Source organism: Leptodactylus fuscus, chromosome 4, assembly GCF_031893055.1.
Source record: "Leptodactylus fuscus isolate aLepFus1 chromosome 4, aLepFus1.hap2, whole genome shotgun sequence".
In the NCBI taxonomy this organism is placed as follows: Eukaryota; Metazoa; Chordata; class Amphibia; order Anura; family Leptodactylidae; genus Leptodactylus; species Leptodactylus fuscus.
Window position 1 is genome coordinate 19380369 of NC_134268.1, and position 144179 is coordinate 19524547.

General features: G+C 43.7%; 1 protein-coding gene across 1 annotated transcript; it reads right to left on the reverse strand.

Moving 5' to 3' along the window:
* Positions 1-1158: 1158 nt before the first annotated feature.
* On the reverse strand, positions 1159-78307 carry FER1L6 (fer-1 like family member 6). The gene is made up of 41 exons (XM_075270116.1): positions 78202-78307; positions 70397-70479; positions 69204-69333; positions 68080-68134; positions 67843-67974; positions 67405-67467; positions 65582-65660; positions 62639-62795; positions 60860-61046; positions 60263-60455; positions 56086-56435; positions 54567-54675; positions 54232-54415; positions 53970-54090; positions 51516-51616; positions 50690-50780; positions 41409-41525; positions 40414-40566; positions 36790-36973; positions 34352-34476; positions 33168-33302; positions 32701-32850; positions 32087-32197; positions 31020-31181; positions 30166-30352; positions 27624-27931; positions 27204-27332; positions 24006-24057; positions 23619-23761; positions 23143-23274; positions 22397-22525; positions 21974-22101; positions 19195-19365; positions 18274-18428; positions 14213-14355; positions 12962-13050; positions 11428-11526; positions 8538-8779; positions 7712-7875; positions 6031-6131; positions 1159-1671 (listed from the first exon to the last, which is right to left on the reverse strand). The coding sequence occupies exons 1-41, from the start codon at positions 78234-78236 to the stop codon at positions 1491-1493; spliced, it is 5760 nt and encodes a 1919-aa protein (XP_075126217.1). The 5' UTR covers positions 78237-78307; the 3' UTR covers positions 1159-1490.
* Between the last annotated feature and the right edge of the window lie 65872 nt (positions 78308-144179).

Genomic DNA, 144179 nt, shown 5'->3' on the forward strand with positions numbered 1-144179 from the left:
CGCCGGCTGGGGAAGGATTGGCAGTTTTCTTAATAAAAGTCTTAGGAATTCATTGCAGTTTTCTCCATAAATCATGAGACTGGTAGGAGCGGAGGAGCGTTCAGGAATCGCCAAGATCAGCATTTGTGCAAGCCATGTCTCCTAATAGTCCAGAGACGTGAGGTGATGTAGGGAGGGTCCGGGGTAATGAGATTGGATAAGAGGGGTATCCAGGTGCACTGGTACCCAGTACGGAGTCAACAAAATTTCCATCCACCCTCACTTATATTAAGTTTTCTAACTTTCTACTATATCACACATTTTTACATAGAAATGGACTGTAATATTCCTGGCAGTCTCGTGTTAGCTGTTATGTAATATCCCTGGTGGTCTAGGGTGATGAAGGATTTCATATTAAAGGGGTTGTCCAGAATTTGGAGCAAAGTCAGGGTCAGACAATGTGGGTGTGAAACCTATCCTTGGAGTTGTCCACTTATGTGGGACTCACCGCACCAGAAGCCTTGAGGTTCACGTGACCACTGAAACCAATTGGTGGCATCACCCGTCACTAGAGAGGGAGAGGTGATGTTACTCACATAGGGCCCCAGGTCCTTACCCTCTCAGCTTCTGGTGCAGCGAGTCCCAAAATATTAGGAAAAGAGGACTAGAGCTGGACAACGGAGAGCCAGGGATGGATGACAATGTCTTCATTTAGCCTATCTAAATCCCCCCGCCACCCGAGTTTGCTTCTGGACAACGTCTTTAATATTGCTACCCATTATCCATGGTGGTCCAAGGTGCTTATGTGTTACTATATAGTATCCCTGGTGGTGCATGGTCTAAGATGGGATGTGATGGGGTTAATGGTAGGACAGGGTAGGAAAGTGAAGCTATAAATGTTATTTATTTCATAAATTTCATTTCTAGGGTCAGAGTTCTGTTTTCTTTTTTTTTTTTTTTAAATGTAGATTGTGAGCCCCACATAGAGCTCACAATGTACTTTTTTTTTTCCTATCAGTATGTCTTTGGAATATGGGATAGAAATCCATGCAAACACGGGGAGAACATACAAACTCCTTGCAGATGGTTTTCTGCCCTTGGCGGGATTTGAACACCAGGACTCCAGTGCTGCATGGCTGCAGTGCTAACCACTGAGCCACCGTGTGGCCCCCTAGAGTTCTGTTTTCTGATACAGGCCCCAAGTCTCTGGCTACTCATCCCACAAGCATCCAGTTATATGACAAAATTTTGCCTTCCTGCAGCTTCCACTAGAGGGAGCTCACTGCAGAGGTATTTATACAGCTCGAATTGCAGTGAGCTCCCCCTAGTGGTGACATTAACTCAATGTTTTGTGAAGAACTGCTCGCAAGGGGTTTCTGGGCACTAAGTAATATCCCTAACTTTGTCCATGGGGTTGGCCGGTGTAAGCACAATTGTGGGCAGAGAACCCAGGTATAGATGTCCATTAGGCCTTGGTTGTAGATCCACCAGATTCCCCACATTACAGGTGTTCACCCGTTCATAATCCTGTGACTGATGGCGCCGGGCAGGGTGTAGACGAACAATGCGATGAACAGGGCTAGAATGAGCAGGACCAGGGCGATGATGATATATTTCTTGTAATTTCTCCAGATCAGGTGGAAGAAACACTTGAAGGGATTGACAAACCAGTTGAAGGATGTGTTTGGACGACTGGAAGACAGAAAACAAAACATTATCATTTTTTTGGGTTGACGGTGATATATAGAAAATTTCCCGTTAGAAATTCAGTGTTCATGTTGGTTTTTGTAGCCAGAGTCTGGGCTCACTGAAAGATTCTCGATCAGTCCGACACTGGTCCTAGAACTGGTCACATCTATCTGACATTTACACCACATCCTATGGAATTGTGATCAATGTCCCAGATAGAAAGTCTTAAATATTGTACTACAACTGCCTGAATGAAAGTGGGTGGTGCTTCCTGTGACACACTGTTTCCAGTTAACAGCTCACCAGGTGGTCAGGAGGGGTATTGCAAGTAAATCCTAATATTGGTCCAATGTGAATGACAGCCTGGTGAGTATCTTATTTTTCATGGAGCAACAACAAATAACACTTAGCAAGAATACCCTACAACGGCTAGAGCAAGTAACACTAAGAATAAATCAGTGGTTGTAAATTAAATTGTGGTTGTCGTCGTCAGTTCTGTTTGATTAAACTGAAACCGGAAAATAGAATCAAGTTAATTATATTTATCTCCTCTGGAAATAAATGTAGAAGCAGAATCCATGCTGCTTTGGTTACCGACGCATTAATATCAATAAACCTCTCCCGGGGGAAAATGGCCTTTTGTTATGATCCATTATAAGTAATATATTCAAGTTCATGGAGGATTAGTCAAGGCAGAAGAGGAGAGAACAGAACATTTTAAGAGGACCTTTCACCACCTCCACCAACTCCAACTATTTGCATCATTTAATAGTCATTGCTCCAGTGAATCTGGCACAATTGGAATTTTTTCTCTAGCCCCCACCGTTCCTGAACAATCAGTGCGGTTAGCTTTAGCACCAAATATGCTAATTAGGATCTTTACTGTAAGGTGGGCGATCCCTGTCTGTCCAATCCAGCCCAGGACCACCCACCTGACAAAAGAAAGCATAATTAGCATATCTAGTGCTGAAAGTAACAGCACCGATTGCTCAGAAATGGCGGGAGCTAGAAAAAAATTCCAATCGTGCTGAAATTAGTTGAAGAGTTGCAAAGATGCAAAGAGTTGGTGGAGGTGATGAAAGATTCTCCTTAAGAGTCTGGGTGACTGAATGGCCAAATAGCCTCCAAAATGGCTGCCTGCAATTGTAACTTCCTGTCACTGCGGATACAAACTGCTGTTTGGTTACTTGCAGTAATACTAAACCATGTACAGGTTCCTTATTTGGATGGGGAAAGGCTTCAGAGGGAATATTTTTGCCACCATAACACACAAGTTGGCAGAAATTTCTAAGTCCCTGCAGTTCACTTATCAGCTTTGCTGTGTAGACTAGGACAAGAGAAGCAGAGTCATCTCAGTGTCATTAGAGGTTGGACAAGTTAAAAGGGGTTTCTGGGCTAAAAATATTGATGGCCTATCCTAAAGATAGGTCACTAATATCAGATCTGTGGGGACCTGGCACTCATAACCTCCGTCAAGTAGAGAATGGAGCAGGAAGCAGACAGCACCATTCTCTATGTTGTGGCTGGACTGAGTCACTGCAGTTTAACTCCCAATACATGGAAGATGATCTGCAGTAGCTGGTCTGGCCACTATACATAGAACTGCGCTGTCTGCTTCCTGCCCCATTCTCTGAGTGAGTACGGCTGATCGGTGAGGATCCTGAGGTTGTGATCCCCACTACTCTGGTATTGATAACCTATTCTAGAATAGATCATCAATATTCTTACTCTGGATAATTATCGCTTTATTCTGGAGGAAGGATCACTATACTATAAACTATACATACAACGCTCCGGATTCACTTCTACTTACTAGTTTTTCAGTCATTTGACCCCCACCCCCAATTGCCATAAAGCACACTTCCTGCTGCACAATCTAAGCATGAGCCTCCAATATGGCTGCCCCCAGGAAAGAGTATAAAAATAGGAAAAATAATAATAAAAAAAAACCAGAACAAACACACAACTTCTCTCTACAGACTAATACCTGGTGAATGACACTACAGTTACCACAATGAATGAGACAACCCCTTTAAGTGAGACAAAGTCCGTCTGTAAACACGAGGACGGTACAATCCTGACTGTTTTATGGCAGCAGATTCAGTTCTTTATCTGATATTCTTTGATGTATTATTTTTTTCGCTTTCATCCCTGAATCCTTACATTTCTCGATGAGAATCAGATTCCTCATTTTATGATAATTTCTTTGAAAGTTTTCTTTTTTCCCGTTTCAGCAGTAATTTCGCCACTTACACCGGCGGGGGAATATTGATTATAGGACCGGCTGTTTTATTACATCTGTCTCAGTAAGGGCGGGGGACGGTAATATGCAGGATATTAATTTTAGAGATGACCATTTACTTTACATCATAGTCTCAATTATCGGCGTCTACCCTGCCAGACAATATTATACTGACTGGGAAGGCCCGGGCTGCAGCTACTTGGAGTTTATTGCTGCTTTATTTAACCCCTTAATACCGCAGGCATTTTTTGATTTTATTTTTTGACTCCCCGCCTTCCCAAAGCAATAACTTTTTTTTTTCTGTTCACAGAGCCACAGTGGGAGTTAATGTTCGTAGGAAAAAATTGTACTTTGTAATGGTTCTGGGAAGCGGTAAAACAATTCAGAATGGGGTGGAAATCGAGAAAAACTGCGTTCGCACGACTTTTTTATGGGCTTTGTTTGTATGTAGTTCACTGAGCAGCCAAATTGACAGGTCACCTGTGTTCTATGGGTTAGGACGATTGTTGGGGTAGCAATTTTATATAGTTTTATTTACATTTTAATCCCTAAAAAAAAAAAAAAAAAAAAAAAAAAACTTTTCCAAAAAAAAAAAAAAATTCTTGGAGTCACCATATTCTTATTTTTATTTACTTTTTAGAAGCTTGTAGACCGGGCGTTTTCGGACACAAGGATACCTCATTTGCATGTGTTTCACAGTATTTTTTAATGGTAAAAAGGAGTTTATTTGAATTTTTAGTTCCCTATTTAGTTCCCTTTTTTTTTTACTTTTTTATTTTTACTGTAATTATTAGACCCCCTAAGTGACTTCGACCCCGGGAGTTATGATCACTAAGACAATGTATTGCAAATTACTGGCATATGTATTAAAGGCAGCATAGAGCAGCCTGTAATATAAGAATGTTAATGGGAATGATACCAGCAGCGCCGCACCTCCCATGAGGCCAGCGCCGCACCTCCCATGAGGCGACCTGAAGCGACCACTTCAGGCGGCGCTATGCCAGGGCCCCGGGGAGGGCGGCATTTTTGTTGACCTAAGCCAGTCCAGGACAAGTTGTCCTGGACTGGCTTAGGGTCACCGTCACTGAGTGGTGGATTGGGGAGGCCGCTGGAGCAGTGCTGCTCCAGCGGCCGCCCCTCACGCTCGGGCAGAGAGCAGGTCCTCTCCCTGCCTGCTAAAGACACTCACTACGCTCAGCCCCGCCCCCTCCGTGCAGCCCCGCCCCTTCTGCTCGGGGGGCTTTCTGACATTCGCCTCAGGCGGAGGAAACCCATGGTTCACCCCTGGATACCAGGATATGCCCTATAAGGCTAAAGCCCCACTGGGCAGAAAAGCAGCACTAAAGCACTGCGGGAGCAACCGCAGCATGAACACATTGCGGTTCTTCCTGCAGCTGCGATTTTTTCCGCAAAGTGGGCATGGGATTTGCCTGATTCCCTTCCACTTTGCAAGTACTGTAAAAATCGCAGCGTTTCTGGCCTAAGGCTAAAGCCCCACGTTGCGGAAATGCAGCTTTTTTTAGTTGCAGATTTTGTTGGGTTTTTTTGAGCCAAAGTCGGGAGTGGATTGAGCAAGAGGTAGAAATATAAGAACTTCCTATAGATTTCCCTTTCCATTTACATCCATTCTTAGCTTTGGCTCAAAAAACCGCAACAAAATCTGCTACAAAAAAAGCTGCGTTTCCGCAACGTGGGGCCTTAGCCTAACTGTTTGGATTTCTTCTAAATGAATGCTGCGGCCGATCCCTGGCATCAGCCTGAATTTTTATTGAAATGCTTCTTTGTTTTGTGGTTTTGGAGCCATAAGCCTTAGTATAAGCCCCCTGTCTGCAGCGTTAGTTATGTCCCGGCCTCACCGCTATTATCTCTGCAGACATTGCAGCTTTATTATTTTTTGCTTCCACCTGATTTTGTATCGAAATGAATCAAATTTGAGATTCTCATTTTTTGTTCAGAGTTAAAGTTTAGTTTTGCTTTATAGAAAATCATGTTCTATTATCATGGACATCTAATAAAGGTGGAACTGGACGTCCCTGGTTTCTTGAGGTCTTCTTGGGCCACCTACTCTTACTTAAAGGGATACTCATATCTTCAAGCATGTTAAACTCATTGCTACTTACTTTGGCTTCTCTAATGGTTCTGGTTCTTTTCGGGCGCGTCCAACAGGATTCTTTTCAGCTTCCTCTGCCGTGACCAGATGAAATTCTGCTTCTACTTTGCCCTGGATGAATGTAATAAACACGTGATTAAAGGGTAGCGAGTATTTTAGGTTATTGGTTTTTGTTACTTTACTTTTGGAGCTTCAGTCCATTAGATCAGTTGTTCTATGGCAACTACAAAACTCACACCACTGTGTCAATTATAGGTAGTCACAGCTCTTCCCACCATAAAGCATAGACAGGAGTCCTGAAAACTTGGAATGGGTTGGTGTTTACATGTCCACATCTCTCTCTTCTCATCACCACCATGCAGGTCACCGATATGACCATTCTGCTCGCTCTATCTGTACGCACTGTAACCTTCTACTTAAAGGGCCAGCACACATCAAACAGAAATACAGCTTAGCTTATGGCTAAGTTCTTGAATTCTATGAGGTTATATTGTTTTTGACTCTTCTATCTCTGACTGTCTCATGTCTGTTCACCAAAATATTCTCCAAACACTGAACTCAACCTTTAATGGCACCCATCTGGAAAATGTACTAGGACTGCTCTTCAGAATATCAGCCGGCCAAGGAGACTACACCAGGAGGGCGACCAGGGAATTCCCTCCGGGAAGGTCCATGTGTCCTTGCAAGAGACTTAAAGGGATTTTACCATTAAAGCAACTTTTTTCTAATTACCACGTCGGAATAGCCTTAAGAAAGGCTATTCGTCTCCTACCTTTAGATGTGGTCTCCGTCGTGCTGTTCCTTAGAAATACCGGTACTTACCAGTATGCTAATGAGGTCTCGGCAGCAATGGGGGCATCCTTCTTCTTCATCTGCCTTCTCCCCTTGTCTGTCGTCTTCTTTCTTCGTCATGTCTGACGCCTGCGCAGTTGCCTCTGACAGTGAGACCCTGTTAGAGCCGACTGCGCATGCCGACCAGCGGCCATATTTCCAAGGCTGCAATTGCGCGCATGCGCAGTACGCTCCTCACGTCTTCGCCGAACATATTGTACTGCGCATGCTCAGTAAGGTCCGTATAGCCCTCTGACGCGCGAGTGAACTCATCCAGGTGTCGGAGGGCTGTACAGACCTTACTGAGCATGCGCAGTACACTCTGTTCAGCAAACACGTGAGGAGCGTACTGCGCATGCGCGCAATTGCAGCCTTGGAAATATGGCCGCCGGACGGCATGCGCAGTCGGCTCTAACAGGGTCTCGCTGTCAGAGCCGACTGCGCAGGCGTCAGACATGACGAAGAAAGAAGATGACAGACAAGGGGAGTAGGCAGATGAAGAAGAAGGACGCCCCCATTGCTGCCGAGACCTCATTAGCATACCGGTAAGTACTGGTATTTCTAAGGAACGGTGCGACGGAGACCACATCTAAAGGTAGGAGACGAATAGCCTTTCTTAAGGCTATTCTGATGTGGTAATTAGAAAAAAAGTTGCTTTAATGGTAGAATCTCTTTAAGGTGAATAATGAGTAATTCCTTAGGTGCAACTTCCAAAGCAAAATCTTCTGGTGACCTGATGGTTTGCCCACTACCTACCTAGTGGCCGATCCCTGACCGGACTGTCACGAGGGGTAGCAAAGAAGCTGTAGAGAATAGCCCTATCACCATGTATGATGGCTTAGAAGAGCAATCTCACTTACTGTCAGTTCTCCCGACTTTACAAATGGCCACCACCCACGAATTCTCTTTTGCTGAAATATTGAAATTTTGTTCTCATCCTTTAAGGTGGTGGCCATACCCAGGTCACAGCTCTTGGCATTCTTGGCTCCACGATGGAAACCATTCAGGTTTAATTCCATGGAACCTAAAAAATGTGCAATATTTTATAATATAGCCATGTATATAAAAGTGCAAAACTACATATAGTACACAGATTATCTGTATGGAAACGTCATAGCCACATGGCAGTGTCTGTATGGCTCATATACTGGATACGTCAACACCCGAAAATGAAGTCAACAACCAATGTTGGTCAACTTTGGGAGAAGGATGGGGGTTGACGTTGGATGTTTGACGATTCCTTCTCCATAGATTAAGATGTATTGCATCCACCATATCAATGTAACTCTTAGGGTTCCTTTTACATGACTCTATCTTACAGATACCTTATATCTTCTGAACCAGATGTTTTCATTGGCTGTGTAGAATAAAATTCGCCACATACATGACGGTCTATGGTGCCTTCCCTTTGACAAGCAGCAGAGGCAACCCTTGACTTGTAACATCCCATATGACCAGTTGCTGAGAAAACAGGGTGTCAAGTTTTTTGTGCCAGGTCTCTTACCCCAAACTTTGTGGAAAAAGGGCACTAACGATCCAATGGTTTTAGTTATGGTACCCTACAGATCTAAAACTAACATCCTGGAAGGTATGAACCTTGACAAGCCAAGAGGGAAGGCCGATACATCTGTCATGGATGATAAGCTATGTAGATAAAGAGAAACATGGAGTATCCGCAAGACATACCCAAGAAGTCATCAGACGACAGTCTCTCAAAATCCCAAACCTGGAGCACGAGAACAGCTGGGAGTTTACGTTCTGTCTTCTCTAGGGAAAATATGTTTTCCCGCTTACTGACCACAACTTGCTTCTCGGCGGGCATGTAATGAAATGGGAAGACAAAGCGCCAGTTGAAGTTCCCCTCTCCTGTCAGAGAGTTGTAGTGGACATCTGTCTCCTGGTTGTCTTCTTCAATGCCCTTTAACCACCTAGAAAAATAAAAGGTATTTGAGACTTAAAGGTAGTCTGTCACCACAACCCAGCATATCACCCCAGCCCTGCAGATAGATAGGTTACTGTCACTAGACCCAGCATATCACCCCAGCCCTGCAGATAGATAGGTTAGTGTCACCACAGCCCAGCATATCACCCCAGCCCTGCAGATAGATAGGTTACTGTCACCAGACCCAGCATATCACCCCAGCCCTGCAGATAGATAGGTTACTGTCACCAGAACCAGCATATCACCCCAGCCCTGCAGATAGATAGGTTACTGTCACCAGACCCAGCATATCACCCCAGCCCTGCAGATAGATAGGTTACTGTCACCCCAGCCCAGCATATCACCCCAGCCCTGTAGATAGATAGGTTAGTGTCACCAGAACCAGCATATCACCCCAGCCCTGCAGATAGATAGGTTACTGTCACCAGATCCAGCATATCACCCCAGCCCTGCAGATAGATAGGTTAGTGTCAGTAGGAACCAGCATATCACCCCAGCCCTGCAGATAGATAGGTTAGTGTCACCAGAACCAGAATATCACCCCAGCCCTGCCGATAGATAGGTTAGTGTCACCAGAACCAGCATATCACCCCAGCCCTGCAGATAGATAGGTTACTGTCACCAGAACCAGCATATCACCCCAGCCCTGCAGATAGATAGGTTACTGTCACCAGAACCAGCATATCACCCCAGCCCTGCAGATAGATAGGTTAGTGTCAGTAGGAACCAGCATATCACCCCAGCCCTGCAGATAGATAGGTTAGTGTCACCAGAACCAGAATATCACCCCAGCCCTGCCGATAGATAGGTTAGTGTCACCAGAACCAGCATATCACCCCAGCCCTGCAGATAGATAGGTTACTGTCACCAGAACCAGCATATCACCCCAGCCCTGCAGATAGATAGGTTAGTGTCACCAGACCCCAGCATATCACCCCAGCCCTGCAGATAGATAGGTTACTGTCACCAGAACCAGCATATCACCCCAGCCCTGCAGATAGATAGGTTACTGTCACCAGAACCAGCATATCACCCCAGCCCTGTAGATAGATAGGTTAGTGTCACCAGAACCAGCATATCACCCCAGCCCTGCAGATAGATAGGTTAGTGTCACCAGAACCAGCATATCACCCCAGCCCTGCAGATAGATAGGTTAGTGTCACCAGACACAGCATATCACCCCAGCCCTGCAGATAGATAGGTTACTGTCACCAGACCCCAAGCATATCACCCCAGCCCTGCAGATAGATAGGTTACTGTCACCAGAACCAGCATATCACCCCAGCCCTGCAGATAGATAGGTTACTGTCACCAGACCCAGCATATCACCCCAGCCCTGCAGATAGATAGGTTACTGTCCCCAGAACCAGCATATCACCCCAGCCCTGCAGATAGATAGGTTAGTGTCACCAGAACCAGCATATCACCCCAGCCCTGCAGATAGATAGGTTAGTGTCAGTAGGAACCAGCATATCACCCCAGCCCTGCAGATAGATAGGTTAGTGTCACCAGAACCAGCATATCACCCCAGCCCTGCAGATAGATAGGTTAGTGTCACCAGAACCAGCATATCACCCCAGCCCTGCAGATAGATAGGTTAGTGTCACCAGATCCAGCATATCACCCCAGCCCTGCAGATAGGTAGGTTAGTGTCACCAGAACCAGAATATCACCCCAGCCCTGCCGATAGATAGGTTAGTGTCACCAGAACCAGTATATCACCCCAGCCCTGCAGATAGATAGGTTACTGTCACCAGAACCAGCATATCACCCCAGCCCTGCAGATAGATAGGTTACTGTCACCAGACCCAGCATATCACCCCAGCCCTGCAGATAGATAGGTTACTGTCACCAGACCCAGCATATCACCCCAGCCCTGCAGATAGATAGGTTACTGTCACCAGAACCAGCATATCACCCCAGCCCTGCAGATAGATAGGTTACTGTCACCAGAACCAGCATATCACCCCAACCCTGCAGATAGATAGGTTAGTGTCACCAGACCCAGCATATCACCCCAGCCCTGCAGATAGATAGGTTAGTGTCACCAGACCCAGCATATCACCCTAGTCCTACAGATAGATAGGTTACTGTCACCAGAACCAGCATATCACCCCAGCCCTGCAGATAGATAGGTTACTGTCACCAGAACCAGCATATCACCCCAACCCTGCAGATAGATAGGTTACTGTCACCAGAACCAGCATATCACCCCAGCCCTGCAGATAGATAGGTTACTGTCACCAGAACCAGCATATCACCCCAGCCCTGCAGAGAGATAGGTTAATGTCACCAGACCCCAGCATATCACCCTAATGCTGCAGATAGATAGGTTAGTGTCACATATCTGTGGAGCTGGGTTGATATTTTGGGTTCTGGGGACACAATCCATTTAAATGATCAAATTCCTGGCTTAGATACAATATAATATACAAATAACCTGATCGCTCTCCACCCAACACACTACAACTCCCAGCATGCTCTGGCTGAATGCTGTACTATATCAGTATATTATTGGAAAGAATTTCTCCTGGTTCTAGTTCCCTGTCAGGCTACACAGTTATAAATACACAACACAACACGTAATCCTTATAGCTCACATCTGTCTTTAGGATTCATAGATGAAGCACTTACCCTTTGACATAGATATCACTCGATTTCTGCCCAGTGAATATATTCTCATCCTCCAATATCACATCTTCTGTGTTCCAAATGATTATCCTTAATTCATAGCTGATGAAACAGAAAATCCAAAGATTTTATCTAAGGAGAATAACATATCTACAGCCAGCAGATGGCAGCAGTTGCCCATTGGAGAGGAGGAGCTACCAGCAGATTAATACCGCCCATGAGGAGCAATATTGGACATAACTAGGCTCTGCTACCCCAAACAAGGACCCGCTGTAGTAAATCCCATAGAAGCTTCAGGGCCTCCCCTTCTCTATCCTCTCCGGTTAGTATTTGGATATCATACTTGGATTTTATGCTTTTTACATTTTCGAAATGACTATTTGTGAACTTTAATATAATTATTATAATTACCCCAGCACGATAATGTGTTAATCTTGAATTCTTAGGGCCTGAAGTTCCATTTCATCTGAAATCTGATGGAAAGTCATTCATTCCTTTTATGCATCTCACTATGTGATCCGACTCTATAAATTCCACATAATGAATGTATTATTTGATAGCCCGGGCTCCAGGGCAAACTGAGGGTCTAATGATACTGTACTATTAGTAAGAATTAAAGGGGCCTTATATTATCCTGCTACTGGGGGTCATAAGAATGGGGATTCCCTGTGGGAATGGAGTGTAAGTACACATACGTGACCACTTCTATGACGGAGCGTGGTTTCTGTAGAAGTGAATGGAGTGGTGTTCATATCCGTAAATTAAAACTCCATTCATATAAAGTCTCGTAAGCTGTGAGCCGCAGAGATGAAATGTCTATTCCTGCATCATAAATACAATAAAGTAGCAGTCTTCTTACTACTGTATAGGTGGTTTATTGAGATATATGGGGTAAACTTACTGGTTGTGTTATTCGGCAGATATAATGCCCCAGTGGATGTCTTATTCACTGGACTAGAACTCAGGCTTTCAATGTATTTCTAGGGAATTCTGAAGGAGGTGCTCATGGTAAATCAGAGTTCTGCCTCAAGGAAATAGACAGTGACCGCCTTCAAATCAGAAGCGGGTCACAAGGGGCTGCGCCACGGACTATATCTGCCAGATAAAGCAACTAGCAAGCTTAACTCCTACACATCCCACTGAACCACCTATGTAAAAACGAGGGGGAGGGGGCAATAAAAAAAAGTGGATTGCTTCTCTAATAAGAAATTCAACACCTAGTTACCCCTTGGGCTTTTTGGCTGAGGGCTGGTTGGGTTAACTGGCAGATATAGTGCCCTGGCAAAAGTCACTTTTTTATTCACTGAACCATAACTCAGGCTTCCAATCTATTCCTATAGAATTAAGAAGGGAAAGTCACTGAGACCCCAAATTCCACCTCAATGAATAAGACAGTAACTCAGAAGCCGGTCACATGGGGCAACACCTGGGCACTATATCTGCCAGATAAAGCAACACCTAAGTTTAACCTCACTGAACCAGCTAGGTAGCAACAAAGGGGAGCAATGAAAAAAAGGGACTAAACATAATGAATTACCCCTTCGGTTTTCGGGGTGAGATATCCACAGGAGGGCCTGGAAGGGGCAGATCCGTTGGAAACATGTCCACCCACATCTGTATACGTCCCTGTAAGAAAATGAGAGACCGTATTGAGAAAGTTATTTATCGCTATTTTTTTTTTCTTATAATGTAAACATTTTGTAAATTTCAAAAACATTCAGCCTTGATAAAGCGGCACAATGGGATTCATGGAAGATGTGATTATATTTACAGACTATGTGCGATCATGTCATTTGCAGATTAGATCTAGCGGAGTAACAATGTCTGAGCCTTGTCATTTCACAGCTCATTGGTTATGGCGCTTATTAGGTGTGACAATCATGATATCTGAGTATGGGGGAATCGCACATCCATAGAAACATAGAAGAACGACGGCAGAAACAACCACATGGCCCTTCTAGTCTGCCCTTATATTATAACCATTTTATCTTCAGGTATAAATACAGTTTAAAAAAAAATAAAAATTAAATTTTATAAAAATATCATCATTACGACGCCAACATCACCAGTTCTAGCCCTACTCCTGGCAACCCAAAACTAGGTGTCACCTACATAACAATTACTGTAACAAAGAGGGAAAACTTATTTGCATTTTTTGTGTTATTAAAAAATATCACTTTTTTTTTTACATTTTCCCAGATATTAAAAAAATAAATAATAATAATAATAATAAAAAAATGATAATAAAAAATTGTATTACATTTTTGTTTCCTCGTACACCTAAGATCAGACTTGTCTTGGTCTGTAAGATAACTGGCTGCAGCAGGAGCTGCTCCCCCCCAGCACTCTGTCTATAATAGGAATCCTATTGTATTAAACATCAGCTCCTATAAATAGCCCAGTGCTTATCAGGAAGGTGCCAGACAGTGGTGGAAGGGATTTGGGAAGGGAAACTAACTTAACCCTTGAATTTCTGTGACCCTCTTGGTTAGAGGAGTACAGCTGGTCATACACATTAGATTTCAGTTGTTCATTGCTCATCTGAAATGAACATGCCAACAATACAAAAATCTCCCACAGATCAGTCCGTCTCGCCCATACCCAACAAATCATGGCAGACAGATGGCAAAAGAAATCCAACACAACAGATTTTGGTTCTTCTTCAGCCGTCTACAATCAGATGTTATGTCCAGCTTAGCTCCTACGGACTGTGGGCATCTTTTCCAGGAAATGTATAAAAAAAAAAAAAGTCCATCCCAAGGTTCAATCCTAAATTTAATCTCCATACCTGTTCCATTCCAGGCTTATCCCTGTGATACAAGGCTCGGGTTTCGATGTGTTCAGGAACCAATTTGCAGTCGACTCCTGGGATCTCCTTCCAGGAATGAAGAACTTTTAGTGCAAGGTGTTCATAGGATTCCACTGTTTCGTCTATTGTAAGGAGGAAGATTCATATTAAAAGCCACTCTTGGCACATCATGTTCCACCACCTAATGCCTCTATATGGTGCTGAGGGCCTTTGGAGTCCACGGGGCACTTCTTAGGGTCTTTTTTCAACTCTATGGTAGCAACAGCCATCTTTTTCAGAGTGGCCTGCTGGGGGAGTAGCACACCAGCTAGGGATCGAAATAGACTAGACAGGTTGGTTAGAAGGGCCAGTTCTGTCCTGCGGAGCCCCCTGGACCCAGTACATGTGGTGGGTGACAGAAGGATACTGTCTGTGGTGAGCTCCATGCTGGAGAATAAATCCCACCCCATGTATGAGACCGTGATAGCACTGGGCAGTACTGTCAGTGACCGACTGCATCACCCCAAGTGTGAGAAGAAGCTATCACAGGTCCTTCCTCCCAACCGCGGTCAGGCTGTATAATCTACATCAGAATAAGCGAAGAGCTCTCCGCACAGAGAACTAAATGATCCTGAAGTCTTTCTTTTCTTTTACTTGTTATGACTCCTAGTATCTTTTCTATCTGCTATTCTGAGCTTGGATGTGTCTTTCTTGTATTGTTAATTGTATTGTCTTTCTATTACTGTATTATCCATGCTGCTGTAACACACTGAATTTCCCCATGGTGGGACTACTAAAGAATTTTTTTATTAGTTCTGGTGACAGTAACCTATCTATCTGCAGGGCTGGGGTGATATACTGGGGTCTGGTGGCAGTAACCTATCTATCTGCAGAGCTGGGGTGATATGCTGGTGGCAGTAACCTATCTATCTGCAGGGCTGGGGTGATATGCTGGTTCTGGTGACACTAACCTATCTATCTGCAGGGCTGGGGTGATATGCTGGGTCTGGTGACAGTAACCTATCTATCTGTGCGGCTGGGGTGATATGCTGGTTCTGGTGACCCACTCCATTTAAGCATTCCCCCAGCTCATAGGCTATATAGAGAGGTTCTTACAGTTATGTGCATGAGCCCATAAGTTATACAAAGGTGCTGCAAAATATAATATGACATACTGTACTACCTCATAAAAACGAATACTAATAGTTACATAATATAAATAATGGTAATATATTTATAGATACCTATAGTAATGTATATAACTACTGCCTATTCCAATACGCTATTATCCAAAGAATCAACACATATGTAGATTTCCCCCTAATGCACAGCCTCATCTCCGCTAGTGACATCCAATATGGCTGCTATGAAGGCGAAACGGCTTAAATGGAATATACATTGATCTCCAGGAATATATATTGATAGTGATCATCAATGTTTGAGTCAGTTTGGCAACTAGGTATCAATAACCTGTGCTGAATGATATACCATCAAAATACATTCCTAGAAAATCCCTTTAAGTCAGCAGTAGGAAGTTACAAATGAATGGTGCAAATGCAGAAGTCTCTGGCCACACCTGGACAGTGGATATTCTATACAATAGAAGCTAATATAGGAATTGGTCACCATGAGAAACAGAACAACACTGCAGAAGTTCGGGTATCTCAAGGCACAAGCTTAAGATTTAGGGATGTTATCCAAGTTTCTATCTATGAGTTCAGATATTACATTAATATTTATTGGCATATTATGACGTTCACTTTTCAGTTCCTTGCGGGGTCATTTCATGAATATTCCACCGAGGGTTTGGGATAAATGTATTCAAGAGACTCGTGGCCAGCTTTATATCATCTCAGCATTAGTCTTCTCCAATCTCTATTTAAAACATAGTATATTATACGGGGGAAAATGTGCTAATATTTCTGCCATTTTATTAGATACGCTGACGTTATGTCTTTCATTGAAAATTGCGGAAGTTACGGGCTTAGTAATGGATGGATATAAAAGGATAAATTTGCATTTCTGACTCCGGTGAAACATGTGAGTTGTCAAGTGAACATAGAAATTAAAGTGCATTCCCTACTTCTGGAGGATGTCCCATCATGATTACCAGAGGGAGGTTAAATGGTTAAAATCGCCCCCTTGCTGATGCTCTCCTGAATGTGTTGCTCATTGGAGTGGGGAGGGAGTCCTGGATATGATTCTCTGTACTTACCTTTACTAGGACCCCCAGCACCAAGACTAGAGAAGAAGCAGGGAATCTAAAGAGTGGTAAATAGTGGCTGCTTGCTCCCCGAGCCTTGTAATGTGTGGTTCAGGACACTAGTGTTTGGAACCTGGGGACATCAAACTGGACAATCCTTTGTATGCCCCTAAAGACAACCCTAGTTTAAACACCATGTTAGGGTTCCGATGAGTAAACCTCTCTGGATTTGTTTCATTTCAGGTTTGGGTGGCTCAGGTCCAAGGGTTGTTTTGGGTTGTACAAGTTCAGTATGAAACACAAATTAACCTATCTATAAAACATAGTGTATAACACTGTCAGGGCTCCTAGGAACCTATCTATAAAACATAGTGTATGACACTGTCAGGGCTCCTAGGAACCGATCTATAAAACATAGTGTATGACACTGTCAGGGCTCCTAGGAACCTATCTATAAAACATAGTGTATGACACTGTCAGGGCTCCTAGGAACCTATCTATAAAACATAGTGTATGACACTGTCAGGGCTCCTAGGAACCTATCTATAAAACATAGTGTAGAACACTGTCAGGACTCCTAGGAACCGATCTATAAAATATAGTGTATGACACTGTCAGGGCTCCTAGGAACCTATCTATAAAACATAGTGTAGAACACTGTCAGGGCTCCTAGGAACCTATCTATAAAACCTAGTGTAGGACACTGTCAGGACTCCTAGGAACCGATCTATAAAATATAGTGTATGACACTGTCAGGGCTCCTAGGAACCTATCTATAAAACATAGTGTATAACACTGTCAGGGCTCCTAGGAACCTATCTATAAAACATAGTGTAGGACACTGTCAGGGCTACTAGGAACCTATCTATAAAACATAGTGTCTAACACTGTCAGGGCTCCTAGGAACCTATCTATAAAACATAGTGCATAACACTGTCGGGGCTCCTAGGAACCTATCTATAAAACATAGTGTATAACACTGTCAGGGCTCCTAGAAACCTATCTATAAAACATAGTGTAGAACACTGTCAGGGCTCCTAGGAACCTATCTATAAAACATAGTGTAAAACACTGTCAGGGCTCCTAGGAACCGATCTATAAAACATAGTGTAGAACACTGTCAGGGCTCCTAGGAACCGATCTATAAAACATAGTGTAGAACACTGTCAGGGCTCCTAAGAACCTATCTATAAATCATAGTGTATAACACTGCCAGGGCTCCTAGGAACCTATCTATAAAACATAGTGTATGACACTGTCAGGGCTCCTAGGAACCTATCTATAAAACATAGTGTATAACACTGTCAGGGCTCCTAGGAACCTATCTATAATACATAGTGTATGACATTGTCAGGGCTCCTAGGAACCTATCTATAAATCATAGTGTATGACACTGTCAGGGCTCCTAGGAACCATCTATAAAACATAGTGTATAACATTGTCAGGGCTCCTAGGACCCTATCTATAAAACATAGTATATGACACTGTCAGGGCTCCTAGGAACCTATCTATAAAACATAGTGTATAATACTGTCAGGGCTCCTAGGAACCTATCTATAAAACATAGTGTATGACACTGTCAAGGCTCCTGGGAACCTATCTATAAAACATAGTGTATAACACTGTCAAGGCTCCTAGGAACCTATCTATAAAACATAGTGTAGAACACTGTCAGGGCTCCTAGGAACTTATCTATAAAACATAGTGCAGAATACTCTTACAACAGAGGCTGAATACTTCTATAATATACCTTCAATGTACAGCTATCATAACATGAACAGAGCCTAAGACAAAGAAGGCTAAAAAATATTTCAATAAAGACTATCACTCACATCTATCTGGAAGGTAATTCACTTACCGTCTTGTTCAAACACAGTCTTCCCTGAAAAAATTTTGCTTCCAATCTGTATCTGACCTGGTCGCAAAATCGGAGCTGGAAGCTTGTTGTCTTTGCATAGTTTGGTCAGTATCTCTGTGGGTTTGGTGCTGTCCCTCCAGGCATTATATCCCTCTCTATAAAAAGAGACAATATGCTAGCTGGTCACAGGAATCAAGTATGTAAGGTGGACAATGAAAGGCAAGGTCACTTCTGTAGTCATCTATGGGGTCTTCCGATCCATTCTGATGACTCTGAGCAGGGCAGGGCCTTCTCTACAATCATCCATGACCTGAACACCTAAGGGAATGCACTTGGATGTCACTCCGACTGCATTCCGTTACAAAAGCAGCCCCACATCAGATGCATGCTTGGTCGTGTGTATGGGGTCTTACTTTGATCTCATGTACATGGCCACCTCTAGTGATGTCCCTTTTTCCAAAACTATATTCAACTACAGTCCTCTAAATCCAGGATCGGAGAGAAGGTCGTGAAGACAAAATAGAGGTTTGCAGGAAATTAAAAAGAGGGGCTAGAGAACAAAATGTGGCAATCTTTTCCCGCCTAGATTAAAGTGTGAAACATTTTGAAAAATTAAAATTTTTAGATTTGGAGAGTTGATGAATACGGATGTTTTTTAAAATATTTTTGAACCTCCCCCACTCCATCGCTATGAATTGTATGGGATGTAACCACAGCGGCAGCAGCAAGAACAGTAAACACCTCGAAACCCATAAGTCAATGAAATGTGTTTAGAGCCGGAGGACACAATGGATGGCGCTGATCTATTTTACATCAATTTAGTTTCTTAGATTTTTCTTAGCTTTACTTCGAGACACAATTTCCCAGACACATTTATCCTTATTAGGAGTTGCGCAGCCTTTGAGCACGCACAGATCTTACATTTCGTATTGACTTTGTAAGCCGCAGGTCGCCCGGTGTCTGCTGTAGAAGCGATTTTCTAAATCAATTCTCGTCTCACCAATGAGGTCATCTGTCCCAATCAGGTCATGGTCGTATATCAGGATGGTTAATAAGGATTCTTTGGGGAAGGTAGCCTGGATTTCAAATGATCTGGTAAAGAAGAGATTTGGTAATTTTATAAATAAAGTGAAGAGGTAAAGACTTAAAGGGAGTGTTAGGTTAGGGTCTCCAGACCCAGCATAAGAACCGAGCCCCGCAGATAGATAGGTTACTGTCACCAGACCCAGCATAAGAACTCAGCCCTGCAGATAGATAGGTTACAGTCATCAGAACCAGAATATCACCCCAGCCCTGCAGATAGATAGGTTACTGTCACCAGATCCAGCATAAGAACCCAGCCCCGCAGATAGATAGGTTACTGTCACCAGACCCCAGCATATCACCCCAGCCCTGCAGATAGATAGGTTAGTGTCACCAGAACCAGCATATCACCCCAGCCCCGCAGATAGATAGGTTACTGTCACCAGACCCCAGCATATCACCCCAGCCCTGCAGATAGATAGGTTAGTGTCACCAGAACCAGCATATCACCCCAGTCCTGCAGATAGATAGGTTACTGACACCAGACCCAGCATATCACCCCAGTCCTGCAGATAGATAGGTTAGTGTCACCAGACCCAGCATATCACCCCAGCCCTGCAGATAGATAGGTTAGTGTCACCAGAACCAGCATATCACCCCAGCCCTGCAGATAGATAGGTTACTGACACCAGACCCAGCATATCACCCCAGTCCTGCAGATAGATAGGTTACTGACACCAGACCCAGCATATCACCCCAGTCCTGCAGATAGATAGGTTACTGTCACCAGACCCAGCATATCACCCCAGCCCTGCAGATAGATAGGTTAGTGTCACCAGACCCCAGTATATCACCCCAGCCCTGCAGATAGATAGGTTAGTGTCACCAGAACCAGTATATCACCCCAGCCCTTCAGATAGATAGGTTACTGTCACCAGACCCAGCATATCAGCCCAGTCCTGCAGATAGATAGGTTAGTGTCACCAGAACCAGCATATCACCCCAGCTCTGCAGATAGATAGGTTAGTGTCACCAGAACCAGCATATCACCCCAGCCCTGCAGATAGATAGGTTAGTGTCACCAGACCCAGCATAAGAACCCAGCCCCGCAGATAGATAGGTTACTGTCACCAGACCCAGCATAAGAACTCAGTCCTGCAGATAGATAGGTTACTGTCACCAGACCCAGCATAAGAACCCAGCCCCGCAGATAGCTAGGCTACCTTCACCAGAACCAGCATATCACCCCAGCCCCGCAGATAGGTTAGGGTCACCAGACTCCAGCATAAGAACCCAGCCCCGCAGATACATAGGTTAGGGTCACCAAACCCAGCATAAGAACCCAGCCCCACAGATAGATAGGTTAGGGTCACCTGAATCATATGGTGTTTTCCCCTTGTGAATCAGAGTCTCCACTGCCGAGATATCACTGTTTTTGTCAATATGTTCTAGTGAGCTTTTGGAGCAATGGCGACATCCCAGCTCATTTGCATATTGACAAAATAGAAGCTATCTCTGCACTGGAAGTTCCGATTTACATGGGAAAACACTAATTGGTTCAGGTGACACTAACTTATCTCTCTGCAGGGATGAGTTGATAAGCTGGGGTCTGGTGACACTAACCTATCTATCTGCAGGGCTGGGTTCTTATGCTGGGGTCTGGTGACACACTCCCTTTAAGTGTACATATGTACAATAGTATACCAGTTAGAGGGAGGATTACTAAGGAGCTATAAAATGGTGTGTTTTTTTTCTCCATGTGCATTCGGGCTTTACATTCGGTACATTCACCAGACGAACAGTAGCATATGTCACATACTTGATGCTGCAATCTTAAAGGGATCCTCTTGCACAGGTAGGTTAGTACCTGTATAGAGAATATACTCAGGGGTGTAACTCAGGATTTGCCACAAGGAAGGGGGAGTCAACACGTGCAGCAAAACGCTATCTACACCACCTCCCCTTTGGGAGGCAAGGCATGGTAAGCAAATTAAAATGGCTACTCCCCTCCACCGATCCCTCATTGCTCTGTCCTGACACTACTGGGTAATTCCTCTAAGCCGTCCGGACACACAGGAATTGGTGCCAGCGTTGGGCTATTAAAGATGCATTTTCTGTGTGTCAGATTGAGAGCAGTAGGGATCGGGCAGTGTCGGGAGGGATTGGCGGGAGGAACTGTGGAGGTGAATAGCCATGTAAATTAAGTGCATATGGTTAATATTCCCCTAAAAGTGTTACTGCTCGGCAGCTTCTGGACTGCGTTAGTCGGAGGAGTGGAGGCCAGAGTCAGCAAGGGTCAGTTCTAATGGTGAAACCGCCTCCTTATGCAGCCCTTTAACCCCTGTCAATACTGACCCCTACCTCTGCATGAACTATCTAAGGAAGTTGATTTTATCCTCTCGACAAGTTGAAATTGGTGATCAGAATGGCCATGATCTCGCATGGCCGCCACTAGTGGGGTAGTGCATGGCATAGCAGCTGCTTTAGGATCCAGAATGTGATCTAAATTCATTATACAGCGGGAGTAGATCTCTTAAAGGTTTAGGAAGTCATCCATGATTACTTGTTGTGTCCCTATATCTGGTCCTTCAAGGCTGTCCCTCTATTGTATTCAATGTTATTCCATTTGTATAAGATGACTATGTGATTTTGAGACATTGATATGAGAAGCGCTCACCGTCCAAACACCGGATTCAGTTGCTTAGGAATATAGTTGTCTCGATCTTTGATTTCAGTCTTTCCCAGTCGAAGGACAATGTAGGGATCAGATTTGCCATCTGGATCAGCCGGGCTGAGGTTAAATCCCTGGTAAAGACAATATCACTGAGGTCATGTACCAAAATATTATGGAAGCTGCTATGGTCACTAATGTGTAGTCATCATGGATGTGGATTATGTTGTCTTCAGGCGTCACATGTGTTGATATGTAATTGGAACAAGGATGGATGGCTCTATGATGTATGGCCTGCCAGTAAGAATGGCAACCCAAGGACAATATTCATGGGGAATTAATTTACAAGTGTAACATGGGCGCTAGCAATGGTAATATCCATAGTGGTTGTAGTAACATCAAATGTACATATTTCCACCTCCAACTTACAGCAACAATGTAGACCCGGATGAGGACCTTCACAGAATGGTTCTGGGGGATGCCCTGTAAAATTCTTAGTTGCCGGTTATCCATAGAGCTTGACAGATCGTCCATGCTTTTAGAAATGCTGAAACAACCCTTCGATTAAGAAAGAGAAAAATTATTAGTGTCCTAAAAGTCATCAAAATCCCATAAAAATGTCAAATTTCATTGTAGGGACGGAGAGCTATAAACTAGAGTGGATCATTAACGCCCATCCATGGGTTAAAATCTCATTTGGATAGAGTCTCCCCATTCTGGACACATTATGGGAACCCATGTCCAATGGAAGAGAAGAAGATCAACCATAACAGGGAGATATAGTCAGTGTCGGACTGGCCCACCAGAGTAACAGGGAATCCTCCAGTGGGCCCATGCTCTAACACCGTAATGATCCAACAGAAAACACCCCAATTTAAAGGGTACTATGGTCTATTTCCATTGGGTTGTTGGAACCTCAGTCTGATACTACAGGTGGTGACCCAAAAACACATTTTGGAGAAACACAATCTTCAGAAGTAAAGAGGGGGCTATGTCATTCTAATAACCCATTGATGGCCAATGACCCCCTATGGCTATAAATCTTCCTTACTGGTGGTAATGTAGAATTACATTAGCCATGTAATATTTTGAAGTAACCATTTTGCCTCTGGGTCACAGAGAAGACATCTTGAGCTTCTTAAAAAAATGTGGGTACATTTTTGAAAACGATTTACCTTAAATTTACCGATGATCCTGTCATCGTGGACGCTATGGTCCTCGTCGTTGGCTTTGCCTCGCAAGAGTTCAAATGTTCTCACCCAGTCTTCAAAGTTCTGAAATTCACTTTCCAGTTCCGAATCGTATATCTGAAGCAGAAAAACATGGCTGACTAGAAGGTTGAACAATGGGCCACTGGATACTAGGACTTGGCTAACAAATCACTGGACACTGAGATTCTAAATCACTTACCATTGAGGACTGGAGCGCACTGGACATAAGGACTGGAAATCCAGTTTACTGAATGCCGGGGCACTAAAGCACAGGGTACACTATTGTAAAGGGTGGAACATGGCGGGCTCTATGTTAAGTTGCCAAGTTTGCCATGAGTGCCAAGGTATTTCTAGCACTGGAGGAGTAGTTATGTACTATACATCCTTGTTGTGATCCGGTAAGGCATTTTCTCTGTGATTTGACCTATTCCTTGCATTACCTGTAGTGTCGCCAGTTTTGGCCCTTCTTCTTTTGGCTTCGGTTTAACCACATCTAGAGCCTTTTTGCCGTCTTTCTTCTTTTTATCCGGCTCGTCGTCAATCAGTAATGTGACGTGTCCTTTAGTTTTTGATGTCTTGGAGGCTGCAGATAAAAAAACCTAGAAGTGTGAAAGGTTCTAGAAATGTTTATAGCCTGTGAGTTGTATAGTCAGTCAAGCTGATAATACTGCTTAGGGTAAGATGTCATCCTTACAGTATGATTGGATAACAGGGTATATAGAAAGAGCAGAAATTGCATTGACTCCAATTGTTACACATACAAACCCAAATGGTCAGCCTGGAATATCATGATATGTATGTATGTATGTAAGTGTATATGTACTTACTTTCTTCAGGTGCTGGTGGAGGTGTCGCTGCTTTTTCTGCATTAGCTTTGGCCTAAAGAGAAGAAAATACATTATTGCCATAAAAGTCTCTAAATAAGGTTAAACACATATAACAAGCAATGTAACTGTGGGGCAAAATAAATGTAGATGGAATAGAATAATGTCACATTCCTCAGCAACCCTACTTACACGCCAACTTCAAGACCCAATTATGTAGCATTCTGTGTAAAAGAAAAAATATTTTACAGAAAGGGTGAAGCAAACAATATGTAATTAAAATATAACTCCAGAGCTGCGCTCACTATTCTGCTGGTGCAGTCACTGTGTACATACATTACTTATCCTGTATTATACTCCAGAGCTGTGCTCACTATTCTGCTGGTGCAGTCACTGTGTACATACATTACATTACTTATCCTGTATTATACTCCAGAGCTGCGCTCACTATTCTGCTGGTACAGTCACTGTGTACATACATTACATTACTTATCCTGTATTATACTCCAGAGCTGCGCTCACTATTCTGCTGGTGCACTCACTGTGTACATACATTACATTACTTATCCTGTATTATACTCCAGAGCTGCGCTCACTATTCTGCTGGTGCACTCACTGTGTACATACATTACATTATTTATCCTGTATTATACTCCAGAGCTGCGCTCACTATTCTGCTGGTACAGTCACTGTGTACATACATTACATTACTTATCCTGTATTATACTCCAGAGCTGCGCTCACTATTCTGCTGGTGCAGTCACTGTGTACATACATTACATTACTTATCCTGTATTATACTCCAGAGCTGCGCTCACTATTCTGCTGGTACAGTCACTGTGTACATACATTACATTACTTATCCTGTATTATACTCCAGAGCTGCGCTCACTATTCTGCTGGTACAGTCACTGTGTACATACATTACATTACTTATCCTGTATTATACTCCAGAGCTGCGCTCACTATTCTGCTGGTGCAGTCACTGTGTACATACATTACATTACTTATCCTGTATTATACTCCAGAGCTGCGCTCACTATTCTGCTGGTGCAGTCACTGTGTACATACATTACATTACTTATCCTGTACTGATCCTGAGTTACATCCTGTATTATACTCCAGAGCTGCGCTCACTATTCTGCTGGTACAGTCACTGTGTACATACATTACATTACTTATCCTGTATTATACTCCAGAGCTGCGCTCACTATTCTGCTGGTGCAGTCACTGTGTACATACATTACATTACTTATCCTGTATTATACCCCAGAGCTGCGCTCACTATTCTGCTGGTACAGTCACTGTGTATATACATTACTTATCCTGTATTATACTCCAGAGCTGCGCTCACTATTCTGCTGGTACAGTCACTGTGTACATACATTACATTACTTATCCTGTATTATACTCCAGAGCTGTGCTCACTATTCTGCTGGTACAGTCACTGTGTACATACATTACATTATTTATCCTGTATTATACTCCAGAGCTGCACTCACTATTCTGCTGGTACAGTCACTGTGTACATACATTACATTACTTATCCTGTATTATACTGCAGAGCTGCGCTCACTATTCTGCTGGTACAGTCACTGTGTACATACATTACATTACTTATCCTGTATTATACTCCAGAGCTGCGCTCACTATTCTGCTGGTGCAGTCACTGTGTACATACATTACATTACTTATCCTGTATTATACTCCAGAGCTGCGCTCACTATTCTGCTGGTACAGTCACTGTGTACATACATTACATTACTTATCCTGTATTATACTCCAGAGCTGCGCTCACTATTCTGCTGGTGCAGTCACTGTGTACATACATTACATTACTTATCCTGTATTATACTCCAGAGCTGCGCTCACTATTCTGCTGGTACAGTCACTGTGTACATACATTACATTACTTATCCTGTATTATACTCCAGAGCTACGCTCACTATTCTGCTGGTGCAGTCACTGTGTACATACATTACATTACTTATCCTGTATTATACTCCAGAGCTACGCTCACTATTCTGCTGGTATATATTATATTAATATTAGTTATTGCATACTTCAGAGCTGTAATGACAATTCTGCTGACTTCAGATCTTTCCGCTTTACCCTCTGATTTATAAGCTCATGCTCCCGCTAAAGACATACATAGCAATGTATCTGGTATATGGATATTGTGTCTGGTATAAGGATATTGTGGCTATCATAGAGATATAGTGACTGTTGTGGGACATTGTGGCTAGCACAGGGGGTTAGTTGGGTTATTTTGTGGTGTAGCTAAGGACACCTATGTATGTAAAACATGTGCCGTGCTCCAGTGCTCAGGGTTGTCCGGTTGCAGCAGCTCCACTGACTGTAATGTGTAGGTTCAGTACGGGGCACTATTATTGTGCTGGTTTTCCCTTCCGCCTGTACACGCTTCTTCCAGGTATATCGGCTGATCACAGTGACAAACGGAGACATAAAGGGGAGGAGAGTTATGGTCGGCCGCAGTCACCACTTAGAAGACGCTTTCTATAATTAATCCTTAAATATCCGGCAGGAAAATATTAAACCAACACATTTAATAAGTGTCAGCCCTTCTGATATGTGAGAGAACGTTCTCCTGGTAGTCACATCCATTACTGCTAAATTAATCCCTCAACGGAGCGTCTCATTAAGATTAGGAAAGATGAAAATTCGCCTAATGTTGTATTTTTCCTGCAGCTTTATTTTATATGTCATGGCTGAGCACTCGCTGAAAGTGATAATGACACGGCCAGGACCTGACAACAGGGGGTTCTCCGCTTCCGACAACTCCTACTTAGCATAAGGGTTCATGGATCTGTGGGGAAATCTGGATGTAAGTATTCGATTTTCTTGCGACGCCATCACATGGTTGTTGCAGTCGGCCAAGACCTAGACCTAGTCACTGGAGATAAAAGAGACTCTAACTCCAGTGGATTAACCCTGCAGATGTCATCTTCATACCGATTTCAGGATCCGGATGGTTCAGGGGCAAAATCACCCCCCTATATGAAAAAAGTCACTGAGCATTAACGTACAAACTACCTGGCGTCATGAAAGGGTCAAAATGATGACCTGTCCTATCCTCTTCCACATAAGAAGACACCAGTGTTACTCCAGGGTCTTACTCCACCCCGGGGTCACTTTCTGGCACTCATTCTTTCTCCATACACATGACGCCGCTGTACACACCTTTTGCACTTTCTCCAGGGATGCGTAGTATTTTGACCACCAGTCTATGACATTTTCCGCAGACTCGTCCGCAATAGTTCTCTTCTTCTTTTTCGTGGAACGTCTGGTGGAGCCACCTCGGACGAGTTCCTGCAAGAATAGGCATAGAAGACGCATAATCAGAAAAATGTGTGTATACTAGTAATGTCAGTAGTGGGTGTGTATGGTGTGATCTCACGGCTCCAGGACTCTTATGTCTTAGCACATTTTTCAGACTGTGTACATCAAAGAAGTCACTTGGTCACTGAATTGGACAATTTAGACTCCTAAGCGTCAAAGCTCATAAGACTTATAATATCTGTCCACCCCTTATAATATCTATAGACATCCACAAAAACAAAGTGACCATCCAAAATCACAGCCAGAAGTTATGATTTTCACCTGCTGTTTGGTGTCTTTCTTCAAAGGAGACTTAAAGGTCGCCACGGAAGTCTTAGGTTTAGATCCATCTAGGGTTGTGCTTTGTTCCTGCTCTGCAGGTGGTGCAGATGCCGGATCTTTGGGTGGGACGTCCGAGTCAAGGAGGGAAGCTGCAGCTGGATCTGGTGAAGGACCTGCCGGTGGAACTGGAGATGGGGATGGAGATGTTCCTGAGGATGTTTCTTGAGGAGCGGTAGATTCCAGATCTACATAGATATGATCTGCAGGCTCTGGTGGGTTAGCAGGATCATCTGGAGGAGCAGCTGAAACTATAAGCACACCCGGTAGAGAAAAACAAAATCCAAGTAAGTAAGAAGAACCAAAATTCTCATGTTCGATAAGAAGAATACAACATGGTTATTGGGCTTGTAGGATCTGGAGGAACATCATGAAATGTAAGACCCTACATAATTTTTTTTATTAGTTCCCAATTTACAATAAGAACATAACAAGTCATTCTGGTGAAGTTTCCCCAAACCTATGATTGCTATAGGGTACCTATACATGAGTGCCATTAGTCACAATAATACGTCTGGCCGGCATGTATAGTTTTCACAGTCGTGTATAAAAAAAAGAGTTGGGGACTACAGCAAATAGGATCCCTAGTATGGTGCCAGATTTCATCCCTCTATGACCCTTTCCACAATTGCCCAACCCCTTACTTGCTAACAAACTGGTTCCTAGCAAGGGAGAACTCTTGATGATATACTGGGGTCTGTCACTAACTTATCTATCTGCAGGGCTGGGGTGATATGCTGGTTCTGGTGACAGTAACCTATCTATCTGCAGGGCTGGGGTGATATGCTGGTTCTGGTGACACTAACCTATCTATCTGCAGGGCTGGGGTGATATGCTGGTTCTGGTGACAGTAACCTATCTATCTGCAGGGCTGGGGTGATATGCTGGTTCTGGTGACACTAACCTATCTATCTGCAGGGCTGGGGTGATATGCTGGTTCTGGTGACACTAACCTATCTATCTGTAGGACTGGGGTGATATTGCTGGTTCTGGTGACACTAACCTATCTATCTGTAGGACTGGGGTGATATGCTGGTTCTGGTGACAGTAACCTATCTATCTGCAGGGCTGGGGTGATATGCTGGTTCTAGTCACACTAACCTATCTATCTGCAGGGCTGGGATGATATGCTGGGTCTGGTGACAGTAACCTATCTATCTGCAGGGCTGGGGTGATATACTGGTTCTGGTGACACTAACCTATCTATCTGCAGGGCTGGGGTGATATGCTGGTCCTGGTGACAGTAACCTATCTATCTGCAGGGCTGGGGTGATATGCTGGTCCTGGTGACAGTAACCTATCTATCTGCAGGACTGGGGTGATATGCTGGTTCTGGTGACACTAACCTATCTATCTGCAGGGCTGGGATGATATACTGGTTCTGGTGATACTAACCTATCTATCTGCAGGACTGGGGCGATATGCTGGTTCTGGTGACACTAACCTATCTATCTGCAGGGCTGGGATGATATACTGGTTCTGGTGATACTAACCTATCTATCTGCAGGGCTGGGGTGATATGCTGGTTCTGGTGACACTAACCTATCTATCTGCAGGGCTGGGGTGATATGCTGGGTCTGGTTACAGTAACCTATCTATCTGCAGGGCTGGGGTGATATGCTGGTTCTGGTGACACTAACCTATCTATCTGTAGGACTGGGGTGATATGCTGGTTCTAGTCACACTAATCTATCTATCTGCAGGGCTGGGATGATATGCTGGGTCTGGTGACAGTAACCTATCTATCTGCAGGGCTGGGGTGATATACTGGTCCTGGTGACAGTAACCTATCTATCTGCAGGGCTGGGGTGATATGCTGGTTCTGGTGACACTAACCTATCTATCTGTAGGACTGGGGTGATATGCTGGTTCTGGTGACACTAACCTATCTATCTGTAGGACTGGGGTGATATGCTGGTTCTGGTGACACTAACCTATCTATCTGCAGGGCTGGGGTGATATACTGGTTCTGGTGACACTAACCTATCTATCTGCAGGGCTGGGGTGATATGCTGGTTCTAGTCACACTAACCTATCTATCTGCAGGGCTGGGATGATATGCTGGGTCTGGTGACAGTAACCTATCTATCTGCAGGGCTGGGGTGATATACTGGTTCTGGTGACACTAACCTATCTATCTGCAGGGCTGGGGTGATATGCTGGTCCTGGTGACAGTAACCTATCTATCTGCAGGGCTGGGGTGATATGCTGGTCCTGGTGACAGTAACCTATCTATCTGCAGGACTGGGGTGATATGCTGGTTCTGGTGACACTAACCTATCTATCTGCAGGGCTGGGGTGATATGCTGGGTCTGGTGACACTAACCTATCTATCTGCAGGGCTGGGGTGATATGCTGGGTCTGGTGACACTAACCTATCTATCTGCAGGGCTGGGGTGATATGCTGGGTCTGGTGACACTAACCTATCTATCTGCAGGGATGGGTGATGGGCTGGGGTCTGGTGCCTCTAAGGCAGGATCTTACCACTTTCAGTAGGAGGAGCTTCTTCTGCAGGCTCTGGAAGCGCGGGGGTCTCCAGCTCAGGTTTATACAAAAACTGCTTCAAACAGTTGATCATGTGGGTCCCGACTAATGTGCTCCGGCCGAATGCCCTCCAGTCCACCACGCAGATACTCAGTGGAGGGTGCAGCACTTCATTTTCTGGCAGTTCCTAGGACAGTACAATTGACATGACTGTAAGACTTTATGTGCAAAGAAGACGTGACGGACTGTGTCTAGGAAAATTCACCAACAGAAATGCAACTAAATCCTGCAATTTTCACTTTTGCCACTAAACCTATAAATTGATGACATCTGCCAATTCTGTGCGATTTCTCTTCGCAGCAATCACCTAATTTACATCACAGGCAGGATTAGAATAGAAGATAACACCTCTATAGATAACACCACTGACCCATAATTACATCACTATTGACAATAGACGATGTCCTATCTTTATCTACAGTACTCCTCCTTTCTTAGACAGAGCATGTCTAGAAAACTCTCCCATCGATCTAAATTAATGGCTGCAGACTATCGCTGCCTATGGACAGGACGATGCAGTAAAGCATGTCACCAAATGCTGTTAACAGAGCAGAGGAGAAGCTCAGGTAAGATGGCCGCCCCCATAGTCATGGACAGAAAATAGAATGAAAAAATCTATAATCAGAAAATAAAAACAGATGAGGAAAAAAACTGGCGATACATTCACTTTAAGAACCACTGCAGAAAATAACACATAGAATATTTAGGTGACAGTGTGAACTTGGCTGAATACTACACATACAGTATTCCTCATCAGAAATGAAGGCGCCCCAATACACTAATACCTCACTTACCACTTCAAACCAGTCCGCCATGACACTGAAGTTGGGGTTGCTCTTGTAGCTTTGAATGACGCTGGACTTCACGCCTTTCCCGGCACATTCAATCATCACCTGAGGGCGATCTACGGACAATAACTGCACCTTCTTCAGTTCTCGGACTCCCCAGAAGAGGACCTAAGAAAATGGTCATAAGAAATGACGAATGTCTACAATTTCTGGAACAAGAAGTGGCAACCATAGTAAGTATGATCGATTTGGTTGTCACCCAGTCACCTACAAGGAATTCTTCTCCCTGGCAGTAAATTAGGACCCCCCCCCTCCCCCCCCCTCAGACACACACTGGGCAGAGGACATGGAAACATCACTAAATGTTTCTTTGCCCGAAGGTGCAAATTTAGGCGAGGTCCACCTCTGTTCAGGAGACTTGGCCACAGATTCCTTCTAAAAATGGCGGAGAGAGAAGTCCTACACGCAAAACACCATCAGGCTCAGGGAGGCTTACTACAGGGGAAGTGTCCGGGGAGATACAACTACCACCATCATCCAGACTGTAGGCCCGCTCTTCAATGCACCAGATACCTGGCAGGCTAGAGGGGACGTCCATACAGACTGCATCCATTGTGAGCCCATCCATGACCAACTATGTGTCCTCCAGGATTTCCTCTACTGGGTTCTGATATGGTGGAACATGAATTGGGAACCCAAAACAACAATAAATAGATCATGTTGGTGTCATACTTCCCCCTGTCACACCCTGCATTAGGTACAGTGGAGTGTATGTATTCTGGCTGGAGTGTTCCCTTAAGGGCCTGTAACTGTGTCTGGATGGATATTGTTTAGGAAACCCAAACCCATTCCATTGCTGATGCTGAGCTACAGAGTATGTTGTATCTAAGCTCCAGTTACATGATCTGCAGGCTACTATCGCCTGATCAGCACTTCCGCCGGTTAATCTGAGATGCTTTGAGCTCAGCCTCTACGTCCCTTCCTGACATAATTCAGGTTTCTAACAATAAACCCGTATGTACCCTGGTGAATTATTAATACTACAGCGCTCATCATTGCTCTGGGTTTCTTACCTCTATTCTGTATTTACTCAGTACAGGGCGGATAGCTGCTGGGACTGTGTAGATCTGGCTGGGATCTGGGGCATCGATGGGCGGTAGACCCTGAGCACCAGATTCGGGGATCTGGAGAGACATAAAGAACATGTATCATGTGTCACATCGTATACATTACTATTACATTACTGTGGTGTGCTGTACTCAGTACTGAATCTAAAGGGGTCTTCTAGGAATTTGCATTGACGGCCTAAGAGGGGGTAAGTGGTGCTTGGTATAATGCCATTGTCGCTTCCCCACAGTATCCAATCCATCTGTCTCTTCATGTCATCCCAGACAGATTGGATGTTGATCAGGGCTATCTCTATGGGGGTCATATCATCACTTCCAAATATTAATGTACCTTTCTATTTTCTTAATTCAATTCATTTTGTTAATTGCCAGAAACAAATTATTAACCCTTCTATTTCCGAGTGTATTCTTACTTTGCTGCATTTTTCCACACCTGCCTATAACCTTTGCACAGTACTCTAGTTGGTTCCATATTAGCAGGCAAGACCGTCTCACAGTAATGACTGTATATTACCTAACAATTCCATTATAAATGTTATTGAATATCTCTTTGTACCCACCTGAAATAACTCGAATGCGGCCAGAAGATCTCCTCCGGAGAGGTGACCGCAGAACACAGGGAAATAGGCCAGTTTAGTTGGGCTGTAAGTCTGGTCGGCGAGTATGACTGTAGGAGTGGCCACCGTAGAACCGATATATTCAGGTTTACCCTGTATGGTGAAAAAAGTTATCTTAATGGAAGGATAAGCGGCTGCCAATGACATCTAATGACTTTTATCTACTGGGAAAACAAAGTATCTGAGGGATCAAAATCCATCCTTCCTTTACTTTAACTGGAGATGTCAAGAACGGTCAGAATGTCGCATGGACTTCTTATCAGATCCTTGTATAATAGACGGATCCTTTGACATTTTCCACCCAATCTCACATTTATTCACAACATACAAAGTAGATTCCAAAAATTTTCATCATTTTGAGATATCCTGAGCTGCCAGAGAAACAATATGAACAGTCCCGTGTTCCTCACCAGAGCATCATCATCATACAACTCTACGACGATATTCGGAGGGTCGTCTGCAATGTCTTTTATCATCCCATGTAATGCTATGCTGTTAAATAGGAGCATCTGGTTCCAGGTTGGTGAAAGAGTCTGGGAAATAATCTATGGAGTAAAAAGAAAAACCAGGCAAGGTTAGCAACACATCACTGGAACATATTATAGGAAGTCATTTAATGTCTGGATAAATTCTCCTAAATATAAATTTGCTACTGCACAAGACTATGAGATAACAAGGTCTGGGCAATAAACCACTAGATACCAAGGTCTGGGCAATAAACCACTAGATACCAAGGTCTGGGCAATAAACCATTAGATACCAAGGTCTGGGCAATAAACCATTGGACACCATGGTCTGGGAAATAAACCATTGGACACCAAGGTCTGGGCAATAAACTATTAGATACCAAGGTCTGGGCAATAAACAATTGGACACCAAGGTCTGGGCAATGAACTATTGGACACCAAGGTCTTGGCAATAAACATTGGACACCAAGGTCTGGGCAATAAACTATTGGACACCAAGGTCTGGGCAACAAACTATTGGATACCAAGGTCTGGGCAATAAACCATTGGACACCAAGGTCTGGGCAATACATTAATGGACACCAAGGTCTGGGCAATAAATTATTGGACACCAAGGTCTGGGCAATAAATTATTGGACACCAAGGTCTTGGCAATAAACATTGGACACCAAGGTCTGGGCAATAAACTATTGGACACCAAGGTCTGGGCAATAAACTAGTGGATACCAAGGTCTGGGCAACAAACTATTGGATACCAAGGTCTGGGCAATAAACCATTGGACACCAAGGTCTGGGCAATACATTAATGGACACCAAGGTCCGGGCAATAAATTATTGGACACCAAGGTCTGGGCAATAAATTATTGGACACCAAGGTCTTGGCAATAAACATTGGACACCAAGGTCTGGGCAATAAACTAGTGGATACCAAGGTCTGGGCAATAAACTAGTGGATACCAAGGTCTGGGCAATAAACCATTGGACACCAAGCTCTAGGCAATAAACTAGTGGATACCAATTTCTGCTCAATATGAAAAGCCACACTGTGTTCCTGTTTTCTCTCAGGATCTTGTCAATGTGGTGTCGAGGCTGAGGACAATACATGGCAGATAAGATTTGCTTCTTACCTTTGTCGTTTGACAGTGGGAGACAAATGTCACTTTGGCAAAAGGATCAGAAAGGCCAGAACTATCAGCGGCAATGAGTCCTCGTGCCTGGTACATGTGGGCCCGCATCTGGAAAAGGTGTTTTGCTAAAAAATATAATTTATAAGCTAAATTCATAAGGAAATTTTTCAAATTAAGTTTTCAAAAGTAAATATATAATGTCATTGTAACAGAACGTGTACAGGCTCCAAGGAGATTCAGGTTATACGTATCCTATGCTAGACCTATCTATCTGCAGGGCTGGGGTGATATTCTGGTTCTGGTGACACTAACCTATCTATCTGCAGGGCTGGGGTGATATGCTGGTTGTGGTGACAGTAACCTATCTATCTGCAGGGCTGGGGTGATATACTGGGTCTGGTGACACTAACCTATCTATCTCCAGGACTGGGGTGATATGCTGGGGTCTGGTGACACTAACCTATCTATCTGCAGGGCTGAGGTGATATGCTGGTTCTGGTGATACTAACCTATCTATCTGCAGGGCTGGGGTGATATGCTGGTCCTGGTGACAGTAACCTATCTATCTGCAGGGCTGGGGTGATATTCTGGTTATGGTGACACTAACCTATCTATCTGCAGGACTGGGGTGATATGCTGGTTTTGGTGACACTAACCTATCTATCTGCAGGGCTGGGGGTGATATGCTGGTTCTGGTGACAGTAACCTATCTATCTGCAGGGCTGGGGTAATATGATGGGTCTGGTGACACTAACCTATCTATATGCAGGGCTGGGGTGATATGCTGGTTCTGGTGACACTAACCTATCTATCTGCAGGGCTGGGGTGATACGCTGGTTCTGGTGACACTAACCTATCTATCTGCAGGGCTGGGGTGATATGCTGGTTGTGGTGACAGTAACCTATCTATCTGCAGGGCTGGGGTAATATGATGGGTCTGGTGACACTAACCTATCTATATGCAGGGCTGGGGTGATATGCTGGTTGTGGTGACAGTAACCTATCTATCTGCAGGGCTGGGGTAATATGATGGGTCTGGTGACACTAACCTATCTATATGCAGGGCTGGGGTGATATGCTGGTTGTGGTGACAGTAACCTACCTATCTGCAGGGCTGGGGTGATATGCTGGTTCTGGTGACACTAACCTATCTATCTGCAGGGCTGGGGTGATACGCTGGGTCTGGTGACACTAACCTATCTATCTGCAGGGCTGGGGTGATACGCTGGGTCTGGTGACACTAACCTATCTATCTGCAGGGCTGGGGTGATATGCTGGTTGTGGTGACAGTAACCTATCTATCTGCAGGGCTGGGGTAATATGATGGGTCTGGTGACACTAACCTATCTATCTGCAGGGCTGGGGTAATATGATGGGTCTGGTGACAGTAACCTATCTATCTGCAGGGCTGGGGTGATATGCTGGTTGTGGTGACAGTAACCTATCTAGTGTATGTGCAGGGCTGGGGTGATATGCTGGTTCTGGTGACACTAACCTATCTATCTGCAGGACTGGGGTGATATGCTGGTTTTGGTGACACTAACCTATCTATCTGCAGGACTGGGGTGATATGCTGGTTCTGGTGACAGTAACCTATCTATCTGCAGGGCTGAGGTGATATTTGGGTTCTGGTGACAGTAACCTATCTATCTGCAGGGCTGGGGTGATATGCTGGTTCTGGTGACACTAACCTATCTATCTGCAGGGCTGGGGTGATATGCTGGGTCTGGTGACACTAACCTATCTATCTTCAGGGCTGGGGTGATATGCTGGGTCTGGTGACAGTAACCTATCTATCTGCAGGACTGGGGTGATATATTGGGGTCTGGTGACACATTCCCTTTAAAGCAGACATGCTATCTTGATGGAAATGGGTAGACAAGTGGTTGTATGACTTCTCCAGGGCTACTTAGCTTGGATTAGACTATAGAATGGGACTGAAATATCTAACCGGTCTGATTGATGTTTCCCCCGACACCAGATGTACGGAGGCTGCGGGCGTAATATTGTTAGGGAGTAATGAAGTGTGAATTAGGAGTCTTTATGGAATCTAATAAGGTTTAAGTAAGGAAGAAAATAGTCAGTAAGAGTATAATTACCTGTGTGAACAGGCACATAGCTCTACTTAATGAAGCCATATTATAACGCCTGTGGTGTCACGACAGCATCTGATAGATGGGTTTAATATAGTGCACACCAGTGCGGTGGAATACGGAGCCCAGGAAACATTGCAATATAAAAGTTATACAATATTATCCTTGCAGAGTTCTCCGCTACTTTTTCTGCTTTTAAATTAACTTTGAAGTTCATTTAATCCCAAAGAACACAGGGTGGTTTGGTTCTTAATACTTGTCTTCGTAATATATGTCAATTCCTCCAGAACCAGAGAGGCGCTGTTTGTAACCAAAAGTAATTGTTAATAAAGAACAAGCTCTTACTCTGATACACAAGATTTGCAGGTGGCGGAGGCCCGTGATGTCCACTTGAAGCGGGTGGATGTTCAATCTCATACCCAGATGGCAAGTTTTCAAAGATGGCGTGCGAGTACTTGCTGGAGCCCAGCCATAAGAAGACATCTACTTTGGCCTGGACGTTCCACCCAGGACCTCTCTTGCCTGGTAGCTGTGGATAGAAGAAATAGTGAATGAACAAGGCGAGACTGATCAATGGTAACAAAATCAACCCATTTAGATACTTGCAAAAAGCTCAACGATGAATCCAGCAACACCTTCTTAGTATAAAACTTAGCCTTTAATGTATAACATCCAAAATAAAAACAAACATCGGTACCGGTATATTAGGGTTTGTCCATGATGGCGGATGGAAAAATAAGCGTCTGGCTGACGCGTTTCGAAGCCCTACACTGGCTTCTTACTCATAGCCTGACGTTGGTAATACAAACACTGCTATGCGTCTGGCTGACGCGTTTCGAAGCCCTACACTGGCTTCTTACTCATAGCCTGACGTTGGTAATACAAACACTGCTATATATATATATATATAGCAGTGTTTGTATTACCAACGTCAGGCTATGAGTAAGAAGCCAGTGTAGGGCTTCGAAACGCGTCAGCCAGACGCTTATTTTTCCATCCGCCATCATGGACAAACCCTAATATACCGGTACCGATGTTTGTTTTTATTTTGGATGTTATACATTAAAGGCTAAGTTTTATACTAAGAAGGTGTTGCTGGATTCATCGTTGAGCTTTTTGCATTTACCTCGAGCTGAGAGGCTGACTTCCGTGCAAACACATAACAGCCTAGAGGATCACAACGTGGGATAATTTTCAGTGGACTTTGTATTTGACCACACATCGGGGACACGTGAGTGAAAGAGCTGACACATTGGTTTTTTTTTTTTTTTTCATTTAGATACTTGGTGGCTGCCACATTCAGACGAGAATCTCTCCTATTCCTAGACATGTATTGTAACTATAGGTGAGCGTTCAGAGGTGCTAAACAACAATGATACCCCATCTACCGACTGCAAGGATCATACGAATGGAAATATCTATAAGATTGTCGGACCGTTGATCATTCGTTAGATAGAGAGAGATGATCGCTAGATAGAAATATGCAATAGATGATAGATAGATAGATAGATAGATAGATAGATAGATAGATAGATAGATGGATAGATAGATAGATAGTTTGAAGAGATAGATAGATAGATAGATAGATAGATAGATAGATAGATAGATAGGAGATAGATAGATAGATAGATAGATAGATAGATAGAAGATAGATAGATAGATAGATAGATAGATAGATAGATAGGAGATAGATAGATGGATAGATAGATAGATAGATAGATAGATAGATAGATAGATAGATAGGAGATAGATAGATAGATAGATAGATAGGAGATAGATAGATAGATAGATAGATAGATAGATAGATAGGAGATAGATAGATAGATAGATAGATAGATAGATAGATAGATAGGAGATAGATAGATAGATAGATAGATAGATAGATAGATAGATAGGAGATAGATAGATGGATAGATAGATAGATATGGGATAGATAGATAGATAGATAGATAGATAGATAGATAGATAGGAGATAGATAGATAGATAGATAGATAGATAGGAGATAGATAGTTAGATAGATAGATAGATAGATAGATAGATAGGAGATAGATAGATAGATAGATAGATAGATAGATAGATAGGAGATAGATAGATAGATAGATAGATAGATAGATAGATAGATAGATAGATAGATAGATGCACAATCTCATCAGTCCTTGTATTCAGAAAATCACTTTATGTATTGTGGGTTGGGTAAAGGACATTAGACATCAGTGTGATCAGGGTTGGACAAGATGATAAATCATATAATGGATGATGAATAGTTGTATGACTATTTTTCGGACTATAAGACGCACTTTTTTCCCCCAAAATTTTGGGGGAAAAGAAGGGTGCGTCTTATAGTCTGAAGGTGGCGCCTGGCATCTGCTGTAATAGAGAGGCGGATGCCGGCAAGGGATAGATGCCATTACAGGTGCCGGGGCCTGAGACATCGCTGCGCTCCTCTGCCATGCATGAAGCCAGCAGCGGCAGGGGCTCCTCCGTGCCCCCGCCGCTGGCTTCATGCAGGGCAGAGGATCGTAGCGATGTCTCAGGCCCCGGCGTCTATCCCTCCCCGGCATCCACCTCTCTAGTACAGCGGATGCCAGGTCAGTATCCGTGGCCCCTTCTCCCCCGGGGCTGGTCCCCACCGGCCCCATACCTGTAAAGTTGCAGGCCGGCTCCTGCACGGCGATATCGCAGGAGCCGACCTGTTCGGGTGACAGCCGGGAGCCTAATGAGGCTCCCAGGCCTGTCACTGCTATATATTAGTATTGCGGCTGGGTCTATGACCAGCCGTAATACTAATAGACAGAATGTCCCATAGACGGCAATACAGTTGTATTGCCGTCTATGGGACTTGCAATCAAGTGACCGCAGGTTCAAGCCCCCGGGGGGGGAATAAAATAGTAAAAAAAATTAAAAAAAAAAGCTTTAAAAATATATAATAAAAATATGAAATAAATAAAAGTTCTAAATCACCTCCTGTCCCTAGAATATATATATAAAAGTAGAAAATCATATGTCATAAACCACCGGGTTTTTTTCAATACAAGGTGATCTAAGCAATAGATATTCCCCAAAATGGTATAACTAAAAAGTACTTCTGGCCCCGCAAAAAAAAAACACTCTATGCGTCCCCGTACAGCTGCAGGGTCACCTGTCAATGTGGCCTTGCAGCTGTTGCAAAACTACAACTCCCATATATTAAATATTTTACCATTTTTTGCTTCAAAATTTTTTTTCCCTATTTTCCTCCTCTAAAACCTAGGTGCGTCTAATAGTCCAGTGCGTCTTATAGTCCGAAAAATACGGTAGATAGATAGGAGATAGATAGATAGATAGATAGATAGGAGATAGATAGATAGATAGATAGATAGGAGATAGATAGATAGATAGATAGATAGATAGATAGATAGATAGATAGGAGATAGATAGATATTTTTAAGAGATAGATAGGAGATAGATAGATAGATAGATAGATAGATAGATAGATAGGAGATAGATAGATATTTTTAAGAGATAGATAGATAGATAGATAGATAGATAGATAGATAGATAGATAGATAGGAGATAGATAGATATTTTTAAGAGATAGATAGATAGATAGATAGATAGATAGATAGATAGATAGATAGATACACAATCTCACCAGTCCTTGAATTCAGAAAATCACTTTATGTATTGTGGGTTGGGTAAAGGACATTAGACATCAGTGTGATCAGGGTTGGACAAGATGATAAATCATATAATGGATGATGAATAGTAACTCTCTCTATTATGTCTCATTCTCCTTTAATGACCTCTGTTTATCTCCTTTACATTAGAAGAAAGCTGTACTAGCCATACAGGGCACCATTCACACAATGATCTGCACTGTTATAATCTACATAGTGAAAATTAATCAGTGTCACAATTAATAATGTGCGGAACATTCCGGAAAGGTTAGATGTGTAATTGTACATGGTCTGTAGATTTGAGCTACTTACTTTGAAGAAGAGAGTTTTGATCTTTCCGCAATGGTGACCTTTCTCTTCCGGCACCGGGGAGTAGAGAACATCTCGGGCTGGGATACGGGAATAGGCGACGCGCTTATTGTTACTGAGCAGCCATATAAATATGTCAGGGACGGTATGTTGTGGCTATAAAAGAAACAGCACAGGTATTAATTCATGGGAATATACCGTACTTAATTCTTGTAAATAATGAAAATTAGGTGAATGAAGAATATAGACATGTAAATCTCATCAATGTTTGGTGTGACCTTTGCCCTTTGGAGGAGGAGCCTGAAAGAGATGATACGGCCCTGATCTCATCATCATCCAGTCTGTCTGTGATGACATGAAGAGACAGACGGATTGGAGCAAGCAACATCCACAGAAGATCTGGGCTTAGTTCTCCAAGATGGCGGCGGGAACAACCTCCCTGCCGAGTTCTACCAAAAACTGTCTGCAAGTACCGAGAACTACATCCCCATGACTGAAACTTTTGCACAGCACTGTGTATTAAAAAGTAGAAATATTTGGATTTTTGTCAATATTGGTTAAAAAATATACCACTAACTTTTTCAGCAATTTGTGTTCTAGTAGCTCACGGGATCGGACCAGTTGGGTTGGCCTCCTCTACCCAACACATCATGAGTTTTGGTCATCTATGGCCCTGTCTCTGGGTCACTGATTGCCCGTCTATGGACCACTTTCGGTAGGTTCTCACCATCACTGACCGACCATTTTGGAGAAACTCTGATACCATCGTCTTGCCATCACAATCTGGCCCTCGTCATAGTTTCTCAGATCCTTCCGCTTGCCTCCTACTTTCAGGACATCAACTTCAAGAACTGTCTGTCCACTTGCTGCCTAATTTCCCACCATTGACCATGGCGCCATTGTCACCAGATACTCAGCGCTCCTCCCTTCTCCTGGTTTTAATGTTATGGCTGATGGGTGTAGAGCACGGGAGAAGAAACTGGAACATTACGATTTACCTCATCCACCAGAAACTTGATCCTGTCGACAAAGCCCTGCATTTCCCTGGTCATCTCATTCATGGACATCTTCTTCTTCTGCTGCACGATGGCTTTTGCTTCGATAGACATTCCCTCCTGTAAAGTGCATCGTGGTCATATGTACGAAACAGACATATACAGATCTGTCATAGGATTGACTGTATGGGGGCAATGTGGCCATCTTGTGTGGGAACTATGGCTATAATATGGCTATTAACATTATAGGGTGAGGGGGGTATCGTCACTCCTTGGGGAGAGACCACCATATAGGTGTGTGGAGACTTATTAATAGAGATGAGCGAACACTAAAATGTTCGAGGTTCGAAATTCGATTCGAACAGCCGCTCAATGTTCGTGTGTTCGAATGGGTTTCGAACCCCATTATAGTCTATGGGGAACAGATACTCGTTAAGGTGGAAACCCAAATCCGTGTCTGAAGGGTCACCAAGTCCACTATGACACCACAGGAAATGATGCCAACACCTCTGGAATGACACTGGGACAGCAGGGGAAGCATGTCTGGGGGCATCTAACACACCAAAGACCCTCTATTACCCCAACATCACAGCCTAACAACTACACACTTTACACACTCAATACCACCTCTCTGACAGTAGGAAAACACCTTGAAACATGTGTATTTGGCACTTGCAGTGAGGAGAGCTTGTCACCAGCAGTGAATTTGGCCCTTGTAGTAAGTTGAGGTTGGCACCAACATTTGTTTTGAAAATCAGGGTGGATTGAGCCTCTAACCAGCAGAGTTTGGGCAAATTCATGGTGGAGGGAGCCTCTAAAAACCCCAGTTTGGACCAATTCATGGTGGAGGGAGCCTCTAAAAACCCCAGTTTGGACCAATTCATGGTGGAGGGAGCCTCTAAACAGCCCAGTTTGGGCAAATTCATGGTGGAGGGAGCCTCTAACCAGCCCAGTTTGGACCAATTCATGGTGGAGGGAGCCTCTAACCAGCCCAGTTTGGGCAAATTCATGGTGGAGGGAGTCTCTAAAAAACCCAGTTTGGACCAATTCATGGTGGAGGGAGCCTCTAAAACCCCAGTTTGGACCAATTCATGATGGAGGGAGCCTCTAAACAGCCCAGTTTGGGCAAATTCATGGTGGAGGGAGCCTCTAACCAGCCCAGTTTGGGCAAATTCATGGTGGAGGGAGCCTCTAACCAGCCCAGTTTGGGCAAATTCATGGTGGAGGGAGCCTCTAACCAGCCCAGTTTGGGCAAATTCATGGTGGAGGGAGCCTCTAACCAGCCCAGTTTGGACCAATTCATGGTGGAGGGAGCCTCTAACCAGCCCAGTTTGGACCAATTCATGGTGGAGGGAGCCTCTAACCAGCCCAGTTTGGGCAAATTCATGGTGGAGGGAGCCTCTAACCAGCCCAGTTTGGGCAAATTCATGGTGGAGGGAGCCTCTAACCAGCCCAGTTTGGGCAAATTCATGGTGGAGGGAGCCTCTAACCAGCCCAGTTTGGACCAATTCATGGTGGAGGGAGCCTCTAACCAGCCCAGTTTGGACCAATTCATGGTGGAGGGAGCCTCTAAAAAACCCAGTTTGGACCAATTCATGGTGGAGGGAGCCTCTAACCAGCCCAGTTTGGACCAATTCATGATGGAGGGAGCCTCTAAACAGCCCAGTTTGGGCAAATTCATGGTGGAGGGAGCCTCTAACCAGCCCAGTTTGGACCAATTCATGGTGGAGGGAGCCTCTAACCAGCCCAGTTTGGGCAAATTCATGGTGGAGGGAGTCTCTAAAAAACCCAGTTTGGACCAATTCATGGTGGAGGGAGCCTCTAAACAGCCCAGTTTGGGCAAATTCATGGTGGAGGGAGCCTCTAACCAGCCCAGTTTGGACCAATTCATGGTGGAGGGAGCCTCTAACCAGCCCAGTTTGGGCAAATTCATGGTGGAGGGAGTCTCTAAAAAACCCAGTTTGGACCAATTCATGGTGGAGGGAGCCTCTAAAACCCCAGTTTGGACCAATTCATGATGGAGGGAGCCTCTAAACAGCCCAGTTTGGGCAAATTCATGGTGGAGGGAGCCTCTAACCAGTCCAGTTTGGGCAAATTCATGGTGGAGGGAGCCTCTAACCAGCCCAGTTTGGGCAAATTCATGGTGGAGGGAGCCTCTAACCAGCCCAGTTTGGGCAAATTCATGGTGGAGGGAGCCTCTAACCAGCCCAGTTTGGACCAATTCATGGTGGAGGGAGCCTCTAACCAGCCCAGTTTGGACCAATTCATGGTGGAGGGAGCCTCTAAAAACCCCAGTTTGGACCAATTCATGGTGGAGGGAGCCTCTAAACAGCCCAGTTTGGACCAATTCATGGTGGAGGGAGCCTCTAAAAACCCCAGTTTGGACCAATTCATGGTGGAGGGAGCCTCTAAACAGCCCAGTTTGGACCAATTCATGGTGGAGGGAGCCTCTAACCAGCAGAGTTGTGGGAAAGCAGGGTGGAGGGAGCCTCTAACCAGCAGAGTTGGTGGAAATCAGGGTGGAGGGAGCCTCTAACCAGCAGAGTTGTGGGAAAGCAGGGCGGAGGGAGCCTCTAACCAGCAGAGTTGTGGGAAAGCAGGGTGGAGGGAGCCTCTAACCAGCAGAGTTGGTGGAAATCAGGGTGGAGGGAGCCTCTAACCAGCAGAGTTGTGGGAAAGCAGGGTGGAGGGAGCCTCTAACCAGCAGAGTTGTGGGAAAGCAGGGTGGAGGGAGCCTCTAACCAGCAGAGTTGGGGGAAATCAGGGTGGAGGGAGCCTAGTTTTAGCAGAATTGTGCAACGCTTATGGTGGATGAGTATGAGGATGCGGAGGAATTGGAGAGGTTGAGTACAGACATGGAGTTTCATGTTGGGGTGCTTTAAACAGGTGGGCACAAAAATGAAGGCTCTATCCAGTGGTGGTTCATTTTTATCAAAGTGAGCCGGTCGGCACTCTCAGCTGACAGACGGGTGCGCTTGTCAGTGATGATGCCACCGGCTGCACTGAACACCCTCTCAGATAGGACGCTGGCGGCAGGACAGGACAGCACCTCCAAGGCATATAGGGCAAGTTCAAGCCACAGGTCCAACTTCGACACCCAATACGTGTAGGGCGCAGAGGGGTCGGAGAGGACAGGGTTGTGGTCGGAAAGGTATTCCCGCAACATGCGTTTATACTTCTCACGCCTGGTGACACTAGGACCCTCCGTGGCGGCACTTTGGCGAGGGGGTGCCATCAAGAACTTGGTCGCCTACTGGAGGAACTGCCTTCCCTGCCGCCAACGTCACATGCTGGAAACATCTCCATCATATTCTGCACCAATTGCCTGTGGCAAGCATTGATGCGATTGGCCCTCCCCTCTACCGGAATAAAAGACGAGATGTTGTTTTTATACCGGGGGTCAAGGATAGCAAAGATCCAGTACTGGTTGTCCTCCATGATTTTGACAATACGCTTGTCGGTTGTAAAGCACCCCAACATGAACTCAGCCATGTCTGCCACAGTGTTAGTTGGCATGACTCCTCTGGCCCCACCGGAAAGTTCAATCTCCATTTCCTCCTCATCCTCCATGTCTACCCATCCGCGCTGCAACAATGGGACGATTCGAAGTTGCCCGGAAGCCTCCTGTATCACCATCACATCATCGGACAACTCTTCTTCCTCCTCCTCCTCCTCCTCCATTAAACGCGATGAAGCGGACAGATGTGTGGACCTACTCTCCAGCTGTGACGGATCGGATGCTATCCCTAACTCCTCTGTGTGATCTGAGTTATCCCTGATGTCAATCAGGGATTCTCTCAGAACACACAAGAGCGGGATTGTAAGGCTCACCATCGCATCCTCAGAGCTCACCCTCCTTGTGGACTCCTCAAACACCCGTAGGATGTCACAAAGGTCTCTCATCCATGGCCACTCATGGATGAGAAACTGAGGCAGCTGACTTTGTGGCACCCTAGGGTTTTGTAGCTGGTATTCCATCAAAGGTCTCTGCTGCTCAGCCACTCTATTCAACATCTGAAACGTTGAGTTCCAGCGTGTGGGGACGTCGCACAAAAGCCGGTGTTGTGGCACATGCAGGCGTTGCTGGAGAGATTTTAAGCTAGCAGCGGCTACTGTCGACTTGCGAAAGTGGGCGCACATGCGCCGCACTTTCACCAGTAGCTCTGGAACATTGGGGTAGCTCTTTAGGAAACGTTGCAACACTAGGTTGAAGACGTGGGCCAGGCATGGAACATGTTGGAGTCCGGCAAGCTCCAGAGCTGCTACCAGGTTCCGGCCGTTATCACAAACGACCATGCCTGGGCCCAGGTGCAGCGGCTCAAACCATATTGCCGTCTCATTGAGGAGGGCATCCCTCACCTCGGAGGCAGTGTGCTGTCTGTCCCCCAAGCTGATCAGCTTCAGCACGGCCTGCTGACGTCTACCAACGCCAGTGCTGCAACGTTTCCAACTCGTAGCTGGGGTCAATCTAACAGCGGAGGAGGAGGCGGTGGCGGAGGAGGAGGCGGTGGCGGAGGAGGAGGCGGTGGAGGAGGAGGAGGAGGGGGGTGTTCTTCTCGTGTCCCTGCCAGGAATGTTAGGCGGGGAGACGAGGTACACCGGGCCAGTTTGGGAAGCAGTCCCAGCCTCAACTACATTCACCCAGTGTGCCGTCAGTGAAATGTAGCGTCCCTGTCCGCATGCACTTGTCCACGCGTCGGTGGTCAAGTGGACCTTTGTGCAAAGCGCGGAACTAAGGGCCCACCTGATGTTGAGTGACACGTGCTGGTGCAAGGCGGGGACGGCACACCGGGAGAAGTAGTGACGGCTAGGGACGGCATAGCGAGGTGCCGCAGTTGCCATCAGGTCCAGGAAGGCGGGAGTTTCAACAAGCCGGAACGCCAACATCTCCTGGGCCAGCAGTTTAGCGATGTTGGCGTTCAAGGCTTGCGCGTGTGGGTGGTTAGCAGTGTATTTCTGCCGCCGCTCCAATGTCTGAGAGATGGTGGGTTGTTGTAAAGAAGCGCCTGATGGTGCCTTTGATGGTGCAGGAGAAGGAGATAAGACAGGAACAGGGGAGGATGAGGGAGAAGTCAACAAAGTGGCGGAGGCAGATGAAGTGGTGTCCTGGCTTGTCCTCTGGAGTGCATCGCCAGCACAGTCAGCAGTGGCAGTGGCAGAGGCAGTGGCAGTGGCGTGAACGGCAGGCGGCCTTTGTCCTGCCGTTGCTGCCTGCCACTGATTCCAGTGCTTGGATTCCAAATGACGGCGCATTGAAGTGGTGGACAGGTTGCTCTTCTCAGAGCCCCTAATCAATTTCGAGAGGCAAATTGTGCAGACAACACTATAACTGTCCTCGGCGCATTCCTTGAAAAAACTCCACACCTTCGAGAAACGTGCCCTCGAGGTGGGAGTTTTTCGGGGCTGGGTATGAACTGGAACATCTTGGGAGATTCCAGGTGTGGCCTGGCTTCGCCTAAGCTGCTGACCTCTGCCTCTAGCTACCCTTTTTGGTGCTGCACCTGCCTCAACATCCACACTACTTTCCCCGCTTGACATCCCCCCTGTCCAGGTCGGGTCAGTGTCCTCATCATCCACCACTTCCTCTTCCAACTCCTGTCTCATCTCCTCCTCCCGCACAATGCGCAGGTCAACTGGATGCCCTGACAGCAACTGCGTCACATCATCATCGATGAGGGTGGGTTGCTGGTCATCCACCACCAAATCGAACGGAGATGGAGGAGACTCTAGTGTTTGAGCATCTGGACACAGATGCTCCTCTGTTAGGTTCGTGGAATCGTGACGTGGAGGGGCAGGTTCAGGGACAATGAAAGGAGCGGAGAACAGCTCTGGGGAGCAGGGACAGTTGGGGTTATTGTTCTGTGAAGCTTGGGAATTTTGGGAGGAAGGAGGACAAGACTGTTGGGTAATAGGAGGAGAGGAGGCAGAGTCTGACTGGCTGCTGGACAATGTGCTGTAAGCGTTCTCTGACAGCCATTGCAAGACCTGTTCCTGGTTCTCGGGCCTACTAAGGTTTGTACCCTGCAGTTTAGTTAATGTGGCAAGCAACCCTGGCACTGTGGAGTGGCGCAATGCTTGCTGCCCCACAGGAGTAGGCACGGGACGCCCTGTGGCTTCACTGCTACCTTGCTCCCCAGAACCATTCCCCCGACCTCGCCCACGGCCTCGTCCACGTCCCTTTCCGGGAGCCTTGCGCATTTTGAATTCCCAGTTAGAAACTGGCACTATATACCAGTAGCAAAAATTGTGGGTGCACGTAACCCCAATATATTCTTTGAATTACCAGTCAGAAACTGGCACTATATGGCAGTAGCGAGAAATGAGGGTATTTGTAACCCCAATATATTCTTTGAATTCCCAGTCAGACAATGGCACTATATGGCAGTAGCAAGAAATGAGGGTATTTGTAACCCCAATATATTCTTTGAATTCCCAGTCAGACAATGGCACTATATACCAGTAGCAAGAAATGAGGGTATTTGTAACCCCAATATATTCTTTGAATTCCCAGTCAGTCAATGGCACTATATACCAGTAGCAAAAATTGTGGGTGCACGTAACCCCAATATATTCTTTGAATTACCAGTCAGAAACTGGCACTATATGGCAGTAGCAAGAAATGAGGGTATTTATAACCCCAATATATTCTTTGAATTACCAGTCAGAAACTGGCACTATATGGCAGTAGCAAGAAATGAGGGTATTTGTAACCCCAATATATTCTTTGAATTCCCAGTCAGACAATGGCACTATATACCAGTAGCAAGAAATGAGGGTATTTGTAACCCCAATATATTCTTTGAATTCCCAGTCAGACAATGGCACTATATACCAGTAGCAAGAAATGAGGGTATTTGTAACCCCAATATATTCTTTGAATTCCCAGTCAGACAATGGCACTATATACCAGTAGCAAGAAATGAGGGTATTTGTAACCCCAATATATTCTTTGAATTCCCAGTCAGACAATGGCACTATATACCAGTAGCAAGAAATGAGGGTATTTATAACCCCAATATATTCTTTGAATTCCCAGTCAGACAATGGCACTATATACCAGTAGCAAGAAATGAGGGTATTTGTAACCCCAATATATTCTTTGAATTCCCAGTCAGACAATGGCACTATATACCAGTAGCAAGAAATGAGGGTATTTATAACCCCAATATATTCTTTGAATTCCCAGTCAGACAATGGCACTATATACCAGTAGCAAAAATTGTGGGTGCACGTAACCCCAATATATTCTTTGAATTACCAATCAGAAACTGGCACTATATGGCAGTAGCAAGAAATGAGGGTATTTATAACCCCAATATAGTCTTTGAATTACCAGTCAGAAACTGGCACTATATGGCAGTAGCAAGAAATGAGGGTATTTGTAACCCCAATATATTCTTTGAATTCCCAGTCAGACAATGGCACTATATACCAGTAGCAAGAAATGAGGGTATTTGTAACCCCAATATATTCTTTGAATTCCCAGTCAGACAATGGCACTATATACCAGTAGCAAGAAATGAGGGTATTTGTAACCCCAATATATTCTTTGAATTACCAGTCAGAAACTGGCACTATATGGCAGTAGCAAGAAATGAGGGTATTTGTAACCCCAATATATTCTTTGAATTCCCAGTCAGACAATGGCACTATATGGCAGTAGCAAGAAATGAGGGTATTTGTAACCCCAATATATTCTTTGAATTCCCAGTCAGACAATGGCACTATATACCAGTAGCAAGAAATGAGGGTATTTGTAACCCCAATATATTCTTTGAATTCCCAGTCAGACAATGGCACTATATACCAGTAGCAAGAAATGAGGGTATTTGTAACCCCAATATATTCTTTGAATTCCCAGTCAGACAATGGCACTATATACCAGTAGCAAGAAATGAGGGTATTTATAACCCCAATATGTTCTTTGAATTCCCAGTCAGACAATGGCACTGTATACCAGTAGCAAAAATAGTGGGTGTATATAGCCCCAATTCTATTGCTAGGGGACTTGCAGGGTATTTCTGGGGTGAAGGTGGGGGGGCACACCGTTGGAACGGGGATTTGGGGTGTATATATGGGGTATACGGGAATGCACTGTCAGTGTATTCCATTCAAGATCCTGGGAAAGCTGGGTTGCGGCGATTGAGCCCGTCAGTGCCACGTTACACTGACAAGCTTCTCCCTGGAATTTAGCTCTTATAAGAGCTGTTGGTTGTCTTCTCCTTCCTATCCTAGCCTGTCCCTGCCTACCCAGAATCTAAGCCCTAGCTAACTGGACGGAAACCTCCGTCCCCGGTGAATTGCAAGCTCAGAATGACGCGAAGCTGGGCGTCGCTGTTCTTTTAAATTAGAGGTCACATGTTTTCGGCAGCCAATGGGTTTTGCCTACTTTTTTCAACGTCACCGGTGTCGTAGTTCCTGTCCCACCTACCCTGCGCTGTTATTGGAGCAAAAAAGGCGCCAGGGAAGGTGGGAGGGGAATCGAGTAATGGCGCACTTTACCACGCGGTGTTCGATTCGATTCGAACATGCCGAACAGCCTAATATCTGATCGAACATGAGTTCGATAGAACACTGTTCGCTCATCTCTACTTATTAAGCCTTTAGCATTCTACTTTGCAAGGGACTATGGGAAGAATATGCAAATCTGTCTTCCATGATGTAATTAGGAAGTCAGGTGTCTCAGTGTTGCAAACCAATAGAGGGCGCCCACTGGAATGTGCAAGCCTGTCTTCCCTGATGTAATTAGGAAGACAGAATCTCAGTGAAATAGCCCAATAAAGGCTGCTCCCTTTAACATCATGCTCGACCTTCCAAGAGGCCTTTGTTTTGCAATGATGCTGGGATTATTACCAGGTATAGTCTCTCAACCGAGGACGGCTGTTTCGATGTTATTGCATCTCGTCAGCCCGGTGTAGAGAAGACTAACCTGGCAGAGGTGAGTTATTAACATTATAGGACATATACAGTAGACTTTCAATGTTATGTGGACCCTGCTGTTATCATTATGGGGACCCTGAGGAGATAACTGCTATGGGGACCCTGAGGATTTTACCATTATGGGGACAAAATGACTATTATTATTATTATTAGGGAACTGTCACGCCCCAGGTATAGGAAGCAGTGGCTGTAGTTATGGGGCGACTGTAGTTTTGATTATGATGGCAATACTTTGAGTTTGGGGGTGCACTAAGTCTTATTCATGATCCTCAGATATTGCTGTAGGGGAATCAATCCTATCCATATGCCCTGTCCTAAAATATCATCAGGATTGTCCGTCCTACCAGTTCTTGTTTGCAGAGCGTTACTCTCTTTTTATCTAGGGCCGTTGTATTCGGCATTTTGCTTTTCTTCTCTGCTGCTGCGATGAAGGTCCTGAAAGCAAAAACATACAAATATCAGATGTGCTAACAAGTTCCTATTTGGTTTTAGTAGACAGAGTGAAAATTGCAGGAAATAGTACATATATGGAAAATTACAAATATGCCTATGTTCCCATCTGCGATTCTGCGATAGCGTTCACCTGTACGGAGGACTTTTTCCTCTTCCGGTTTCAGTTTTAAAAAGATGGACCCCCAACGGACCCCATTATATAGTCAATGGGTCTGTAGGAAGCCATGTATTAATACGATCTTAGCAGTCCACCTCACAGTTCTGTTGGTCGTTCAATGGACCAGAACAACGGAGATACACAGCTAGGTTGAACCTAGTGTAAAGTTGATTTAAATATTAGGCTATTTTTGGCGATACATGTCATTTAAGACAGAAATCTTATGAATGTCCATCATGTTGTTTTCAAAAGCTGCTCATCCCATGACAGACATATCTGGACTTGCTCAGCCAAGTGGAAAGGTAAGAGAAGACAAGTCCAAATCTGTATTTTCTGGAGTTTTACTACATATACGTGGAACAATTTTAAAGCTCTAGCCCTTCATCTTGACAGTTTCCAGGTTATCACACAGAATAAAACTAAACTGAATAATAATGGAACGTAAGGAAACAATAAAGAGTAGATGTCACAGCGATGCTTATATACTTATAGGATGCCTATATACTCGCTATATGCTCGGTTTCTCTTCAACAATAACTATTGAAACTTGTTGCTCGTACTTGCTCTGGTTCATAAAGTCAGAGAGAACGTCTCTCATCTTTTCTTCAGGGGCAAAATCTGAAATTTTGAGGAGTTCTTTCATGTGTTCTAATCCATCTTCCTAGAGAGTAAAGAACAGGATGTTAAAACACAAACACAAGATAGGTTAGTGACACCAGAACCAGCATATCACCCCAGCCCTGCAGATAGATAGGTTACTGTCACCAGAACCAGCATATCACCCCAGCCCTGCAGATAGATAGGTTAGTGTCACCAGACCCAGCATATCACCCAGCCCTGCAGATAGATAGGTTACTGTCACCAGAACCAGCATATCACCCCAGCTCTGCAGATAGATAGGTTAGTGTCACCAGAACCAGCAGATAGATAGGTTAGTGACACCAGACCCAGCATATCACCCCAGCCCTGCAGATAGATAGGTTAGTGTCACCAGACCCAGCATATCACCCAGCCCTGCAGATAGATAGGTTACTGTCACCAGAACCAGCATATCACCCCAGCTCTGCAGATAGATAGGTTAGTGTCACCAGAACCAGCATCTCACCCCAGCCCTGCAGATAGATAGGTTACTGTCACCAGACCCAGCATATACCCCCAGCCCTGCAGATAGATAGGTTACTGTCACCAGAACCAGCATATCACCCCAGCCCTGCAGATAGATAGGTTACTGTCACCAGAACCAGCATATCACCCCAGCCCTGCAGATAGATAGGTTAGTGTCACCAGAACCAGCATATCACCCCTGCCTTGCAGATAGATAGGTTACTGTCACCAGAACCAGTATATCTCCCCAGCCCTGCAGATAGATAGGTTAATGTCATCAGAACCAGCATATCACCCCAGCCCTGCAGATAGATAGGTTAGTGTCACCAGACCCAGCATATCACCCCAGCCCTGCAGATAGATAGGTTACTGTCACCAGAAAAAGCATATCACCCCAGCCCTGCAGATAGATAGGTTAGTGTCACCAGAACCAGCATCTCACCCCAGCCCTGCAGATAGATAGGTTACTGTCACCAGACCCAGCATATACCCCCAGCCCTGCAGATAGATAGGTTACTGTCACCAGAACCAGCATATCACCCCAGCCCTGCAGATAGATAGGTTAGTGTCACCAGAACCAGCATCTCACCCCAGCCCTGCAGATAGATAGGTTACTGTCACCAGACCCAGCATATACCCCCAGCCCTGCAGATAGATAGGTTACTGTCACCAGAACCAGCATATCACCCCAGCCCTGCAGATAGATAGGTTACTGTCACCAGAACCAGCATATCACCCCAGCCCTGCAGATAGATAGGTTAGTGTCACCAGAACCAGCATATCACCCCTGCCTTGCAGATAGATAGGTTACTGTCACCAGAACCAGTATATCTCCCCAGCCCTGCAGATAGATAGGTTAATGTCATCAGAACCAGCATATCACCCCAGCCCTGCAGATAGATAGGTTAGTGGGACCCTAGAGTTTGAAGTTACTACTCAATGCATCTGAAACTAGACACAGACAGGACCAGTTTAATAAAAATGGGGCCCTGGGGAACAAGGCATTGCTTGCCATCTGGAGACAATTTTGGGATTTCTGAGTAAGTGCCCGCCAAGTGATGGGATATTAATACGTAACTTTTTGCTAATAGGATGGTTAGTAATGTGTCTCTAGGTTATGGTGGATTTTATTTCACGGTTATTACGGTGGGTTTTGAGGGTGCTTTATGGGGGCCATTTGGTGCACATTTATGATGCACCTTTAGAAATGCATTACAAATGAAGAAGAAGTGGAAATTTTCCTGTATAATTCTCCCTTTACGATCCTCTCCTAACTCACAGCTATTAAGGTGGATGTTAATGATTTTATGCATTTATTTCCTGCCATTGATACGGTGAGATATTTAATGACTTAATCTCCAAGTTACTTCTGCACATTGACATTACCGCTGTAATACTGAACACCTGCTTGTCATATATCTCCTTTATTACACCCCTCACCACGGTGCAGAGCTTGTCATAGATAACCTTTCTAGTCGTGCACTGCTGGGGTAACGTATCACAATTAAACCCGGGAATTGGCAATCACTTATATACAGACTAGTTTAGAATCATTGCAATGGATTTTGGGTCTTCATGCTTTGTCTGCCTGGTTAGCCTAAAAACTTAAAGGGATGGTTGATTCTACACACAATTTTTTACATATAAATTGGTCCAAAATTGTCATTCATTGTAGCTATAGTTTCAGAGTGGTCAGAGGTCTGCACAGCTCCAAGTCTCCTCCAAAGTCTTTGCATTAAGTGATGAACTTTGAACTGCCTGTAGTCACCACTAGAGGGAACCCAGGAACTATCTTTCTAAGTAGTATTCAGTATGCTCCTCTGCTCCCTCTGGTGGCAGCTGCCAGAAGCTGGGATTTCATCATTGTAAAAAAAACCTCATTCACTTGATTGTGGCTAACTATAACTCACCAGGTGGTCGGCCATTTTCTGGAGTATGTTAGAAGTGTACAGTCTAAATGTCTGATCTCCCCAAGTGCTTTTCAAATAGATACAGGGCTTCTTCTCGTAAAACGGTAAGTAGTAATAATTCCTTGGAGACAGAGAAGAAAAAAACACAAGTTTTTTTAGAATTTCACTGGATGGGTGAACAATGGGTCTTCAAGGTGTTGGGTCCCGGAGGAAACCTATCCAACCACTAGTCATAGGATTTGAACTCAGCAGATATCATTACCTGTTTCCCTCCGTTATCACCGGTTTTTCCGCAGTGGTCATGGATCTAAAAGCCATGGCTACGTCATGTGCCCCATCGGCCTCTTCAGTATGGAGTAGTGGGGCAGATTCTGCATCTTCAGCATCAGATGTTTTCTTTTTAGTTGCATGTGGTGATACCCCATCAAGTACATTGCCGTAGTTACCTGGGAATCACAGAAATGATCACATACATGATGGGTACCGATACAACATAGCACCATACTCCATTCACATCCAGAGCTGCATTCAGAATTCATTTGGTTGCTGGCTGGCTTCAATATGAATGTACATAGGCTTATACATATGGCCGCTTACCTACAGTCACCTCAAAGCTGATGGGTTTGTCTCCAATCTTCCTATCAATCAGAGTCGCTTCAAAAAAGGATCCAAAAAGTAAAAAATCTTCATACGGTTCTTCATGGATCTGAAAGAGTTACAGCCAACATTTACTAGGTCATCCGGACTGTATTTAGTAGAGATGGGTGACCGATTCATTCCGAGTCTGGCTCCACTCGATTATTCTAAATCGTTCAGTTTTTAACAAATGCTCCCATAAAGGGATGGGGATTTTCAGCTTTTTTTTTTTTTTTTTTTTTGAGAATCCAATTTTTCAGCACTTTACAACAAGGCTCACAGTCACAAACTTGGCTCCCAAAAACCAACAAGCCTGTAGCACTTACAATTATCAATGGGCTACCATTACTTTTTCCAATATAACCGTCATGTGAGTACAGAGAACCACATGCACCTTTCTTAAAAAAAAAAAGGCTAATATTTTGAGTATGTTGGACGCTAATATAGGGGCACTGTTACAGAAAGTGATATGTGGCATTGTCATTTACATTGATAGAGGGAGACTGTGACTGACACTGATATAGGGAGACTATGACTGACACTGATATAGGGGTACTGTGATTGACACTAATATAGGGAGACTGTGACTGACACTAATATAGGGAGACTGTGACTGACACTGATATAGGGAGACTATGACTGACACTGATATAGGGAGACTATGACTGACACTGATATAGGGAGACTATGACTGACACTGATATAGGGAGACTATGACTGACACTGATATAGGGAGACTGACTGACACTTATGTAGGGGTACGGTGTTTGACACTAAAATAGGGGGACTGTGATTGACACTGCTATAGAGAAACTGTGACTGACACTGATATAAATATGCAAATCTATTCTCCAGGATGTAATTAGGAGAACAGTGCCTCTGTATGACGCCCTCTAGAGGGCAGCCTCCTTAACATCATGCTGAGGAGGTCCAAAAGACCGAAACAGTGCTGTCCATAGCTGGGAATCTGTTCCTTTTGGAATAGAAATACTAATTTGGCAATTAAATCCGCATCATGTTAGTAGGAGTCATGCATGATGTTAAGGAGGCTGCCCTCTAGAGGGTGGTGTACAGAGGCACTGTTCTCCTAATTACATCCTGGAGAATAAATTTGCATATTTTTTTACCCAGAATCCCTAGCGGAGCAGGAATGACTTGTAAGTCTCCGTACTGCCTATGTAGGCTCACACTCTCCCTAATGTGTACGATTATCCCCTGACCCTGATATAGCGAGACTATGACTGACACTAATATAGAGAGACTATGACTGACACTGATATACGCGTACAGTTGCTGACATTGATATAAGGGATTTGTGGTTGACAATGTTGTATGTTTTGCGGGCGTATACAGTCTGGTGTATGATTGAAGGTACTAGGTTGGAGGAATATTAGGTATGTTGCATATATTAAAGGACAGGGAATATTTTGAAGCTAACGGGCAATACATTTAATAAGACATTATGGATATTTGGACTCACCTCAGGGGGAACATCAAAAGGCTCAACTTCAACCTGAATAGAATTGGTCTTATCTGCGCCTGCTGGAGCTTTTGCCTCTTCCGATCCTTTCTCTCCCTTTTCTTTCCCTGACCCTTTTGATGATTTAGAGTCTTTCAATGGGATCTTGATGTCTTTGATGATTTTAGAAAATTTGGACTCGTGGGCTCCTCCAGAAAGAATCTCTACAGCAATTTCAATTAAGATACGTCCTCTAAAAGAGACTCCTTCCCCATGACCTTCATTAAGTTCTTGGTGGTCTTCCATCAAAGTGGTATTACGAGGGGAGCCGTACAAATTTATCCAGGCTGGGCCAAATGTTGGAAGGAACCCTACAGCATAAATGCATTCTATTAAATGTGAAGTGATAACTGATATTAGCACATTTTGATATAGCTACTACTGTATAGCTGCCATCCGTGTACAAGAATTTAACTGCTATAATACTACTATAATAATACTTGTACATACTATAATACTGCTCCTATGTACAAGAATATAACTACTATAATAATACTCCTATGTACAAGACTATAACTACTATAATACTACTCCTATGTACAAGTATATAACTACTATAATACTGCTCCTGTGTACAAGAATATAACTACTATAATACTACTCCTATGTACAAGAATATAACTACTATAATACTGCTCCTATGTACAAGAACATAACTACTATAATACTGCTCCTATGTACAAGAATATAACTACTATAATACTACCTCCTATGTACAATAATATAACTACTATAATACTGCTCCTATGTACAAGAATATAACTACTATAATACTGCTCCTATGTACAAGAATATAACTACTATAATACTACTCCTATGTACAAGAATATAACTATTATAATACTGCTCCATGTACAAGAATATAACTACTATAATACTGCTCCTATGTACAAGAACATAACTACTATAATACTGCTCCTATGTACAAGAATATAGCTACTATAATACTACCTCCTATGTACAAGAATATAACTACTATAATACTGCTCCTATGTACAAGAATATAACTACTATAATACTGCTCCTATGTACAAGAATATAACTATTATAATACAGCTCCTATGTACAGGAATATAACTACTATAATACTGCTCCTATGTACAAGAATATAACTACTATAATACTACCTCCTATGTACAAGAATATAACTACTATAATACTACCTCCTATGTACAAGAATATAACTACTATAATACTACTCCTATGTACAAGAATATAACTACTATAATACTGCTCCTATGTACAAGAATATAACTACTATAATACTGCTCCTATGTACAAGAATATAACTACTATAATACTGCTCCTATGTACAAGAATATAACTACTATAATACTGCTCCTATGTACAAGAATATAACTACTATAATACTGCTCCTATGTACAAGAATATAACTACTATAATACTACCTCCTATGTACAAGAATATAACTACTATAATACTGCTCCTATGTACAAGAATATAACTACTATAATACTGCTCCTATGTACAAGAATATAACTACTATAATACTGCTCCTATGTACAAGAATATAACTACTATAATACTGCTCCTATGTACAAGAATATAACTACTATAATACTACCTCCTATGTACAAGAATATAACTACTATAATACTACCTCCTATGTACAAGAATATAACTACTATAATACTACTCCTATGTACAAGAATATAACTACTATAATACTGCTCCTATGTACAAGAATATAACTACTATAATACTGCTCCTATGTACAAGAATATAACTACTATAATACTGCTCCTATGTACAAGAATATAACTACTATAATACTGCTCCTATGTACAAGAATATAACTACTATAATACTGCTCCTATGTACAAGAATATAACTACTATAATACTACCTCCTATGTACAAGAATATAACTACTATAATACTGCTCCTATGTACAAGAATATAACTACTATAATACTGCTCCTATGTACAAGAATATAACTACTATAATACTGCTCCTATGTACAAGAATATAACTACTATAATACTGCTCCTATGTACAAGAATATAACTACTATAATACTACCTCCTATGTACAAGAATATAACTACTATAATACTACCTCCTATGTACAAGAATATAACTACTATAATACTACCTCCTATGTACAAGAATATAACTACTATAATACTGCTCCTATGTACAAGAATATAACTACTATAATACTGCTCCTATGTACAAGAATATAACTACTATAATACTGCTCCTATGTACAAGAATATAACTACTATAATACTGCTCCTATGTACAAGAATATAACTACTATAATACTGCTCCTATGTACAAGAATATAACTATTATAATACAGCTCCTATGTACAGGAATATAACTACTATAATACTGCTCCTATGTACAAGAATATAACTACTATAATACTACCTCCTATGTACAAGAATATAACTACTATAATACTACCTCCTATGTACAAGAATATAACTACTATAATACTACTCCTATGTACAAGAATATAACTACTATAATACTGCTCCTATGTACAAGAATATAACTACTATAATACTGCTCCTATGTACAAGAATATAACTACTATAATACTGCTCCTATGTACAAGAATATAACTACTATAATACTGCTCCTATGTACAAGAATATAACTACTATAATACTGCTCCTATGTACAAGAATATAACTACTATAATACTGCTCCTATGTACAAGAATATAACTACTATAATACTGCTGCTATGTACAAGAATATAACTATTATAATACAGCTCCTATGTACAGGAATATAACTACTATAATACTCCTCCTATGTACAAGAATATAACTACTATAATACTACCTCCTATGTACAAGAATATAAATACTATAATACTACTCCTATGTACAAGAATATAACTACTATAATACTGCCCCTATGTACAATATTATGTGTCTGTACTTCACATGTGTATTATCATCTGTTTCTGACGTATATGATCTGTGAGTGTAATCTCTATGGTAATTCTTGGTACCCGGGGTTATTATTGACATTACCATCCTTATATTCTTCGGTACGATGATTTTCTATATTTATGGCCATTAGTAATACAAAAGCAGAATTTTCTCATTTCATGTGATTCCATTACAGTGAGCATTATAGCGGTGTTATTTGTGTCACCTGTAGGGTGAAGCTGCTTTAGGCATATTGAAGTGTAAATCAAAGTCTCTGTGAACACAGAAATTCTGACTTCCTAGTTTTCTACTACTGTACAGAACAACAACAACTACACAGCGCTATCCTGAAGTGTACATCAATATCATCGGGCCCCATAGCAAGATCTAAGTTGTGGCCCCAATGAGAGTTCCACCAAGTTTCCACTAGGGGGAGCTCACAGCTCATGGAGTTATACAGCTAGTAATATACTCCATATGCAGTGAGCTTCTCCTACACACAACAATGTCACACCACACACGAGGGCAGTTTAGCAGTTTAGTGCAGCGCCCCTTCTGACTACAAGCCTCATAGTAGTCATGTGCTCTGCAGCTATATGTACAACTGCTCTCAAAGCAGTCATGTGTCCTATCTATTTACATTTGTTGTTGTCCCCATTGGGTTAACAACCTATGTCATACTGTCCAACTCTCCTGGGTGCTCTGAGAGGCTTCCAAAAAAAAGGGGTGACCTCGCAGACTCCCGATAGACCAGGCATGTTTTCAGGCCACTAGGGGAGCAGTCACTTTATATGTCACTTGGGCACTCCATGCACTAGGCATGTCCATAAAGAGGACGTGGCTAGCACATTTAGTGCCCAAAGGGGGCGTAGCAATATACAAAAGGGGGTGTGCCAGAAAATTTTGGATCTCTCCAATATAGTGCTGGCAGGTATGACTTTCATCAGGTTCATAAACTGGCCTACTTCATCGAAGCCCACCATGGTAAATACTATAGGAGAGGCCTGTATTCTGAGTATATTTTGCTCTTTTCTAGAAACAGCGCCACTCTTGTCTGTAGGCTGTGACTGGTATTTCAGTTCAACCACTTTCAAATGAATGCAAGTTGTATAAACTTCACATATTTCAGCTTGAAGCCCAGGATCTCAGTGATACAAGACGGTAAGTTGATCTAGTAAACCGCCATATGGATACCGCATGCTACCGAAATAACAAATAATGATCTCACCCTTGTCCCCATCTTGCTCATTTGATATCTTCTTCAGGTCTATAAAGTGAGTTGCCAGAGCCACGTCATTCATGCTGCCTTCATCCCACACCTGGATCTTCACTCGACGACACAACGGAGGGAACATCTCCTTGAATACGACCTGTTCGTGCCACACCGGTTCTGCGGTGTTCTTCTGGGCGGTGGTTCGACCCTAATGAAATATTAAGCCTGGGTTATCTGTTAGAATCGACAAACAGGAGGATGAGGGGAGTCAATGATAAAAATTAGGCCCCTTTCTAGGAGCTGCTTGACACCAGCACACTCACAAGTTTTCCCCATAGGAGGTTCATGTCCCAATTATATTTTTATGATTCTGGTGTATTGTCATTGTATTCTACCACTGCAGCACCTCAGGGGCGTAACTTTAGGGGTTGTGGAGGTGGAAGTTGCACCCACATGGTTTCACCAGTATTGTAAATAGCCATGGTAGGTTTGAGCCCTGATACAAAATTGGCCTTGAGGCCCATGAGTATCAAGTTCAAGTGGAAGATCCTACCAAAAAGTAGTTACCCTATTGAAAAGGAATTATCCATAATATGGTCAATCACAACTTACCATCTGTCCAGCAAACATGACAATCACATAGGGGTCCACTAGGTCCTTGCTATCCCCTATAAAGGCCTTAGTGACATTGGCCATGATGCTAGAGTTCATTTTCGGGAGGCCTTCTGCTCTGTAGATCCTCACGTAGAATCTGGCCCATGGTCTCTCTGATGGAAATCCTTTAGGTATCAACAAGTTCCTTCAAAAATACAAGGGCCATAAGTCAACCCCTATTTGTGCAGAATCTCTTCCCCTTATTATAGACAGGGGCAATGTTACTCACCAAGCAACCCAAGAAATTACATGGGGCCCTAGAGACCAGGGGGCCCCGACTATCCACATACCACCCAGAAGTTTTTTTGTAAAGTGGCCGTTACTAATTTGATTATTTCAGTAGGTGTCGTCCAATATTTTTTAATACTCACCTCTCCTCGCTCCTGGCTTGTCTTCTTCAGCCCAATATGCTCATGATGCTGTCAACGTCTGGATGTAATGTGCAGCATCTCCTGAAGCCACTCCATGAAGGCAGTTTCAGGGCTTTGCAGCTGATGTCACAGGCAGTGGTGAACCTAGCCTCTCTGCTGCCTAAGGCGGACTCCCCCTCTCCCCGTTAACGTGTCAGATGTCACGTGGTCTGGGATATTACCATAAAGGCCCAAAGCCTGTGCTAGCAGTAACAGGCTATTACTACTAGCACAGGCTTCGGGCCTATATGGTACTGCTAGCCCAGGCTTTGGGCCTATATGGCAATATCCCAGACCACGTGATGTCTGGGCATTACCATATAGCCCCGAAGCCAGCTAGGATTAACATCGGATCCCAGAGAGGTAAGTAACATTGTTTATTATGTTCCCTCACTTCCCCTGGGGCTCTGATTATTATTCCTGGGGATCTGAAAAGACACCCCCCCCCCCCCCACGGCAGCTCTCCCACGAAAGTTTAGCAAAAAAAGGTAAATAAAAATTTAAAAATTGCCCGAGGCGGTTGCCTCTCCTCGCCTCGGTGCGGCGCTGTTGACAGGGATGTGTGGGGATCACTAAGCGTGCATTATATTGTGTGTGAGGGCGCTAAGGGAGCATTAAACTAGGGGTGGGAGCACTAAGGGGGCAATAATCTATGGGTAGGGGTAATAGGGAAGCATTATACTGAGTGGGGGCACTAAGGGGGAATTATATTGTGTATTGGAGGCAGTATAGTGTGTGTGGGGGGGGCACAAATGGAGCAATAAATGGGAGTGGAGGTACCAAAGGAGAATTATAGCATGTGTGGGGCACTAATGGAGCATTATACTGAATGTTGGGGAACTTAGGAAGCATTAAACTAGTAATGGTTGTACTAAGGGGGCATTATACTTTGAGTAGGGGCACTAAGGAAGCAATATACTATGTGTGAGAACATTAAGGGAGCATTATACTGTGGGGGTACTAAGGGTGCAGTATACTGTGTGCTAGAGCAATATTAATGAGGCATTATACTGTGTGTGAGGATACTAAGGGAACATTAAACTAGGTATAAGGTGACTAAGAGGGCCTTATACTGTGTGTGGGGGCACTATTGGGGGGGCCCCCAGACGTAACTTTTCTTGGTTCCCCAGAAATGCTAAATCCCTCCATGATATCTGTACATTGCTGGAATATAGCTATGTAATATATGATGTGGTACAGCGTGACGCAACGTTAAATTTACCATAAGAACCATGGACAAAACAACATAACAATATGGCCATATGCATTAGCCCCTCCCACTTGCTATATTATATTTCCATATGTGTGATTTGATATATTTTCATACTTCTCTATATGTTCTTCTGCGTCACTGATTTTCTGAGACGACTGCACACTGTCCCCTTTGCCGGCCACGCTGATGTCACATTTTAGGTAGCCCTTTACTCCAGTCCTGATGTCAGACGGGTCGGTAAGAACTGCCCACTTGTCAAAGAACTGATGCCCTACAAGATATGACACTCCGCTATGACATGGAAACCCTACAAATCATGACAGTACAAAAATATTTGCCCCCTCGACTAAATGTATATTCACTTTTAATGACCATTGAGTTCCTTTATAAGAACATGACATAATTTTCTGTTAATACTGAATGACATGATCGCCTTCAGAGCTGCAATCACTATTCTGCTGTTGTGCAATCTGAAATCTCTCAGCATTCCTTGCTTGTTGATTTTACAATGGACCTATAACAATATATTTGTCAGGATAAGTTGTAACTGCCCATTGCTTGAGCGCCATCGCTGTCATGGAGAGCTTTACTGAACTTTTACATCATTTCCAGGTATCAGACAAGTATTGTCCAAGTGTATAAACATCTGTCCATAGACAGACAATTTTTGTCTCCATGGGCGTTGTCCGTACACAAGTCTGACACTATACATTCAAAACAGACTAGGGGGGATAGTAATTTCTAGTTGTCAATTTGTTTGTACTTTTCCAGGAGGAATAACAGAGGGTCGTCATACTGCAGATGGTCCAGAATGATTATTTCATGGGAAATACAGGTATTAACTAGAACTACTTGGAGATTCAAAGAGGTCTTGTATTCTGTAATAACTCTCGCAACGATGAAGCAATCAGAATGAAGCGACATGCAATGTGCCCCTCAGGAGAGATTTCGTCATAGCAAAGTTCTTCGTCATGAATTGGGTTCAACTTGAATATCCTAAATTGTTCGGTTTTTAACTAATCCAAGCAATTTGGGATTTCTTGGACTAACTAAAATGCATTATACTGTGTGTGACGACACTAACTGAGAGTGGAGATACTAACAGAGTATTATACTGTATGTTGGGGCATTATAATGTGTATGAGGGCAATAAGGGATCATTAAACTGGTAGTGTTGGTACTAAGGGAGCATTACACTGTGCGGGGACACTAAATGGGCATTATACTGTGTAGAGGCAGTATATTGTGTGTGTGGGGCCACTAGGGGAGCACTAACTGGGAGTGGGGATAGTAACAGAGCATTATACTGTATGTTGGGGCACTATGGGAGAATTATACTGTGCGGGGCCACTAAGGGTGCACTAACTGGGAGTGGAGATACTAACAGAGTATTATATTGTATGTTGGGGCACTATGGGAGCATTATACTCTGTGTGAGGGCACTAAGGGATCATTATACTGGTAGTGGTGGGCCCTAGGGGGCAATATACTGTGGCAAAACTGCATGTGTATCATGTCGCCACTGCTCAGGAGCACAAAACTTCTTGGAAGCCTCATTTACCGAGGAGCGCACTGCACATTGTTTAGTTCAGATTGCTTCATCCTTGCGAGAGTTATTACAGAATATTTGAGGCCTCTTTCGAGTGAATCTCCCTGTAGAGTGTCAGGGGAGGTGACAGGACCTCTTTAATGGAGCGCCCCATGAGACCCGCCACATTGACATTCATCCTGCCCATTAATCCTAATGAATTGTATTCCATTCTTTGTGTTTTCACTCGGAGCAGGAAATAACAGTGTCTCTTTCAGCTCTAAAATGAGAAATTTGCAGAACGTTTCGTGCTCCATTAGCTCATCTCAATTTGGCCTTCGTCACGGTATCAACGGTCAATGTGAGATTGTATGAGACAGTGAGAGAAGATCCGTGTAATGAAATATCATGTCAACTGCTGACAACGCTGACGGAAATGAAATTACAGTGAGGCTTCACGGCTGAGAACAATGACATGACTGGTGTCACAATGTTACTAAGGGACGACAGCTTAATATACAGCACGAGGGAATACAGGTAGCAAGCGTATGGAGGAATGGTATATAGGTGATTTATGATAGCGTAGAATGATATTAGATAGACGCTCATAGATAGATATACTGTAGATAGATAGATATGTGATAGATAGATAGATATGAGATAGATAGATGGATAGATAGATAGATAGATAGATAGATAGACAGATAGGAGATAGATAGATAGATAGATAGATAGGAGATAGATAGATAGATAGATAGATAGATAGATAGGAGATAGATAGATAGATAGATAGATAGATAGATAGATAGATAGATAGGAGATAGATAGATAGATAGATAGATAGATATGAGATAGATAGATGGATAGATAGATAGATAGATAGATAGATAGATATGAGATAGATAGATAGATAGATAGATATGAGATAGATGGATAGATAGATATATAGATAGATAGATAGATAGATAGATAGATATGAGATAGATAGATAGATAGATAGATATGTGATGGATAGATAGATGATAGATAGATAGATAGATAGATAGATAGATAGATAATGTGATGGATAGATAGATAGATAGATATGTGATGGATAGATGATAGATAGATAGATAGATAGATAGATAGATAGATAGATAGATAGATATGTGATTGATAGATATGTGATAGATAGATAGATAGATGATAGATAGATAGATAGATAGATATGTGATAGATAGGAGAGAGAGATAGATAGATAAGAGATAGATAGGTAGATAGATAGATAGATAGATAGATAGATAAATAGATAGATGATAATCAATCCGCCAGAAATCTTATAGCAATATACCAAATATACATTGTTATAAAATAGCTATTGGGGGTCAGGCTTATATTACACGATGCCCTTTGTGTTACCCCATGTTGTATAGAAACAGATCTAATATCAGTGCTATACAGTGTCTGAATAAAACTGCTATACAAGTACTAGACCAGGCCATCTATGGCGACTCCTAATAACAGTGACATGTGCCAGACTGATACATTACCTGGTTCATTGTATACTGTGCCCACATCCAGTCTACACGACCCTATTAATACACTTCCGATCAGCTTGTGGTGCATAACCTGCAGATAGAAAATGACAAAAGCTCGGCATGGTGCTCTTAACCCCATTTTTGGCCCTTCTGGACGTGTCTTTTTGCACCCGCTGGTGATAGTACAGCACGCCCCTTTGTCTGCACCATTATAATGATGTAACAATATGGAGGTTTGCTGGAATGATGTGCACAACAAACATTATGTCATTGGGGGGAGATGGGGTTAAAGTTTATCCCCAATTATTGCACATTGAGAATTTTGTGCAAAGCAAATATGAGAAGAACAAATCAGATCCCCCTTTTAATTTTTTTGTAAAATAAGACTAACAAATCTGACACATTGCTATGGGCCTCCTTAGGATTGTCACATTTACTTGGCCAAACAAATGGGGTCTGATTTTGGGAATAAGGCTAGGGAAATTAGTTGGTGTGAGATTCCCTGGTGGTCTGTGCACAGAAGGGGTCAGTGCTAACATGCATGGAAGTTTATTGTATTGTAGAAGTCAATGTCAACATTTATAATTGTCTAGGACAGGTAAGGGATTATTGTCGGCATCCCCTGTGGTCTAGAGAAGTATAAGGCTGCATTCACACAGAGTAACGCCAGGCGTCATTTGTGTGTAATTTGTGTGTCTTTTACGGCCGTCATAAAACGTTTACATAGAGTTCTATAGGAAAAGACGGCCGTCATTTACAGCCGTCATTTACGGCCGTCATTACAATGACGGCCGTAAATGACGGCTGTAAATGACGGCCGTCTTTTCCTATAGAACTCTATGTAAACGTTTTATGACGGCCGTAAAAGACACACAAATTACACACAAATGACGCCTGGCGTTACTCTGTGTGAATGCAGCCTAAGTATCCTCAGTGGCCTAGGACAGTGATGAGGATAACGTAGAAATCCCTGGGGGTATGGGGCAAGCTAGTGGTTAATGTTAGCATCTCTTCTGGTCTAGGACAGTGAAGAGGTTAATGTAAGTATCCCTGGTGATCTAGGATAGTTAATAATTTAATGTAAGCATCCCAGTTGACTAAGAACAGTAAAGATAATAATCTAGGCATCCCTAGTGGTTTAGGACAGTGAAGAGGTTAATATAAGCATCCCTGGTGGTCTATGACAGTGAAGAGGTTAATGTAAGCATGCCTGGAGGTCTAGGACAGTGAAGAGGTTAATGTAAGCATCTCTGGTGGTCTAGGACAGTGAGGAGGTTAATGTAAGTATCCCTGGTGGTCTAGGACAGTGAGGAGGTTAATGTAAGTATCCCTGGTGATCTAGGATAGTTAATTTAATGTAAGCATCCCAGTTGACTAAGAACAGTAAAGATAATAATCTAGGCATCCCTAGTGGTTTAGGACAGTGAAGAGGTTAATATAAGCATCCCTGGTGATCTATTACAGTGAAGAGGTTAATGTAAGCATCCCTGGTGGTCTAGGACAGTGAAGAGGCTGATGAAAGCATCTCTGGTGGTTTAGGTCAAGGAAGGGGCTAATCATACTTGACATTTTTTATATTTAGTTTGTGAGAGAACCATTGAATGATACACTGAGTGAATGTTAATATGGACATTCCCCTTTTTTGTAATAAGTACACAAAATGTCACATATAATATATTCAGGAGCCCAGCAAGTGTGGGCCAAGGAGATTTGATTTTGATGCTATAGGAGGGATCAAGTAGGGAATTAGCGATGAGCACGGGACTCCTTGCCTCCATGTTGGGGTTCTTCCTTTAAAAACTGGGTGTAACTTTTTTACACTTTCTGATACTTACCACCAATCGTATAATTTTGTCAAAAAGTTGTTCTTGAGGCGCAACAAAGTCGAAGACAAAATACTGCCAAGACAATGGAAATAGAAGAGCTGAGAGTAGGTTTATAACATGTCAGGTATATGATATTAAACAATCACAGCCTTATATATAGTACGTGAGTCCTTGGACAGGAGAGTCACAAGGGGTCCTCAGAACACCTTTGACCCTCTCGGCCCAGTGAGACCTGGCATCTCCTTGACGGACATGTATGATCTGGCATCATACAGAGAAAAGATCGAAACCAATGTTATGTATACTGCAGGTCCTGAAGGGGAGGAGCATGACATTGGGATTTATGTCAAGCCACACCCTTTAAATTTACATATGGAGTGTTTCTTTAAATACATGTATGAGCCATTTCCAGAACCAGACATAATGGGAGGACAACATGGCACTCACCTCATTGTAGAAGGGGGCATTTGTTCCTTCTTTGACCGTAGTTTGTTTCTTTTCATCCCCGATCTCAATGATCACTATTGGGTCAATGTTTTCCCCAACCAGCTGGCGGGCTTCAGTTATGGTTACGGCAATCTACAGGGCGTATGGACATATTGTATACGAGTTATTATATGTACATACAGTATGTCACTGTGTACTAGGTGACATCTACTGCTATATACTGTATGGTGAACTTACCTGGTAGGTTTGGATTTTGGTTTCTCCTTCATGAACCTTGGATTCTAGCTTGGCTCTGAAGAATTAACCAGATAGTATTCAATATTAGGAAATATGAACCCCCTAATACTATATGTATGTTTGGACTTAAAGGGGAACTTTCACCACTTCTGCCAACTCCAACTCTTTAAGCACCGCCCCACTGATTCTGACACAGTTAGAATTTTTTCTCTAGTGCCCACCAATCCTGAACAATCAGTGCTATTAATTTCAGCACCCAATATAGTAATTTTGCTCTCTACTGCCAGGTGGGCGGTCCTAGACTGTCTGCTCCAGCTAAGGACCGCCCACCCAACTGTAGAAGCCTCATTTAAGTGATGAAACTAACAGCACGATTGCTCAGGTATGGTGGGGGTTAAAGAAAAAATTCCAACGGCACCACAATCAGTAGAGTTGTGACTATTATAGAATGCCAAAAATAGGAATTGGTGGGGTGGTGAAAGGTACTCTTTAAAGAGGTGCTCCAGCTAGAAAAATATATTAGGATTATAACAGCCAAAGTAATTTCATGGGGTCTTGCCATGATAGACCATGTTATGGTCATGTGACTTGATGTCCACAGAACTGAGCTAGAATTGGCTGCTATGATCATGTGATGGTTTTGGTTTTAAGAGGGAATTTTAAATCAAGGAAAGAGCAATGGATTTATGAGTACAAGCTGATGACCCTGCTTCAAACACTGGAGCAAGGAATGAATCTGTCACATGGGTTCATGGCATCCTACAGAAATCACTGAACTGAGACAGCCATAAAGACACTCTGTGAACTGATAAGAACCTGGGAACTGTGGAATTGTTTAGTTGTATAACCAATAACCTTCTTTCCGCCTCCCTCCTAAAATTCTATTCCTAGTGTCCTTTTCTACATAAATCTGCTCCTTCAGAAATTGTTTTTAAATCTACTTGAGAAAGAAGCCGAGAGCTTTGAAACGTTGTAATCTGTCATCATTATGAGTTCGCCATTAAAAAAGCTATCAACTACTGAACACGCTCAAGTTTTTTTTTTTTAATATTAATATTTGGAGCACATAATAAAGTTATTCCGCCACCAATTCAATGACATAATCTCGGGAATTTCATACATACCTTTTTCTTTGCATGGTGGTTGACAGTGATGTACTGGAGAGTGAGAGGTCAGTGAGCAGACTCTCACTGCTACCCCCCAGGTCACCACCGGGGACATCGCCATGTGTGCTGTCTGTGTCATCAAGTCTCCCTAGTGAAATGGAAGAAGAGGTGAAAAAATATGTGATATAATGTATAGTACTCCCGCCCTGCTATATGTACTGTATATTGGGCATTATAAGGGGTTAATGTAGGCAATGTAGCACAAACCTCACTCCTTATATGAGCACCCGGATGACAGCTTTTACCTACGCTAATACTTTGTAACAAACCTTCAGCGGGACTAAAATAGTGATGGCCAAGCCATAGACTAAAAGAGAAGCTTACACTACTTCCACTAACTTGAGCACTTTTCATCCTTTAGGTGCTGATCCACTGATTCAGTTGGAATTTTCTCTCTAACCCCCACCATTCCTGAGCAATCAGTGCAGTTAGTTTTGGTGCCCGATATGTTAACTAGACTCTCTAATGACTAGTGGGTGGTGTCAGACAGGAGCAAGCAAGGAGGGCGTGACTCAGAGATCCAATCAGAGGAGACCAGTGTCAGAGCTTAGACTCACGCCTCCTCCCTGACATCACCCACTTCACATTAGGGAGTCTAGTCTGTATAAAAGGTACCAAACATAACCGTACTGATTGCTTGGGAATGGTGGGGGCTAGAGAAAAAATTCTGCCTGCCCCAGAATCAGTGGAAGGACGGCTATTACAGGATGAAAAAGAGATCGAGTTATTGGACGTGTTGAAAGGTTCTCTTTGAGACATTAATTTTTTATAGTGAGGGTTCAATCACCCGGACCACCCCTAGTTATCAAAATGAAGGATGAATATGAGGTGTTCTTTCCCTCTGTTAATTACTACTGTCATAGTCTAAACTTTTATCCACTTGATGGCGCTATAAACACATGATTTTCTACCCCGTGCTTCTTCTTGGGTTACTGCTACAATACCTTATAGATGAGGAAGAAGATAAGCTTGTGGTACAGGAACCTACTAAGCAGGTGTGAATGAAGGAATTATGGCCGCTCCGGGTGATTACATCTAATCCCCTGTGTAAGTCTCAGCAGTGATTGCATGTCTCTTGAGGAAGTAATATGGCTGCACAATCTTGATCTGGGCCTATTGTGATTCCTCTGTGTTTGGTTTCTAGGCCTTACCTAGTGCGCCCTTGTTTGCAAATGTCAGTCCCTTGTCACCCTTCTTTTTTTTCTTCAGATGCAGCCCGGAGAACAGACCCTTCCTGCGAAGAAAAGGGGGGTGGGGGGAATGATATAGAGATCAGGTTATATTGTTTGTATTAGTAAGGTGCAGATTTAACCCTTTTTTGTTCAAATGAAATTCCTCCATTTTTGTAAAAGAGCTACTGGGAATTAGCCAGAACCCCATCCACTTTGCAGAGACTGTAAAACGCCACAGCAAAATCATGGCATTTACGTTGCGTGGGCCCCGGTCTGAAGCGGTTTTCTGGGACTATGTTATATTAAATTCATGGGTGTCCAATTCAGCACCCCCACAGATCAGCCAATGTGGCCTCTTCACTTCTTACCCAGCATAATGCCATACAGTGTATAGTGGCTGGGCCTGGTATTGCAGCTCAGTCCCATTCTTGACTGGGATTGAGCTGCAAACAAGGCATGTGACTAATGAATGTGATGCCACACGGCTGATCTGTGGGTATACCAGGTGTAGAAGCCCCACTGGTCTAAGGAAGCCTTCACACGGAGTAAACACGTGTTTATTTTTGCAAAATACACGTGTAAAAATAAGACTCCCATTGACTTCAATGACATTTTACAGGCGTATTTTTACACATGTAAAAAATATCATTGAATTTACACCATACCTCCCAACCGTCCCGATTTCCGCGGGACAGTCACGATTTGGGTGACATGTCCCGCGGTCCCGGTTGGAGGGAGGTATGTCCCGATTTCAACTCAGATCTGCGCCCAGAGGACGCAGATCTGAGTTGAACACATATGCGGCTGAAGCAAGGAGCTAACACAGGTCAGCTCCTCGCTTCGCCGCTGCCCGCCTCTCTCCCTGACATATGCGGCTGAAGCTGCTCGCGTGCTCGCTTCGCCGCTGCGTCTCTCTCTCGCTGACACATGCGGCTGAAGCGAGGAGCTGACCTGTGTCAGCTCCTCGCATCGCTGCTGCCGCCGGCTCCTGGCTTGTAGACGCAATGTACAAGCCAGGAGCCGGCGGCAGCGGCGAAGCGAGGAGCTGACACAGGTCAGCTCCTCGCTTCAGCCGCATGTGTCAGCGAGAGAGAGACGCAGCGGCGAAGCGAGCACGCGAGCAGCTTCAGCCGCATATGTCAGGGAGAGAGGCGGGCAGCGGCGAAGCGAGGAGCTGACCTGTGTCAGCTCCTTCCTTCAGCCGCATGTCAGTGAGAGAGGCGGGCAGAGAGCGGCGAGGGAGCGGAGGAGAAGGTAAGTTTAATGTGGAGGTGGAACGTGAATCTGGGGGCAGGACGGCATGACACTGGGGGCAGAGATGGAGTGGACATGAAACTGGGGACAGAGATGGGGGACATGAATCTGGGGCAGAGATGGAGAGGACATGAATCTGGGGGCAGAGATGGAGGGACATGAATCTGGGGGCAGAGATGTGGGACATGAATCTGGGGCAGAGATGGAGAGGACATGAATCTGGGGGCAGAGATGGAGGGACATGAATCTGGGGGCAGAGATGGAGGGACATGAATCTGGGGGCAGAGATGTGGGGACATGAATCTGGGGGCAGAGATGGAGAGGACATGAATCTGAGGGCAGAGATGGGGGACATGAATCTGGGGGCAGAGATGGGGGACATGAATCTGAGGGAAGAGATGGGGGATATGAATCTGGGGGCAGAGATGTGGGGACATGAATCTGGGGGCAGAGATGGAGAGGACATGAATCTGGGGGCAGAGATGGAGGGACATGAATCTGGGGGCAGAGATGGAAGAGGGACATGAAACTGGGGGCAGATGAAGGGTGTATATGAAACTGGGGGAGAGATAGAGGGGGGACATATAATTTACGGGTGACTGTAGGAGGATTATACTGTGTGCGGACACATGAAAAATTAATGAGTGGGCGGAGTCAACACAAAAGTGGGCGTGGCTAAATATGCAGCTGCGCGCTACACGCGCTGCACATTTTGTCCCTCTTTCGGTTCTTCAAAAGTTGGGAGGTATGTTTACACGTGTATTTTGCAAAAATACACACGTGTTTACTCCGTGTGAAGGCTCCCGATACTGATGACCTATCCTAATGATAGGTTATCAATATTTTAGCCCTAGAAAACCCCTTGACAGTGAATCTTCACCTTTTTCCGATTGTAGTTGGTGCTGATCGGAATCGGAGGGTTGTTTTCTGTATATTTCCAAATAGTTAAATGATGTCAATGACTACAGACCACTAGGGGGAGTTATTTGAGGAGCTAAGAGCATTGCATGGAGATTTATTAGGCTGTGTTCACATTCAGCTTCGGTTAGGATCCTCTAATGCAAATTCCATATACAGTGCCTACAAGTAGTATTCAACCCCCTGCAGATTTAGCAGGTTTACACATTCGGAAGTAACTTGGCATTGTGACATTTGGACTGTAGATCAGCCTGGAAGTGTGAAATGCACTGCAGCAAAAAAGAATGTTATTTCTTTGTTTAATTTTTTTTAAAATTGTGAAAAGTTTCTTCAGAGGGTCATTTATTATTCAACCCCTCAAACCACCAGAATTCTGTTTGGTTCCCCTAAAGTATCAAGAAGTAGTTCAGGCACAAAGAACAATGAGCTTCACATGTTTGGATTAATTATCTCTTTTTCCAGCCTTTTCTGACTATTTAAGACCCTCCCCAAACTTGTGAACAGCACTCATACATGGTCAACATGGGAAAGACAAAGGAGCATTCCAAGGCCATCAGAGACAAGATGGTGGAGGGTCACAAGGCTGGCAAGGGGTACAAAACCTTTCCAAGGAGTTGGGCCTACCTGTCTCCACTGTTGGGAGCATCATCCGGAAGTGGAAGGCTTATGGAACTACTGTTAGCCTTCCACGGCCTGGACAGCCTATGAAAGTTTCCTCCTGTGCCGAGGCCAGGCTTGTCCGAAGAGTCAAGGCTAACCCAAGGACAACAAGGAAGGAGCTCCGGGGAGATCTCATGGCAGTGGGGACATTGGTTTCAGTCAATACCATAAGAAACATACTCCACCACAATGGTCTCCGTTCCAGACGAGCCCGTAAGGTACCTTTACTTTCAAAGTGTCATGTCAAGGCTCGTCTACAGTTTGCTCATGATCACTTGGAGGACTCTGAGACAGACTGGTTCAAGGTTCTCTGGTCTGATGAGACCAAGATCGAGATCTTTGGTGCCAACCACACACGTGACGTTTGGAGACTGGATGGCACTGCATACGACCCCAAGAATACCATCCCTACAGTCAAGCATGGTGGTGGCAGCATAATGCTGTAGGGCTGCTTCTCAGCCAAGGGGCCTGGCCATCTGGTCCGCATCCATGGGAAGATGGATAGCACGGCCTACCTGGAGATTTTGGCCAAGAACCTCCGCTCCTCCATCAAGGATCTTAAGATGGGTCATCATTTCATCTTCCAACAAGACAACGACCCAAAGCACACAGCCAAGAAAACCAAGGCCTGGTTCAAGAGGGAAAAAATCAAGGTGTTGCAGTGGCCTAGTCAGTCTCCTGACCTTAACCCAATTGAAAACTTGTGGAAGGAGCTCAAGATTAAAGTCCACATGAGACACCCAAAGAACCTAGATAACTTGGAGAAGATCTGCATGGAGGAGTGGGCCAAGATAACTCCAGAGACCTGTGCCGGCCTGATCAGGTCTTATAAAAGACGATTATTAGCTGGAATTGCAAACAAGGGTTATTCCACAAAATATTAAACCTAGGGGTTGAATAATAATTGACCCACACTTTTATGTTTAAAATTTATTAAAATTTAACTGAGCAACATAACTTTTTGGTTTGTAAGATTTATGCATCTGTTAATAAATCCTGCTCTTGTTTGAAGTTTGAAGGCTGTAACTTATTTGCATCTTATCAAACCTGCTAAATCTGCAGGGGGTTGAATACTACTTGTAGGCACTGTATATGGCTCAAATGCATTGCCCCCGGGGTGTATGCAGCCCCTGAGGCCATGATCTGCGGCCTTCTTGTTGGAATTTGGGAGAAAAGAGCCCCGACCTGGTTCTAAAGCTTCCCAAGATTGTAGGCCAAAACCTGCGGCCTACAAGCTTGGGGCATCTTCAGTGTATAATACTTACCTCTCCGCTCCCCAATACCTCCTGCTCTCTTACCCTGCTCAAGACGTACTGCTATGATATATGTGCACCTGGGAGCAGTGAGGTAAGTACTGGCTGGGGTCCATTGGGGGGGACACTAAATTCTACTGGGATGATTTAACATTAAATTTGTATTGTATCGAATTCGGAAAGAATACGGCCAATTAAGTTTTTCTATGTACGGCCCATTTGCCCGGCCAAGTTTGAGACCTCTGGCCTAAAATAGTGCATGCCATCTATTTTCTTTTATTTTTTGCATGTTCATTTTTCTTGAAGCTTGAACTTTTCAAGGTCCAACCTGTTTTTAGACAAAGCACTTTTTTCAATAAATTTTTTTCTTTATCCCATTCCAAAAACCATAACTTTGAGGACTTGTTTTTTGCAGAACAAGTTGTATTTTCCAATTTGGATACAAAATTTATATTTTTTTGGGGTGGTAAGGGAAAAAAAAAATCAGTTCTTCAAAATTTATACGACAGCTGAAGATACTCGAGTGTAGTGCTTGGCTATCTTAAGCCGATTGAACACGACCATGTGCGGCCGTCATCCGTGTGCCTCCCATGCCCTGGCTGTGTTTCTTTGGCCCTTGACGGAAGCGCGGCTGCAAAATCGAACAGGAATAGGACCTATATCATATTTTGCACCCCGGACTGTTGGCCTGCACACGGTACTCTGTGTACAGTAGGATCAATAGAATCGTAAAAAAATGAGAACCTGCCCCTTTAAATTGTGATCACCTAAAGGAAAGCAAATATTATTCCTGCGCAGAGAGTGCAGCTACATGATGACTCCCCCAGTGCGATGTACATAGGGATTCGGATAAGTCTTATGATCTATTACAGAAGCCCCGCATTATATCTGCCCTCGGAGACTACACCAGAGGCATTTGGAAGGAGCTGTCAAAACATTTGGCCCCACAGAAGAACTAAGCATGTTTAATTGATCTACATGGGTAAGTGCTCGTACATGCCAGTCTATTGAGGATACCATCTGTGCCTGGCTCAGGTGATTGGATGGCACAGACCCCGAGCCGTCCTAATAAGCACACAGCATATGTGTCTGAATATTAGCTGTCTAATAAGCGTTAATGCATATTCTGGAGGAGAAAATTTAAGTGTGATAGGATGGAAGCGGGGGAATGGGAAATATCGAGGAAGTTCTTATACTTCTGCTCAATCCATCCCTGACTTTGGCTCAAAAAACACAGCGTAATATGCAACAAAAAAACTGTGTCTCTGCAACGTGGGACCTCAGACTAAAGAGGCCCAGGCAATAATATAAACATATACATTGGTGTTTGACTACTAGTGTGCTGCACGGTCTACACCCAGTAGATATCAAATGTTCATCAATACCAGGGAACAACATGGTGTACACCGCCCAGAGCTGCGGAAAGTTCTACAGTCCATTGTAGAGACCTACCCCAGCCCCTCCTCTACAGTCAGGTGAAGAAAACACATCCGCACATACACAACACAACACCGGGACATGGCACAAACCCAAACATTACCTCACGGTGTACAAACAAAACCATGACACATACCCAACAAATTCTCATGGATGGGCCCAGCGCACAGCACACATAGGCAAACAAAAAATCTGTCAGGACCTACCAGCAGTATGAAGTGGGCAGGCATGAGGACCATCGCTAGGCCCCTAAATCAAATCTAAGTCTATATTACATCAATACCCCTTTGGAAGTGATTATATGACCCCCATACATGTAGCCCTGATCTCACCACCATCCAGTCTGTCTGGGATGACATGAAGAGACAGACGGATTGGAGCAAGCCTACATCCACAGAAGATCTGGGCTTAGTTCTCCAAGATGGCGGCGTGAATAACCTCCCTGCCCAGTTCTGCCAAAAACTATCTGCAAGTACCGAGAAGAACTAATGGAAGGCAAAGGGCAAAGGTCACACCGAATATTGATGGCATTTACATTTCTCTTCATTGACTTAATTTTGTTCTTTGACAAAAATAAACTATTAACCCTTCAACTTCTAAAAGTATTCTAACAGTGCACCTTTTTTTCACACCTGCTTAAAACTTTTGCACAATACTATGTGTCATTTTGCATTATGGGGTTGTACAGGAAGCAGATCTAGTAATAGTTATAGATTAGGCAATTGCCAATATTGTAATTTTTTTTAATTCTATGGCCATGATGGACCTGGAGAGGGATTGTCCAAATATATCACTCCAGCAACTAAAGGCAATGAAACAGTAATACCAAATAATTGTTATTAACCCTTTAGAACTAGAGATGAGCGAACACTGTTCGGAACAGCCGTTCCGAACAGCATGCTCCCATAGAAATGAATGGACGTAGCCAGCACGCGGGGGGTTAAGCGACCAGCCACCGGCAAAGTGTACGTGCCAGCTGCTTCCATTCATTTCTATGGGAGCGTGCTGTTCGGAACGGCATAAGTCATAGCAGCCCCCAAATTTTTCCTCGGTGGACTTTCTGCCCATATTATACCTATACAAGAAAACGCCACCATTTCTGTAGGTATAATTGACATGTTGTAATTTTATATGCAGTGCGGACATGCGTCTATTTACAAAACTGTCACGGCTTTGGAATTCGCAGCATGTCAATTCTATCTACGGTAACGCCAGCGTTTTCCCTATGGATATAAGTGAAGCAGAAAGTCCGCAGAGGAAACCTCTGTGAACTTTTTGTGCAAAGCGCTTTTTTTACTGCAGTATGCCAAGTGCGGTCTTAGGCTTAAAGGTTTTTTCCATCTCTGTCATTCATCATTCCCGCCACAAGGTCTGGAGTTGCAGCTGAACCTGTGCTATGCTGTGTCCGCAACTCCAATTGACTTCTATGGGAGTTACATATAATAGTCGCACACTTCTGTTTCCGTAGCCCCCGGCCAACTCAGAGACCCCGATATTCTCATCTCAGCCATGAAAGACCGATGACGCTGCCCCCAGTATGCCCAGAATTTCCTACGCCCTTCTTGACTCCCATAAGCCGGACTGCAGATGCCTCCAATTTATTAAGCGGCACATTAATAAAATAGGCGTCTCATTGGCTCTTCTGGCACAAGAAGCTGAAGTCTAGGAATTGACAGTGATTTACACAAAATTGCCCATGCAACATTTTCTACTCCAGAAAAATGGCCTAGGTACTTTGATAAATTCTCATTTTTAGGTCTAAAATTCTTAGCTGGGGCTGAGCTGCAATACCAAACACAGCCACAACCCATAGTGCGGCGCTATGTTTGGTATACAGTGATGAGACTGCACCGCTCACCCAACAGCTGATTTTGTGGAGGTTCTAGTTCTCAGACCTCCACTTGTCATAGATCGATGATGTGTCCTAAATATAGGTCTTCGATATTACAATCCTAGAAAAGAATTAGATATAAAGCCGTCCTATAGTGCACAGAATAAATTATTATTCACAATCTAATATCATTGAAACCCATCTAAAGTTCCGGGATTGGATTGTGGATGCAAACCTGAGAACCTGGAAAAAACCATACGGGGACATGGAGAATGTGCAGACTCCATGTAGGACATTGGACATGGTGGGATTTGTATCCAGGTCCTCAGTATTGTAAGAGCAGTAACCACTGAGCCACCATCATGTCCAGGATCCCCTACATCTACCTCGCATTGCATCACATATTAGGTATATAGGCATCCAGGACTTACCTATGGGAATGTGGGCTGCTCTCTGCCGACTCCATGGTACCAGGGGTATATTAAGAAGCCGGTGCCATTACCTGTAGGACTTTCCTTACTGCTCGCTATGTTTCAGTATGAGACTGTAGATAGATTCCCATCAGATGTGGCTTATCAGGTACAGTGTGCAAACACTAAACCAGATCCGAGCAGTGCAAACAGTCCCTTCCCTTGTGGTGATTTACTGAACATCGCATAAATAGCTGTACTGCGTCTTATTAATCCTAAAGCATATTCTAGAGAATGAGGATAATGCCCTATTACGTGTCTATAATGCCCTATTACGGGTCTATAATGCCCTATTACGTGTCTATAATGCCCTATTATGGATCTATAATGCCCTATTACGGATCTATAATGCCCTATTACGGGTACCCCTGGCCTATCACAATGCCCATGTTACTAGAAGTGCAGGTACAATTGGAGAGGTGTGAGCATGAACACCCTATGGCTCTGTAGTAAGGAGCCATTGACACTCTGCCGCCATAGGGTGCCATCAGTGTTGGACTAGAGTTCCTTGGGCCCACTGGATAAAATGATTGTGGGGGCCCACTCTCCATTCACCCCTAAGAAATAGACTATAGTACTTTCCAAATTTGGGTGTCTTTTGCTGGAGCCATCATTGTGTTAGAGCCTGGAACCACTGGAGGATCCTCTGGGACTCTGGTGGGCCAGTCCTACACTGGGCGCCATTGTGATACGCCATGCTATCAGCTCTCATGGCAGATCCTCTAATGTGGCTACCATGTAATGTCAACCCTATCCTGTAACTGCAGACATGTAATATCCTGCCCATCAGGGACCCGTAGGGGAGATGACGATTATCAATACTAAAGCTGATGTGTAGGAGAAGGGGCATAACTTAAAACTTCAGAGCCCCAAAACTGCCATTGGGCCCCCTCCCACCTTGTTCCATTTAGAATAGTGGTATTTGTTATATGGCTGAGGGAATCCTCGGCAGCACAAGATACTCAGCTTTCCCGACTCACCTGGGGCTGATCTGCCAGTAAAAGTAGCAGAAAGCTGGAGGGCCAGAAAATGAATCAGAATCTCAGGCAGAAGTCCTCCTCAATGCCTCTTCAATATCTGCCATGTAAACGGGCCCTTGTTATGGGGCACTATGGATGCTATTGTTATTTGGGTACTTTGACTGTTACCTTTATGTGGGCAATGGGTCTGCTATGGCGCATTGTGGTTATTATACTGACCCTGTGTCTGGGGGCACTGTGACTAATACTCTAAGGGCTCGTTCACACGGGGGGCGGTGGGGCGGATTTTGACCATATTTTGACTTGGGGAGCCAAGTCAAAATATGGTCAAAACCTGCCTGCCACAATGTCTCGGTCGTGGCTTCCCCCACCCCGTAGTCGGCTCAAATGAATGGGCTGACGCCGGAGGTCGCGGCTGCCAGGCGGAAGCCATGGCACAGCAAGCCACGGAAGCCGCCTGAAGAAAGGGCAGCTCACTTCCTTTTTTCCGCTATCGGCAAAAAGAACACTAGTGGTCTCCATAGACCACCATTGTAAAGGGGCGGATTATGACGTGGATTCCGCTGTCAAAATCCGCCCCTTTGGCCCCGTGTGAACTAGCCCTTATGAGGACACTGTGGTAGTGACTAGTATGGGAATATTGTGGCTGGCACTGTTATCCATGTACTATGACTATAACAGAGCTTCACCATGGTTGTCAGTTTTAGGTGTACATCATGGCGGACATTATAGGGACATCGTTAAGGTGACTTATATTGCCAGTCTTGCTTTGGGCACTTAAAGATCTCCTCCAAGTTCAACAAACTTTGTTAAGACAGAGAAATATATGAATTGCAATGGAAAAAAATCATCTGTAACTACAATGTACATTGCAATTCTCCTCTCAACTGGGGACACCAGGTCAACAAAATAATCCAAGACAACTGCTCTTAAAACCATCTCCGGGAAAGCACAATGTGAACAATAAGCTGATGGCTCATATCACTCAGGTACTGCGGAGTGTGCACTGTTTGTGAAGTGGGTGTTCTCACTCCATGCTGATAAATGAAGGTGGAGTGTCTTAATGTGAGAACGGTGTGACTATGCAAGTGGGTTTTGGCACAGGGTTCATGATACTGTGTGCACATGTACGAGGCCGAAAGAGAAAGCTGAACAAAGTTCTATACAAGATATACACACACAATATATATATATATATATATATATATATATATATATATATATATATATATATTGGATTGCAAAAGTATTCATACCCCTTGAACCTTATCACATTTTGTCACCTTCAACCAAAAACTTGAATGTATTTTATTGAGATTTTCAGTGATATCCAACACAAAGTAGCCAATAATTGTGAGGTGTAAGGAAAATGATACGACGTTTTCTAAATTTTAATCAAATAAGAATCTGAAGTGTGAAGTGCAAAAATCCTCAGCCCTCTGTACTCTGATACCCCTAAAAAAAATACAGCGCACACAATTGTCTTCACAAGCCACTTAATGAGTTAATAGAGTCCGCATGTATATAATGTAGTCTCAGTATAAATCCACCTGTTCTGTGAAGGCCTCAGTGGTTTGTTAGAGAACACTAGTGAACAAACAGCATCATGAAGACCAAGGAACTCATCAGAAAGGTCAGAGAGAAAGTTGTGGAGAAGTTTAAAGCAGGGTTAGGTGAGAAAAACATATCCCAAGCTTTGAGCATCCAAAGGAGCACTGTTCAATCCATCATCCAAAGATCGAAAAAGTGTTCTGCAACTGCAAACCTACCTAAAATTTGGAAAACCAGGCATCATTTTCCTTCCACTTTACCATTATCGGCTACTTTTTATTGATTTTCACTTAAATTCTCAATAAAATGCATTTAAGTTTGTGGTTACAAGGTGCCAAAATGTGAAAAAGTTCAAGGGGTATGAATACTTTTTAAAGGGTTTTTATATAATCAGATATGTGCTGTAGTTTTGAAAAAGGATTGTATTACTTTATTTCAGAAACAGCGCCCTCCTTATTTATAGGCTGTGTGTTGAATTGCAGCTCAGTCCCATTCACTGAAATACAGTAATAAGTGACGGCGTTGCTATTTTTTTTTATTAAAAAAAAGAAGCAGATCTTTAATATTTTGTTCTTGGGGCCCTGCATTTAGATCAGAAATGAGAGAATATTCAGCAAGGAGCAGAAAGCTCTCTGTATTACTAGTATTATATGCAGAGGACGGACGTCGGACCCCACAGATCACATACTGATGAGCTGGATAAGTTATTAGTATTAAGAATTATTTGGGGTCCAGACAACCCCTTTAACCCTTAAAAATCTGTAAATTAGTTTCACTTTATGTTACATTGTATGGTGCAAGTCTTGAAAATGGTAAGCCCACATACACAAACATTACAATGACTGTCTAGAGGAAATGAATAGGGACTATTGTCCAGCAGCATGAGGTCCTGGGTTCGAATATAACTAAGGCCTCACATCTGCGTCGGTAATCCGTTTGGGGAAAACCGCATGTAGATGTCCCTGAACGGACTACCAAATGCATTTGCATAGACCCCATAGACTATAATGGGGTCCGTGTGCATGCCACGAAATCTCCGCCAGGAACATGCGGACAGGAAAGTACTTTGCGATCTACTTTCATGTCTGCATGATTCGTGTGGGCAGCGCGCGGTGAGCACACGGTCCCCATTATAGTCTATGGGGTCTATGTGCTTTCACTGCACAGCCCTTACAAATGCTTTCAGTAGTCCATTCAAGGGGTTCACATGCAGACTCCCCGAACGGATTACCAAACGCAGATGTGTACGAAGGGTAAGGGCAACATCTGCATGCAGTTTGTATGTTCTCCCCGTGTTTGTGTGGCCAAAAATATGCTGATTCCTATAAAACACCTGACCCTTGTTGGTGTTGCAGATCAGTGCCTGTACACCAGCCATTGGGGTCCATATGGGATAGAGTTCCTATTTATATAATAGGGTGGCAGACCTAATTTTTTGCATTATATGCCAAAAAACCCACCAGTACTGCATGTGTTTTCATGGTGTTTTTGGAGGGCCTTTATCCCCTTGGAGCTTTTTTGTTCAAACAGAATTTTTACTGTTTTATTTCTAGTTTGTGTTCCCTATAATGAAATTACCATAAAAAAAATGCCTGACCCAGAGTAGGCTGCAATTTAAAAAAAAATCACACACCAAAAAGGGTAAAAAAATTGCCAAGAAATGTAAAAAATTCAAAGAATAAAAAATACTATGCTTGCAGGGCTTCTCATATTTTTCTGTTGACTAACCTGTAACATCTGGGAACATTTTTGATGCAAGCCGGACTTCTCTCACCAATCCAACGGACGCCATTATAGTCTATGGGGTCCCCGGATTTCGCCTTTTAAGTGGATAGGGTTCCCGTTTTTCTGGTCCTCAAGCAGATGCAAAGAGTGGAACCCAAAGGCTAGTGGGAACCTAGTGTTATAGTGTCTCTAAATAACAGTACCGCAAAGCATCTAGAAGGCTAAAGCCCCACGTTGCGGAAACGCAGCTTCTTTGGTTGCAGATTTTGCTGCATTGTTTTGAGCCAAAGCCAGGAGTGGATTAAGTAGAAGGGAGAAGCCTCCTATATATTTCCCATTCCTTTTGTAGCCACTCTTGGCTTTGGCTCAAAAAACCGCAGCAAAAAAAAAAAAGCTGCGTTTCTGCAACGTGGGGCCTCAGCCTTATACAGACAGACCCCAAGTAGTAGTGCCATACTAAACCCAAACTGTATCGACGTGGGGGAAATTTTTGAAAGATTTACACCAGTTTTCTAGTGCAAAAGTAGTGCATTATTGGTGCACAGTTGTTTGCACTAAATAGTGCGCCGCTTTATCCTTTTTCTGTTCTGCTTACCACTTGTGTAAAGGGATCAAGGGGAGTCAAATTTACTATAAGGGTCTATTCACACAGAGTAACGCCGGGCTTCATTCACAGCCGTACACACGAGCGCTGCGGAAGGCTTCCGAACACTTCCCATTCACTTCAATGGGAGCGCTTGTAATGCCGGCTTTACGAGTGCTCCCATTGAAGTGAATGGGAAGTGTTCGGCAGTCTGCCGTAACGCTGGCGTGTACAGATGTAATACACACCCGGCGTTACTCTGTGTGAATGACCCCTAACTTAGTAATGTAGGAATGGGAGCGCCGTCTGTCCACATTCAGCCTGGCTGTGGTGAGGTTGAATGTGGAGCAGAACAAAAGTCCTGCTGGGTTTATTTTGTGGGATAACCCCTTTAACCCTTTCCTGCTCTGCGCCATAGTATTACGATGTGCTGAGCATATAGTTAATACTCAGCGTTATAACAGTATGGCGCTGTAATGCCGTGCACTTAAAAAAATAAATAAATAATAAAAAGTTTTAAAAAGCCACTTTTTCAATAAAAAAAACCCCATATAACATAAACCCCAAAAAATTATCCAGCATGTTAGGTATCCCCATGTGCGTATATGTCCCGACTATCCAAAAATAGCGGTATTTATACTTACGGTGAACGCCGTAAAGCTATATAACGAAACGTGCTAATTAACGTATCTTGGTTACTTCGCTTTCCCCAAAAAATAGCAATAAAAAAGTGATCAAAAAGTAATACATACCACACATGGGTACCAATAAAAAGTACAACTCATCCCGCAAATAAAGAACCCTGACATATCTGCGTCAACAAAACAGTAAAAAAGTTATAAATGTAAGAGTACGGTGACCCCAGGAAAATCCTTCATTTTCAAAAAGTGACGTTTTATTTGTAAAACCAATATAAATCTGGTATCGCCGTCATCGTAATGACCCCCCGGACAAAGCTGCCAGGTCATTGTTAATGCAGAGTGAAGGTTGGAAAAGCAAAATGCAAAAAACTATGATAGAATTGTGTTATTTCACATGGACCCCCCCAAAAAAAATGATAATAAAAGCTGGTCAAAACATTATCTCTACCCCAAATGGGGGGCAAATGAAAGTACAACCTGTCACGCAAAGAATAAGCCCTCACATAGCCATGTTGTCATAAGAATAAAAAAGTTATGAATTTTGGAAGACAGGGAGGGAAAATATGAAACAAAGTCACAGAGCGCTAACGTACAAACTAATCTGAGTCCTTCAAGGGTTAATAAATTACCGCCACATTGTCTTTACAGCAGTGCCAACAAGTATAAACCCCTTTACATAGTCATACGACTGACAAGGATCTTGTCTTCTGCCCCTCACTTTAGGGTGTTGATGTCTTAGTTGTGCATAGCAACCAATCACGACACAGCTTTCGTTTTTTAAGGCACGGACTACAAAATGAAAGCTGGGCTGCGATTGGTTACTATGGGCTAGGGGCAATAAAGACAGTTTTGCTTTGTCCCTTTTTAATGAATCTGCCCCATAACCTCAGTGCTATAAAGTGAATGTTATTAGTGTGTGTGTGAACAGTGACACATTCTGATAACATTCCCATGGGATAAGAAATGGGTGTCCGTCTATAATATTTATACAGGTATAGTGTATCGGCAAACACATCCGAATATACCTCATAGCTCATTACTGGGATCTTACTCCTTAGGACAATGTCCTGCCCTGGCCGGGTGGGAGTGACGTGATGTGACTCAGCTCATGGAAATGAAGGGTGGAAGACTATATTAGTCAGATACAAGGGGAATCGAGACAGAATTTGGAGCTCCTTAAAGGGAGTTATAAATATCGCAAAAAGAGCACCACACTTATGTGCTGGTTGTGTGCGGTATTGCAGCTCAGCCCTATTTACTGTACTTTAAGGGCTAGTTCACTCGGGCACAGAGGGGAGGGATTATAGTGCGTAATCCATGTCATAATCCGCCCCCTCACAATGATGGTCTATGGAAACCGCCGGGCTACTTTTTTACAACATGCCGCTCACGGAAAAGAGAAGAGAGCTGCCAATTCTTCAGGCGGATTCCGCGGATCGTTGAGTCGCAGCGTCCGCCTGCCAGCAGCAACCTCTGGGGTCAGCCCATTCATTTGAGCCTACTCTGGAGGAGAAGCTGTGACTGTCGGAAGCCACGACAGCCGTGGCAGGCGGGTTTTGCTCCCCGCGTCACTCTCGGTGCCAAAATCCGCCTAAACGCTCAACTTACCCTAAAGAGGGCTATTCATATCCTCACAGCAGTATTTAGCATACTGTCAGCTTTCTAATAATACCACCGATCCCCAAGCTGAGCTGCAATACAAGATACAACCAACACCTCCGGGCCCGATACTAGCTGCAGGAGTCGGAATATGCTCCTACTCTTCAGATACTGTTGTTAATAGCAATCTGGGTGGTTAGGGGGTGTGGGAGCCCCTTCTTTTACTCCCCTGGGGTTTGTAGGGTCCCAGGGGTTGCCATGGCCTCCTAGCGGTCTTACCCTAATAGCCATATTCTCTGAAGGTACTATATACAGAATTATTATTGTATACGGTACAGTGGATCAATCGATTTTAGGTTCAAATCCCCTTGGACAGTAAAAAAAATAAAATAAAAAATCTAAAAAGTGAGTTACAAATAAATAATAGAGAATTGACAAAAAAAACCCTTTACTATTTAATAGACAAAAACATAAACACATTATATAAAACACTAGCCTCTGCCCGCGACTTCATCTGCGGGTTGTTATTGTTGATCCGCCTATATTCAGCAAATTGCTGCTGTCAATGGTTTGCCTGCTCCAGTGTTTCGGTAGCTGCCAACCTTGCCTGCCTCTGAACTTGTTGCTCACACCATGTCTATGATTGTTCCAGCATCTCAGCAGCTCTCTGGGACGTCATATAATGAGCGTGTTGTTGGTGTTGATGATCCGCCTGCTCCGGCGTTTCGCCAGCTGTCAGGATTGGCCTGCTGCTGAATTTGTTCCTCGCGCTGTGCCCGTGATTGTTGGGGCATCTCAGCAGCTCGGTGGGATGGCATATAATGAGTGTTTTGTTGGCAACTATGATCCCCCTCAGATCCGCTTGAGGAGAACTCTGTGACTTCTGGTTACATTCATAGCTCTCTTTGTTTGCGACAAATTAGATTTTCTTTTTCCAGGCATGTTTAAAATTGGCAAACTGCCAATTTGGATGAAAGGTGTTTGCCCATGTCAGCACTGCCTGGAGCAGATTAGATAATATGCAGATGCTTGTACACTATCCACTGAGGGTTAGCTGAGTGTTTACATAGAGAGAAGCTGAGATAAGGTGCTGCCTAGAGCTGCTTAATATAGTATGTGTACATAAATTCATAACAGTCGTGAAGTCATGTTATTTGCCGGGATAAAAAGTAGCCAATGTGTTATCGAGGTTACAAACTATCTATGTGCCAAATTTCATTCAAATCCGTTCAGCTGTTTTTGTGTGATTGAGGAACAAACATCCAAACACACAAACTTTCACATTTCTAAAATTAGTAGGATAGGATTATATATGGCTGCGTGCGTGAAAGCTCGTAGTATCACAAAATAATGTTGTCTGTCATATATGGCTCACGCCATAAAAAATACATACTAAAAGTGAGCAAATTAATCTGTTCTGGTCACCCTCCCCCCGCCAATAAAAAGCCGGGGTACCAGTAAAAACTACAACTTATTCCAGAAATAAAAGCTCACATATAGCACTATGAAAAAAAGTTAAAAAGTTATGGACATCGGAATATGGTGACTCCTTGTTTGGGGGCAACACGGTGGCTCAGGTGTTAGCCTTGCAGCGCTGGAGTCCTGGGTTCAAATCCTGCCAGGAACACCTCTGCGGGGAGTTTGTATGTTCTCCCCATGTTTGCGTAGATTTCCTCCCATTCTACAAAGACATACTGATAGGGAAAAAAAAATGTACATTGCCATTTCATTTTTAATCCAGAGTGAACACCACAAAAACAAAGTACAACAAAATTACAGAATTGTAAGGGCAAAGAATAAGCCCCATGAGGCTAGGTTATGGGAAAAACATCTTGGAAAGCAGAGATAGAAAATATGTAAAATGTTGCCCAAATTACGGTAGGTTGCATCCTTAAGGGATAAAGAAGCACTCCAGTATTTTTGTTGTTTCTTCACAATTTTCACAGTTATCTGCTCCCCTCTGGAGCGCTTACAATCTAATTTGCTTCTCTGATGCTCATAGTGTTTCCATAACGTCACAGATTGATGGGACTACTAAAACTTAACTTTTAATAAATATTTATAAAATACCAATTGGAACATCTAAATCATATAGAAATAAGTGACATTCCACTACATGGACCAGGGTATGAGATTCACTGACATGTATAGATAAGGAAATACACCACTCAACAACCAATCAGTAAACAGGACTTGACACTATAGACCCACACTAGGTGTCAAAAATACTTTCTATACTAGGTCAGTCCCTCACTGCATTACTCTCTGTACTAATTCCTGGAAACCCCCTTTAAGAGACCTCATCTTTTAGTCTAGAGAATGCAATTACATCGAGTGTCCCTCACTCTGCAAGACTCAGCATGTCTGTGCATTACACAAACAGTACATTGATTTCACTGTTAACAGTGTAATACTTGATTTCCCCTGCGGAGGTGCTGCTGGGAAATTGAACACCTTTTCTTGAATTCCTAGATTGTACCTGATCACTGGGGTTTCACTGATCAGAAGTGACTGTCCAAAGTGGAGAACCCCTTTAATATCAGGACACGCTAGTTTGAATTACTTGCTAAAAAAACTATAAAAGAAATGCGGCAGCCAGGGAACATTCTGGAAACATTTCTCTTTCAACAGACAACCATTTTCCTTGATATTTGTTATTTACTATGTTGATTTATTGTATAATTTGCCCTTTTCATTTACATGACAGATTTGGCGCTTTCTTGCGCTTTATCAGTTTTTATCGATTTTCCTTCCAGGTCTATAATTACCGGGATCTAAGTTATTATCGACCTTCTGTGTATAAATATGAGTTTCTCTGTGTCAACGGGGACGGATTATGGAGCGCACACGGCCTCATTCTGCTTTATGAACATATTTATTGACATATGGACAATATTTCCCGTACTGCATATAAATGTCTCCTACAATAATATTCCGAAAAGGAATTTCAGATATTTAAATATTTTAGAATTTGCAATTATTATGCCCCCTCAAAACTGCAAGTGAGTACGGTTCAGCCCTTGAACACCTTTTGGAGACCCCCAGCAATTGAGAATATAGAGGCCTGCATGTTCCCTTGAGTGCAGCAGTGGTGCGCATGCGCGACCGCCGATCAATTCAAATCTATGGGACTGCTGTAAGTCAATATGTCACATGGTAGCCAGGGTGGGGTTAATTATATAATATAGATTTTGTATAGGGGGTCAGGAGCGTCAGGTTACCCTTCTCCCAAAAACAGGGATGATCTCCATTCTCATTCCAGCGCAGGCGCATCTCACAAAGGCTACTGCTGACCACCACTAGGGGGAGTTTGCTGCATATGGATTTGTAGGACATCTGCTGGTGTCATTGGTAGCTATATAAATACCTCTCAGCCTTCCAAGATTCCACGATATACATTATAGGGGCCACAATGAGGGGGCCTTGCAATGTGGGGGCCACAATAAGTGAACTTTATACTGCATAGAATCCACCAGGAGGGGGCATTATACTGTGGTGAAGGTCACAAGGGAAACATTATGCTGTGCGGGGATCACAGGGAAGATATCACACTGTGTGGGGGTCACAAGGGGACATTATACTTTGTAGGGACCACAAAGAGGACATTATACTGTTTGGGAGTCACAAAGGGGATATTATATTATGTGGGGTCCATAAGGGGACATCATACGCTGTGGGGCAGCTGTGGGGTGATTATATATTGGGCCACAAGGCAGCACAATATTGTGGGAGGGCCACAAGGGGGCATTATACTATGTTGGGGCATAAAGGGACTCGATGGGATTAAGTGGAGGCAAACGGACAGTGGCATAGTTACAGATTAGCCCTTCTTTCCATCCTCTAAAAGTTGGGAAGTATACCGTATATATGGTAGCAGTTGTGTCACCGCACTGGACTGTTATAAATCATATAATACAGAATATACAGAAGCTTTTTGATGGGGATCATGGATTGAGCACCCACTTTTGGGGATGCTTTAATGGGGCGTCTAATATATAGCAGGTATATGCCTGGGACACTTTTAGTTGTTTGTCTATCATAAGATTAAAAGACTGCACCCTGCCATGAAGAATATATTACAGGATCTCACCTGTCCTATGGTTATTCTTATAATCTCTGTATTTCGGATGAACCAGAAGCCATGGAGCCATGCTTTCTATATTCATGTAAGAGCAATACCGCCACCATGTGGGCAATTACAACACTTCAGCTAAAAATATAAATGGATATATCAGTATTACAGTATTACAGTAAGGAGGGCAGAAAATAATAGTATTATTAGACCTTCCACCTGGAGTTCTGCAAATACCTGCTCCATGTCCATCGCAGCACCTCCAACATGGCCTGCAGGGCAGAGCTAGGCAGACTCCCCCTATGGCTCACCATACAGAAGAGGGCGCTAGCTTTCCAGGCGCACATCCAGGAGAGCAAGCCTGACTCCTACCACCACCAAGCCTGGCTAAGCCACCCGAGCAAACCAGACACCCCCCAACCAAACAACAGCCAACCACCAAACCAAAAACACCAACAGATGATAACCAAGGCCGAAATAAAGGCGACCACAGAGGCAAACAGAGAGCGGTACATTGAAGAATGGAGAAACAAAATAAATAACTCCAAGAAACTCACCGTGTACCAATCCCTACAAAGGGACTACACCATGGCCACCTACCTGGAGAGAATACGCCACCCCAAACACAGACAGACCCTGAGCCGGTACAGACTGAGCGCCCACAACCTAGAGATAGAGACGGGGCGCTACAGGCAGACGTACAAACCACGGGAGAACAGACTGTGCCAGCACTGTGACAGGGGGCCCTAGAAGACGAGACCCACTTCCTGCTACACTGCACCAAATACTCAGCTGTGAGGGCCGTCTACTACCAAAGACTCTCTGCCCACATCCCAGACTTCATATCTGCAGATGAGAAGAGGAAACTCTACATCCTACTGGGAGAAGAAGAGGCCACTGTGGAGATCACTGCCCAATACGTGTCCAGCTGTCACCAAATAAGAGGAAGATGAGACTCCACGGACTGTTATATTTATCCCAATACACCCGCCCCACCCCACCCCCCATATAGCAGTCACCAAACAAGAGGATGATGAGACTCCACGGACTGTTATACCCCAAACCACCCACCCCACCCCACCTCCCCATATAGCGGCCACCAACTAAGAGGAAGATAAGACTCCACGGACTGTTATACCCCAAACCACCCACCCCATCCCCCATACCCACCCACCCCCGACTCCAACTCCCCCCACACACACACACACACACTTTTTACTAGCTTTGGCAATGCCAAATATCTATTCGGACGTGCCAATAAAGCTTGTTTGATTTCATTTTATTTGTATTAAAGGGAATATTGTATCAGATTATATAAATTAAACTTCCATCATAAAATATTGTTAAAATCATTTTGGTGGTGTCTTTTTATTTGCATATTTGTCTGTATATAGGTGGCCATACCCTACAGGCAGCTGCTATGGGGCCTCTGAAGAAAGGGACTCCAGCCCTGTTACTGCCATCCTGGGTAACAACCGGATCGGCATCACTGGGGGTAACTGGCTGCCCCCACCCCTGATCACAACTATAGCACTTTAGTCACTTCAGTATAAGTCAATACTTCTCTACATATGTCCTGCATGATCCTGTGACTGTTCCTCAGTGACAGGCACATTCATGGAGCAGATTCTCCTCTACTTACTGTACAAATCGTAGATTGGCAGAGGGGAAAACTGCTAACTAATGTACAATATAAATCATATAATGGACAGAATGTGTGTTATTCCTTTTGTGCACATACAGTAGCTTAATATAAAAAGTCACCTGAAATGACAGGTATGTTTTAAGTCCCACTGACCAAGATTGCCCAAAACCAAGCTGGAACGTTCAAAATGACTGGAATTTGTTAGTGAAAATTAAAGATAGTCCTAGCCACTTTGAGACAGTTGACAATTATGTCCATGGGCTGCCTCTAGGATATACATGCTCATTTGGTTATCACTTTCTTAGTATGTACCTATTAACAATAATTGCTAGGAAGACAATGCAGACTAGATCCAACAGGAGGTGAACGTGACAATGGGGCCCCAAATGAAGGGCCCAACAGAAAGTTGGCCAAGGCATCAGCTATGAGTTATTGGATATGGTTGTTTTTTAGACTATTCATGTGACTGTGCTGGATTAGGATCTGCTCTGTAAACATGCCCTGTAGCCCGGTGGGTACACCTATGCTATCACTGTATACACAGCAGCTCCAGTATATTGGTAGCGTAATTTCCCTATTTACAAGCACGTTGATTTCACAACAGAGAAGGGCACAGGAAGGTAAATCAAGTATTCAAGGTACATAATTATAACAGACTGGATACTGTATGGCAGTATTATACCGGCACTATGCAGGATTATTATTCAGAAACATGATATTTTGTTTTGGTATGGCAGTATATGAGCATTATAAGGCAGTACTATGGGAGCACTGACCAGTATACAGCTGTGGAAGGAAGGTTATATCCGACCCATATATAGGTGACAGTCTATAAATGTGTCTTTTAAAGGGAGTGTGTAACCAGACCCAGCATATCACCCCAACCCTGCAGATAGATAGGTTAGTGTCACCAGAACCAGCATATCACCCCAGCCCTGCAGATAGATAGGTTACTGTCACCAGAACCAGCATATCACCCCAGTCCTGCAGATAGATAGGTTAGTGTCACCAAACCCAGTATATCACCCCGGCCCTGCAGATAGATAGGTTAGTGTCACCAGAACCAGTATATCACCCCAGCCCTGCAGATAGATAGGTTAGTGTCACCAGAACCAGCATATCACCCCAGCCCAGCAGATAGATAGGTTACTGTCACCAGACCCAGCATATCACCCCAGCCCTGCAGATAGATAGGTTAGTGTCATCAGAACCAGCATATCACCCCAGCCCTGCAGATAGATAGGTTACTGTCACCAGAACCAGCATATCACCCCAGCCCAGCAGATAGATGGGTTAGTGTCATCAGAACCAGCATATCACCCCAGCCCTGCAGATAGATAGGTTACTGTCACCAGAACCAGCATATCACCCCAGTCCTGCAGATAGATAGGTTACTGACACCAGAACCAGCATATCACCCCAGCCCTGCAGATAGATAGGTTACTGTCACCAGAACCAGCATATCACCCCAGCCCTGCAGATAGATAGGTTACTGTCACCAGAACCAGCATATCACCCCAGTCCTGCAGATAGATAGGTTAGTGTCATCAGAACCAGCATATCACCCCAGCCCTGCAGATACTGTAGATAGGTTTGTGTCACCAGACCCCAGTCCTGCAGATAGATAGGTTACGGTCACCTGAATAAAATGGTGTTTTTCGCTCGTGAATTTCTACCACCATTGCAGTGTTATTACCTTTTTAAGCTAGTATATAAATTAGCTCTTTGGATCCATGAGGCAATGCCCTTGTTACTCCAAAGAGATAATTTGCATGTTGGCAAAACCAGCAATATTTCTGCAATGGAGGTACAATTAGTCTTGGTAGTGACTCGTTCCTTACCAGCAACCTTTGCGACCACTGATAAGTAACAGCGGTCACATGAGCCTCAGGGCTTCTGACAATATGGTCCCAGCCCAAACGGAAAGGGCACCAGCAGCACCAGGAACACGCGAGTATTATTTCTTTATTTTACACCTCCCCTGGACACCCTATGGGTTGCTCCAATTCTTGGACAACCGCTTTAAGGCTGGTTCCACACAATGTACCCAATGCAGCTATAGCCGTATTCCCAGATCATTGGAGCACCAATTCATTTCACCTGTATATCAATACCGGCCAAGAGATTTTCCTGTTGCCACACGGCCAGTATTCATATAGGTGAATCCAATATACTGACTATGGCCACATAATAGTAAGTAACCCCCATCACGTAACTCACACAGTACATGACATAATATTATACTCAGATGGTATAAAAGTCCAAATTCTGGTATGGTGACAACTGTATAATACACCAGTAAATAATAACAGCAATAAGATCAATGGCAATGTAATCCGGTAGTGACAGCCGGGTTATACAAATATTTGACCATAATCGGTGTCACAATGTCATACATGATCCATCACTGGTCAGTACACAGTCACTGTATAATAATATATCAACACAAACAACCAAAACCAAACTAAAAAAATTCAGCAAACACTGTTTCGGCATATGCCAAAAGGGCCTGGGAGACTATGGAAAGGTTTGTTGTATACACCAGCACATAAAGAAAGGCCGGACCGAGGGCGCCGCCTTGGGGGGGAGGTCACCATGACAGGGCAGTCGCTAAAGGGAGGGTATTTAGGACACTGTCCTTCCTCCTTCCTTCCTTATTTTTAGTCTTATTTGGGTAAGTTCACACAGGGTTTTTTGGACCGGAACCTGAGGCGGAGGCCTCCTCAGGTTCCGGTACAAAATACAGGTAGCTGCGACTTGATGCCGTTGCAGTGCACTGGCATCCAGTCGTGCACTCCGCTCTGGATTAGGCCCAAATGAATGGCCTAGTCTGGAGAGAGTGTCTTCAGGCGGATGTCGCGAGGCGAATCTGCCTGAAAAAATGAGCGTGTCGCTCAAAAAAAGAACTGACCGGCTCCCATTGATGTGAATGGCAGGGGCAGTGGCGTAACTAGGAATGGCGGGACCCCGTGGCGAACTTTTGACATGGGGCCCCCCCAACCGACACCGACGCCGAAGACCTCGACCGACCCCCTCCTCCACACTCTATTATGTCCCTTAGTAAGCCCTGCACACAGTATTATGTCCATTAGTGGCCCCTGCACACAGTATTATGTCCATTAGTGGCCCCTGCACACAGTATTATGTCCATTAGTGGCCCCTGCACACAGTATTATGTCCCATAGTGGCTCCTGCACACAGTATTATCCCCCATAGTGGCCTCTGCACACAGTATTATCCCCCATAGTGGCCCCTGCACACAGTATTATGCCCCATAGTGGTCCCTGCACACAGTATTATCCCCCATAGTGGCCCCTGCACACAATATTATCCCCCATAGTGGCCCCTGCACACAGTATTATACCCCATAGTGGCCCCTGCACACAGTATTATCCCCCATAGTGGCCCCTGCACACAGTATTATATCCCATAGTGGCCCCTGCACACAGTATTATCCCCCATAGTGGCCCCTGCACACAGTATTATCCCCCATAGTGGCCCCTGCACACAGTATTATGTCCCATAGTGGCCCCTGCACATAGTATTATCCACCATAGTGGCCCCTGCACACAGTATTATCCCCCATAGTGGCCCCTGCACACAGTATTATCCCCCATAGTGGCCCCTGCACACAGTATTATGCCCCATAGTGGTCCCTGCACACAGTATTATCCCCCATAGTGGCCCCTGCACACAATATTATCCCCCATAGTGGCCCTTGCACACAGTATTATGCCCCATAGTGGTCCCTGCACACAGTATTATCCCCCATAGTGGCCCCTGCACACAGTATTATCCCCCATAGTGGCCCCTGCACACAGTATTATACCCCATAGTGGCCCCTGCACACAGTATTATCCCCCATAGTGGCCCCTGCACACAGTATTATGTCCAGGATCGGCAAGTAAATAGGGCCCCTAATGGCCAATTAAAAAAAAACAAAAAAAAAACGCAGCGGCTGTCACCGGGCCCCCTAATGGCACGGGCCCGTTGGCAGCCGCCTCCGCTGCCTCTATGGTAGTTACGCCCCTGGGCAGGGGATAAGGCTGCTATGATAGATGGTAGCGTGCAGTGTGAAGTACCTCTGGTAGAGGCTGCCACCGGAAGTAGTAGCGCCTTATCCCCTGCTCTTGTAATACTCGTGTCCACATGTCTTTTGAAGCCTAACGGTGTTACGTTGCTTGGACTATATATTCAGAGTCTGAAGAAGGTTCTACTTGGACCGAAAAACGTTTTACTTGCTCTACAACTACTTCACTTGTGATCAATAAAGAAATTTCGGCACAATTTTGGGTGACGTCCTTCCTTAAGTTATGCCATGTACAGACACATACATGACAATGCACATGCACTTGACAGACAGTAAGAGCCATGATTATGTGAATAAATCATATTGCCATAAATAATGCTATCATACTGTACACGTAACTAATGCCACTAAACTGTACATACAGCTAATGTCATCATTCTATACATGTAATGAATGGAACCATACTGTACACATACCTCATATCATCATACTGTACACATACCTAAATAATAATAATAATAATAAATTTTATTTATATAGCGCCAACATATTCCGCAGCGCTGTACAATTTGTAGGGTTCAGATACAGACAGATACAAAACAAAGAACGTCATTTCACACAATGGGACTGAGGGCCCTGCTCACAAGAGCTTACAATCTATGAGGTAGAGAGGATGACACAAGAGGTAGGAGGGGCGGCATTGCTTATACAGTGTTCAGACAATTTTGTAATAGAGGTTGCAGCCATTACACAAACAAAGCTTTATGGGCCGTCACTAGTCGTGTCCTTTATAGAGGACCTTTCACCACTTTTGGGCACATGCAGTGTTATATACTGCTGGAAAGCTGACAGTGCGCTGAATTCAGCGCACTGTCGGCTTTCCCGATCTGTGCCCGCTGTAAAGAGCTTACGGTGCCGGTACCGTAGTGCTCTATGGTCAGAAGGGCGTTTCTGACCATTAGCCAGAGACGTCCTTCTGCCTCGCGGTGCCTATCGCGCTGTGCTGTGGAGCCGGGAGGAACGCCCCCTCCCTCTGCTCACAGCGCTCGTCCATAGACGAGCATTATCAGGAGAGGGAGGGGGCGTTCCTCCCGGCTCCACAGCACAGCGCGATAGGCGCCGCGAGGCAGAAGGACGTTCCTGGCTAATGGTCAGAAACGCCCTTCTGACCATAGAGCACTACGGTACCGGCACCGTAAGCTCTTTACAGCGGGCACAGATCGGGAAAGCCGACAGTGCGCTGAATTCAGCGCACTGTCAGCTTTCCAGCAGTATATAACACTGCATGTGCCCAAAAGTGGTGAAAGGTCCTCTTTAACATGTGGATAGAGCATGGACAAATATGTTATGCTGAAAAGGCATCAAGAAGGGTTTACATTAGACATTGTGATCGGCCTGTCTGAAAAAATGCGTCTTTAGTTTGCGTTTGAAACTGTAGAAATTGGGAGTTAATCTGATTGTCCGGGGTAGAGCATTCCAGAGAAGTGGTGCAACTCGGGAGAAGTCTTGTATACGAGCGTGGGAGGTTCTGATAATAGAGGATGTAAGTGTTAGGTCATTGAGTGAACGGAGAACACGGGTTGGGCGGTAGACAGAGATGAGGGAAGAAATATAGGGAGGTGCGGCATTATGGAGAGCCTTGTGGAGGAGGGGGATAACTTTATATTTTATTCTATATTGAATAGGCAGCCAGTGTAGTGACCGGCACAGACCAGAGGCATCGCTGTAGTGTCTAGCCTGATAGATGAGCCTGGCCGCTGCATTCAGAATAGATTGTAGAGGGGAGAGTTTAGTGAGGGGAAGACCAATTAGTAAGGAGTTACAGTAGTCAAGGCCAGAATGAATCAGAGAGACAATAAGTGTCTTTAGTGTATCTCTGGTAAGGAAAGGACGTGGCGGGACCCCGTGGCGAACTTTTGACATGGGGCCCCCCCAACCGACACCGACGACCTCGACCGACCCCCTCCTCCGCACTCTATTATGTCCCTTAGTAAGCCCTGCACACAGTATTATGTCCATTAGTGGCCCCTGCACACAGTATTATGTCCATTAGTGGCCCCTGCACACAGTATTATCCCCCATAGTGGCCCCTGCACACAGTATTATGTCCCATAGTGGCTCCTGCACACAATATTATCCCCCATAGTGGCCCTTGCACACAGTATTATGCCCCATAGTGGTCCCTGCACACAGTATTATCCCCCATAGTGGCCCCTGCACACAGTATTATCCCCCATAGTGGCCCCTGCACACAGTATTATACCCCATAGTGGCCCCTGCACACAGTATTATCCCCCATAGTGGCCCCTGCACACAGTATTATGTCCAGGATCGGCAAGTAAATAGGGCCCCTAATGGCCAATTAAAAAAAAACAACAAAAAAACGCAGCGGTAGCGGCTGTCACCGGGCCCCCTAATGGCACGGGCCCGTTGGCAGCCGCCTCCGCTGCCTCTATGGTAGTTACGCCCCTGGGCAGGGGATAAGGCTGCTATGATAGATGGTAGCGTGCAGTGTGAAGTACCTCTGGTAGAGGCTGCCACCGGAAGTAGTAGCGCCTTATCCCCTGCTCTTGTAATACTCGTGTCCACATGTCTTTTGAAGCCTAACGGTGTTACGTTGCTTGGACTATATATTCAGAGTCTGAAGAAGGTTCTACTTGGACCGAAAAACGTTTTACTTGCTCTACAACTACCTCACTTGTGATCAATAAAGAAATTTCGGCACAGTTTTGCGTGACGTCCTTCCTTAAGTTATGCCATGTACAGACACATACATGACAATGCACATGCACTTGACAGACAGTAAGAGCCATGATTATGTGAATAAATCATATTGCCATAAATAATGCCATCATACTGTACACGTAACTAATGCCACTAAACTGTACACATACCTAATATCATCATACTGTACACATACCTAATGTCACCAAACTGTACACATACCTAATATCACACTCTATACCTACCTAATGTCACCATACTGTACACATATACAATATCATCATACTGTACATATACATAATGCCATGATACTGTACACATATGTAATATCACCATACTGTACACATACCTAATATCACCATACTGTACACATACCTAAATGTAATCATACTGCACAAATACTTAATATCATCATACTGTACACATACCCAATGTAACCATATTGCACACATACCTAATATTACACTGTATACCTACCTAATGTCACCATACTGTACACATATGTAATATCACCATACTGTACACATACCTAATGTAACCATATTGCACACATACCTAATATTACACTGTATACCTACCTAATGTCACCATACTGTACACATATGTAATACTATCTTACTGAACACATACATAATGCCATGATACTGTACACATATGTAATATCACCATTCTGTACACATACCTAATATCACCATACTGTACACATACCTAATGTCACCATACCTAATATAACCATAATGTCACCATACCTAATACCATCATACTGTACACATACCAAATGACATCATACTATACAGACACCTAATGTTACCATCCAATACCATAAATAATACTGCTATACCGAATACATATAATATGTCACTATGAATTGCACAGTGGCCACAATAACTATTCTATTAGAATACTAGTAGATTATTAATAGTGCCATCATAGCCAGCAAAATATCACCGCCATATACATTAGTGCTACTAGAATATAGCGGTACAGTATAATCTGTAGTGGTTATGGGCTAAAAGTGGTTTAAGGGTCCATGTGGTGTAGTGCGGTTTAGTGGCCGCTTTCACTGTCATCTTGGTTGAGTGAGGTCAGTCACTTTAGCCATTTTTTACCAGATATCCCAGAAAACACGCACAAGGAAGCGTCGGGATACATTACATGATGAGATTAGGAGGTTACTCAGAGCATTGTCATTATTGTCACTCGCTCCCTCCCATAGAATTACTCAGAATATCAAATATTAACTTCCTCCTCGGCCTCATGATCCCGCTACAGGGAGGACGGTGTCTGTTTTCACCTGCAATGGGGCATCAAACAAAGGAGATAAGAGCTGACTCCAGGTAACAGCTGCTAGATGGGACATACATAGGAATTTATTGACGTGTCTATGGAGAAGAATAATCCACCCCTTGTGAGTAACCGGGGAATACTTGTCCTGCTGTTTGCTTTTATATCTTGCCTTTGGAATAAGGTGATAGTTCATGCAAAAAAATTAACTAGTGTGAACAAGGCAACGACCAGATTAGTGGATGGAGACCAAAAATGAGATGTTGTTGGAGGACACTTTAGTAGTCGATTCTACCAAGTTGTGAAACATAGTGTGCGAAGAGTGCAAGAACGGTATTCTACACCAAAATCCATACTACCCCTGGATCTAGCTCTGTACTGTTTCTTATTGAGGAGGCGTAGACTTAGTTGTAGGCAATGCTACATGGGAAACAATAGGCAAATTAGCTTTTCTGTATGAAAAAATAAAATATCTCAAAGCAGCCAAACCAAAAACTCCTCCAGAAGGAAGAAAGACCCAGCTGTTAAACAAGAACCCCAAAGTAGCTATTCTCCTTTCTGGATCCGAGAGGGCATACGGCAATAACATCGCTGCTTACATCCAGCTGGTTACATTCTGTTTCTTAAGAGGTCCATGCATTACACAGATCACCCACTGATTTCTGCAGGCTTTGTGCAATACTTCATCCCTCCTGTGGGGGCACTGCAGGGGATTTGAATATTTATTGCCAAGTCCCGCTGCAGATTTCAGCTGATGAGAAGTAGACAAGAACAAGTGATCATGTTACTTTTACAGAAAACATTTTAGAACAGAATTGTTCAAAGTTGGAAACTCCTTTAACCATTACTATGCTTTGGTCAATAAATATGTGAACCCCTATATATTCTCTCTACCGCATTCCCCGTGTTTTATGGTATTTTGTGATTGTTTTCCAGACTTTGCTATTGATCGCTACCTGACACAAGACTGTGAAACAACTCCACTTTCTCTGCACCACCTGTCCATGTACAAGATTCCTTACCTTTCCTCTTGGCTCAAGAAATGAGTAGTGTGGGATGAGCAGCTTTGGAAAAAAATTTTTTTGCATGTCTTACAATGACTGAAACTAATTTAAAGGGCTTGTCCAGGATAACCCATTTTTGGTAAAGAGGCCAGGGAAGGTGTAAAAAACCCCCCCAAAAAAACATACTCACCTGTCCACAGTTGTTCCGGTGTCTCCTGGTCTGGAACTGTTTCTCCTGAGTCTTGTTTTGGCAGAAATCCTCACCGCTTGTGACTGCTGAGGTCAATCAGCGGCCTAAGGACAGGTGACATATGCGAGTGACATCCCGATTCTCACGATTAGTGGGGATATCTGCCTAAACAAGACCCCAAAACAGCAGGACGGGGCTGCGATGAGAGACACCGGAACACTGGGGACAGATGAGTATGGGTTTGTTTGTTTTTTTTCACCTTCCCCGGCCTCCTTGCCAAAAAAGGTTATCCTGGACAACCCCTTTAATGTTACCTCCATCTGGTCATATGGGGATATCTTAAGGAAAGATAAGAAAGGACACATCTGTACTCCACCTGTCCTGACAACTCTATACTGACTTCCATTATCTACACTCCAGCAAATCTCTTGGGATAATTCATGCATCATGTCAGGATTATCAATCAAGGAACCGATCAATCGATCAACCAAGGAACCGTCTAAATGAAAGTAAAATGGTAAGTAGAGGGGATACATTCCTTATTGAAGCAGCTCAACTCCACAATCACAAGAATGGGCATCTCCAAGTCCCCTTTGTGAATGGAGGGCACACTACCACTTTATTTACACTCTGAGACCCCCAATCTTGAGGGAGTCCATGGCACCCAAACAACCCTTGGCCAAGCTCCAGTTTCAAAACTTGGACTCTATAGTGGAGATTTGGTAAACCAGTTGGGCTCCCTCCTTTATAATATGTAGACACTGGGAACATTGGGGCAAATTTATTAATTTTTGAAATTAGATTAATTCATTTATTAATTTATTAAAGTTTTTGCAAAATTTAGACTAAACAGTCTTAAAGGGGACCTTTCACCTCCTACAACTCTTTGCACCCTTTAATAGGCACTGCTCTAGTTAATCCAGCAGAGTTGGATTTTTTTTCTCTAGCCCCCACCATTCCTGAGCAATCATTTCTGATAGTTGCAGCACCATTATCCCCTCTGCTCTGAGGTAGGCGGTTCCTGTCAGTCTTCTCTAGCCCAAAACCGCCCACCTGACAGTAAAGAGCCTAATACTGGATGTTGAAATTTACAGCACTGATTGCTCTGGAATGGTGGGGGCTAGAGAAAAAAATTCCAACTTTGCCTGATACAGTGAAACCATGGTTAATGAAGAATGCAAAAAGTTGGAGTTCATGGAGGTGAAAGGTCCTCTTTAAAATGTAGCAGATTTATCACAGTGACTGATGCATGATAACTCTAGCACAGTGTGCGCCAAAGTCTCCGACACAAAAACCGCCAAAAATCAATGGAGAGAAAAGTCCTACAAAGAGGACTTTTCTCTAAGCCGCTTTCAGTATGAACATGGTGAACAACCTGTGGACCCTATTATAGTCAATGGCTGGTGTCCATGTGAAACTGCCATTTTAGCGGTCTAGCTCTCCGTCATTTGGGTGCCCCAGTGGACCAGAAGGCTGGAGAGCCCTGAGCAGATGGCAACCTAACCTTAGACTGTCTAGCCTAAGTTTATACCATCTTGTTTTGACCAAAAAGTTCCAAAATGTTGAGATATTTTTGGCACGTGGTGTTGCATGTTAAGCCACACCCCTTTTTACACAATCCCTTATTTGATAAGCCACGCCCACCTTTCGTATAAGCCACAGAAACTGTCCCAAAGTATCATAAATGTAGTATAATACATGTAGTATAAAGCAGGTACGACAGATTTTTGGCTCAATTTGCTCCCTAATTCTGGCACGGTAATTCTGCCCCATTCATTTTCATGACTCTGCTGTTTACTTATGAGCTGCAGAAAGCAGATGTCATCACAAATTACTAGAAAGTCACGTCTTAATGGTTCTGAGGAATTTGGTGACCATCACATAGTGCAAGCTTTCATCGGAACAGCAAATACCGGGAACTAAGATCAATTTTACTCAGAGGATTCCAGAAAACTTCAATGAAGAGCGGGTCATAAAACAAGCCCTGACCCGAGGCCCTTATAGACGTCTCAGCAGCTCCCGCTGTATCCAAGATGTCCCAGGTATATATTACAAGGATCGCCATTTATCTGAATGAGTCACCTGGCGAAATGAGTTGTACGGCAAGGGTGTTGGAAGCAAGACCAGCGATCAGGTGGTGAGAGGACCCCTTTAAACCAATAACAACAGCATATTGTAGTAGATGTGTTGTATATCTTTAACCCTATCAGTACCAGGTATACTGCTTCTACATTTTTCTCTATCGAATGCTACTAAATCAAAAGCAATCACCATAAAAGAAAATGACCAACCATGGGAGTGATTTTTTTTTTTTTTTTTTAGCATGGAAATAGTTCCCATATTGTACTGTATGACCCATTAACAATTAAAGGGGTATCCTATCTTTGACATTTATGGTATATGCTATAAAAATCTAAAAAATGTGGATCCCAACTTTGTACATTTACCCAGTTCCCATAGAAGTGAATGGAGAGGGCTGCGCATGCGCAGCACATGCACAATGGCCACTTTATATGCCATAAATATATAAAAATGTGGGTTCCTCCTCTACGCATTTACTCAGTTCCTATAGAAGTGAATGGAGAGGACTGTGCATGTGCAGCACATGTACAAAAGCCGCCTTACCAGGCATAGTAATGGTCAGAAAAGATGCAGGTCCTACCTCCGCACATTTAAGCAGTTACCATAGATGTGAACGGAGAGGGTTTCGCATGCACAGCACAACAGCTGCCTTAATAGGCAGAGTAATGGTCATTAAAGATGCAGGTCCCATAGAAGTGAATGGAGAGGGCTGTACATGCGCAGCACATGCACAATGGCCACCATATATGCCATAAATATATAAAAATGCAGGTTCCACCTCTACGCATTTATTCAGTTCCTATAGAAGTGGATGGAGAGGACTGTGCATGCGCAGCACATGCACAACAGCCACCTTAATAGGCAGAGTAATGGTCACAAAAGATGCAGGTCCTACCTCTGCACATTTATGCAGTTCCCATAGAAGTGAACGGAGAGGGCTGCGCATGCGCATTACATAGACAGAATAGGTGGTAAGGGTAACCCCATTGTTACAATAGCTGCATGTTCCATCTTCCATACATAAATAACTAAAATTGGAACACCCCTGTCATAAATGAAAAAGTTTGGAATTTTTATCAGATGAAGGGCAAATTCTGCATCATTTGAGTAACATAACACAGTTACTGCAACCCTGTAAAAGTCCAGGTAACACATCGTTTCCCCGTGAGTTATACAATGTTCCAGACTCATCTCTACCCCATCTGACAAACTCAGCTCTGCCACCTCTCACCCTAACATCAGCAGTTATCAGGACAGTTATGACCTCCATACACATCCATATTATAGCTAGAATAGTCCAGTCTAGGACTTGCTGATACATTACTTTGTCTTTGGAGCCTTCTCCTGCTCTTTCCCCTTCTCCTTTTTGACGTCCATTATCTGTGGTGAGAAAGTCTCATGGTCACGGTATCAGACAGCTGCTGGAGACTTGTGAGCTTTCCTGCGAACTATAAGAACCTGTGTGGTTGCTGAGGGTGCGGTTGTTTAAACATATCAATTCATGGCTCCCAGACTGCCAGAATGTAATCCGTCATACTAATTGTAGATTTATAGGCGATTACTCTTTACGCAAACATTGTGAATTTTACATCTGGAGAAAAAAATACGTAAACAGTGCGATGTCCCGTATAGGGGTATATAGCGTCCCGTATATGGTGATATACATAGCTAGATGACATCTACATCAATGAGCATCATCACATCCAGCATATATTATTTTTTTGTTAAGAAATGGTGAATTTAATGGGATCCTATCATTAAAACTCATTTTTTTTTAACCCTAACATGTTGGAGTAGCCTTAAGAAAGGCTATTCTTCTCCTTCCTTTAGATGTCTTCTCCGTGTTGCCGTTCAGTATATAATCCGTTTTTTGTCAGTATGCAGATGAGTTCTCTTGCAGCACTGGGGGCGGTCCTTAGCACTCAAACAGCACTGGGGGCGTCCCCAATGCTGCGAGAGAAATCTCCAGCGCTGCATCCATTTTCTTCAGGAACGGGCTTAGCATTGCTTATTTCTTTTTTTTTTTTTTTTTTTACCAATTATACAATGGGAAAAATAAGTATTTGATACATTGGCAATTGCAAGTTTATATCACAGGAATAAAAAGTGACCAAAATGGTATAACTAAAAGGTACACCTGGCCCTGCAAAAAAGACGCCCTATATATACACAGAATATATAAAAAAAAATTATAGGTGTCAGAATATGGTGAGTTTTAGAGGAAAAAAAAATTATGCTAAATTTTAGATTTTTATTAACCACTTCAGTACCGGGCCAATTTGTGATTCAGGACCAGACACATTTTCGGGTTTTTTTCGTATGTGCGGTTTTGAGGGCTGTAACATTTTTTTTCGTATGTCTCATTCAACTAATTTTTGCGTCTTTCTTCGGGGACACATAGGGCTTTATTTTTATGTTTTTTTATTTTCTAATATGTTTTAATTTTTTTTATATCCGGGAAAATATAAACATAATAGGAGGGAAATTGTGTCTGGTTTTCAATGTATTATTATTTTTTATTTAATAACACAAAGTGTCACTGAAAAACTTTATAAAATAGTTTTTCCTCTCCGTTACGGTAATTTTTATTTTGTATGGTATTGTCGGGGGTGGGACTATAACCTTTTATAACGTCATTTTATTGGTGTATTATTTAACTTTTTTTTTTTAAATTATTTTATTTCATTTTTTTTTTTACTTTTTAATTCATTTTTTAATATTTTAAAATATTAAATATCAAATATTTTTTTGCAGATGGTGTCCCCATAAGGTGATCACTGATCATTTTTTTTTTGTACTGGAGGCTGATTTCTCCTATAACTGAGGCTGGTACATTTAGCCTCAGTTGCAGGAGGAATACAGCCTCCTGCACGTTTCTACACGGTATACAGAGCTGATCTGGGTCCTGTAGGACCCAGCAGCTCTTGCAAGACGCTTCTCCCGGCGGATCACATGACCGCCGGGTCAGAGGGTGGCCACATCATGGTGGTGACCATAGCTGTGTATACAGTGCTCATTGAGCGCTGTATACACAGCGATCGAGAAGAAAGGGAAGGGAATAAACCTTCCCTGTCTTCTCTTGGGAGCTCCGGCTGAAGTTACAGCCACTCCCAGTGAAAGCAGCTGCACGATCTTGTGCAGCTGCTGTGTTCTGACTGGACGTACCGGTACGTCCTGTCAGAACTATGTCTATGGGCGGTCCAGAAGTGGTTAAGGGGTTAAAATCATCATCTTTTTTTTTTCCCGACGAAGCCACGGTAGTGGCGAAACGCGCGTCGGGGCGCGTTCATGTACATGGAGGTCTACTTATAGGTAAATGTAACCCTGCATGATCTTAATTCTATTTATGTGTATATACTCTATGTAAACCACATTTAAACTAATGAAGTGCTGTTCAGACGCACAGATATACCATGACATCTGATATATATATATATATATATATATATATATATATATATATATGTAACATGAGTTATACCTACAGCCTTTGATGCAGTATTACAACTTAACCTCCATGTATTATATGGTTTGTACTATCCCCTGTACATTTATTATTGTGTATTTTTAATGTGTTAAATTTAATAAAGTACAACATTTTTTCACAATTTTTGAGATGTTTATGGCAGTTCGCCTGATTCAGGCACAGTAGAAATATTTACATAGTTCTGCCCCTTTTTTGACCTAGTTTTTTGTGTATAAGGGGTTAAAATGTAAATAAAACTATATAAATTTGGTATCCCCGGAATCGTACCGAAACATAGAATACAGGTGACATCTCATTTTGGCTGCAGAGTGAACGTAATAAAAATGAAGCCCATAAGAAAGTCGCACAAATGCAGTTTTCTTCAATTCCACCCCATCCTAATTTTGTTTTTCCATCTTCCCAGTACATTATACAGAATAATAAATGGTTCCATTATGAAGAACAATTTGTCCTGCAAACATTAGATGGCACTGAGTTATGGGGTTTAGAAAGCAGGGAGTCAAAAACGAAAATCAAAAAATTTCCCTGATGAGAAGGGGTTAACACTAGAGATGAGCGAACACTATTCGAAACAGCCGTTTTGAATAGCACACTCCCATAGAAATGAATTCATTTCCATGGGAGCGTGCTATTCGAAACGTTGTTTGCTCATCTTTAGTTAAAACATGTGCGTTTTATTGCACGAAGTAAAAAGAAAAACAGACCTTAATATTTGGTGCAGAAACCTTTGTTTGCAATTACAGAGATCAGTTTCGGGTCTGTTGCTAGGCTACATTGAGTTTCAGCTCCATACTAAATTTTCTGTGACCATTGTGGGTCTTTCTTTGATTAAACAAGGGGTACCAACAATTTTGTCCACGTGTATATGGCACTTTAGACCCAAAGACAGGAGCGGCTATACTCTTTGCCCTTCCTCGGTCCTCTCATCTCACCCTTTCCACCGTGGCTCCCAGGGGTGAACCCTGGGACCTGGTCTTCCTTTGCAACCACTATTGGGGTAATTCAGGGCATGTGTCAGCCGTGGATTCCGAAACGCTTGCACAGGTCTAGATGTTCAGTAAATAGTAAGTTATGAAGACTTTGCTTTGCAAGCCTGGTGTTGGTGACATGGGACTGCCTATTAGCCCTAGCTGACACTAACTAGCCTACAAAGATGAATGTGCTTGGCAATAAGCTTACACATCCTTCTTTTAACACTCGCAACTAAGGTGAATGGGAGGCAGAGGCCCCACGTTGCAGAAACGCAGCTTTTTTGTGGCCGATTTTGCTGCAGTTTTTTGAGCCTAAGTCAAGCCTGCGCAGTTGGCTCTGCCAGTGAGACACCAGCAGAGCCGAGTGTGAATGCCGGCCGGCGGCCATTTTTGGGATGGCCGCTCCTGCATTGAACTACAAAAGCAAGAGTGGCCTCCCAAAAATGGCCGCCGGCCAGCATGCGCACTCTGCTCCACTAGTGTCTCACTGGCAGAGCCAACTGCGCAGGCATCGGAGGTGACGCAGGAGGAAGACGACAGAGAAGGGGAGGATCCAGCCGAAGATAGAGGCGTCGCAGGATCGTGTTCTCGAGCTGCAGTGGGGACGCCCCCATCACTGTGAGAGAACTAATTATCCACAAAAAAAGAGGTTTTAATGGTAGAATCCCTTTAACACTGAAGCAGCAAACTGTGAAAACCAAAATTTGTGTCAGTTTCAAAACTTTTGTCCACAACTGTAGAAATACTTGCACCTCGTCTTTTTTTGTTTTTTTGCACCCGCTTCTGGTTGTGCGTTACATTTGCAGAGCACTGCCGTGTGAGAGGGTCTAGGTATGTATTTATTTGGGTACAGACACTTTTAGGGTGCCTTCACATGGCGTATTGCGCCGCTATTTTAGACACATATACACAATGGGTAGCGCGCGTATATCGGCACCCATTGAAATCAATGGGCTCTGTTTTGATGCGCCGCGCTCGGACACGTGTATACGTATCTAAACTATCGGCGCGCTATGCTGTGTGAAGGTACCCTTAAACTATACAGGGAAACAATTCTACAGAAATGTGCAAATAGTGTTACTTCAAGAGTCCGGCCTAGAGAATAAACAAAGCCAGACGACTACAAAGACGGGGAGAAATTGTGAAGTAATTCTTTCTTTTCAGTTTCTTTCCTTCAAAGAAGTGTTGGAGAAAAGTCAAACACTGGACAAGTTATACAAGGGAAGCAGAGATGAGCGAGTACTATTCGAGACGGTAGTTTAGAATAGCATGCTCCCATAGGAATGAATGGGAGCGGGCAGTGCGCAGGGGGTAAGCGACAGGACGCCGGCCCTGGATACGTGCTGGCTGCGTCCATTCATTCCTATGGGATCGTGCTACTCGCTCCGGTTTACTCGCTCATCTCGAAAGGAAAGGCGCCAAGAACAACTATAGAAATACTGAGAGTAGTACTGATCACTGTGATATACCTAAGGCCAGGTTCACACGATGTCTTTTGGCACGTAATGTGGCACGTAGACGCCGCAGGAGCTTTTGCGGGCTGTATACGCTCTCATTGATTTCAATGGGAGCCAGGACCGTATACGTGGCGCTATTTTGCGGCCGTTGCAAAATCACGACCGCAAAATAGCGCCGCGTATACGATCCACGCTCCCATTGAAATCAATGGGAGCGTATATGGCCCGCAAAAGCTCCCGCGGTGTCTACGTGCCACATTACGTGCCATTATCTTCCACATAGTATAATACTCCTCAGTGGTCCTAACACACAGTATAATGCTCTCTAGTATAACACACCACAGCCTGTATACTATAACATTGCCCCTCCTGTATATAATACACTATAACCTGTATACTATAACATTGCCTCTCCTGTATACTATAACATTGCCCCTCCTGTATATAATACACTATAGCCTGTATACTATAACATTGCCCCTCCTGTATATAATACACTATAACCTGTATACTATAACATTGCCTCTCCTGTATACTATAACATTGCCCCTCCTGTATATAATACACTATAGCCTGTATACTATAACATTGCTCCTCCTGTATATAATACACTATAGCCTGTATACTATAACATTGCTCCTCCTGTATATAATACACTATAGCCTGTATACTATAACATTGCCCCTCCTGTATATAATACACTATAGCCTGTATACTATAACATTGCTCCTCCTGTATATAATACACTATAGCCTGTATACTATAACATTGCTCCTCCTGTATATAATACACTATAGCCTGTATACTATAACATTGCCTCTCCTGTATATAATACAGTATACCCTGTATACTATAACATTGTCTCTCCTGTATACTATAACATTGCCCCTCCTGTATATAATACACTATAGCCTGTATACTATAACATTGCTCCTCCTGTATATAATACACTATAGCCTGTATACTATAACATTGCCCCTCCTGTATATAATACACTATAGCCTGTATAGTATAACATTGCTCCTCCTGTATATAATACACTATAGCCTGTATACTATAACATTGCCCCTCCTGTATATAATACACTATAGCCTGTATACTATAACATTGCTCCTCCTGTATATAATACACTATAGCCTGTATACTATAACATTGCCCCTCCTGTATATAATACACTATAGCCTGTATACTATAACATTGCTCCTCCTGTATATAATACACTATAGCCTGTATACTATAACATTGCCCCTCCTGTATATAATACACTATAGCCTGTATAGTATAACATTGCCTCTCCTGTATACTATAACATTGCCGCTCCTGTATACTACTGTATACTATTAGTTCATCTCCACCAGTGATTACAGGAGCCGCAGACAGTTCTGCCCTCCCACCACTAGGTGTCGCTATAGGATTCTGTGCTCTCACTGCCGCGCTGTACTCTGGGCTATATAAGACGAGTTCTGAGATGACGGCTCCATTTTGGGGGTTACGTGAGGGAAGAGAAGACGTGCTAGGGCTGTGTGGGCGCCATAACTAGTGGAACTAAGTTTTCAGGCAGCATGAGGGCACCATTACACTGCAGTTAGATGGCAGTCACACTGCAGGGAGGCAGGCTGTGTTTGGTCTCTGGTCTCATCCCTATCAGAGAGTCAGCTTGCGTTCATGTGCCTTATGTGGACGCCATTATAGGGCAGGGAAATGTGTTACTATAGGAAAGAGCACCAGGCGCCATGTTTTCATGGTATTAAGCAGCACAATGATTCCAGATGTACTGCTGAGTAGAACTAGGTGGATCTAGTAGTGTGAATAAGGTTCAAGCCTTCAATTACATTAGATAACTATTACCTCACGCTATGGGGTCCTTTAATACAATGACTGGAGGGTGTATTTAGTCCTCTACTGAATGTGAGGTAAATTTAGCCGCAAAATATGGCGTCCAGCATAGTGTATATAGTCCTGTGCTTGTAATGAGGTAGATTTACCTCACAATATGGCTTCCATCTGTACAGTGACACTTAGTATAGGGTATATAGTCCTGTAACTATCACATCAGGTAGATTTACCTCACAATATGGCTTCCATCTGTACAGTGACACTTAGTATAGGGTATATAGTCCTGTAACTATCACATCAGGTAGATTTACCTCACAATATGGCTTCCATCTGTACAGTGACACTTAGTATAGGGTATATAGTCCTGTAACTATCACATCAGGTAGATTTACCTCACAATATGGCTTCCATCTGTACAGTGACAGTATAGGGGATATAGCCCTGTCAATATCCCATCAGGATTTACCTCACAATTTGCTGACTAGCCACTATATACATCAGGGTGGCCCACTTGCAACCCTGCAAGGATGTACATTATATGTCAATCTCTTCAAAATGTTTATAAAGTTATTGAAACCTGTAAATGTGACATCACTGAGATTGTACAAACTCAGAGAATAAAGCTAACAGCATTGCTTTTACCGCACAGTGGAATCTGTAAAACAAAACCCATAAGACTAAGGGGGTGCTGTTATTTTTTTTCATTTCCACCTCGTTCTGAATATTCCCAGTACATTGTACGGAATAATAAACGATACCGTTTATTGTCACGAAAATATCAAGCCCTTCTATAGCTATGTAAATGGAAAAATGAGAAGGTTACGGTTTTTGGAATGGAGTAAAAAGCGAAAATAGAAAAATGAAGAACGCTAGCGTATTAAACATTTTGTACACCAAATTACATCTGACACATTTCTACATCCCTCTTAAATTCATTGTCATCAGAGGTGTAAAATATAACTGTTTCGGGTTAGGTTACAGTGTCCGAACCAAACACAACTCTGATGTATGCCTGAGAGGTGCGCCGAATCTAGAAAAGCAAAACTGTGCACCCAGGGATGAGGCGAGCAGATACACATCTAGTGATATAGTATTACATCAGAAGGATGTGCTAGAACTCTGGGGCTTGTCATTACATTGCTTCTATTGCAGGCTATGCTAGATAGCCTGAAATAGAATTGCCCATACTTTGCAATGTATTAGCATTGTAATGCATTGCATTAGTGATCAGACCCCCTGGGGTTCAAGACCCCTAGAGGGTCTAATAAATGCAAAAATAAAAAAAGTAAAAAAAATATAATTTTTTAAAAAAAGTATTAAAAATTCAAATCACCCCCCTTTCCCTAGAACACATATAAAAGTAGTTAAGTACTGTGGAACACATACCTGTTAGGTATTCCCGTGTCCGAAATCGCCCGCTCTACAAATCTATAAAAATATTTTTTCTGTTCGGTAAACTCCGTAGCGGGAAAAATAGTCAAAAGTGCCAAACCGCCGTTTTTTCACTGTTTTGATTCTGATAAAATTTGAATAAAAAGTGATCAAAGCAATAGACATTCCCCAAAATGGTAGAACTAAAAAGTACACCCGGCCCCGCAAAAAAAAGACACCCTATGCATCCCCGTACATGGACGTATGAAAAAGTTACGGCTGTCAGAATATGGCGACTTTTAGAAAAAAAATTTTTTTAACAGTTTTGGATTTTTTTAAAGGGGTTAAAATGTAAATAAAACCATATAAATTTGGTATCCCCGGAATCGTACCAAAACACAGAATACAGGGGACCTGGCATTTTACCTGCACAGTGAACGCTGTAAAACTGAAGCCTGTAATGGTGGTATCATGAAGAAAAATTTGTCCCGCAAAGATTAAGACCTCATATGGCTCTGGGAGCGGAGAAATAAAGTTACGGGGTTTAAAAGGAGGGGAGTCAAAAACGAAAATCAAAAAATGCCATCGGCGGGAAGGGGTTAACAAGATAGACAGATATGCCAAAAATAAAAGTAAATTATGTATACTCGCCTTATTTACCCGTCATGTAAAGTAAAAATCCAGTGTGCTTCCCTTTGAATCACTCATTTGTCCCAACCTCTTGTCCCTAGTCATAGGAACCGTCTCAGTGTCCTACAATTTGACATGATCAGGATTTCCATGATAGTTCTCACAGACGTCAAGTATCTGCCTTCTTATCAGTGCCATTAATATGACGCCTAGGCTAGGTTCACATCCATTGGAGACTCTGCGGCAGAAACCACAAGAAATCATCTAGGAGAAACGTCCTGTATGGAGGCCTCTTCTCTCTGCCTGTTTCAGTATAAAAATGGCAGACACCACGAGGACAGCGTTAGATCTGTGGGGTCCGTGGGTAACTGCTGTTTTAGTGATCTGCCTATTTCGTCATTCAGGTCCACTAGCAGATCAAAATGACAGAGAGCCAGGCGCAGATGTGAAACTAGTCTGTGGAGCTCGCTTATAATTTATCCTACGTGTTTTTCAGCAGTGGGGCAGAATTGGGACAATTGGATGGCTCGTCAGAAAACACAATAAATTATTAAATTTATACATTTCCGCTATACTTTATAAAGGGAGATCTCTATATTATGCATAACTCTTTGGTGGTATGGATAGCTCCCTTAATAAAAGTATGGGTAGATCGGAGAACTATTACTCAGTTATAGGTGATAGCTGCAGAGATTGCGGAGAAATATGCAATGAAGAAGATGGTACAGAAAAAGCACATTGGGGAATATTTAGCAATAGAAGTTTGACCCTTTTCTGTCTACTTTTGTGCCCAAATTATTGTGCATGACATTTCTAACATATTTGTGAACAGTGTGCACCATAAAGAAGAGAAAATATGACAGCCGCGACACTTATATGTGCCCCAGAATGGGCCTGGTTTAGAAGGGTCGCACTTTACGACACATTTATGAAACAGAAAAGGTGCAGATTTGCTTGTTCCAAGTGAACCAAGTTGTAAATGGTGTACGCTTGGGAATTTCGGCAAATGACTTTTGTCTCTTCAATAAGTGAGAGATGATTTGTGTCTGCTTATTTTGTGCCATAAATTGTAGTTTTTTTTTTAAAAAAACTAATTTTTATTGAATTTTTTTTTAAAATAAAACAGAACAAAATGGAGAATCAAATATGTAGTGAACAAGGAAAAAGTGGTATAGACCTAATAGAACAAACAAAAGAACAGGTTAGGGGGTGGGGGACTACAGAGAGAGGGGAAATGGAATGGGAAGAGGGGAGAAAGGAGTCAGAGACCATGTAAAGTGCAGTATGCATCTCAGAATGACCACACAGCATGAAATGCTTCCATTGTAGGCCGTCAAGTACTCCGTGCTGCGAACATCTTTTATACGGGCGCTAAGATCCTGGCTGGAGGGAGAAGTCCTCCAATGGATAGCAATTGGGAACAATACACAAATACAGAAACAATTTAGAAGTATTCTTTCCCAGATATTTTGGGGGGAAAGTTAAGCAAGTAAGTAAAGGGTTTCAGGGGGAAACCTTCAACAAAAAGGGCATCAGTAAGGCACAACTTCTAACCAGAAGGGGTGGATTCCCGAACAGTCCCAGAAAATATGACTGTGTACCCACCTCCGTCTGGAAGCGCCAACACTGGGAAGAAATACAAATTGTAGGGTTTTTGATGTGTGCGCCAAATATTTGTTCTTTACAGCCTGAGAGTTACGTTTTTTTTGTCTACTCTCTTGGTGAAGCTCGACACTTTTAATTGGAGAATGTTTGAGTCAGAATTTTTGAATTTTGGAGCTGTTAGAAACTCTTCGTATTATTTATGAAGGTCCGTAAAATAGATTCATAAAGCGGTTTTTTTTGTCTTATCCTTAATGCACTTTTAATTTAGTGAATACTTAGGCAGCATAAGAGGCTGGGCCAAGAGACAATTGGGACACTTTTACCTTCAGACCCTTCAAAACCTGAAGAAAAAATAAATATTATAGGTTACGCTGGGTTCACACCAGCGCCTGAACTCCGTTTTCAGGTTTCCGTCTTCTGCATGCAGAAGACGGAAACCTGTCATGCCGAGTCCGGTCGTGAGCGCCGGTGAGCGTTTTATGCGCTCTGCGGCGAAACCGTTTTTTTTTTTTTTAAATCGGACACAGAGTACTGCATGTCTGACTCTGTCCGGTGGGGTAGGCCACAGTTTTTATTTACCAAATAAACGAAAACATGTCCATGCCCGTCCTCCTTCAACTTGCTGTTCTTCCTCCTGGATGCTCCGCTGTAAGACCGCAGGCACGTAGGTGTTACACTCTGTTTATATTCCCTGACATGGACTCCCCCCCCCCCCCCCCCCACGCAAAAGAACCAATGCCCTTTCCAAACTGTCCCGCAGACCCAACAGAAAAATTTCAGTGCCAATCGGGTTAAGGTGTACCCCATCCCGAAGGCGCAAATTGGCGTTATCGCCCTCCAACTCCATATGATGCACCGTGACACCCCCAAGAGATCTCACATGTTTGGACACATGGATATTAAGGACCTTCCGAGCCCGTTTAATAGCAGCCACATCCTGGGCTCCGCGCCATTTAACCCTGGGGATGATTTCCGACCACACCAGAATCACCGATCCAAAGAAATCGTAGACTCTACGCAAGTCCTGTTGAATCATAGTGATTAATTTGGCCAGTTTAACCTGACCGAGGTCGTTATATCCTGCGTGTACAAGAACTACAGCAGGCCCTGCCGCAAGCCGACTAGCCGCAACAAATTTCCAGCAGAACCTGCTGCAGCGCAGCCCTCGGCTGCCCTGCCAGTGTACTTCCACACCGCAGAGTCATAACGCAACACCACCAGGCCGAACCTCTGCTCTCCTTTCCGCCCAGTAAAGAAAAGAATGCCCAATCAACCACACAGATGTGGGAGGAAGACCTGATAGAATGGGGAAACAGGCACACACATAATTAATGTGAAAGCAATAAAGCAAACAGGCAAAAACAAAAAACTAATAAAATGCCCGAATCAGCTTACCCATGATACCCAGCGGACACTGGGCACTAGGGAGCCATTAGGTCAGGCCTAATGTAAGATCCATAACACTCGGATTTCCAATGACCCAAACGTTTAACCGCATCCTCGCCTAAACCACAGGCACTAATTCTAAATGAGTGAGTCCCGAAATCCCGAGGGTCCAACTCCTTTAAGCAAGACCTAAACACTGACAGAAACTGAAAGAGCATCAACGGGGAACCTGACTCATGGGCCAGAAAAATAACCTCCTGTGGGCGCCGAGACACGTAATCACGAACCAAACTAAACGGACAAAAAGAAGAACTTGTCCTACCAACTGTAACCCAAAACCCCCTACCAAAACTATTGGTCTTCGATCGGCGAATGTACAACTTAACCTTGACATCCGAAACTACGACATCCCCTGCAGCTAAATCCCCAGCCCGAGATTTACTAGGACTAATTCCTCAATGCAGAGGGCTGCAAAGAACGCCAGGGAAAAAGCTGCCCGCAACAGCACATCCTCATACACATCCCCGCACACTACTGCTAACACCCCCAAAAGTCGACCCAAAAGACTGACACTGGTCGATGCTCATCACCCACACTCCCCTCTTTCCTCCATCCCTTCAAGGCCTGCCTAATCACAAAGTGCTTTGTAACCTCCTCCCTTCCAAAAAGTTTCAACATATAGGCCACCCTGGCCAACTTCTTAACCACCACATAATGAGACAAACCCTGACGACGCATGGCCGCCAGAAACTAGAGAAAAATTTAACTAGGCACTCCCATCTGCGGGCACAAAGAATTGTTTATTAAAGGGGCTCTATCATTTGATTTTCTCTATATTAGATAAACATATGCCTGAATAGCCTTTAAAAAGACAATTCAGGTCCTGCTAATCGTTTGTTAAAAGACCCCCCCCCGTTTTAATGAATTAACGTTAAAGCGTATATGTAAATGAGTCCTACCCTGCACCCCTCCATGTCATCCTTTGTTCACGCCCTCCTCTCTTGGTTCTTCTCTGTAGGACCTCCTCCTGCTTTCTATTCACCGCCTCCAAGTGTCTTTATTCCCGGCGGTTTAGATCAAAATGTCGTGCACGCACCCTTTGTGGACTTTGGGCAATGCATGAAAGATTGGCGCAACTGGAAAATCTGGTTTCACGTATCCAGCTTTTTATTCTGAAAAAAATTCCAATAACAATGTATCCAAAATTCTGGAAAAAGTTTCTGTAGGGTCAAAAGTTAGTTGTCTGTAAGTAGTGGACTCATCTAAAATTAGAAGTACTGATTTAACATAATCTTTAGTATCCAACACAACGATTTTACCCCCCTTATTAGCCATCCGAACAGTGATGTTTTTATTTTTTTGTAAGTTAATTAAACTTTGTCTTTCAGATGTGGTTAAATTATCCGGTATAGACAGGGTGGAAATCTCGCTGTGTAACCTAGTCAGGTCCTTTTTCACTGCTTGTTGGAACTGATCTAATGCTGTAACCCTAGAATTCTATGGATAGAAGCGTGCATTTGCTGTATCTACAGAAACATCTATATTGGCCAGAGGTTCTTTATCTGTTAGCTCCTGGAGCTCCAGCAAACAGCATTGTTCCCCGAAGGATAAAAACTCAAGTTCATTTGTGCTCTGGGAATGATCACTAGTTATGTTACTTTCTACATTGAAAAAACTTTGTTTGATTGTCGGAGCCCTAATGAATCGATTCAGATCCAACAGAGTTCAAACAAATCAAAGTTATGAGACGGTACAAAACCTAAACCTTTACCCAAAAGAGAGAAATCACTTTTCATTAACTTAGTAGAGGATAGATTCATAACACTGGGCATGAGACCTTTTTACCTGCCAAGGGAACTATCACATGTTATTGTACTAGCTGCCTATGTCCCCCCCTCTGCTAAAGCTGACGCTGCCTGTGAAGTCCTCCATGCTGTTGTGAGTGAGCTGCAATCATCTCACCCCCATGCCCTGCTCCTAGTGTCTGGAGACTTCAACCATGTCTCAGCATCCACTCTACCAGGCTTCACACAGTATGTAACCTGCCATACAAGAGACAACAAGACGCTGGACTTGCTCTTTGCCAATGTAAGGGATGCATATAACTCATCTGCCCTACCACCCCTAGGCAGATCAGATCACAACCTGGTACATCTGCGACCCACATACATTCCACTGGTGCGCAGAGAACCGGCGGTTACCCGTACCGTGAAGATTTGGTCAGAGGGAAGTGTCGAGTCTCTAAGGGACTGCTTTGATATAACTTTATGGGAAGTGTTTCAAGACTCATTTCCAGAGGACATTGAGGGACTCACACATTGCATAACGGACTACATTAATTTCTGTGTGGACAGCACGGTACCAACTAGGAAGGTGAGGTGTTTCTCCAATAACAAACCATGGATTAACTCTGAGATTAAAACTCTCCTCAAGCAAAAAAAAGAGAATTTTTAGGTCTGGGGACAAAGATGGCCTGGGGGCGGTTCAGAAACAGCTGAGACAATTGATCAGGGAAGGGAAAGCCAACTACAGACGGAAGATGGAGCTACAGATGGGGGAGGGTAGAATCTCTGAGGTGTGGGACAGCCTTAAGGCAATTTCAGGACACAAGGAAAAGACAAGGCACCGAACAGTAGGGGACAGGAAGTGGCTTAACGAGCTTAATCTATTCTTCAATAGATTCGACTCCAAGCAAATGCTCCCCCCACCAGCATGTCAGCTAACCGCCCTCCCCTCACACACCAAGACCCAACCCCCACCGACCTGCGGTCAACTGCAATCTGACTATCTGATCCTGCAGGAGTCTCAGGTGTGTAAGGAAATGAAGAATATTAGAGCGAACAAAGCGGGGGGACCTGATGGTATAAGCGCAAGAGTTCTTAAAATGTGCAGTGACCAGCTGTGTGGTATTATAACGCACATGTACAATATGAGCCTGAAGCTGGGGGTGGTACCTCAACTGTGGAAAACATCTTGCGTGGTACCAGTCCCAAAGAAACCCAACCCGATGGGCTACAATGACTACCGACCTGTAGCACTGACATCACACCTAATGAAGGTCCTAGAGAGACTGGTCTTGACACACCTACGCCCCCTAGTGAGCTCCGCTCTGGACCCCCTCCAGTTTGCCTACCGGCCAGGCATTGGGGTAGATGACGCCATCATCCACCTTCTTCACAGAGCTCTCTCTCACCTGGAGAAACCCGGGAACACTGTGAGAATAATGTTCTTTGATTTCTCCAGTGCGTTCAACACCATTCAGCCAGGGCTACTGAGGGAGAAGCTGAACCTTGGTGGTGCGGACCATCACCTGTCCAACTGGATCCTAGACTACCTGACAAACCGCCCTCAGTATGTGAGAGCCCAGGACTGTGTGTCTGACACTGTGATCTGTAGTACGGGGGCACCTCAAGGTACAGTTCTTGCCCCATTCCTCTTCACACTGTACACTGCTGACTTCAGGCACAACTCATCCAGCTGTTACTTACAGAAGTACTCCGATGACTCTGCTATAGTCGGCCTTATCACTGATGGCGATGATAGGGAATACAGAGACTTAAACCGGGATTTTGTTGAATGGTGCCAGCAGAACCAGCTCAGGATTAATGCTGGGAAGACCAAGGAGATGGTGGTGGACTTTAGTAAACGGAGAGGTGCTCCGACCCCGGTGGAGATCCAAGGAACATGTATTGAGATAGTCAGGACCTATAAGTACCTGGGCGTGCTCCTCAATAATAAACTAGACTGGGCTGATCACCTGGAGGCGCTGCACAGAAAGGGCCACAGCAGACTCTACCTGCTCAGGAGGCTGAGGGCCTTCGGAGTCCAGGGGACACTTCTTAGGGCCTTCTTCAACTCTGTGGTTGCCTCAGCCATCTTTTTCGGTGTGGCCTGCTGGGGAAGCAGTATATCAACCAGGGACAGAAATAGACTTGACAGGCTGATCAGGAGGGCCAGCTCTGTCCTGGGGAGCCCCTTGGACCCAGTACAGGTGGTGGGTGACAGAAGGATACTGTCTGTGGTGACCTCCATGCGGGGGAACAAATCCCACCCCATGTATGGGACCCTGATGGGACTTGGCAGCACTGTAAGCGACCGTCTGTTTCACCCCAAGTGTGAGAAGGAGCGCTATCGCAGGTCCTTCCTTCCAACCGCGACCAGGCTGTATAATCTACATCAGACCAAACGAAGAGCTCTCCGCACAGAGAACTAATGATTATGAGGATGATCATGAGGTCTTCCTCTTTCTCTTCTGTTTTTCCTTATCTGCCATGGACTCCTAGTATATCTTCTCTTCTCAGCTTATCTGTGTCTACGTCTGTAACATATTACTCTGTATTATCCTGTATCTGTATTACTATGCTGCTGTAACACGCTGAAATTTCCCCAAGGTGGGACTATTAAAGGATTATCTTATCTTATCTTATTCATCTTGTCTCTGAGGATTTGTCATGTTCTGAGGTTCTGAGAGAATAGAACACATTGCCAGAATTTAATGCTTCAGGAGAAACTAAGTTCATCCCATCAGACATTGTCTGATTTAAACTTATGGAACACGGTTCCTGTGAGTTGGGTATCTTGATCTTTTTCTTGTGTTTATGTCCCGCTCTATGGTGTCTTCGTCTTGGTTTCTTCAAGGTGTTAAATCCTTGTTTTGGGATCTGTGTCTCCCTCTCATTTCTAAAAAAAGTAGAGTTGGTATTTGTATTGTTTTCAAAGTCTGAAACATCTGATTCCCACTCCGAAGAGCTGAATGATACCCTCCTATTCATATTAGTCCGTTTTCCTGTTTTTGTTCTTCTTCAAAGAGGATTTGGGTGAGGAAAAAAAGATGATGTTGTTGAATGACGACTATCATTCCATTTGTATATTTCTCCCTGTTCATAGGCATTCCTATCTCGCTTGAATTTTGATATTTTTTTTTCGTTTCCATAATTTGATCTTCCATGGTTTTTTATGCGAATTTGGATTTTTTTGTAATTCATGTCAAAGTCCTGTGTTTGATTGTATTTTAAGAAGTCGTCCTTTATTTTAGAAATTTCACTGTTTAGAGCCGTTAGTTTCTCCTCCTCATATTTAGTGATAAGGTTCATCAATTTAAGATAACATCCGGATAAGACTGCTTCCCATTCCTTTTTTTAAATTGTCATTGAAAACAAAGGTGGGGTATTTTTTAATTTAAATATAATTTAATTTTTTGAACTCAGCGCACTGTGTCCTAGTGGTGTATGAACTGCATGTGTCCCAGATGGTCAAAGGATGTCCCCCCAGTGTGCAAAGGTCCTCTTCATATAAAGAGGACCTTTGACCCTCTGGGGCACATGCGGTTTACACCCCTACCAATACCTTAGTAAAAAAAAAAAAAAAAAAAGACACTGACACATATAAAATTTAACAAATTTTATTTTAACATTTTGAAGAAAACTAGTGAAAATTTTTTGTAAAGAAATTTTGAAATAAGGTTTTTTTTTTTTTTTGTTTTTTTTTTTAAAAAAAGGTCCACCACGATGAGGAAGGTCTTCAGTTCTGGTCAGGCTGCTCATCACTGAGGTGAGAAAACTGCCAAGGCATGACACCTTCGGGACTCAAGAAATAGTCCACGAAGGAGTCGGCTGCCTGACCGTGGCCACTGGTGGACAAAATTGGGTCAATCAAAGCTGCCTGTGGCTCCACCCTCCAATGTTCGGGTTTTCGTACTCCTGAACAAAGTTGTGAAGCACACCGACAGCTTTGACGAGCACATCCACTGTGTCGGGAGCCAACTGCATTGCAGCGGTGAGGACCCTCCACTCACTAGTCATGATCCCGAAGGTGCACTCCACGAAGCGTCGTGCTCGGCTCAGCCTCAAGTTGAAGACCTTCTTCCGGGCATCCAGTCTCCTCTGTGGGTATGGGCACAGCAGGTTCTCTTTAAGTGGAAACGCCTCATCCCCTACCATGACGAAAGGGACTGGATGCGTGGTGTTGGTGGTGGTGGAAGTACAGTCACCTGATCTCCCAGTACTCTGCGACCCAAAAGTGATCTCAGTAGCGCCCGGGAATCCCCAGTACTACCATAGACACTGACTTTGGCAATAAAACGGTACATGGCATCAGCGACCGCCATCAGGACCACGGAAAAGTACTTCTTGTAGTTGAAGTACAGTGATCCTGAGTGAGGTGGCTTCTGAACACGTACATGCTTACCGTCGACAGCGCCTATGCAGTTGGGGAAGCCTGCTGCTGCCTGCAACCAAATCTCCAGGGTTGGACTGGTCATCGCTATGTGTTGCAAGTGCTGCCAGATCAGATAGCATGTGCTCCTCACAACTCCGGATATTGTGGATTGGCCCACCCGGAATTGGAGGTGCAGGGATGTGAAACTCTTCCCTGTTGCGAGAGACTTAGGGAAAAAAAGGAAATTAGAACACAAGAATAAAAACTGTACTCTACACTCTACTGCTATTCACTAGCACATCCTAGTGTGACGTTCCTTTCTGCAAAATTGCTACGGGGCCCTACGTCTGCACATCAGAATCCCTCTATACTACTCTATACAGATTTGCCTCTATACATTTTATTTCATTTGGCCATAAGAAAATAAAGCAAAAAGGCAATTTAAATGAAAGTACACATTTGATAACTTACTGCAACGTGATGAGCAGCCTTTGCGTGGGACTGATGGCCTCCCTCATGGTGGTGTCCTGATGGCGTAAGTGTATTGCCAGAATCTGGAGGATGCGATCAAAGGCACTGGTGGCCATTCTTACAAAACCATAGAATTTCTCTGGGCATCTGTATCTGTAATATAAATATTAAACCATAGTGTACATAGTATATTGTATAGTTGCCCCTCAAGACTATTGCTGCGCAACGCATTATATTGTCCCATACTGACCCCGTCACACAGTCTAATCTCCCATAGCCTCTACACTGGCCCTCATGTTCCCTGGTGCCCCCTATATAAATGTCTGATACATTACAAGGTTTAATCAGACACGCTATGTATACATGCTATGTTATTATGTACAATCTTGTCTACTATGTACTGTATATGATATACCAGCCTATACTACATAAAAGATTTTAAAAAAACCTTACTCTCTGAGTTCATGGTATAGTTGACCAAGGTGTCCCCTCTCTGGCCTCAGTAGGTTAATAGAATGGACCCACATCCGCTTCTTAGCTGGTGGTTGTCACCTATGGCGTTCCTCCTCCTCCTGTATATTTTATTCAGTACAGCACTTCATTATTTCTTAACCAGTCCTATGCCTTGGAATTTAACTACTGCAGGATCACCTCCATGTTTGTCCCATATGTGGTTGCTCATGGGGCGATCTTCCCTTTGGCGGATGTTACCGACGTGGTCAAGGATTCTCCTCCTGAACTCACGTCTTGCCCACGTAATTCAATCCACATGGGCAAGATGCCGAATATACCACCCCCATGGAACGGCAGTTTGTGAAGTCACGGATGGTATATCTGTTGCCGTTAGATGTTGCTATGACTTTATTACCTCTCAATATATATGAACACGCCCTGTAGTTGCCACAACAGAAGGTGCCCTTTAACCGATCCCTACTAAGCCATGTGGTAGAGGGTCCACTCACATCCAGGTGGCTATGCACCAATCGATCCCTAAGATTATGCCCACGCCTATATGTGATAGACAAGTGATCAGAGATCTTCTCTTTAATCATAGGGTCCTGTTGTAGGATCCCCCATAATGGTTTCAGAGATCTCTTGACCATCTCCATCCCTAGGTTCGTATGTGCCAATAAGACGGATCTGGTTCTTTTCAGGTGTATCCCTATTCCTGGTTGTCAGAAGTGCCTGCCTATCACAATTGGATGCAAAGTTTCTTGCCCTTCTAATGGTTTGTAAAGGGTATCCTCTTGTATGAATCGATTTTCTAGTGCATCTGCATGGAAGGCAAAATCCTGCTCAGTCGAGCAATTTCTCCGAACTCTTAAAAATTGTCCCTTTGGGATTCTTTGGCGAGGGGACGTGGGTGATAGCGGTCCCACCGCAGGAGGCTATTCGTAGCCGTCTCCTTCCGGTAGAGACTAGTTTACAATTTGCCATCACCACGTATCCTAATTTCCAGATCCAAAAATTGGATTTTACTATCAATATTTGCTGTAAACTTCAAGTTCATTTCATTCTGGTTAAGAACAGACACAAATTGATGGAACAGTTCAGTGGGTCCCGTCCACATAAGTAGGACATCATCGATGTACCTATACCAAATTAAGATGTGCTGAGTCCAATTCTCCTGATGGTCCGCAAATACATGGTGCCTCTCCAACCACCCTAAAAACAAGTTGGCATAAGTGGGGGCAGCGGGTACCCCGCTGCTGGTGGAAGAGGCTACCATTGAACCAAAAGAAGTTATGGTTCAGCACAAATCTCATGAGTTCAACTACAAGTTCATTATGGGCCGCCATATAGTTCCCCCTACTCTGCAGGAAGAACTCAACTGCATGACATCCCAGCTTGTGTGGTATTGAACTATAAAGAGCTTCGACATCCAGGCTCGCCAAAAAATGCATTGGATGGTAAGTGCACTCCCTCAAGGTGCCGGAGGACGTCCATGGTGTCTCGGACATACGACGGCAGAGCGAGCACAAAGGACCTAAGAATACGGTCGATATACACTCACCGGCCACTTTATTAGGTACACCATGCTAGTAACGGGTTGGACCCCCTTTTGCCTTCAGAACTGCCTCAATTCTTCGTGGCATAGATTCAACAAGGTGCTGGAAGCATTCCTCAGAGATTTTGGTCCATATTGACATGATGGCATCACACAGTTGCCGCAGATTTGTCGGCTGCACATCCATGATGCGAATCTCCCGTTCCACCACATCCCAAAGATGCTCCTCTATTGGATTGAGATCTGGTGACTGTGGAGGCCATTGGAGTACAGTGAACTCATTGTCATGTTCAAGAAACCAGTCTGAGATGATTCCAGCTTTATGACATGGCATTGCATTATCCTGCTGAAAGTAGCCATCAGATGTTGGGTACATTGTGGTCATAAAGGGATGGACATGGTCAGCAACAATACTCAGGTAGGCTTTGGCGTTGCAACGATGCTCAATTGGTACCAAGGGGCCCAAAGAGTGCCAAGAAAATATTCCCCACACCATGACACCACCACCACCAGCCTGAACCGTTACCGATACAAGGCAGGATGGATCCATGCTTTCATGTTGTTGACGCCAAATTCTGACCCTACCATCCGAATGTCGCAGCAGAAATCGAGACTCATCAGACCAGGCAACGTTTTTCCAATCTTCAATTGTCCAATTTCGATGAGCTTGTGCAAATTGTAGCCTCAGTTTCCTGTTCTTAGCTGAAAGGAGTGGCACCCGGTGTGGTCTTCTGCTGCTGTAGCCCATCTGCCTCAAAGTTGGACGTACTGTGCGGCGTTCAGAGATGCTCTTCTGGCTACCTTGGTTGTAACGGGTGGCTATTTGAGTCACTGTTGCCTTTCTATCAGCTCGAACCAGTCTGGCCATTCTCCTCTGACCTCTGGCATCAACAACGCATTTCCGCCCACAGAACTGCCGCTCACTGGATGTTTTTTCTTTTTCGGACCATTCTCTGTAAACCCTAGAGATGGTTGTGCGTGAAAATCCCAGTAGATCAGCAGTTTCTGAAATACTCAGACCAGCCCTTCTGGCACCAACAACCATGCCACGTTCAAAGGCACTCAAATCACCTTTCTTCCCCATACTGATGCTCGGTTTGAACTGCAGGAGATTGTCTTGACCATGTCTACATGCCTAAATGCACTGAGTTGCCGCCATGTGATTGGCTGATTAGAAATTAAGTGTTAACGAGCAGTTGGACAGGTGTACCTAATAAAGTGGCCGGTGAGTGTAAGTGCTCACACCCTCTGTTATGCCGCCGATGCCCGAAACTATAGGACGTCCCTTCAGGGGTGGATACCCGTTATGCACCTTGGGGAGGCAATAAAAAGTGGCGATGCGTGGATGTTGCGGGAGCATGAAGTCTAACTCCTTCCTGTTAATGAGACCCTCCTGTAGTGCTCTGTCCAGGATCCCTACTCAAGACCTGATAACACTCACTATGGGAGAGGATATTCGTACACATTTCAACATAGTCTTTCCTGTCAAGGATGACCATGTTCCCCCCCTTGTCCGAGGGTTTGATGACGATATTACTGTCCCTTTCCAAATCTGTGAGTGCTTTTATTTCTGATGCAGTGAGATTATGCTTTCTGCTATCCATTTTCTTAGCGGCATCTGTAATAGACTTGATTACCATCTTTTCAAAATGTCAATAGCAGAGGTATCACATGGTGGAGGTGAAGCTGTGCTCCTAAGTTGTAAATCCGTAAAAGAGCCCGGACCTGAGATCTCCTCACTTTCATCCCACAAGTTTTCTAATATTGAAATATCCCTAAGCTCTGCATTGCTGGGGCCCCCTTCCTGTACACGTCTCTGTTGTTAGGGACATAAATTTTGCCCAGCGTAACTTGCGAGCGAATAAAGAGATATCTTTGACCCAAGAAAAAAGATCTAAACGTGTAGAAGGGACGAAAGAAAGACCTTTTGACAGTACTAACAACTCCATATCTAAGATATTTCTTGATGATTAATGATCTGCATCTGATCATTTCGTTCCATCTCATCATTACTATGTATTACATTTGTGTCGCTCCTGTACATCTGTACGACCCCTCAGAAGATAGTGAGAAATGAGGGGTCCCTGTGATAAGACCCCCCAGCATTCCCCTGATTCCTGGTTGTGTTATCCATTGGATTGTTATCATTTCCTATAGCCAAAAAGGGGTGGATTTTGGCCATGACCAGTGGGCTGGCTTGTTTAAAAATGGGCTGGCAAAAAAAAAAAGTCAAACGTGACGTAGAATTTTCAGTGCCAAATTAAAGGAGGCTTTTTTTCACATGTGAACTAAGCCTTAAACCTCGGGGTATCATGCTCTTTTCTACATAGACCTTCAGCGTTTTAAAATCCCACCATGTACGTGTTTCCTGAGACATGAGTTTTGACAATTTGGTTAGCAGTATTTTGCAGTCCATATTACCCTCATTAGGGACTAAATTATCATCAAACAATTCACAAAGTTTTTTTTAATTTCTACTATCCTCAGGGAGAGTATCCCCACAATCGTCTTCCATATTTAAAAAGGGGAAAGTCTTTATATATCCAAAACAATGAATTCAACAGGATATATGTATAGAAAAAAAAGCTAATGCAACATGATGTTAAGAATATAAGTATTTCCTACAATAATTCTCCAAATCCAGGACTTCCATGCGAGAGGGCACGTATATGCCGATACTGAAACCAACAACTTTAGGGTAAGGGAAAGAGAGGAGTACCCAGCCCAGTTGCAAAAAAGTCTGTTGAATGTAGTAATAACACTCACATCATGTTGATGGATCCGGGTGCACGGACCAAGAGAGTTCCAGTGGCCCAGAACGTATCCAAATGAGGAAAAGATTAAGTGAAGTATCTAAAATCCGACTTTATTTAAATATTCCAAAAAATATGATAAAACATTGTAATGACTCCTCCATGTAGCTGTCGACACCGAACCACGGATGAGCTCTAACAACTGCTCTCTACCAGGCTCCATAATATATCTGGGCAGCTCCAACCTTCCGGGCTCTCCGAAGGGTGAAGGGCACGAAATACCTGAAAATGTGAGCGAGACAATGCATCAGCCATCCCGTTCTCAACTCCCGGCACATGGACGCGCTTTAAACCATATGTTATTACACAAGCAAACCAAAACCAAACGCCTGGGCAAAGCCAAAACCGGGAGCAAAGAAGAGGATTGCCCTTAATCACATGGGCTACGGAAAGATTATCACACCAAAAGCAAATTCTGCGATTTGCCATCCTATCTCCCCATAGTGGCAGCCACTATCGGGAAGAGCTCTAAGATGGCCATATTCTGCAACTAACCCAATGCACCGGCCAAGATCCCATACACCAATCATTCCCAAAAATGGCTGCAAAACCCTCTCCCCCTGTGGCATCATTAAATAGAGGAAGCTCAGAATTGCAAACCTCCTTTTGTTGACATACTGTTCTGCCGTTAACTGTCCACAGGAAAACCTGCCATGCACGCAAATCCTCCCAAAGAGGATTTGTAATCCGAATAAAATGGTCGGCCTACAGAACGCCCTTTGTCGCCCTTTTCAGACCTACTTCTTCGGCACAAGACCCAAGGGGAAGACCCTCAAGTTGGGCCAAGGAGGCTCAGCAAAAAGTCCCACCATCCGCCCCAACAACACCTCCTTAGTAACCTTCTACCAGACCATGTCCTCATTTTCCCTAACCGACTTCAAGTTCAGGGATAAAATAAACACCGAAGAAGAGGCGTGCAGGATCTAAAAACCAAAACAAAAGCCTTCTGAAGGCTTGCCTCCTTTCTTCTGGGGTACAGTGCGAGCCACCGATCCAATGCCCGAACGTTTACTAGAGTTCTCAGGTGCCCTGGCCTCACCCAACTTGCCGACTACGGCGGAAGCATCGTAGCACTGAGTGTGACCCCACCCCACACACACATATGGCACACTCATGTGGAAAGTGGAATGAGGCATGGAAGTGGCAACGCCTTTCATTATAGAGCCAACATGCTCTGCTTGGTTTCTGTGCCGCTGTACTAGGCTGAGCTCCCGGCCCAGCACCACTTAGCGAGCATAAGTTGTATCCAAACATCAGCGGCCTTAGAGGCCCGACCAATGGAAGGGATGAAAGACAGACGACGACGAAACTCCTCATCATACCGCCACCAGGCAGTACCCCCTTGCAATTTGTGAGTACTATAAATTTTATCCATGTAGTAGACAGAGCTCAGGGCTCTTTGCCGGACACGCTTGACAATTAATACTGTATATGCTAAGGTAGAGAAGGCCTGTAGCCAATTACCAAAGGTCTTGGCCACCTTCTGCTTCCTATTCGTCCCTCTCTGAAAAGACCGCTCCTTGTCAACGGTGCTAACAAGGACCAAATGTCTACATTCAGCCTTGAGTATCTTATCCTTAGACTCTGCTGGAGCATGCATTCCAAGCGGAGCCCCCCCACAAAACATGGAATCTCTTAAAAAGAAACTGTCAGCCTGTCCTGCGCCAACCTCCCTTCAGAGGACAGGTGAGGCAATAATCCCCCAAGAGAACTGCCCTGCCCACCTGCAATTGGAAAAACCACCGGGACCTCCTTCAACCTGGGCCTGACCACCCTATGACTGCCGGCTAACATACATGCCACCAACTGACGCAGGGGCCTGCCACCTGTACCTATCTGGCTGCAGGAGCCCAAACTCCCCCCCGCAAGCACAGCACTGTCAGCCACAGAAGCCATGCCCGCCCCTGCATCGCTATCCAGAACTGATTCCACACCAGGCTGCCCCTTCCTGAGGTGGGACTGCGAAGGGTAGAGGAGATGAACAGCCCATCGACCCTCGATTCTCCCATGGGCGCGAGATACGTTGCAGCCTGCCATTCCCTCTGGAAGTGGTCCCCAACCACTCTCCTCCACCTCTCCTCCTCAGCATTTCCACCAGCCAGCCGAAACCCTGGCTGGCCACGCGCTCCAACACCAGCTGCTCCAGAGAGTCTGCCATAACTAACGGCTACTGTTCCTCTCACCTCAATTGGCAGAAGGTAAACCACCATGCCTACGTGCCCCAGAATATATGGACCCCAATCCAATTCCTACTCCTCACCACTTCACGTCACCAAGCAGTCCAGGGCTCTCTAGTTTGTATTTTTTTCTGCCACAGCAGGAGAAACCAAATCAAAACGTTTGAATCACTAGTGAATAAAATGTGAATAACATGCCTGATATGTCCAAAAATGGTATCAATATTGTAGTTTTGTAATGTGATTCCCTCCTAGAATATACAACTTTTTTGCAAATTTGGTGCAATTTCAGATAAATTTCCCGGGTAGACATCCAAGTGAACGTTTTGGACAAGAAAATTCTGGAAATAAGTCTCTACAAAGTCATTGTCACTGCATTGACTGTAGTCAGACTATAATTGATACATTATATCCTTGTGTGTACGAGGTGTAAATCCTCCCTTTCATCCCCATATTGGGACACCACTGATCACCGGTGATCGGAGATGTTGGTGTGTTATATCTCAGCGTTACACAAATATATCACATTCTCATATCACAGGATTTGCTCAACAATGAGCTGCAGGTGGTCGTATTAATTCTGTTGCATCATCTGCTTATTAGTTTCTTTGTATAAGTATATAGTAATAAGCCTCTTCCCCCCCCTCCCTCCTGTAATCCTACCCCTGTGTCCAGTCATATATATGCAGCCTCTACAGAGTGTTTTTAGTTATATCTGAAGAAGAAGCTCAGAGGAAGCTTCGAAACGTTATATCCTGTCATCATAATGAGTTAGCCATTAAAAAAGGTATCACCTACTGAAGACTTGCAAAGTTTTTTTTGTTTTTCATATTACATCAGACAGTCATCTTATAGATGACACCCTTTGTTTTACAGTTGTGATTAACTGTGTAGGTCTTGCATATCCCATATTACATCACACAAACATCCCTTTAACCCCATAGAGACACAGCTCAAAAGTGACTTAAGGCCTCTTTTTTCAAAACTGACATGTCACTTTAAATGGCAATAACTTTGAGACGCTTTAACTTACACAAGTGATTCTGAGATTGTTTTTTCGTGACACATTGTACTTCATGTCAGTAGTAAATTTTTGTCTGTTTTGTCTTTAATTACGAAAAAATAGAAAATTTGGTGAAAAAAATGCAGTTTTCAAACTTTCAAATTGCAAGCCTTTCAAATAGAAAGTCATACTACCCAAATTTTTTCATAATTATAATCATGTCTCTGATTTATGTAGCAATCAAATTTTAATCACCCTTTCATTTTTTTCAGATATTATAAGGCTTACAAGTCAAGCAGTAATTTTCCAAATTTTCAAGAAAGTTTCCAAAACACATTTTTCAAGGGACCAGTTCAGTTCTGAAGGGAACTTGAAAGGCCTCTGTAATAAAACCCCCCATAAGTCACCCCATTCTAAAAACTGCACCCCTGAAAGAATCCAAAACAGCAAATAGAAAGTTTCTTAACCCTTTCAGCATTTCACAGCAATTAAAACAAAATGGAGGTCAAATTTACATTTTTCAATTTCTGTCACTAATATATTCATTTAGCCCTAGAATTTACACATTTACTAAGGGTTAAAGGAGAAACTGCACCCCACATTTTGTTACACAATTTCTCCCGAACACGACAATACCCCATATGTGCTGGTACCCTAATGTACGGGCACACGGTCGCTCTCAGAGCGGACGGAGCGCTAATTGGATTTTGTAGGTCAGATTTTGCTAGAATACTTTTCAGGCACCATGTCCCGTTTGCAGAGCCCCCAAGGTGCCAAAACAGTGGAAACCCCCAAAATGTCACCCTATTTTGGAAACTAGACCCCTTAAGGAATTTATCAAGGGATATAGTGAGCACTTTGACCCTACAGGAGTGTAACAGAATTGGTCCAACAAAAGGAAAAGTAACATTTTTTGCTCTAAAATGTTGCTTTAACACCAAATTTTGCATTTCCACAAGGGGTTAAAAGAGAAAATGCACCACACAAATTGTCAAGCATTTTCCCATATGTGGATGTAAAGTGATTTATGGTCACACAGTGGGAGAGAACAATAGTTGGAGGGTAGATTTGGCTATAATTGATTTTAGCTACCATGTCACATTTGCAGAGGCCTTGAAGTGCCAAAACAGTGAAAGCCCCCAAAAATGTGACCCCATTTTGGAAACTAGACCCCTTGACTTAAGTGACGTTAGTGTTAAATTACACCGCTTAAAAAATTTAGCAAACATTTGGATGCAACTTGTATGACAATAATGTATTTTCCAGAAATTATTGCATAACCGGATGAAAGTAAATCTGTGCAGAGTACGTGATGGTATAAGGAGGCGATACTCCATGGAAAATAAATTCTAAAATTAATATTCCATGGAAGTGTGGTACAATCTGAAACACTCCTTCACGCACAGGCCAGGTTTATCAGGGCAGGTGTCACACTGATAAGTGGTGTCTTTCCTTATTCCTCTTTTGTGACACACTTTGCATCTTTTTTGGCTTCTCCCTTTTTTTGCAGTTTGGGGGACTTCACCGGGAAAATGTTGCCCTGGTACAATACGGGAACCATGAGCTTCAGAGGCCATGAGTACCGGGGCCTGGCACTTCTAGGTCCCCAAATATCAGAGTCTTTTTTAATTGCCTCCTGAAACTCGAAAAGTTCCTGTATGGCCTGCACATAGTGATAGCACGTAAGCGTTATACAATGCCATCTGAACCATGTGCACGACCAGCTTTTTGTACCACTTTATTGTTTTTCTCATGGCACTGTAGAGCTTTAGGACTTGATCAGATAGGTCAACTCCTCCCATGTATTTATTGTATGCCAGGATGCAGTCTGGCTTGGAGACAGTGGTATTGGTGCCACGCACAGGGACAGGGGTGCTGCCGCTGCCATGAATTGTGGTCAGTACAAGGACATCCCTCTTGTCCCTATACATGACCAGCAGCATATTTTCATTGCAGACGGCACTACTCTCACCCTTTCTGAGGGGCTGCGCAATATGTGCCCTAGGGAGGCCTCTTTGATTTCTGCGCACTGTCCCACAAGCTGCAGTTCCTCTGTAACTCAGGGACCTAAAAAGTGGGATGCTGGTGTAAAAGTTATCCACATAGAGGTGATAACCCTTGTCCAGCAGTGGGTGCAGCAAATCCCACACTATTTTCCCACTAACTCCTAGGATTGGGGGGCAGTCTGGGGGCTCAATCCTTGTGTCCCTTCCTTCATACACCCTAAATTTATAAGTGTATCCTGAACTGCTCTCACATAGCTTATACATTTTAATGCCATACCGTGCCCACTTACTGGGCAAGTATTGGCGGAATTTTAGCCTCCCTTTGAAACTGATCAGAGACTCATCAATTGCAATGTTCTGATCAGGAATGTAGGACTCTGCAAATTTAGCACTTAAGTGTTGAATGACTGGCCTAACTTTGTATAAGCGGTCAAAATTTGGGGCATCTTGGGATGGGCACTGGGATTTATTATTGTAATGGATGAACTTTAGGATGCTTTCAAACCGCTTCCTGGACATAGCCATTCGATAGATTGGAGTGTTGTGCAAGACATCTGTACTTCAATACTGACGAATTGTAGGTTTTTTCACTATGCCCATATGCAGAATAAGACCCCAGAAAATCTTCATTTCTGCTGCATTTACTGGGGTCCAGTTCTGGGGCCTGGCATAGGAAGAGGTGGCGTTTTCTTCTATGAATTGCTCGGCGTACAAATTAGTGTGAGCCACCGTAAATTCTACAAACTCATCAGAGAAAAAGATTTTGAAAAAAATCATTTTCTCTGAAGCCCTCAGTCTCAATTTGTATTCCTGACCGGGCAACAAAGTCAGGAAGCTGAGGTTCAAAATTTTCTCTGGTCCACATGGGCTCTACAGGTGGGGCAACTAACTCAGCAATTGTTCTGGGGCGCCTCCTTTGGGGTTGCTCATCACTGGAGGAGGAAGAAGAGGAAAAATAAAGGAATGGGGGCATTTTCCTCTTCTCCCTCGCTGGCGGTATCGGTGTCAGAGGCCAGTATGGCGTACGCCTCTTCTACTGAAAACCTTCTTTGGGATGATTGGGACTGGGACATTTTTGTGTTTGTGGTGTTTTACTTGAGAATATAAAACTTTATTTCTTGAAACTTTATTGTTACCGGTAGTTCAAAGTGTGTGTGTGGGGTGTTGTGCTTTAACACGTGTATTTTATGTAAAGAAAAAAAAAAAAGATGCTTGTGCAACTAAAATTGAGCTATCTATATAGATAGTAAACGACTATCTTTATGAAATAGCGATTCTAACTATGACCGCAAAAAAACTGCGCCAAAATACTAAGCACAGATGTCAGTAACAAATATACGTTACTGTTTAGTGCTTCGTGGCGGCAAAAAAAAAATTCCCTAATTCCCTTCCTCTACCTAAAATTGAACTATAGTAATATATCTATAGATAGATATATTATTATAGGCAACTAAGAAAAAAAAAGGGAGGAGGGGGGAGACTCTGCTTTGCACAGATTCAAAAGTGCAGGAGCCAGATGGTGGAGAAGGTCAGGGATGGTTGGAGATTGTTGGAGTAGGTAAGGAAAGGGTGGACAGGAGATCAGAGGGGGAGGGGAAGATTGGGGTCGGCAGGGGAATGGAGAGTTGGATGTACAACTAAGGGAAGGTGGAGGTTACGGCTGGGAGAGCCGAAGGATGTCTGGCAGTAGCAATGCAAGCTGGCTGGCTGTATAAGCCAGCTGGATATTGAGCGGCCGTGTGACCTATGCCCTTTCCCTCAAGGGGGGCTTCCTATTCATTGGTGGCCCGGGGAGGGGGGCGGGGCCACCCACAGGATTATCCAGGGCAGCGCTGGGCGGGGAAGTTCCTTTTGAATCCCTGCCAGCGCTGACTGGCAGTAGCAATGGACGACTGATCACAGAGATCCCAGAAAAACGCAGCGGTAACGCACAGATCACTCACAGGGCAGCAAGGGTCTACTCTGCTCGCAATTCCCAGAGGGAGTGGCGTGAGCAGAGAAATGACCCGATCTTTACCACTGCCCTGCACGCCATAATTGGTCAATCTGCCATGACGCAGGCAGAGTGACCAATTGCAACATCTGGAGGGGTGGCACCACTGTACACCCTCCCAAACACTCGACAGGGATTGGTGCTACGTATAGCACCAATCAGTCACTTTCACTTTTATCTGTTGGCACAGATCATTGGATCTGTGCCGGCAAGCTGTAATTGGCCGATGTGAAACAATCAGCCTATTACAGCGATCTACGTGGCGGGGAGGAGATTAAACCGCCCAATTCACATGTAGAAAGTTGTCAGCTGTCACGGACAGCAGCAACTTTCTTACAGTCTGCGTGTCTTGAGACACTAAGACTGTTTATAACCATGACGTACTAGTACTTCATGGTGCGCAAAGTACCTAGCTTCCATGACGTACTAGTACGTCATGGGTCGTTAAGGGGTTAAAACACGAACATCCCTTTAAGACTCCAAAAGTCAGTAGAATGACCATCGACACAATAAACAACAAACCCACTGGTAATAATAGTGCCGATTTTAAAAGTAAAGGATTGTTAGCTTGAATAGTTTGGAAAACTGACTTACGGGTTTCCGTCCCCTGTCGAGTTTCTCTGTGCAGAAGACGGAAACCCAGCTGGATTGCTTAAAGCGCGCACGGGCGCAGATGTGAACCCCACCCTGACCGTATGGCAACAATATATATACAGACCAATTTAATAATTTAGGCAAGATCAGTTTTATAGTTCATGCCCATGGGATGCCTCGTCTTTAATGTGAAGATCCAATAGGCTTCCCGGTGAAATAACTTATGCTGCCAGTTCCCTCCTCTTGGCGGTCTATTAACCATCTCGGAAATGTTTGGAGACCCCTGAGCTGCGTGTTATATCACTGCTGGTACCATTATGGAGATGTTCTGCTATTCTAGTCTTGAGGGTTCAGTCTTGATCTGTACAGTAAATTACAGATCTCACGTGATGATATGCACTGCGTGATCGGATTTGCAATTCATAAAGGAATTGATATTATAAGGTTTATCGTTGTCAACGTCAGAAAATGTTTTGGTCTTTTTTTTTTACATATTTGCACATATTGCATCTTGGTTGACCACATTTAAAAAATCCAGTTAGTGTGAGTATTATTGGGTCCCTGTCTGGAAGTAAAATAACTTGGTGACAGGGTTTTACCTCTCTTGGCCACCAATCTGCATCCTATATCCAAAACTTTAAGTATATCATCTTGATGAAGAATGGCCAGATTACGTTTAATAATGTTTACCACCTCCCTGTAATTGGAACTGTATGGTGTAAAAAAGTAAATTTTTTTGTTTGGTGGTCTGGGTAGGGGATTGCGTATTCTTATTAGAAAGTAGATCCGGTCTATTTTTTGTATTACACCTCTTACTCGATTTAGATTCCATTTGGGATAATCTAGATAATCTTTCACACGTGAGACTTGCATGTTGTTCAAAGACTGTACTATCTGAACAGATCCTCTTAAATGGGGTCAATTCACCTACTGGTATCGCCTTAATAGTGGCATGTAATGTGGTATTACCCAATTGTGTCTTACGGTATAGTTTGGTTATGACTGGTTTCTGAATGGTTTCTTCACATCGTCTAAAAAATTGGTAGTATTGTTATCAAAATTTGGCGTAAATTGTAGATTGTAAGGGTTGTTGTTTATGTGGTCGATGAAGGTTAAAGTTGTCTCCTCTTTCCCCGACCACACAAGCAGTATATCGTTTATATACCTCCCATAGAAGATTATATTAGATGGATTGTTAGGGGAGAAGATGTAATACTCTTCCCACCAAGCCATAGTAAGGTTGGCAAGGGAAGGTGAGACTCTCGCACCCATGGGAACACCACACAATTGCAAGAAGTACTCTTCATTGAACATAAAGAAATTGTGTTTCAGTAGATATTCCACTATTTCAATAATGAATTCACAAAAATCTTCTGAATACTTCGAATAAGAATAGAGATGATATGAGAGTGCCTCTAATGCAATATGGTGAGGAATCCTAGACTATAGGGAGACCACATCACGTTAACCATCTAAAATCTGGATTCCATCTAAATTTCTCATACATGCGTAGAAGATCCTTTGTATCATTGATGTAACCTGGTATACACTCACCAGCCACTTTATTAGGTACACCATGCTAGTAACGGGTTGGACCCCTTTTGCCTTCAGAACTGCCTCAATTCTTCGTGGCATAGATTCAACAAGGTGCTGGAAGCATTCCTTAGAGATTTTGGTCCATATTGACATGATGGCATCACACAGTTGTCGCAGATTTGTCGGCTGCACATCCATGATGCGAATCTCCCGTTCCACCACATCCCAAAGATGCTCCTCTATTGGATTGAGATCTGGTGACTGTGGAGGCCATTGGAGTACAGTGAACTCATTGTCATGTTCAAGAAACCAGTCTGAGATGATTCCAGCTTTATGACATAGCATTGCATTATCCTGCTGAAAGTAGCCATCAGATGTTGGGTACATTGTGGTCATAAAGGGATGGACATGGTCAGCAACAATACTCAGGTAGGCTTTGGCGTTGCAACGATGCTCAATTGGTACCAAGGGGCCCAAAGAGTGCCAAGAAAATATTCCCCACACCATGACACCACCACCACCAGCCTGAACCATTGCTACAAGGCAGGATGGATCCATGCTTTCATGTTGTTGACGCCAAATTCTGACCCTACCATCCGAATGTCGCAGCAGAAATCGAGACTCATCAGACCAGGCAACGTTTTTCCAATCTTCAATTGTCCAATTTCGATGAGCTTGTGCAAATTGTAGCCTCAGTTTCCTGTTCTTAGCTGAAAGGAGTGGCACCCGGTGTGGTCTTCTGCTGCTGTAGCCCATCTGCCTCAAAGTTCGACGTACTGTGCGTTCAGAGATGCTCTTCTGGCTACCTTGGTTGTAACGGGTGGCTCGAACCAGTCTGGCCATTCTCCTCTGACCTCTGGCATCAACAACGCATTTCCGCCCACAGAACTGCCACTCACTGGATGTTTTTTCTTTTTCGGACCATTCTCTGTAAACCCTAGAGATGGTTGTGCGTGAGAATCCCAGTAGATCAGCAGTTTCTGAAATATTCAGACCAGCCCTTCTGGCACCAACAACCATGCCACGTTCAAAGGCACTCAAATCACCTTTCTTCCCCATACTGATGCTCGGTTTGAACTGCAGGAGATTGTCTTGACCATGTCTACATGCCTAAATGCACTGAGTTGCCGCCATGTGATTGGCTGATTAGAAATTAAGTGTTAACGAGCAGTTGGACAGGTGTACCTAATAAAGTGGCCGGTGAGTGTAAATTATTTTGAGCTACACTTACGCTCGTGCTTGAGAGGCCTTCTGTAGAAACATGAGCAGCACTGTTTGCCTTTCTTGGGTGCTGACCCGCTGGGCCTCTCCTATCTCATCTCCCTTGTGAAGCGATCCTTCATGGACCTCCATCTCTTCCGGATATACCTCCCTTTAAAAAATTTTTTAGACACATTTAGAATATGTTCAATTCTAAAGACATATCTGTAAAGTAAAAACCACCAATTATATTTAATTAGAAAATAGATGTACACACAGCATGCCTCTTTTCAAATCTGGCAAGCCCTCGTAGTCCTGCACCAGTTGCGAGGCAATATCCTTGCAGAGGCGCTGCGTCATGTGTATCCGTGTGGAGCTGGTCAGCAGAGTCCCTCAGCGACGGCTTGGCCTCCACCAGCTCGATGAGGAGCTCGTTGTCCAAGATCCAGACCAGTACACCTTTCAGAACTTACCGTAACGTGATGAGCAGCCTTTCGGTGGGACTGATGGCCTCCCTCATGGAGGTGTCTGGACATCGTAGGTGCTTGGCCAGAATTCGGAGCATCCGGTCAAAAGCGTCAGGGGGCATTCGGATAAAGACAATGAACTTCTCTGCAGATCTCTAATAAAAAAATTAACCATAGCATACATAGTATATTATTATATAGTTGCCACTCAACACAATATAATGTCCCATAGTGACCCCGCACACACTCCCATATAAAGGACTCTAAACAGTATGTCCAACAGTGGCCCTTCATATACCCAGGTGCCCCCTATAAAGTTCCAATACATTACAAAGTAAAGACTACGACTACACAACTCGCTATTTTATGTACAATCTTTTCTTCTATAGACTAGATAAGATAAAAAAAAATTACTGTTTTAGTTCATGATGTAATTGGCCGGTATTAGTGTAGCATGTCTCCACACGTTTTTGCTCTAGTAAAACGCGTTTTACTTAAAAAATATCGCATTTTTTGCTGCTCGAAATTTCGGACACTTGGAGCACCGAAAACCATCATATGCTTTTCCTCGATTTCCATAGGCCTTTTTTGCTGCGGAGACCACACCAGTGCAGCATTGGGTTCCCAGCAGACAATGTTGTTGTTGCTGCTGATTTGACAGAAGTAATCGATTTTGCTTGGCAAATTCAGTAGCCAGATTTTCAGTCGACGTTAGCTCACAGAATTCGTAAATATTTGGATCCAAAGCAATGTATTGCGTTGTTGCTAATCCTGATATTTATACCTACTCTGCACTTTCGCGATGTGGAGAATGACAAGAGACCCCCAATGCAGGCTTGCTTGGGGGCAGGGGCGTAACTACCGTGGTAGCAGCAGTAGCAGCTGCCACAGGGCCCGGGCCATTAGGGGGCCCGGTGACAGCCGCTACCGCTGCGGTTTTTTTCAATAGGCAGTTACGGGCCCTATTCACTTGCCGATCCTGGCTGGGCCGGGATCGGCAAGTGACACCGCGGGCCCCACAGAGGCTATCATTATACTCGGGGGTCTTTGCAGACCCCCGAGTATAATGACCGGCGGATCGGGAGAGGTAATAAACATAAAAAACTGTTACTTACCTCTCCGCGATCCTGCCAGGCCTCCGTCCTACTGTTGTCTGACGTCACATGAACCCGGCATGCTTCCCGGGTCATGTGACGTCCGACGTCATTAACGAAGGACGCGAGAGGAGGACAGTACAGCACAGGAGCCGGGGAACAGGTAAGAAGCAACAGTGGGGTTTTTTTTTAATGTTTTTATTCCCGATTTAGTCTCCGATTATTATACTCTGGGGTCTGAAAAGACCCCAGAGTATAATAATTGTTTATGGCTGTCCACAGAGGGACACTATTGGGGTTAACACTGTGTGCAGGGGACACTATAGGGGTTAACACTGTGTGTGCAGGGGACACTATAGGGGTTAACACTGTGTGTGCAGGGGACACTATAGGGGTTAACACTGTGTGTGCAGGGGACACTATAGTGGTTAACACTGTGTGTGCAGGGGACACTATAGGGGTTAACACTGTGCAGGGGACACTATAGGGGTTAACACTGTGTGTGCAGGGGACACTATAGGGGTTAACACTGTGTGCAGGGGACACTAGGGGTTAACACTGTGTGTGCAGGGGACACTATAGGGGTTAACACTGTGTGTGCAGGGGACACTATAGGGGTTAACACTGTGTGCAGGGGACACTATAGGGGTTAACACTGTGTGTGCAGGGGACACTATTGGGGTTAACACTGTGTGTGCGCAGGGGACACTATAGGGGTTAATACTGTGTGTGCAGGGGACACTATTGGGGTTAATACTGTGTGCAGGGGCAAGTAAGTAAGGGACATAATAGAGTGCGGAGGAGGGGGTCAGTCGAGGTCTTCGGCGTCAGATGGGGGGGGGGGGGCCCATGTCAAAAGTTCGCCACGGGGCCCCGCCATTCCTATTTACGCCACTGCTTGGGGGACACATGGTGGCATGGTACCCCAAAATGTGTGGTAAATTAATAAAATATACTTTTTCTCCTCAGGTTCACTCAGGGAAGTAAAGCTAGTGTAAGCTGTGCACTGTAATTCAAATTTCCCGCCTTTTTTCACTTACCTCAGCTGATGTGTAGTTCAGGGTCAAAGGTCATCACTAGGCAGATTTCACTGATGTGGAGAATGTGGAGACATACTGCACTACGGTACACATGTGGAGACGCGTCTAATCATTTTCGCGTGCTTTCGCGATGTGGAGACGTGTCTAATGTGCAGACATGCTACACTAATACCTAATTGGCTAAGGTGACCCCTCAGGCCACAGGCTGTTTAATGGGGTGCCCCCACTGTCTCAGTTTTTTGGACGGCGGTGGCCTATTACGGCGTTCCTCCTCTTCCTATAAAAATCAAAGAATGTTTTATTTACAACAGCACTTTATTACTTCATTTAAAATAATTTCAAAAAATATATGTATTTGCAAACTTACCTCCTGTTGGTCTCTCTTTCGCCGGGCCATGCTCACCACAACTGTACAAACAGCAGGTGGATTTGTGGGGGGCACAATCTTATCCTTCTCTCTGATTCCATTTATGTAGTCGGGTGTTGCAGCATGAGATTGGAACAACTGCAGCAGGTTCTTTAGTCTGTTCTGAACTGAATAATGTCCAAAATGGTGCCTGAAAACAAAACGGATGGTTTTTGGCCATGCCCAGTGGGCTGGCTAGTTAAAAAAAAAAAAAAATTGAGCTGGTGAAAAAAACCCGCATCTAAAAACCGCGTCCGAGTCAAAAAACCGTGTCACAAAATGCCTGGCGGTTTTTTTCCTGACCAAGACGCACCTAGGTTTTAGAGGAGTAAAATAGGGTAAAAAAAAAATTGAACCAAAAAAATAGTAATATAGTTAATATATGGGAGTTGTAGTTTTGCATCAGCTGCAAGGCCACATTGACAGGTGACCCTGCAGCTGGACGGGGATACATAGAGCGTTTTTTTGCGGGGTCAGATGTACTTTTTAGCTATACCATTTTGGAGAATGTCTATTGCTTAGATCACCTTTTAGTTAAATCAGAGGCAAAACGGTGAAAAAAAACGGCGGTTTGGCACTTTTGATCTTGACTTTTACCGTACAGGAAAAATATTAGTAGACCGGGCATTTTTGTACACAGGGATACCTAATGTGTTTAACAGTATTTTTATACTTTTATATATCTTGTAGGGAAAGTGGGTATTTTGAACTTTTATTTATTTTCTACTGTTATATATTTTTAAAACTTTCTTTATTTTTATTTTTTTTACTATTTTATTAGCCCCCAGGGGGCTGGAAAGTGCAATCATTTGATTGCAAGTCCCATAGACTGCAATACAAGTGTATTGCAGTCTATTGGAGATTTTGTACATTACTATTGCAGCTGGTCATAGACCAGTTACAATAGTGATACTGCTATGACAGGCCTGGTAGCCTTCAGTAGGCTCCTGGCTGTCATAGGAACAGTTTGGCTCCTGTAACCTCACCACACAGGATGGCGATGCTGCATTTCCACTCCTCTGCCCCCTCTTTTATAGTCTACATTCGAACTACAAGACACACCCCTATTTTCCTCCCAAATTTTTGGGAAAAGAAGTGCGTCTTATAGTGCAAAAAATACGATAAATCACTTTTTGTAAAATAAATAAATAAATTTGAAGAATACACACTACAGGACTACAAGGGCCCTGTGTCGTCTCCTGTTCAGTTTCAGGCCTACACTGCGTTTGTGTACTTTCCTGGCAAAAAAGTTTAAAATGTTCAATATTCAACAATTAATTAAAAAAAACAAAAAAACATCATCTTCTGAGGTGCCTGGTGAAAATTGCGTAGACCTCGGAGGTGTTGGTGTTCTCTTTAAATATAATCAAAACATTTTTTGTTAAATTTTTGGGAAAATATGTAAAATCATCCATCCAAAAACAAACAATAAAAGTTGTAGTCTCCTTCGTCTCTCCGGAGGTCCCACATTTCTGAAGACGAAGACAAAAATAAAAATATAGTTTATTAAAATATGAATAATGTAAAAAAAAATTATGCAATTTGCAATGTGTTGTCAAAAAAAATCAACTTAGTTTTGTAATATGGCTTCTCCAAAAATCAAATCTGTTCAAAGAGGAAAAAGAAAAAAAAGGTTATATTGCGAGGGCTACATATTGTGAATACAAGTACAAGGCAGCACATGCAAAGTGGAGTGTTAAAGGCTTAATAAGTCTCCACAAATCTATATGGTGGTCTCTCCCCAAGGAGTGACGATATCCCCCTAACCCTAAACCTCTCACCTCTACCAGGTTAGTCTTCTCTACACTGGGCTGACGAGATGCAATAACATCGAAACGGCCGTCCTCTGTTGAGAGACTATACCTGGTAATAATCTCAGCATCATTGCAAAACAAAGGCCTCTTGGAAGGTCGAGCATGAGGCTAAAGGGAGCAAACCTTTATTGGGTTATTTCACTGAAATTCTGTATTCCTAATTACATCAGGGAAGACAGGCTTGCACATTCCAGTGAGCGCCCTCTATTGGTTTGCAACACTGAGGCACTGACTTCCTAATTACATCATGAAAGACAGATTTGCATATTCTTCCCATAGTCCCTTGCAAAGTAGAGTGCTAAAGGCTTAATAAGTCTTCACACACCTATGTGGTGGTCTCTCCCCAAGGAGTAACGATATCCCCCTAAGGCGGCACATGGTTATATAATTTGCGACCATTCACACGTCTTTTTTTTCACCACAGTTCATCTTTGAAAATGTATGGCAATAGCACACTTTTTTGCAAGATGAGGAGCAAAATACAAGGCAGCGCATGATGATATACTTTGCAGACTTGCACATGGACATACAGTTCTACCAACACCATCACCATCAATCATTAGCCTTCTCATCAGCAGCACTTACCACAAGACTCCCTGCTGTGTCTGTTCTGAATACAGAATGAAGGACGTGGACATGTGACTGTCAGGGGTGGTCCCATCTCTTAGGAATTTCTGAGCATGTTCTGTAGAAAAAAAGACAGTAACTGATGGCCGTTTCCAATAGACTTCAATGTTAAAAAAACAAACAAAAAAAAAAAATGGACAAAAATCCTGCATGTGGGATTTTTTTTGTCTGCTTGAAAAAACAAACATGGTTGTAAACGGACACAAATGGACACAAGTTAAAATCCCATTGAAATGAATGGAAATTGTAACGGACACAGCTAGTATCCGTTGCTAAAATCTTGAATGGACAGTAGCTACGGACACCAACGGTAGTGTGAACGCTCCCTTAGCAAGATGGATGCTACCAGGAGAATATTCTATGAGCTATATTGTCCAATTTTGGGCTAGTTTTCCTCTGTGAGAAAGGCCTGGCCTGGGTAACACTTTCCAGATACACAACAGTTTGTACCATCGTACCGTTCCACAAGTGGTTTTATCTGGTAGCTTCAGTCGGTGCAATGTTGGTATTTGACCTTATAGAGTAACATAAAATAAAAAAAGACTGGGAAAAATCCAGAGCGCTACTGACAAATGATGAGAAATAAATTAAGGTAAAATAGCTCATTTTTTTTGGTTCCAATAGTGTTAACAAGGGCTACGCGTTTCGACACCGGTCGAGTGTCTCCGTCAGGCCACTGTACATAAAACATAAAACGACAAGTAACAATAAAAAAAATAATAAGTGATAATACAACAGTGTGAGTTTAGGATTATGCATGATGATACAGACAGGGGTACAAGTATATAGAAAAAAATATATATAGTGTATTACACGTATAGCTCTAGAGGGTCCAAACAAATCTGTCACAGAAAACATGGAATACTAATGTCTAGATCAGGGGTCTCAAACTCAACTCAGCATGTGGGCCGCAGAGCAAGATCCCAGCCAGTCGGCGGGCCGCTCTAGGTCTACAAACAATTGCTGGAGCTCTAGAAAAGGGCACCAGCATAACAATAGTGTGGGACATTATCTATATAGGGTGGGTGCACTACAACTCCCAGCAGCTCCAGGGCATCTGGAGCTGCTGGGAGTTGTAGTAATTGAAAGATTTGCGGGCAAAATAGGGGACAATAAAAGCAGTTTTTTGGGGTTTGTAAAATTGGCACTTACCTTGTCACTGCAGGTCTGGCCTCCGCTGCTAAAATCCAGCCGTCGCGCTCAGCGTCAGGACATCAATGACGCATGAGGAAAAGAGCTGCGGCTGGATTGGCCAATCCGTTACTAGGCTACAGGGGGCGGGCCCAAGGTCCGGGACATTCTCCCGCTGCTGCGCTACAGCCGGCCATTTTTATGTAGCGTAGCGGCGGTCACCACTAAATGGAGCATACTAGGCTTGGCGTGGATTAGTCTGCGGGCCGCACAAAATTGTTTGCCGGGCAGCGAGTTTGAGACCCCTGGTCTAGATGAGCAATGAAGATAGTGGAATGTAGGGTTTTAATGTACGTTGGGAGGAGAGGCGGAAGGGAGGTGAGTACCATGGGATAGTTGATTAAAAAGATGACTCCACTACATCATTCCGACCATTGGGGTGGAGCATATACGCTTCCTCCGGTGACATCAACAGTAACTGCAGTTTTGACATTAAAGGGGTTCTGTCAGCAACATTCTGCTGTATGAGCCCCACATATGCGTGAATAGC

Bases quoted from the DNA above. Each gene is read 5' to 3' on its own strand.
- FER1L6 (XM_075270116.1), bottom strand. From the start codon at position 78,236: ATGGAGTCGGCAGAGAGCAGCCCACATTCCCATAG. The intron at 70,480-78,201 runs GTAAGTCCTGGA...TTTTCTTCGCAG, and splicing joins AGCAGCCCACATTCCCATAG to GAAGGGTCTGTTCTCCGGGC. The intron at 67,468-67,842 runs GTGAGTGCCATG...TTGTCTTGGCAG, and splicing joins ATGCCCCCTTCTACAATGAG to TATTTTGTCTTCGACTTTGT.